We start from the raw sequence: 135,555 nt of genomic DNA, 5'->3' as shown, positions 1-135,555 counted from the left end.
ACAAACCAAACGTGTAATATGGAATGTGTAACCCCTAAATTAGCATGTCTAGAGTGGTAACTATGAGTTACGGCTTTCATAAATACGTTCAGGTACCCTCCAAGTTAGCACGTCTGAAATCAAGATTTTTAGTATGAAACATTTCCAGAATCATGAGGCTATGACACCTATGCCACCACAAGTTGACAAAAAGTGTGACACGATTGACCACCGAGGATAACACATACACATTTAATAACTGCATATCAATAGTAGAACCCGGCAAGACAACTTGCATGCTTGACACATAATATCTGCTACGGATTAAAGTCTTTGTATCATAAGTAGCATTGACGTAAGACTCTTCCAATCGCCAAACATTTATGGCTTGCTTGCCACGTGTTAATAAAAGAAAAAGGAAAAGGCAATTTACAACAACCCAAGCTCATAAACAGTTCGTTGGATTAACCCGAATACAAACCAGGTTACCAATTATTTTTATAATTTAACATAAACACATGTCAATATCTCATTTGTTCATTTTCTTTTTTTCTTTTACTCTTTTCAACATTTAATTTCACCTATAATTTGAATTATCCTTATAATTTGTGATAAAAAATTTTATAAAAATATAAATACACAGATTTAACTGGTCCGGTTCTTCGGTTGGAACCGGCCGATATTCTGAGAAGCGGGCGAACTATATAGGCCCGGACCAGTCAAGTGAGTGAATCCCGATTGATCCGGCCCGTTCTCAAAAACATTGTTTTGTTGAGTTGGATAGGTACAATATAGGGAAATTAGTTTTATAATAAAAATTAGATATTAGACGTTTAAGCTTAGTGTTCAATACGAATAATATTTTATTTGCTACTATTGAACACTGAGCTTAATCTTCGTTTATGAAATCTTTGAAGAATAATATATTAAATGTTAGGCAAGGTGATAAAAACCTTTTGAGAGTTTGTTAAAGACAATGCAATTTCACAGTGTGTTATGGCCTACATTTATTTAACCGATTCTGATGTGTTATCGATTGCGATTATACTTTATAGAACCGTTGATCATCCATTACCTACCGCTTTGGTTAAGCGATGCCGTCTAAAAACGCACATCTTTCACCTTCTAATCGGTAAAGCAACGTAACTCTACAAGGCATTCCCGAAGTGGTATGGTCTGTGCGTTCCTTGTAATAAATTAAACAAGTTTTTTCACCTGCGCGATGCGACGGAGGCATAAACTCGTGGGAAAACAACCAATGTTAAAACCTTAACTGAATGTAAAAGTAATATCACTATGATCTCATTGACTCAATTATGGGAATTACATAGACTGAAATGAGAACTCAAATCTAAGAAATAGGATTCACTGAAATATTACTAAATCACATTGCTTGCATGTTCACCGTCTTCAAGTCATCAGGTTCGATTAAGTTGACCCGAAGTTGACTCATCACATTTGACCTGATATCTTTAACTGTTGGTGTAACGGCTACAGAATTAAAACCTGCAAGTGACCTGCCATCCTAATTAAGCTACTAAAATGAATTAAGGGTACATAATATACTTTTGGTCATTACATTCTATAACATAATATTAGTCAATTGTGTGGTCTTCCATCTAACATGTTTTTGTTGAAGATATAAGCCCTATTTGATTGGTATTTCAAGAACTTTAATAAAATGGAAGTACAATAGGTGTATTCACAATTACAAACGATTTTAATTTAAAATAAGTATTTTTAAGTTGGGAACCATACCAAGCGAACTACCTTGCACAGTAAATGTAGGCCATCATAATTGAGATTCCTGCTGGTTTCCTAAAATTTAAAGATTTTAAAACATAGACAATTAGTGGTTCGAATACTATCTTTTACTTTAAGAATGTTCACCTTAATTGTAAATGTAATATACATTTACTACCAATGTGCATACTCACAAAGTAATTTATGTTTACTGGCAATGCGCATATTCACAAAGTGACGCATTGACCGTAAGACCCTTCACCTTAAACTATTTAATACATATAAATGACACGCCTATAAATAATGGTTATTATAGTCCAAAAAATGGCACACAACATTTGAAGTTATTACTAACTTTATAGGCAAAGCAAAAAAATGTTGCTATCACATGATCTAATATAGAGACCAACACATATTTTAGGTAAACAAACAGATAAACTCATCCAAAGTTCAAAGTTAACCGAGTAAATTATAAGCAATTTTCATTTGGCTAAAGATATACTTACTAACAGAGTTGTTTATGCCCAATTCAAGTATATATTTGAATTTGTTTTAGTCTTGGATGTATAAACCCTAAACAAACAGGTCAACTAACCCAGTGGTGAAAATTACTAAGTCTATTATAAACAACAATCTAGTGTGAAGTTCGATTACAGTTAAGAACGACAACGATTTAAAAGAAAAGAGGGAAAAAACTTGATTAACGGAACCAAAAAGAAACCACCCGACCCAAACTGAACCCCACTCGAATAAGCCCGAACCAATCAACACATTAATTATTATTTTTTTGTCTTACAACAATTATCTAACATAATCACCACGGCTCTTTCTTTCGAAATCAGGAAAGACAAACTTCAATTACTGCAAGCGAGAGTTATTAAATTGCTTTTTGTAGACAATGTATTAGTAGAGAAACTAAAAGGAAAACAAAATAGCACGTGTTAAGGTACCGAAAACGGTTAAATTAGTGAATTACAAACCTTTACAAAATCTTTTAAGAGGAGCCATAGCAACAGTTGTGCAATCAAAGTTTTACCTGCACTTGCTGGTGCAGAAAATACAACTCAAGAAGCTGTAGTGGCGGTGTGAGGTGAAGCCAGGTCACTGCTCCTCTTTCAGAAACGAATATAAAGAAGAGCCCCAATCAATGGCTTTCGTTTCTTCCATCTTCATAGCCATGGTCATTCCAATTGCTTTGTTGTCAACAGCTACTCGATCTGAAATTGGTAGAGGCGTATTAAGGTCTTTCGGTTGGATGGGAAGAAGAGAATGGGGGCAAAGTCAATTAGGGCTTTTGCAAAAATTATGGTGTGGTAGAGTTGAAAGTTATTTGTGAGAAGAAAATGGAGTTGATGAGATAAAAGGTTGTGGAAGTGTGTGGCTGTAAATAAAACTTTTCATGAATAGTGGTTTTGTGAGCGTATAAAAATGTTAGTTTTTGATATATATAATATATATAAAATGGCTTTTTACTCAGTGGGGTCTTTACCCCCCACCCCCGAGATGTGATTGAATCCGCCACTGTATTTATTACATGTTTTTAGATTCAATTACGATTCATGCTAAATGTTAATGTGTGTTATCTATTTTATCTAGTTGTTGGTGATGGAAAGTTTAACGCGAACAAAAAAGTAAGCAATTGAGAGCGGGATGGTCATTGAGACGAACCTGTGGTCCTTAGTAATTTCGCTTTGTGCTAAAGAGAATGGGATTAGTCTACAGTCTATTTCATATTAAATACTCACTCTATACGTAACTTTTATGTTGGATTACTCACTATGACGTGTGATTCGTATAGTTTTCATATTAAATATATATAAAATTTTATGATTACTTACCAACATGCGTGTTGACAAAATTATATTTTATGCATGTTGCAAGTTAAAATTGCTTAATATTAAAGAAGCTAGATAAGGACCTTTAGGATATATAAGTAAAGGGATTACTCCATAGAATAGTAACCAACTTTGAAAGTTGTTCCAATCAGGTCACTGATAAACACTTTTGTTCCAATCAGGTCATTGAACTTTCATTTTTGTTCCAATCCTAAATATTTTACCTAGATAGCAGGTAATCTAGGTTTTTTTTTAATTTTTCAATGTTTTTTACTTTGCATAATAACTTTTAAAGGTGCAAAAAATTAGTAAACATACGAAATATAATTTTAAAATTCTAAAAACTTTCAAAAAAAGTTCGGAAAATTGCAATAAATTGCAAAAATTGAAAAAAAAAATAAAAAAATGTTCAAAACGGGTCGGAACGGGTTAGGGTCAACAGGTTCAGGTTAGAACGGGTAAAGGTCAGAACGAGTCAAAACGGGTTTCGGGTCAGATTTTTTTAACCAACAAATCAGCGCGTTTTCAAAACGTTATAACCCGTTTTAACAGCAAAAGCTCGTTTAAGCGTTTTTTCAGTTCGTTTCAGCACCTAACAGCTCGTTTAAGCGATTTTTCAGGTCGTTTAAGCACCTAACAGCTCGTTTAAGCGATTTTTGAGTTTGTTTCAGCACCTAACAGCTCGTTTAAGCGATTTTTTCAGTTCGTTTCAGCACCAAGCAGCTCATTTAAGCGATTTTTCAGCTCTTTTCAGCACCTAACAACTCGTTTAAGCGTTTTTTCAACTCGTTTCAGCACCTAACAGCTCGTTTAAGCATTTTTTAAGCTCATTTCAGCACCTAGCAGCTCGTTTAAGCGATTTTTAAGTTCATTTCAGCACCTATACGCGCTGAAACAATCTGAAAAATCGCTTAAACGAGCTGTTAGGTGCTGAAACAAACTCAAAAAGTCGCTTAAACGAGCTGTTAGGTGCTGAAACAAACTTAAAAATCGCTTAAACGAGCTGTTAGGTGCTGAAACGAGCTGAAAAAAACGCTTAAACGAGCTGTTAGGTGCTGAAACGAACTGAAAAAACCCTTAAACGAGCTGTTAGGTGCTGAACCGAGCTGAAAAAACGCTTAAACGAGCTGTTAGGTGCTGAAAAGAGCTGAAAAATCGCTTAAACGAGTTGCTAGGTGCTGAAACTAACTGAAAAATCGCTTAAACGAGCTGTTAGGTGCTGAAACAAACTCAAAAATCGCTTAAACGAGCTGTTAGGTGTTGAAACGACCTGAAAACTCGCTTAAACGAGCTGTTAGGTGCTGAAACGAACTAAAAAACGCTTAAACGAGCTTTTGCTGTAAAACGAGTTATAACGTGTTGAAAACGCGCTGATATCGTTAGTTAAAAGAAAATCTGACCCAAAACCCGTTTTGACTCGTTCCGACCTTGACCCGTTCTAACCTGAACCTGTTGACCCTTGATGTGTTAAAAACAGTCAATTAAATATCAACTAAATTAAACAAGTAATAAAAACTAGACTAAGACTCAACTACACAAAACACCGGCAAGTGAACCGGTCAATTGTACTAAAGCTAAGTAAGTCTGGAATATCGAACCCATAGGACTCTATAAATTACGTTAATTAACTAATTTGACTCAACTTACGACACGAATATTTATTATTAATGTTTAAAGGGGGATTTTAAACTAATTTTAAATTAATATTAAACTAAGAAAGTAAATAAACAAGCAAACGAGAAACAAGCAATTAAACACAAGATCGAAACCAATAAGAGAAGGAATCTACCTAGGTAAAAATCCCATGTATCAACAATCATCAAGCAATGGACAAATAATATGATTATGGAAACTGATTTCTAAACATATTCATCTAACAAACCCTAAGGACCTTTGACTGAATCAAATGAAATCCCAAAGTACAATTATTAGATTATTAAGAAATCAGTATTATTGATTTCCGCAAAGTCATCAATTAGGGTTAATTAATAGTATTTAAAGCAAGCAATCTTACGAAATACAAAACTTTAGATAACTTGATAAGCTAACATGACATCATGAACATGGATCAACACAATAAGCAAGAATATTGTCACTACTATCCTAGCATGCAATTGACAAAGACACATGAACAACTCCTCACCTTACAGCTTTTGGAATTTAGCAAAACATTTAAAACCCTAACTAACTATCAACAAGCTTCTATGATCTAATGGGCCCATTTAATCATAATAATCAAAACACCAAGTAATGATTTAAACATAAACCCTAAATCTAAAAAACACAATCAAAAGATAAAAGATCTATGTGAAGCAATAGTTAATAATCAATCAAGATAATAAATACTTATACGCATCATGAAAACAAAACCAAGTCTTTACTATTAAATAACGAAATCCATAATCAAACAATTATCCAAAGCAAGAATCAAGTCTCAAACATGTTCATCAAACCTAGGTAGACATGAAGTCTAGCCTAGCATCTTAAAGTCTAAATCAAACAAAACAAATAATAATGAAAACATGGTGAAATAATGAAGAAAGAAATATTAAAGGCGATAAAACCCGTATTCTTCGATCTTAAACGTCTAGCTCTTCACCGGATGTTCTCTTGCCTTCAAAATCACCACAAGACTCAAAAGATGGCTCCAAAAACTCTCTAATTCGGCTGGTGTCAAATTCTCCTTAGGTTTTAAGTTAAAGATGTTTAAATAGTGATTAAGGCTTTAAAAACCCGTCCACACGTCAGAATCTTCCAGAAAAAGGTGCTCGTCGCGCCACGCGACGAGATAAAGGAGTTTGGCCGCATTACGCGGCGACACAATATATCCCCGTCGCATCACGCGACGAGGTTCCTTCTCCTGGTCGCGTTACGCGACCAGGTCCCTCTAGTCCGGTTCTTCTACTGGTTCATTCCGGTTCAACCCTCATTTGTCCTGGTTCTTCGTTTAAACTCCTTTTTGACTGTTTATCGCACCAGAGACCTACAAAACTTCATTTAGTTAGTGATATATCAATTCTAAGTGAAAATGAATCATAAATCATCGAATACAGTATAAAATTATCATGGGAAACATATATAAATAACTGTATATCAAATATCCCCACACTTATTCTTTTTTCGTCCCTGAAAAAGTTTGATGCAGTTAGATCAGAATCGGAAAATACAGTCTAACAAACATATAGGTTAATTTTTAAAGCTCAGAAAAAACGCAAAAACTGCGATCACCGATATTGTTGTCCACATAAACCCATGCCTTAATCTTTACCAGGACAAAGAAGATCCGACAATTTTTTACTCAGTGGTTTACACAGTTAAAACCCGCTTATTTTCAGCTTTTACCGGACCAAACCACCCCAACTTGACTTAAACCTCAAAATTAGCAGATTTAAAACTTTTTGTTGCTCTATTTTTTTTTCATGAATAGTTAAGACAATCAAGGGTATTGTTTATCCACTTAAGCTTAAGCATCAAAGTCTACCAAGCAGCCATTAGATATTATTAAGGTTCAATTAATTCATAGCTAGTGTTCCCCACAACATGACATACCCCCGTTATCAAGCAATACACCGAACCATCACCATAGGTGAGTACGCAAAATTTCATCTGTAGGGTTTACATGTAGTGTGTCCCTTGTGGTCCGTTTCTTAATGGTAATGAGACGCGAGCAAGGGGAGCCCACATGGCTAACAGCGTGGATAATCAAGTCTGTAATGCATTTGTACTTTTGTACTTTTTTGTGATCATGTTTAGAGACTTAAGTGGCGGAAAACTGCGGGTTTGCTCTCTTTATTTTTTAGCTTTATTTTAAATATTCACAACCCCATTTGGAATTGTGAATACCCAGATGAATAGTCGGCATACAGACCCATGGTCTCCGGACCCGGGGCATCCCATCAATACAAGATTTAAGGTTATAAAACCATACGCCAATGATGTGTAAAACACTAACACTAGCAGTTTAGATTTATATCACATGCTACACGGCATACTCTAACATTAAACCTACCCAAGCATCATATGATATAACATATTCAATTTTTTCAAACTTTTCAAACTTTATAATATTTTCCACTTTTTCATACCAAAAATTGAGGCTTGAGTATGGCTGACCTTTCATTACTTATTTTCTACGGACAAAACGCTTTACCCACAAGAGATTTCCGACCGATTTTATCAAATTTGCCCTTTCATTTTCAAGGCTGAGCCTACCGACACATCCCAAGTTAAGTGCGCTTTCTTTTATTTTGTGACATTCGTCAATTTCGGGTCACTTTTGTTATGTAAACCCGACCCGTTTGTAACCCAAACATTTCAAATATATAAAATATTGGATCTTGTAATTTAAATTATATAAAATATTGGTTTTTTTTTATATTATGCATTGTTTGACCATTTAAACATACCCATTTTTATGCAAACCATAAAAGAATCTTTATACTCAACCCTTCACTCCTTCCCTATATATACACACACCCATCTTCTTCATTTTACTCTTGCTACATCTCCAAAAAAACTCTCTCAAAATTCCATAGATTCAAGGTTGTTATTTCTTATGTTTTCTTGAAGTTTTGACTTCTCAAGTCAAACTAACTATAGTCTTTCATTCTAACTTGTTCATCTAACATTACTAACTCTTGAATATGGTGGTACAACATATATATAATACACACCCCTTGTTTCCTTTATTTGTTACTTCACCGACTTTGGTTGGTTAAGTTTCGAATGTCATAAAGCAAGGCTTCATGGAGGACTTCGTGTTCTTGATATATATTTACACACACATAACTTATTATACATATCACTTATGACTAACTTCTAACCCTTTAGTTTGTTCATCTTATTTACAAGTTCCATGGTGTGGGTTTGTATAAGACTAACCTCGGTTTAACCGAAACTAGTCCAAACCGGAAACCGAACTTTTGTTTACTAGTTTTGTTAAAATAGTTGTTTAAACATGTTTATTGCTAGATTTGAGTTTCAAAAATCATTTTTAAAGTTCTTTAATATTAAGCATATGGAAACCATCTATGAACTCGTTGGGAGATGGAAACCGAACTAAACCGAAACTTTTGCTTAAAAGACTTGTAGTTAACTTTTTTTGTTGTAAAATTTAAGTTTTCTTCATTTATAAACCAATATACATGTTCTATGATATTTGGGCATGTAGAAACCATCTATGAATTATTTGTGAGATGGAGACCGAACCAAACCGAACTATACCGACTTTTACTCGCTTAAGACACACAAGTGTGTTTTTAGCTATCAAGACTTGTATATTTCTTTAAAAAAATAGTTTACAAACTGATTTTAATTATTTTCTTAAGTACTTGGAATAGTTGGATCCAATTTGATCTCATAACATAGTTTGGACCGACAAAACCGAACACTCGCTTAACGTGCGTTGTTAGTTCTAAACAATAGATCTACATACTTGTTTAAGTGTTAGTATGTTTTAATGAGTTATCTCATAACAATAAATATTTTGGAAAGTTGACTTTGGGTTTGACCATTTGTCAAGACACGAACCGACAACCCGAACACTCGTTAAAAACCCGTTTTAGTATCTTTAGCCTAATGGAACTTGCATTTTAGCATTTTCCCCACCTTATTACTTAACATTGGTTAAGTAAATATTAAGGTTAGATACTTTAACCCGGTTTTGAGCAAACTTACATTTTTTAAAAGAGTTATTATTATAAATTCTTAAATAGTTACATTTTAAACCTTGAACTTTAATTGATTAGTTTTTGCAACAATTATTTTATTTAAAGATCTTCAAGACAACCTTTCTAAATCCAAGACTTTCTTTTATTTAGGCTTCATACGTTAAACTCATCGTTCCGGCAAATCTCCAAATAATCAATCTTTCAAGTTTATTACTTGAACGTGAGTAACTTCATACCCCGTTTTCTATCTTTTATTTTGGGGGTGACATTTCAACTTATCTAAACTAAATGTTTTATACTTGGGTCTTAAACCACAAACGTTGTTGTATACCTTACTTGAATAATTGCTCGATTTGGTGTTCTATGCTTATTTGACTATGTGTTTATCGCTTTTGGATGGTGGAACTATAAATCCTAGACCATTTGGCAACCCCTCATGGCAAGGTGTCGTTAACGTAATGCAATTAACGATAACTATAAAATCCTAAACTATTTGGCAACCCCTTATAGTTGGGTGTCGCTAACTTGTTAGCGATAACTATTTATCCAAGTTTATAGCTATTATTTATGGTTTTGTATACTAGTTTTGTGGCTTTTCATACTATATATCTATTGTTCAAACTTATGAATTTCTCACCAACCTTTGTGTTGATAAACTTTATTTTATGAAATGTTACAGGTTTGCATCTAGGTTGGTTATGGAGTTCGGTGAAAAAAACGTCACAAATACCGTTAGGATATTAGCAAAAATGAACAATATTTGATTTGCTATATTTTGTTGTATTTGAGTTATGAATATTTGGTTACGTGACGTTTTCGATGTTGTGAAATGAAATGAGTTTGTTAAATATTGTCGCTTTAAATAGTGTCATGCGCTTATGAGCAATCGTTGCACCCCGGCATGTTCCGCCGCCTTTGGTCTGGGTGTGACAGATTAGTATCAGAGCCATGACAATTAAGATAGGTGGTTAGACGTAACGACCTAGAATTTTTATGCTTAGGGTCCTATACGTGTGTTCATACGTGTTTACTCTATCTAATTGTTCATATCGCATGTTTATTTATTAACTTGTTTAAAATTCACCAATATCCTAAATGATCACATACACACACTTTCATAGTATTTCCATGGTATCCTTACCTTAAAACGCAAAAAGTAGATTTTCATTGTGTTTTATGGATTACAAGATTAACCTTGATCCCGTTGTTTCAAATCCCTTAAAGGTTGCGTTTATTTCGGGTTTGTAGCCATCATAGGAAACGAGAGATTATAAAATGACCATTTGACAAAAAGATTCCAAGAATCGAAGGTGATTTACTTACCTGGGATGGTTGAGTTATAATGCTCGTTTTCTAGGCCATAAATCGTGTTATAAATGTCAATACTTTAAGTAGTCGAATGCGAGCGTTCCGGTTACCATCCTAATTTTCGGTGTTAAAACAATAGAACTACGGTGATTTCGTGGACTAGTGTGTTTGACATGACGTTGTATCTCGATTTATTTTGTTATTATCGTTATTTGAGTCGAAAACATGAAAAAGTTTCGGTGGTTCGTACACATGTTTAGACTCCGATATGTTGTTTTATAAAACTTTTTAGTGTTGGAATATCAAGTCATGGTGGTTCATGCACGATTTTTCCAACTCTTTAAATCTCAAAATCTCAAATTTTTAAGCTTTAGATTCTCAAAAAAAAAAAAAACCATTTACTATTGTATTCGGTTTTGTTATTTATAAACAAAGTTTTATATTTTATCTGACACTAACATCTTCTCCATACTAACTCTAGGATTCACAAATCAAAAATCGAAATCTTATTTTATTTTATACACATTTATATTCATTTCCTTTTTACCCAAAAACTTATCCCATTTTCTTTATAATTTTTTAGCATGCCTCCGCTAAGACTCCAACCGCGCAAGAACTCCACTCGACGTATGGCCGCCATCATCGCCAAGCAAATGGCTGCTATGATTCCCGAACTAATAACCCAAATACAAGCAAACCAACCGCACCCGTTGTTGCACCTATTGAGCCCAAACCCGCATCCTACCTGCTTAAACAATTTACTAGTGCCAACCCGTCCGAATTCTATGGAACCAAGTGTGCGACTACGTTGTTGCAGAGGTTCGAATCTGTGGAGAATGTGTTTTTACACAGCGAATGCCCCGAAGCGAAAAAGACAAACTTCGCTTCAAGCATGTTTAGGGGAACCGCCCTAACATGGTGGGGTAGTGTCATGCACCTCCAAGGTACGGATGTGGCTATGGCTCTTCCATGGGCCGAGCTCAAGGCGCTGATGAAGAAGAAATTATGTCCTAAACACGAGCTCCAAAAGCTTGAGGTAGAATTTTGGGACCTAAACCAAGAAGGTGGTGATAACGCCGCTTACTCGCTCCGTTTCCATGAGCTAAGCGTTCTTGTACCTTACTTGGTCACCCCAACCGAACGTGAAATTGACAAATATATTGGGGTTTACCGATAAAAATCCGGGACTCAGTCATGAGTAGCAAACCCGCGAACCTTGAGGAAGCCATCACGTTAGCCGGTTGGCTATCGGAAAATCACGTGAAGGAGGGTACCCTAACCCTCAAGAAAACAATCGAGAAAGCCAAAACCGAGCCCGCTCCCTAAGCCAAGATTGAACCCGCACCACAAGCTATAAACTACTCCAACTCCTCCCGACACAACAACAATAACAACAACAACAACAAGAAACCCAAGACTAATTACCGAAACTTTGCCGTCACCCAACCTCAACCACCACAACAAGCCCAAACTCTTTCCCAAAACCGAAAACCTTATATTGGTAACTCCCCACTATGTAACACTTGCCAACTTCACCACCCAACGAACTCGCCGTGTCGCCATTGTACAATTTGTAACCGATTTGGTCACTTCCCCAACACATGCCGATCCACCCAACGAAACCAACCCAACCAACCTAACCCACCAACCCAACCGAGAAACTTTCCCCAAAATGCCCAAAATCGCTATGCACCATACCCATCAAACCAACCCCAACAACTGTAACACCCCGTAACCGCAGCGGAAACGTAAACGGGATGCAACAGACACCTCTGATATCAACCACATTGTTTATAAAGAAAACTGAATACATTAATATACTTCAAATTACATTATCACTTATTCCATTACCATCTAGGTGATACACACATCATACAATACAATACATAATTCTATTTAATATAATGTATCATAACATCCCACACGCAAATCTTACACACATCAAGCACTTAGCACGTAAGCAATCACTTCATCTTAATTGTACCTGAAAAGCATGTGAGAAAACGGGTCAACTACGAATAGTTGGTGAGTTTTACAATTTGAGTAAACCATGATAAATCCATATCATAATAAATATTATCGATGTAATTATGCTGAGCCCACAAGTGAAACCTCTGTTAACCCAGTGCTGTACCCGTTCCGGGGGCAATGTTAACCCAGAAACACTTCTAGGGACATCTGGTGACACTGTTAACCCAGTACAGTACCCATTCCGGGGGCAATGTTAACCCAGAAATACTTCTAGGGACATCTGGGGACACTGTTAACCCAGTACAGAACCCATTCCGGGGCCAATGTTAACCCATAACACTTCTAGGGACATCTGGGGACACTGTTAACCCAGTACATTACTCATTCCGGGGGCAATGTTAACCCAGAAACACTTCTAGGGACATCTGGGGACACTGTTAACCCAGTACTGTGCCCATTCCGTACGATTCCCGTACAATCAAATATTTATAAATACACGCAAATCCATGCGTTCAGTATGTACTTAAACATTTCAATAGTAACATGCTTTCCGCCCCGGGAAAATATCTAAAAACAATTCAAAAAAAGGGGCTCGTGAAACTCACATTAGCACATGCAAGCAGGTAACAACAGTCATTATCAGTTAACACGTCCAATCTGTAATATGATCCCTACGATCGTTACTATACAATCACTATTAATATAGCTTTAACCGTGTTAACCGGTACATCTGGGGACACTGTTAACCCAGTACTGTACCCGTTCCGGGGGCAATGTTAACCCAGAAACACTTCTCCGGACTCAGATTGTGATATCGTTTAGAGTTCACTAGTCAAATTTCTATTAGTCGTTTTTCCCGTTTTGCGTGCCTAGCACGGTTATCCGTTTTTACGTTTCAAAAATGAGTTTGGTCACACACGACCCGAAAAGAGTGGTTGACTGATAATTTAATTAAAGTTGTGAAATTAGAGCTCGGTTTAGACGCCCCGATTGGCCGCGGGACCCGTTTCCGTCTTTAGTGCACCGGAAAACTGTTTTATCGGATAAAATTACTCAAATCATCCGAATTATTTTCGGATGATTTATTTTTACTTGTTTAACTTAATTATATGAAAATAGTCCATTTTCAGGGTTTTTATACACCGGTCAGTTCGTTTAGGCGATCTTTACCGGTTTATGCGTTTTAAACTTTAAAAGTTTGTTTTTATTTTCTTTTTAGCACAAATAATTATCCGTTTAATCTCGGATCTTGAAATTTTGCACAAATCACCTTTTGACAGTGGGGAATTTTATAAAAATATTTCCAGAATTAATTTTTATATTAAAAATTTATTTATCAATTTTTAAACACCATTTAAACACTAAATATGTCGTAAATACCAAACGAACTTAGAAAAATCCCAAATTTTTCCTGGATGACCCCTGCCATCCACATAGTCCCCTGTAATTTTTCCAGAACCAAAATTTATTTTTACATGACACTTTCACTAAAACCGAGCTAGAAAACCCTAGAACTCGTTTAACCGAAAAGCCTACTTAGACTTCTCCAACTGACCTAAAATTTTGTATGTGACTTTTACATGTTATAAAAAGCTTATCTGCAATTTTCCAGATTTGTTCATGATATTTAACTATTTTTCACCATTTTTGGCCAAAAACGAGCTTTAAATTCACCAAATATTCATCCTTTGTCCAAAAATTACCAAAATTTCACAGAACTCATATTTTCATATATCTAACACCTCTGTAAAATTTCATGACCTAACTCTAAACATATCACAATCTGTCCAAATCACAAACATCATACAAAAACCGAACTACCTTGTGTTTCTAGCTTCAAATCGCAAGAATCTCGCTTTCTAGCCTTTGCTAACAACTAGATACAACACCTACAAGCACAATAACACCACACCAAGCAAGTTACACCCACAATCAAGCCATTTCTTTCATGGTTTCGGTTATGACTTAAAAACAAAGATTTAACCGTAAAAATTCGTTTTTGGTTCGTTTAACTCCTTTCTTGGACCAAGATCCCTTGTATAACCCGTATACATCACTTGATCATGCAAGAATCGGTTTTCATCATTGAAACCTCATTTTCTTGCAAATAAACTCAAGAAGGAAGATGAAAACGAATATAACTCGATCTTTACCTCGTTGTTCTTGCTACAAAACTCGGTTTTTAGTTCAAGGAGTTGAGAGAAAAGTGAAGATTGTTGAATGTTTTTGTAAAAAAAATAATAAGGAAAGGGGGTTACCCTCACCTTATCCGATCGGAACACCAAGGAGGGTGGGGTGGGACCCACATCTCCATTTTTAGCCACACATTTGGATATCAGAGATCTGGATAATGTTTTGGATAATCTGGTTCAGTTCGTTTTTCGGTTAAACGTTTAATTCGGCTTAAAACGAGGTTAAAACGGTCGTTTTCGGCTTAAAAAATGAAATTTATGTAAAACCAATTTAAAAACTTCAAAAACTTAAACCATGACATTTATTATCTTAGAACATCATATTATTAATAATTACGCATCTTTTTCGGCTTAATCGATCGTCTCTTGCTCGGTTTGGTATTAAAGGTTTCGTTTAACGCACCGACGTACCATTAAATTGAAATTCTTTTTCTGTGCCGTACTTTACTTATCCCGAAGCATTAATGCTTCGTAAAATCACTAAATATCATAGATATCGTCTATAATTGAACCCTCGATTCGTTCGGGTTTCAATAACTATCGATCGATTAATCGCATGTTCACTACGATGAATTATATATTCACGTACAATCAATACAGTGAACCATGTATTCTCGTATAATTACTATGGTAATTCATGTACCCGACATTAAATATAACGTAACTATTGTCTACCGGTTAGAGTATACCTGGTTTCGTCGGAATCGTTACAACAACCCCGAGCTTGCTTTAATTGTGGTGATACCAACCATTTCCGCCAAAATTGCCCACGTTTAGCTTTTTCCAACCAAGCTCAAACCGTAACCATACCATACTACCAAACACAAGCTTACCAAGTTCAAACTTACCAACCCCAAATTCCCCAACTCAATGCACCACTCATCCAACCCATCCAAACAATCCAAGCACCACATCCACCTCCACAACAAGCACATCAAGTCAACCATGGTAATCAAGGGCGGGTGTTTATGATGAATGCAAATCAAGCTCAAGTGGCAAACGATGTTGTCAACGATATGTTTTTGGTGAACTATCATTTGGCTTCTATTTTATTTGATACCGGTGCCGATAGAAGTTTTATTTCTTTGAAATTTGAGTCGAAACTTGCGATGCCTCGAACTAAGCTTTCCCGACCGTTCTCTGTTGAAGTCGCCAATGGCAATTCTATTACCATCAATTCCGTCGTCCGCGATTGCTCTCTTATTCTTTCTAAGCATAAATTCTCCATCGATCACATCCCGATGCAAATGGGTAGCTTCGATGTCATAGTAGGCATGGATTGGTTGTCTTTGCAACGTGCCGAAGTCGTTTGTTTTGATAAATTCATTCGCATTCCGCTTGTCAACGGCAAGGTTCTTAAGGTCTTTGGAAACACAACGTCTCGAAGGCTAAATCTCATGTCGTGTGCTCAATCGAAAAAGTACTTACGCCAAAAGTACGTTCCGTTCTTAGCTCTCTCGGTGACAAAAGACAAAAAGGAAAGGTAGATCCAAGATATTCCTATTGTTCGTGATTTCCTTGATGTCTTTCCCGATGATGTTACCTGTCTTCCTCCCGTTTGTCCGATTGAATTCCAAATCGATCTTGTGCCCGGCGCGATGCCCGTGGCCAAGGCTCCTTATCGTCTAGCTTCGTCGGAAATGCAAGAACTATTAAACCAACTCGAAGAACTTTCCGATAAAGGCTTCATTCGTCCAAGCTCTTCTCCTTGGGGCGCTCCTGTTCTCTTCGTGAAAAAGAAGGATGGTTCGTTTCGTATGTGCATCGATTATCGAGAACTCAACAAACTTACTATTAAAAATCGTTATCCATTGCCACGTATCGACGACTTATTCGACCAACTTCAAGGCGCAACTTGTTTCTCCAAAATTGATCTTCGATCGGGTTATCATCAATTGCGTGTTCGCGAAGAAGACATTCCAAAAACCGCTTTCCGTACTTGATATGGACATTTCAAATTTTTGGTTATGCCCTTCGGGTTGACAAATGCACCCGCGGTGTTTATGGACCTCATGAACCGCGTTTGTAAACCATTCCTTGATAAATTCGTTATTGTCTTTATTGATGACATCCTTATCTTCTTTAAATCCAAAGCCGAACATGAACATCATTTGCGTTCCATTCTCGAGCTCCTTAGAAACGAACAACTCTATGCCAAATTCTCCAAATGTGAATTTTGGCTCGAGGAAGTTCAATTTTTGGGACATATCGTAAACGACAAAGGTATTCATGTTGATACCGCTAAAATTGAGGCTGTTAAGGATTGGAAAACTCCAACAACTCCCACGGAAATTCGATCCTTCCTCGGTTTGGCCGGATATTATCGGCGTTTCATTCGGAATTTTTCCAATATCTCTTTGCCTCTTACCTCTCTCACCTATAAGCGACAACCCTTCGATTGGGGTTCGAAGCAAGAGGAAGCCTTTTGTACTCTCAAGGACATGCTTTGCAATGCTCCTATTCTAACTCTTCCCGATGGAAACGACGATTTTGTTGTATTTTGTGATGCATCCCATCAAGGACTTGGTTGTGTTCTCATGCAACGAGGTCAAGTCATCGCATACGCATCAAGGCAACTTAAGGTCAACGAGAAGAACTATACGACTCACGATCTCGAACTTGGTGCCGTCGTTTTCGCTCTCAAAATATGGAGACATTACCTTTATGGAACAAAATGTGTGGTTTTTACCGATCATAAAATCCTTTAACACATTTTTGACCAAAAAGATCTCAACATGAGACAACGACGATGGGCCGAATTACTTAGTGATTACGACTGCGAGATTCGCTACCACCCCGGTAAAGCGAATGCTGTCGCCGACGCCCTAAGTCGAAAGGTTAATGTTAAATCCGTTCTGCTTCTAAGCGTCATTGTTCAAACCGATCTTCAAATTCGTATCTTTCAAGCTCAACGCACCTCCGTTGAAGAAGGTAACATGTATGACGAAATGTCATGTGGAGCCGAACTTCAACTCGAAACCAAACCCGATGGTCTTTTGTATTTTCTCAATCGTTTGTGAGTTCCCGATCGCGATGACCTTCGTACTTGTATTCTCGACGAAGCTCATAATTCGCACTATTCAGTTCATCCCGGTGCGGATAAGATGTACTTCGATCTTCGTGCTACCTTTTGGTGGCCGGGTATGAAAAAGGACGTAGCGTTGTTTGTAACTAAATGTCGTACTTGCTCGAAAGTCAAAGCCGAACATCAAAGACCTTTTGGTCTACTCGAGCAACCACCGATTCCCGTTTGGAAATGGGAAGACATTGCTATGGACTTTATCACCAAATTACCCAAAACCCAAAAAGGCAACGACAGCATTTGGGTGATCATCGATCGATTAACCAAATCTGCTCATTTTATTCCGATCCGCGAGAAGTATTCTGTCGAGCAGCTTGCTCATATCTATGTTCGGGAAATCGTGTGCCGACACGGTTTGCCATTGTCTATCATCTCCGACCGCGATGCCCGTTTTACCTCTCATTTTTGGCGTTCACTTCAAGAAGCTTTGAGAACACGTCTCGATCTTAGCACCGCTTATCATCCTCAAACGGACGGTCAATCCGAACGTACAATCCAAACACTCGAGGATATGCTACGAGCATGTGTTCTTGTTTTCGGTGGGAATTGGGATTCTCATCTTCCATTCATCGAGTTCTCCTACAACAATAGCTACCACTCTAGCATTGATGTGGCTCCTTTTCAAGCTCTTTACGGTCGTAAATGTTGTTCTCCGATTTGTTGGAACGAAATCGGTGAAGCTCAAATCACAGGACCCAAAATGGTCCAAGAAGCCACCGACGTCATTGATCAAATCCGTAAAAATCTCCTAACCGCTAGAAATCGTCAAAAGAGTTACGCCGACAAACGGCGAAAACCGATCAAATTTAATGTTGACGATCTTGTCCTTCTAAAAGTATCTCCTTGGAAGGGGGTAGTCCGTTTTGGAAAGAAGGGTAAACTAGCTCCTCGTTTCGTTGGTCCTTTTAAAATTCTTGAGCGTGTTGGGAAAGTAGCGTATCGACTTGAACTACCGCAAGAACTTGCCGGTGTTCATCCGACATTTCATGTTTCGAATCTCAAAAAGTGCCTAGCGAGGGTAATCTTCATATACCCCTCGATGAAGTTCAAAGACAACATCACGGCTTCACCGCATCTTCCACTGACCATTTTCACAGCCGTAAGAGACATCGTCGCTGTCAACCTCCGTTCGCCGGAGAAATCAGCGTACAACATCACTGTCACACCCCAACCTACGGCGGAAATGTCGAAGCATGAGCTGATTGCCACAGCTCACATTGTACTATTATGCAATTGTAAAGCGACAATATCTAATTAATTTATTAATTGTCAACGAACATTTAAGTACAACAAAAATAGAGAAAATTACAATACAAAACCAACTATACTTGTTTTTGTTTAACATCCTAAGGTCATCTCTACGTGAGCTTTAGTTCGATAAGCAATCCAATCTATAACCTGCAAATGCGTACAAAATATATATATTTGTCAACAACACATGTTGAGTGAGTAGATTCACCAGTTTTGACATGAACAAAATGATAATATATAATGATATAAATAATAAAGTAAAAATAAGCAAAACTGTTATCTGTGAGTATAAACAATGAAAGTGTTAAGCAAGTAATGAGTGTCGGTGACACCATTCCCAATGCGATCGGGCTCCGGCCACTACGACGGTCATATGTTCATACTATAATGAGATTATGCTGGACCTCTCAGAATGCGATTCAAGTAAGCAAGTAAGCAAATAGCAAGTAACAAACAGTCATTCAATTGATACACAACACAAATATCACAGTTTGCGTTTGAGAAATAATAAGATAAATAATTTGCTAAATGGTACGCAAGTGTCCCCAAAACATTTGAAAACAAGTAAAATAGGGGAGTGATTACTCACCTGATCGGATGAACGAAGTACAAATGAGGATCATGTGAGAAAGATAAATCATTCGGAATATACTATCAAGGATTGCTAGTTAAAATAATATAATATTAAGAATTAATTAATAATGAGATAACATGTATAATGAATTTAATGTTTCGATGTTATTTGAGTTATGGTTTTGATTAGAACGTTATTGATTGAAAGATTGATCTCTACGGATTATTTGTTGCGAAAACAATATTATTAGTTATCATTTAATTAAAAGAATCGTTTGCTTATCATATATTCTAATTTATGAATAATTAGTTTATATAGTTATTAGTTGCGATATATTATAGTAATAAACATTTAAATAGTTAATTATAAAAAGATTTATATTTTAGAATCTTTAACGAAACCCAAATATGGTTAATTCGTCTAACACGTTTAATACAGTTTATTATATCTTCGTTTAAAAAGAATAATACAAATACATAATATATATTACATGCGACATATAGATTTATAAACAATAAAACACTAATTTTAATATTACATATATATACTTGTAAGTTGAATTAAAACTTGTTTTGAAAGCTTATGGGTGATCGGTTTGTTTGAACAGGTAAAACTATTTTTCTTATTTTACTTTTTTTAGTTGAAATACGTTAAATATTAACTTAGGTTTTAAACATAGAATTATAAAAAAAACCGAGTAAAATTTTTAAAGCATTTACGTTTAAAGTAATGATCCATAACCTTTCCATAAGAAAGGTAAATCCAATAACAGAATTAAAAGGACAACAATTTTTATTGACACGTTCTCATATCTTACTTATAAACAATTTTAATGGAATTTAATAAAAACACTACATTAAAGAATCTCTAAAAGTTGTCTAGAATTGACTTTTAGCATGACTCGCAAAATCTGTTAAATGAATCCCAAATCAACTTTCAAATTTATGAACGTATTTTAATAATGCTAGATAATAAGATATAATTTATGTGATATAATATGTTTAAATCTTAAAACTCGTTGTACGTAATTATATATCAGAGTTATTGAGTTAACCTCCTCTAAAAACTTTCGTTGAAAAGAAAACAAGAAATCGGGTGATACCTATGTTTCAAAAAGAATTCGACATTATTACTGATAAAAACTTAAGAACCCGAAACGATTAGAACGATGCGTTTAACATACCTCAGTTTGATCGATTAATGACCGACGGAACTTGGCCGGAAACTATGGCTATGGCTATGGCGGCGGCTGTTAATTTTTTGACACAACAGAGGTAGTTGTCGAGTGGTCTGCCAGTCGGGTATCTTTTATAAATGAGCGGAATCGTCTCTTCATATATAGGATTTAGAGACGCGTTTACTATTTTTGGTAAACCCGTAATTTACGATCGATTAATTGGAGGAATTAACACAAGTTAACGCTTTGGAAAACGGTGGCGCCATGTTTGGTAAGGCATCCCGAGTCATACGGTGTAATCAATAGGTTGATTCGGTAATTTATTTGGTCTATTCGGCACTAAATTTGGCGTCTGTAACATCCTACATTCGGTTATATTAATAAAATAAACTTCGTCTATTTTATAGTGGGTCGTTAACGGTTTAGATAAATAGAATATGAGTTGGGCTAGTGTTGGGTAAATGAATATGGGTTATGGACTTGGGTTAGGAAAGAAAGAAGGAAAGACCATGGGCTTAAGCCCATGATCCATAAATATATAAACCCTTAATATCCATTTAATCCTCATTCACACATATTCTATACACCACCCAAAACACACACTTAAGATCTCTCTCTAGTTCTTCCATTTTCTCTAGCCGAAACCAAGAAGGAAACCGAGCACCGACCTGAGGGAATGATAGTTTAATATTGTATGAGCTTAACCCGTTAGATATAGTCACGAAACGACGAGCCGACACCGTTAAACCGTTTAAATCACGAGATCCAGATGGAATCGGGTATAAACCGAACCTAGGATGAGCTTAGGGATCACCCTAGTTCAGATCTGGATCGAACGGGACGAAAAACGGTGAAAAACGGGGTAAACAACGTTTTTCCGGCCACCGCCCGGTTTTCCGGCACGGCGGTGCCGGAAAGGCCCGCTGAGTATATAAGGATGTCAGAGAATGTTTCTGACATTCTCTGACAAACCCTAACCCTAGTTCGTCAGCGAGCGTAACGAATTAGCAGGTGATTCGTGTGTTGATTCGCTAAGGAAAGATTAACGAACTAGCTTTAGATCGTATCCAATTCGTTAAGGGAAAGGGATAACGAATTACCCTTGATTCGTTATAGTCGTTCGCTAACAGAGATAACGAATTAGAAGGTCCAATTCGTTACCTGGATTGATTCGCTATGTGGACTGGTTCGTTATACGGACTGATTCGTCAGAGGTCCAGTTCGTTAAGGGTTCAATTCGCTACATGGACCAGTTCGCTAAGATAAGTCAATTCGTTAAAGACTGAATAACGAACTAGAAAGTTTAATAAAATGACAAAACAGTCTCTGGACTTAGATAAAGAATGAATTAATTACAATTAAGCCCTTGAACTTTTGAGTTAGCGAATTAATTAATGATTCGAAATTGTAATGGAAAATGTGTTACGACAGTTAATGGAAATAAAATTTTCCAAGCTGACCTGGCAGCTAGACCCCGCTGCCAGGGGCGCTGCCCCCGGACCCCCGTTTGTTGTGGGTTATATAAAGATAGAAATGCGATATGAGTAGTATAGTTAAATTGATACATGCAAATATTATACAGTTAGCCGTGCACAGCTCAAGAAAGGAATAACTATTAACGGCGAACGTAACCGACTTCAGGTGAGTTTCTACCCCCATTCCTTGTTATGTTTCGGGGCTGTGTGCATACTCGACGTGATTAGTTAATACACTTATCCTAAGTGATAATGTATGCCATATATGTATTATGTGAAATGTATGAATGTTTTCTTGTCGATACATGAACGATCTTCGGAATTGCATGTATTACCAGGAAATGGTTGATGTTATATGTATGTTGTAAGATGAAGAATGAATGATGTATGTATGAAACTTACGATTATGTATATAGAAAAGTATTTTAAAGAGGTATGGAAGAAAGGGTACCGGACCCTAATAATATCCGAGGATGGAGGGTACCGGACCCTAATAATATCCGAGGTATGTAGGGCGAATGCTCTTTATAACGTAAGGTTAGATATGTATGTGTATGAAAGATTGATGGACATGTTAAGTATGTAATGCGTACCTACGGGCACGTGTAGGTTTATGTAAAGTAAGTTATGTGATTAACTAGAACTCACTCAGCGTAGCTGACCTTTAGTATGCACGCAGGAAAATAGGTTGAGGCAGCTAGCATGATTGAAGACACATGGCATGGAATCGAAGATACTGGCATCTCGAGGAAATGTTGTGATGTTTTAATGACTATGTTTTGTTTAAAATGACTATGAATGTTTTATAAGACAAGATTTGGAGGTTAGGTAAATTAATATGGTTGAAGTTTTATATTCCGTGTAAATTTTTAGTTAACTCTGGTTTAGAACTGTGTTTATGAGTAAATCCAACACCAAAGTAGGGCTACCGGTAACGGGGCCTTACAAGTTTGTATCAGAGCAAAGTTCGAGAGATTTAAGCATCCTATATGCTTAGACTCGAACAGAGAACATGATTAAAGTAAGAAAAGAAAGAAGATGCCAGTTCGAGATAGCCATGTGTCACTCAAGCAAGCTCAGTAACGGTAAAGTGTATGATTAAATATGTATGTAAATGTTAGCTTAATTGCTAAAGAAAGAATATGTGAATGTTAGGGATATGATTAATTGATTGTTCGATTGGTTAACTGTTTAGAGTAGAACCAGCACAAATAGACTCATAAGAGGAAGTGTATAGGACACGGAAAGTAACGTGATCAGCTAATCACAGCTAGCCACTGTTATTACGTGTTAGCCTAACTATCCTTGTACTAAATGGTTCCTTGAGTGATGACGTTTGTGTTTTCCTTTCCAGAATACGATGGCTGCATCTAGGGCAGTTTTTGGAGCAGGAGGCCGCACTGGACGTCGTGGCAGGCCATGTCGTGTCCAACGACCTTCGGTAGAAACAACTTCCAACACCGAAGAAGAAGGAAGCGCAGCTGGAGGAAACCTTAACAACAATGAAGGGGTCCAACTCGATCCCTTAATTCAAGCAGCTATTGTTCAAGCTGTGGCCACTGCTGTAAAGAACATGAACCCGGAGAGGTCTGCTGGAGATCGTGAAAGAACAGCTGAAGGAGCAGGAGGAGATGGTAGGAAAGACGATGAAGGAGAAAGAGAGGCCTCGAGTGAGGTTAAGTCTGTGAAGGTCGATGACAGGAAAAGGGGCCGAGGTGGTTGCAACTATAAGTCCTTTAAGGGTTGTGACCCGCCGAAGCTGACTGGTTTGGGAGACGCAATCGCTACCCTTCAATGGATAACCGCCATGGATAAAATTATCCGCATTAGTGAGTGTCGCCCCGATCAAGCTGTCGGTTATGCTACCCAATCATTTGAAGAAGAGGCGATGTATTGGTGGGAAAGTGTGGAGAAGAGGAAGACTCGGGACGAGATTAAGGCCATGAAGTGGGAGGATCTGAAGGAGTTAGTTATGAAGAAGTTCTGTGCTGACGCCGAAGTTGAGAGGGCGGAGATGAAGTTTCTGAACTTGAAAGCTGGGACGATGACACATCGTGAGTATACTACCGAGTTCAACCGAATGTCTAGGTTGGTACCCGATATGGTCAACACCGAGGCTAATAGAATCAAGTGTTATGTGAGGGGACTACCACAAAAGGTTCGCATGCTAGTCAGGGCGAATGAACCTGCTACTTTTGACTATGCTGTCGAACTCGCAGAGATGGTTTATGAGGATCTGGCTGCGGACGATGTTGTGGTGGGGGAAGAGAAGAAAGACAAGAAGTGGGTCGCTCATATTAAACGACCGGGTACCCAGTTGTGGAACTCTAAGGACACGAAGCAGAAGGTGTGGGAGAGAAAGACGTGCAAGACGTATGGAAAGGTGCACGGTGGAGAGTGCAAGTGGGGCACTGGTTCGGATGTGTGTCACAAATGTGGAAAGGCTCATGACGGAGAGTGTAGGCTTGGGACAAATGCCTGTTATAAGTGTGGGAAGGTGGGGCACTATGTTAATGAATGTGATGCAAAACCCGCATGCTTTAAGTGTGGTAAGACGGGTCATATGGCAAGGGAGTGTACTGATGGTGGAGCTGGAGGTAATGGAAAGAAGGATACCGATCAAGCTAGGCCAAGGACTAGAGCCTACATGCTGACCCAGGAGCAGGCTAAACAGATTCCAGATGTTATGACTGGTACGTTTTTAGTAAACGGTATTTCTGCTTCAGTATTATTTGATTCGGGTGCGAATAACAGTTTCATAGCTACACCATTTAGTAAATTAGCAAAAATGAAATGTTGCCGAGTGTCTGAAACTTTTATAGTAGAAACCGCTAGTGACGCTTTGGTTAAAATAATGAAAATGGTTAAGAACTGTAAGATAGAGTTAGAGGGACCTGAGTTCCCGGTTACCTTGTATGTTATGACCTTAGGAGGGTTCGATGTAGTTTTGGGAATGGATTGGTTGTCTGAGTACGAAGCTCAGATAGTGTGTAAGAGTAGGATAATAAGGTTAAAGTCTTTGGATGGTAGTGCGGTGACGGTGTATGGTGATAAGGAAAGTTCTGGGCTTAATGTCATTTCGATGATAAAAGCCGAGGGTTTGTTAAGGCGAGGGTGTGGTGCCTACCTGGCGTATATTGTCAATGCTACGGCCGAGACAAAAGAGATGAAAGATGTTCCTATCGTGTGCGACTACCCAGAAGTATTCCCTGAGGATATTCCGGGGTTGCCACCGGAGCGTGAGATAGAATTTCAGATAGATTTAGTACCAGGAGCCCAACCCGTCGCGAAAGCGCCTTACCGTCTAGCACCGTCCGAGATGAAAGAATTGATGTCCCAACTGCAAGAACTTCTCGACAAGGGTTTTATTAGACCAAGTGTTTCCCCGTGGGGCACACCAGTGTTGTTCGTGAAGAAGAAGGATGGAAGTATGAGAATGTGCATAGACTATCGCGAGTTGAACAAGCTTACGGTAAAGAATAGATATCCTTTGCCAAGGATTGCCGATCTGTTTGACCAACTGCAAGGTTCGAGTTGGTTCTCACGAATAGATCTTAGATCAGGCTTCCATCAATTGAAGGTGAAGGAAGCAGACATCCCTAAGACAGCGTTCCGAACGCGGTATGGACACTACGAGTTCCTTGTTATGTCATTCGGTCTAGCAAATGCTCCTGCAGCATTTATGGACATGATGAATAGGGTGTGTCGGCCGATGTTGGATAAGTCAATTATCGTCTTCATTGATGATATATTGATTTATTCAAAGAGCGAGTCTGATCATTACGAGCATCTGAGAGAGGTATTGGAGAATTTGAAGAAAGAGAAGCTATATGCTAAGTTTTCGAAATGCGCGTTCTGGTTGCGAGAAGTGCAATTTCTAGGTCACGTGATTAATCCTGAAGGGATTACCGTTGACCCAGCTAAGATTGAAGCGATAACTAATTGGAAGGCTCCACAAAATCCGACTGATATACGAAGCTTCCTAGGGTTGGCTGGCTACCATAGGAGATTCATCGAAGGTTTCTCCAAGATAGCCGCACCGTTGACCGGTATGACCCGAAAGTCGATAGTATTCAGTTGGGTAAGTTTCAAGAAGAAGCTTTTCAGGATTTAAAGAAGAGACTCACACAAGCTCCAATCCTTGCTTTACCCGATGGTGACGAGGATTTGGTTGTTTGTACTGATGCTTCGCATCGTGGGTTAGGTTGCGTGTTGATGCAACGTGGAAAAGTGATAGCTTACGCGTCTAGACAGTTGAAAGTCCATGAGAGTACTTATCCGACGCATGATTTAGAGCTAGTAGCAGTAGTGCATGCTCTCAAGATATGGAGACATTATCTGTATGGTACTAAGTGTACCATTTACACAGATCACAAGAGTTTAAAGTACTTCTTCGAGCAGAAGGAATTGAACATGAGACAGAGGAGAAGGTTGGAGTTGATTAAGGATTACAACTGCGACATTAAGTACTATCCTGGTAAAGCTAATGTAGTCGCCGACGCGTTGAGCCGTAAGAATGAGGAAGTCCTTGCAACAGTGAAGTCATACCAGTTGATTATGAACTCAAGTCTGTTTGAAGAAATCATCAAAGTGCAGTCAGAAGTGCTGGTAAAGGAAGGGCTAGTGAAGAAAGAAAGGATTTTCGGTCAGAAGGACGATTTGATGGAAAACACTCATGGTGTTAAGACTAGGTTTGACCGTATGTGGATTCCACGCCATGGAGATCTCAGAGGTCGAATCTTAGATGAAGCTCATAAGTCAAGATATTCGATTCATCCAGGAACTACGAAGATGTACCAAGATTTGAAAAGAGATTACTGGTGGCCAGGCATGAAGAATGATGTAGTAGATTATGTCAGTAAGTGCCTAACTTGCTTACAAGTCAAGGCAGAGCACCAGAAACCTTATGGAAAGATGCAGCCTCTAGAGATATCAGAATGGAAATGGGAACACATCACCATGGATTTCATAACTAAGCTACCTCGTACAGCTAAGCATCATGATACCATCTGGGTGATAGTGGACCGTTTGACCAAAAGTGTTCACTTTCTGCCCATACGAGAGGCCATCTCGTCAGAAACGTTAGCAAATTTGTTCATAAAAGAGGTTGTGGCCAAGCATGGAGTGCCGTTATCGATCGTGTCTGATAGAGATACTCGATTCACTTCGAGGTTTTGGAAGAAGTTCCATGAAGCTATGGGAACGAGATTGAACATTATTACGGCGTATCATCCTCAAACCGATGGACAGTCTGAAAGGACGATCCAAACCCTTGAGGATATGCTACGTGCATGTGTTTTAGACTTTGGAGGAAGTTGGGATGATCATCTGCATCTAGCAGAGTTCTCCTATAACAACAGCTACCATTCGAGTATTGTTATGCCACCGTTTGAGATGCTTTACGGTAGACGATGTAGGACCCCAGTGTGTTGGGGAGAGATTGGCCAGAAAGAGATAGGAAGCCTAGAAGTTGTGCAAGAAACCTCTTCGAAGTTCGATCAGATCAAGGCAAGAATGAAAGTGGTTCAAGACAGACATAAGTCATATGCTGATAAGCGGCGACGGCCGATTGAGTTTAACGTTGGTGACAATGTGATGCTCAAGGTCTCGTGTAACACCCCGTAACCGCAGCGGAAACGTTCCCGGAGCTGACTTCCTCCGGGTCCTCCTCCATCGATACACTAGGTGTTCTTGACATTCTAACCTGCACACAAGTTAACAAACATATAGTTCTTTCCATAGTGTATATCGTAATCAAATTAATATACACTTACTTATACAACTTGACCACACACAATATTATCATATATTTGCACATATGTTGCCAATTTTACCTATTAAAGTCCCCCGTGACTTCCCCTGAATTCCCTCGTGCAGACAAGTCTGTTATTATGTTCCGGACCATAATAACTCACTTGTCCATCCAAGTTCATCCAGACCTCGTCACAATAAATTATTAGTTGATATTCAGATCCTATAACACTTGAGCTACTGGTTATATTTTAGGTATCTTTTAAAGACATCCTAATTCTTTATAACCAATGGCTCTGATACCAAGTTCTGTAACACCCCGTAACCACAGCGGAAACGTACACGGGATGCAACAGACACATCTGATATCAACAGCATTGCTTATAAAGAAAACACCACTACATTAATTTAAACGAATTACATTGTTCCGAGTTTCGTTACCATCTAGGTGTTATCACATAAGTTTTACCGATAGTACATTAACATATTTAATGCAAAATATAGATCCTTAATCTTCCACAAAATAGCACACATCATCAAGCACGTATCACTAATTCCAATTTGGGTGTACCTAGAAAGCATGTAAAGAAAACGGGTCAACTACGAATAGTTGGTGAGTTTCACTAATTTAAATAAACCATAACAAATCATTATAATAATCATAAATAAGCGATGTAATTATGTTGAGCCCACAAGTGAAAACTCTGTTAACCCCGAAACCTATCAAATAACCCCTGGGGACACTGTTAACCCAGAACATTTCCAATAACCTCTGGGGACACTGTTAACCCAGAAACACATTTAAGAACCTCTGGGGACACTGTTAACCCAGAGCACTATTTCGGGCCTTACAATATTAGTAACTGAGACAATTTCCATCTTAACACATTACCGTACGATTCCCGTACAATAAACATTATATAAATACATTCATTTCCATACGATCAGCATGTACTTAAACATTTTGATAGAAACATGCTTTCCGCCCCGGGAAAATATTTAAAACAGTTCAGTAAAAAGGGGCTCGTGAAACTCACCTTTTTGGTGAGCAGAGATGTAATACTGTGCACGGCTACCTGTCCGGATCTGTAATACGATCCCTAAGTCGTTACTACACAATTTCTATTAATATAACTTAAATTCGTGTTAACCGGTACGTCCGGGGACACTGTTAACCCAGTACCGTACACGATCCGGGGACAATGTTAACCCCGATACACTTCTCAGGACTTAGATTGTGATATCACTTAGAGTTCTTTAGTCAAAACTACCATTAGTTTGTTTTCTCGTTTTGCGTGCCTATCACGGTTATTCGTCTTTATGTTTTCAAAAATGAGTTTGGCCACATACGACCCGAAAATAGTTGTTATTGATATTTTAATTAAAGTGGTGAAATTAGAGCTCGGTTTAGACACCCCGTTTGGCCGCGGGGCCCGTTTCCGTCTTTAATATACCGGAAACGACTAAATCGGGTAAAATTACCCAAATCATCCGAATTATTTTCGGATAATTTATTTTTACTTGATTAACTCAGTTTCATGAAAATAGTCCATTTTTAAGGTTTTTATACACCAGTCAGCTCGCTTAGGCGAACTTTGCCGGTTTACACGTTTTAAGCTTTAAAAGTTTGTTTTTAAGTTCCATTTAGCACAAATAAATATCCGCTTAGTCTCGGATCTTGAAATTTTGTACAATTCAGTTTTTGACAGTAAGGAATTTTATAAAATATTTCCAGATTTAATTTCTATATTTAACATTTATTTATCTATTTTTAAACGTCATTTAAACACCAAATATGTCGAAAATACCAAATGACCTTAGAAAAATCCCAAATTTTTCTGAGATGACCCCTGCCATCAAAATAGTCCCCTGTAATTTTTCCAGAACCAAAATCTCATTTTTCATGCCATTTTCACCAAAACCGAGCTAGAAAAACCCTAGAACTCGTTTTACCGAAAAGCCTATTTAGACTTCTCCAATGGACCTGAAATTTTGTGTGTGACTGTTATATGTTATAAAAAGCTTATCTGAATTTTTCCAGAATTTTTCATGATGTTTAGCTATTTTTCACCAATTTTAGCCAAAACCGAGCATTAAATTCACCAAATATTCATCCTTTATCCGAAAATTACCAAAATTTCACAGATCTCATATTTTCATGTGTAGATCATCTCTGTGAAATTTCATTACTCAACTCTAAGTCTACCACAATCTGTCCAAATCTTACAAATCATACGAAAAAACCGAACTACCTTGTGTTTCTAGCTTTAGATCGCAAAGATCTTGCTTTCTAGCATTTGCTAGCAACTAGATACAACACCTAAAAGCACAACAACACCACACCAAGCAAGTTATACCCACAATCATGCCATTTCTTTCATGGTTTCGGTTAAGACATCAAAACAAAGATTTTAACCGTAAAAATTCGTTTTTGACTCTTTTAACTCCTTTCTTGGACCAAGATCCCTTGTATAACTTGTATACATCACTTGATCATGCAAGAATCGGTTTCATCTCGGGTTTTCACCCATTTTTCACTTGAAACCTCATTTTCTCATGATTTTGGAATTAAAAAGCAAGATCAAACCATAATAACATGTTTATACCTTGTGGATCTTCTTAAAACTCAAAGGTTTTGGTTGAATGTGTAAAGGGTTGAGAGGATTTGGAGAGTTGGAATGTTAAAAAAAGAAAATGAAGTGTGTAATGGATGGGTAAGGACCGATCGGTCCATGTAGTGGTGTGGGGTGGGGCCCACATCTCTAATCTTGGCCACACATTCGGATTGTGTAATCCGGATAATGTTGTGGATAATCTGGTTCAGTTCGTTTTTCGGTTAAACGTTTAATCCCGCTCAAAACGAGGCCAAAACGGTCGTTTTTCGGCTTAAAATTTAAATTTATATAAAACCGATTTAAAAACTTTAAAAACTTAAACCATGACATTTATTGACTTAACACATCATATTGTCGGTAATTGTACATCTTTTTCGGCTTGATCGATCGTCTCTTGCTTGGTTTGATGTTAAAGGTTTCGTTTATCGTACCGACGTACTAATAAATCGAAATCCTTTTTCTGTGCTATAATTCACTTATCCCGAAGCTTTAATACTTTGTACACATCACTAAACATTATATATTTCGTCTATAATGTAATCCCCGATTCGTTCGGGTTTCAATAACCGTTCATCGATTAATCGTAATTTCAATACGACTAGCTGTATATTCGAGTATAATTCGTACTGTGAATCTTATATACTCGTATAAACACATTATAATTCATATATTCAGTATTAAATAACACGTAAATAGTATATTCCGGCTAGGGTATACCTGAATTTGGCGGAATCGTTACATTCTCCCCCCGTTACAAAAATTTCGTCCTCGAAATTTTACGCATCAACTACTTCCTTTTGCGGAAATAGGTGGTGGTATTTCTTCCGAAATTCGTCCTTTCGTTCCCAAGTATATTCTGGGCCTCGATGCGAGTTCCATCTAACTTTGACCAACGAGATCTTATTGTGTCTAAGTTGCTTGATTTTCCCGTCTACTATTTCTATGGGCTCCTCTACAATGTTGAGCTTATCATTTATTTGGACACCCTCTAAAGGTAACACCGATGTCTCATCCGACAGACACCTTTTCAAGTTCGACACGTGAAACACGTTGTGAACTGCACTCAGTTCATCAGGCAGTTCTAATCGGTATGCTACAGAACCGATTTTTGCAGTAATGTCGAATGGTCCAATGTATCTAGGGGCTAACTTCCCCGCCTTTCCAAATCTGACTACTCCTTTCCAAGGTGATACTTTCAAATACACTTTATCACCTTTCTCAAATGATAACGGTTTTCTACGGGTATCGGCATAACTCTTCTGCCGATCCCGTGCGGCCTTTAGATTGTTCTTAATTTCAAGAATTTTGCTGGTCGTTTCCTGGACCAGATCTGATCTAATAACCTGTGTGTCGCCCACTTCAGTCCAGCAGAGTGGTGATCGGCACTTCCGTCCATACAATGCTTCGTAAGGTACTGCCTTTATACTGCTATGGTAACTGTTATTATAGGAAAATTCAACGAGTGGGAGATGTTGATCCCAATTTCCCTTAAAATCCAGTACGCATGCACGAAGCAAATCCTCCAGGGTTTGAATGGTTCTCTCAGACTGACCATCGGTCTGAGGGTGGTAAGCTGTGCTTAGATTAATACGCGTTCCCAGCGCTTCTTGTACAGCTTGCCAAAGATTGGAGGTGAAATGGCTATCTCGGTCGGAGATGATTGAGATGGGTATCCCATGACGAGACACAATTTCATTTATATAAATCTGCGCAAGTCTCTCGGTGTTATAATTATTTCTAATCGGAATAAAATGTGCCGATTTGGTTAATCGATCCACGACTACCCAAATTGCATTATGTCCTCGGGACGTCTTGGGGAGATGTGTCACAAAATCCATCGTGATCTGCTCCCACTTCCATTCAGGAATTTCCGGTTGTTGTAACATTCCCGAAGGTTTCTGGTGCTCCGCCTTAACCCTCGCACACGTCGTACACTTGCCGACGTATGTGGCTATATCCTTTTTCATACCCGGCCACCAGTAGAACTCCTTCACATCCTTGTACATCTTATCCGATCCCGGATGTATGGAATATTTTGATTTATGCCCTTCGTCCATGATTAATTCACGAAGGTCATGGAGGGTCGGGATCCAAATCCGATTTTTGAAATAGAGAATTTCGTCCACGCGCTGTTCGAAATTCTTCTCGTTACCATAAAGTCCCTCTTTTACCAATTGTTCCTCTTTCAACGCCTCGCGTTGAGCGACTCGAACCTGGTCCGAAAGGTTCGACTGGACTATCATTTCCAGTGCTCGCACTCGCAATGGCTTAACCCGATCCTTCCTACTCAGGGCATCGGCTACGACGTTAGCCTTGCCGGGGTGATAACGGATGTCACAGTCATAGTCGCTTAACAACTAGACCCATCTTCGTTGTCTCATATTCAGTTCTTTCTGATCGAATATGTGTTGCAAACTTTTATGATCGGTGAAGATGGTGCACTTTGTACCGTAGAGATAATGTCTCCAGATTTTAAGTGCGAAGATAACTGCTCCCAGTTCTAAGTCATGAGTAGTGTAATTTTTCTCGTGTATTTTTAACTGTCGAGAAGCATAGGCTATGACCTTATTATTTTGCATCAACACGCATCCTAACCCTCTCCGGGATGCGTCACAATACACGACAAAACCATCGTCTCCGTCGGGGAGACTTAAGATCGGCGCTTGGCACAATCTTTGTTTTAGCGTTTGAAACGCCGTTTCCTGCTCTTCACCCCATTCCTACTTTCGATCTTTTTGGGTCAGAAGGGTTAAAGGTTGGGCGATGCTGGAAAAGTTCTCTATAAATCGGCGATAATATCCAGCTAAGCCTAAGAATTGGCGGATTTCCTTTGGCGATTTAGGCGCTTGCCAATTCTTAACTGCTTCAACCTTACTTGGATCAACGTGTATTCCTTGATGGTTTATAACGTGACCAAGGAATTGCACTTCTTGTAACCAGAAGTTACACTTGGAGAATTTTGCATACAACTTCTCCTGATTTAGAAGCTCTAAAATTAATCTTAAGTGTTGTTCGTGCTCTTCTTTACTCTTCGAGTATATCAAAATATCGTCAATAAACACGATGACGAATTTATCGAGGTAGGGTTTACAGACTCGATTCATGAGATCCATGAACACTGCCGGCGCATTAGTTAGCCCGAAAGGCATAACTAAGAACTCGTAATGGCCGTAGCAAGTCCGGAATGCGGTTTTTGGGATATCCTCCTCCTGAATTCTAACCTGATGGTATCCCGATCTAAGATCAATTTTTGAGAAATAGCTCGCACCTTGCAGTTGGTCGAACAGGTCATCAATTCGGGGGAGAGGATACCTATTTTTGATTGTCAACTTGTTCAGCTCCCTGTAATCAATGCACATTCTAAGGCTTCCGTCCTTCTTTTTCACGAATAGTACCGGTGCACCCCACGGGGAATAACTAGGACGTATAAATCCTTTATCCAACAATTCTTGCAACTGGTTGGATAATTCTTGCATCTCGGATGGTGCAAGTCGGTAGGGCGCCTTAACAACAGGGCCAGCTTGAGGTAATAAGTCGATTCTGAATTCGACCTGTCGGGTTGGCGGTAATCCAGGAAGTTCCTCTGGGAAAACTTGTGGAAATTCGCGTACCACTGGAATATCGTCCACCCGTTTTTCCTCAGGATCCGTGGCCGTCAAGCTCGCTAGATACGCCACGCATCCCTGGCGTATATATTTTAACACCTTGAGGTGGGATATAAACGGTATCATATTGCCCGACTTCTCACCCTGCATTAATACCTCTTCGTCATCCGACACCCGGATCTTGACGATTTTCTTTTCACAGTTTATTTCTACTTTGTTACGTGCTAACCAATCCATTCCCACTATCACGTCTAAACTACCCAATTCTACCGGTAACAAGTCAATCAGAAAGGATTGTTCGTTCAGAATAAAAGGGCAATTCCGAACTATCTGATTAACTATCATGGTTTTACCGTTAGCGACTTCTACGGTGTAAGGTTCTATGGTTTCACCAATTGGAAGGTTTGCTATCGACAGGAATTTAACGGAAACAAAACTTCTATCGGCGCCTGTATCAAATAATACAGAAGCGTAATGATCAGAGACGAGGAAGGTACCTGTCACTACGCTGGGGTCTTGGCGTGCCTCGTTCGCCCCCATCACGAATGCTCGGCCTCTTGCCGGGTTGGACGACGATGCCTGACCCGCGGTTTGCCGCCCATTTCCTCCCTGGTTCAGTTTCGGACAGTTTCTCTTGAAGTGATCTGTGCTGCCACACTCAAAGCAAGCACGACTGGTGGTCATCACTTGATTTCCTTGTGGGTTTTGTTGTCGGGCTGGTTGGGTCCTAACTGGTTGCGCACGGATAGGTTGAGGTTGTCGGTTCAGATTGTTCAGGTCTGTCCTACATCTCGGTGCGTAGTGCCCTTCCCTGCCACACCGATGGCACACTACCCCCTGCACTCGCCACCATGCAGGTTGCCGCATTTCCCACACCTAGGAAACGTCCTTGTCTGCGGTCCCTGCCTTCCGCCTGAACTAGTCATGGCGTAGTTCTGGGCAGCGGGCCTAGCACGTTTACCTTGCTGCTTCTCCTGGATCCTATGGTCATACGTACCCCGTTTTCCCCCAGCAGACTCTCCTGCCACCTTCAGTGACCCACTCTTAACGAAATCGTAGGTGACGATACCAGCTTGCGTCACTACAACCTCAAACGTCTGGTGTCCCCCAGCGTTGACTATACTCCTCACTCCTGGAGTTAGTCCCCAAATATAACGCTCAACCCTCTTCGACTCCGGGGTGACCAACCATGGTACCAATCGCGACAACTCATTAAACCGGTTTGTATAACCCAAGTGGTCTGCCCCCTGCATCTCCAGGTTCCACAATTCGTTTTCTAATTTCTGCAATTCATTTTTCGGGCAGAAATGTCTCAGTACAAGAGCCTTGAGCTCTGTCCAGGTCATGCGGTTTGTCGCCGCCTGACCGCGAGTCTGCACTATCGTGTTCCACCATGTCAAGGCACGGTCCGTGAATGTGCAGGTAGCATACTTAACAACACAATCCTCGGGGCAGTTGCTGATGTTCACAACAGATTCTATTTTCTCGATCCACTTAACTAACCCATTTGGTCCTTCAGACCCGCTAAAGTCTAGGGGCTTGCACAACATAAAGTCTTTGATTGAACATCCCCTGGATACAGGAATTGGTTCAGTGCGGTTCGTTTCTACAGTTGGTATAGGGCCATTACTGTCCGTAACGACCACCCTAGGCGGTGCGTCATTACTCGGAATCGTGTTATCGTTCTGTGGAGGATTAGCATTTTGTTCCCCGTCATTATTGGTGGTCGTTTGATTGCTCGGAGGGGTTGGATTGGTCGAATTGTTAATACTGGCGGCGATGCGCGATACTATATCCGGTATCGCCGCCTCCAACTGTCGAGCAATCAAACGGCTCACATCCACTTCCGACATTTGAGCTGATCGTTTTGGTGCCATTCTACACAACATCAAGAAATATATATAATTAATACAATTTCCAATCATAAAACACAACAAACATTCCATTCATTAATAAACATTAGTACATATTACATCCATGTCAGTTCACATATTTTCCTGTCATCATTACATAAGTTAAGTTTTCATACATAGGGCCTATGTTGGCATCATCTCGACATAACCCGCAATGGGTCAGTGCTTGAATGATACCCAAAAGTATCTATAATGATATACCCCAAAAGAGACCCTCCTAAGGGCCAGTGGTTGTATTATAACTACCCAAGATTCACTCTATGTTAGCATCACCACTAACTGCTTACACAGAGTATCAAAAAGCGGCCCCTGTCTACTCCCGTCCTAACACAACTAAACACGGTGGTATACCAAACCCACCAACACCGCCACCAACACCACCATCACAGCCAGCATAACCCGGATCCGCGTCTCCATCCGGCCGATCATCCACTGGGAGTATGAGCACTCCCTCTTCAGCTGCGAAATCGCATACTGGTGGTCCAGTATGCAGTCCCCTAGGTACATCCACCTCTGTACCCCCACCGTCAAGGCGGCGGAGTGCTCATTCACCTGTTCGGTGAGCACTCGTAGCCACGCCGCCGCGTCCCTCTCCTGCCTAGGGAGACCCCACACAGGTGGAGTCACAGGCTCGGGCTGGGAGCGGGAGGACTCGCCCCTGCGGGTAGCAGGTCTGGGTGGGGGCGAGGTAGGTGGGACCTACAGAACACTGATCCGCGCCGTGAGGCGGGGTCCGAATCCGGGAGGGATAGGGACGGCCTGTGGTGCGGGTGGGGTAGGAGATCTAGCAATCCTGGCAGGGGAGGACTGGCTAGAGCTCCTAACACTAGCCTCGCTAGGCTCAGAGCTGGATGATACGGGGAGGCTCCCAGAGTTCCCGGAGCTGACTTCCTCCGGGTCCTCCTCCATCGATACACTAGGTGTTCTTGACATTCTAACCTGCACACAAGTTAACAAACATATAGTTCTTTCCATAGTGTATATCGTAATCAAATTAATATACACTTACTTATACAACTTGACCACACACAATATTATCATATATTTGCACATATGTTGCCAATTTTACCTATTAAAGTCCCCCGTGACTTCCCCTGAATTCCCTCGTGCGGACAAGTCTGTTATTATGTTCCGGATCATAATAACTCACTTGTCCATCCAAGTTCATCCAGACCTCGTCACAATAAATTATTAGTTGATATTCAGATCCTATAACACTTGAGCTACTGGTTATATTTTAGGTATCTTTTAAAGACATCCTAATTCTTTATAACCAATGGCTCTGATACCAAGTTCTGTAACACCCCGTAACCGCAGCGGAAACGTACACGGGATGCAACAGACACATCTGATATCAACAGCATTGCTTATAAAGAAAACACCACTACATTAATTTAAACGAATTACATTGTTCCGAGTTTCGTTACCATCTAGGTGTTATCACATAAGTTTTACCGATAGTACATTAACATATTTAATGCAAAATATAGATCCTTAATCTTCCACAAAATAGCACACATCATCAAGCACGTATCACTCATTCCAATTTGGGTGTACCTAGAAAGCATGTAAAAAAAACGGGTCAACTACGAATAGTTGGTGAGTTTCACTAATTTAAATAAACCATAACAAATCATTATAATAATCATAAATAAGCGATGTAATTATGTTGAGCCCACAAGTGAAAACTCTGTTAACCCCGAAACCTATCAAATAACCCCTGGGGACACTGTTAACCCAGAACATTTCCAATAACCTCTGGGGACACTGTTAACCCAGAAACACATTTAAGAACCTCTGGGGACACTGTTAACCCAGAGCACTGTTTCGGGCCTTACAATATTAGTAACTCAGACAATTTCCATCTTAACACATTACCGTACGATTCCCGTACAATAAACATTATATAAATACATTCATTTCCATACGATCAGCATGTACTTAAACATTTTGATAGAAACATGCTTTCCGCCCCGGGAAAATATTTAAAACAGTTCAGTAAAAAGGGGCTCGTGAAACTCACCTTTTTGGTGAGCAGAGATGTAATACTATGCACGGCTACCTGTCCGGACTTGTAATACGATCCCTAAGTCGTTACTACACAATTTCTATTAATATAACTTAAATTCGTGTTAACCGGTACGTCCGGGGACACTGTTAACCCAATACCGTACACGATCCGGGGACAATGTTAACCCCGATACACTTCTCAGGACTTAGATTGTGATATCACTTAGAGTTCTTTAGTCAAAACTACCATTAGTTTGTTTTCTCGTTTTGCGTGCCTAGCACGGTTATTCGTCTTTATGTTTTCAAAAATGAGTTTGGCCACATACGACCCGAAAATAGTTGTTATTGATATTTTAATTAAAGTGGTGAAATTAGAGCTCGGTTTAGACACCCGTTTGGCCGCGGGGCCCGTTTCCGTCTTTAATATACCGGAAACGACTAAATCGGGTAAAATTACCCAAATCATCCGAATTATTTTCGGATAATTTATTTTTACTTGATTAACTCAGTTTCATGAAAATAGTACATTTTTAAGGTTTTTATACACCAGTCAGCTCGCTTAGGCGAACTTTGCCGGTTTACACGTTTTAAGCTTTGAAAGTTTGTTTTTAAGTTCCATTTAGCACAAATAAATATCCGCTTAGTCTCGGATCTTGAAATTTTGTACAATTCAGTTTTTGACAGTAAGGAATTTTATAAAATATTTCCAGATTTAATTTCTATATTTAACATTTATTTATCTATTTTTAAACGTCATTTAAACACCAAATATGTCGAAAATACCAAATGACCTTAGAAAAATCCCAAATTTTTCTGAGATGACCCCTGCCATCTACATAGTCCCCTGTAATTTTTCCAGAACCAAAATCTCATTTTTCATGCCATTTTCACCAAAACCGAGCTAGAAAAACCCTAGAACTCGTTTTACCGAAAAGCCTATTTAGACTTCTCCAATGGACCTGAAATTTTGTGTGTGACTGTTATATGTTATAAAAAGCTTATCTGAATTTTTCCAGAATTTTTCATGATGTTTAGCTATTTTTCACCAATTTTAGCTAAAACCGAGCATTAAATTCACCAAATATTCATCCTTTATCCGAAAATTACCAAAATTTCACAGATCTCATATTTTCATGTGTAGATCATCTCTGTGAAATTTCATTACTCAACTCTAAGTCTACCACAATCTGTCCAAATCTTACAAATCATACGAAAAAACCGAACTACCTTGTGTTTCTAGCTTTAGATCGCAAAGATCTTGCTTTCTAGCCTTTGGTAGCAACTAGATACAACACCTACAAGCACAACAACACCACACCAAGCAAGTTATACCCACAATCAAGCCATTTCTTTCATGGTTTCGGTTAAGACATCAAAACAAAGATTTTAACCGTAAAAATTCGTTTTTTACTCTTTTAACTCCTTTCTTGGACCAAGATCCCTTGTATAACTTGTATACATCACTTGATCATGCAAGAATCGGTTTCATCTCGGGTTTTCACCCATTTTTCACTTGAAACCTCATTTTCTCATGATTTTGGAATTAAAAAGCAAGATCAAACCATAATAACATTTTTATACCTTGTGGATCTTCTTAAAACTCAAAGGTTTTGGTTGAATGTGTAAAGGGTTGAGAGGATTTGGAGAGTTGGAATGTTAAAAAAAGAAAATGAAGTGTGTAATGGATGGGTAAGGACCGATCGGTCCATGTAGTGGTGTGGGGTGGGGCCCACATCTCTAATCTTGGCCACACATTCGGATTGTGTAATCCGGATAATGTTGTGGATAATCTGGTTCAGTTCGTTTTTCGGTTAAACGTTTAATCCCGCTCAAAACGAGGCCAAAACGGTCGTTTTTCGGCTTAAAATTTAAATTTATATAAAACCGATTTAAAAACTTTAAAAACTTAAACCATGACATTTATTGACTTAACACATCATATTGTCGGTAATTGTGCATCTTTTTTGGCTTGATCGATCGTCTCTTGCTTGGTTTGATGTTAAAGGTTTCGTTTATCGTACCGACGTACTAATAACTCGAAATCCTTTTTCTGTGCTATAATGCACTTATCCCGTAGCTTTAATACTTTGTACACATCACTAAACATTATATATTTCGTCTATAATGTAATCCCCGATTCGTTCGGGTTTCAATAACCGTTCATCGATTAATCGTAATTTCAATACGACTAGCTGTATATTCGAGTATAATTCGTACTGTGAATCTTATATACTCGTATAAACACATTATAATTCATATATTCAGTATTAAATAACACGTAAATAGTATATTCCGGCTAGGGTATACCTGAATTTGCCGGAATCGTTACATCTCGCCTTGGAAAGGAATCATTCATTTCAGGAAGAGGGGAAAGTTGAGTCCAAGGTACATTGGACCGTTTAAGATTATAGACCATGTAGGTGAAGTGGCTTATAAGCTAGACTTGCCAGAAGAGTTAGAAGGAATTCATTCAACCTTCCATGTTTCTCACCTAAGGAAATGCCTAGCTGATGACACGTCTCATGTGCCATTAATGGACATTGAGGTTGATGAACAGTTGAACTATATTGAACAACCGATCGAGATAGTTGACCACAAGGAGAAGCAACTTCGTCACAAGGTTATACCTTTAGTGAAAGTGATATGGAAGCATCGCAAGGGTTCAGATGCTACTTGGGAAGCTGAGGATGAGATGCACAAGTTATAACCAAATTTGTTTATGTAATAGTTAGGTTTCGGGGACGAAACCTCTTTAAGGAGGGAAGACTTGTAACATCTTACTTTCGGTTATATTAATAAAATAAACTTCGTCTATTTTATAGTGGGTCGTTATCGGTTTAGATAAATAGAATATGAGTTGGGCTAGTGTTGGGTAAATGAATATGGGTTATGGACTTGGGTTAGGAAAGAAAGAAGGAAAGACCATGGGCTTAAGCCTATGATCCATAAATGTATAAACCCTTAATATCCATTTAATCCTCATTCACACACATTCCATACACCACCCAAAACACACACTTAAGATCTTTCTCTAGTTCTTCCCTTTTCTCTAGCCGAAACCAAGAAAGAAACCGAGCACCGACCCGAGGTAATGATAGTTTAATATTGTATGAGCTTAACCCGTTAGATATAGTCACGAAACGACGAGCCGACACCGTTAAACCGTTTAAATCACGAGATCCGGATGGAATCGGGTATAAACCGGACCTAGGATGAGCTTAGGGATCACCCTAGTTCAGATCTGGATCGAACGGGACGAAAAACGGTGAAAAACGGGGGTAAACAGTGTTTTTCCGGCCACCGCCCGGTTTTCCGGCACGGTGGCGCCGGAAAGATGGCGCCGGAAAGGCGGCTGAGTATTTAAGGATTTCAGAGAATGTTTCTGACATTCTCTGACAAGCCCTAACCCTAGTTCGTCAGCGAGCGTAACGAATTAGCAGGTGTTTCGTGTGTTGATTCGCTAAGGAAAGATTAACGAACTAGCTTTAGTTCGTATCCAATTCGTTAAGGGAAAAGGATAACGAATTACCCTTGATTCGTTATAGTCGTTCGCTAACAGAGATAACGAATTAGAAGGTCCAATTCGTTACCTGGACTGATTCGCTATGTGGACTGGTTCGTTATACGGACTGATTCGTCAGAGGTCCAGTTCGTTAAGGGTTCAATTCGCTACATGGACCAGTTCGCTAAGATAAGTCAATTCGTTAAAGACTGAATAACGAACTAGAAAGTTTAATAAAATGACAGAACAGTCCCTGGACTTAGAAAAAGAATGAATTAATTACAATTAAGCCCTTGAAATTTTGAGTTAGCGAATTAATTAATGATTCGAAATTGTAATGAAAAATGTGTTACGACAGTTAATGGAAATAAAATTTTCCAAGATGACCTGGCAGCTAGACCCCGCTGCCAGGGGCGCTGCCCCCGGACCCCTGTTCGTTGTGTGTTATATAAAGATAGAAATGTGATATGAGTAGTATAGTTAAATTGATACATGCAAATATTATACAGTTAGCCGTGCATAGCTCAAGAAAGGAATAACTATTAACGGCGAACGTAACCGACTTCAGGTGAGTTTCTAGCCCCATTCCTTGTTATGTTTTCGGGGCTGTGTGCATACTCGACGTGATTAGTTAATACACTTATCCTAAGTGATAAGTGTATGCCATATATGTATTATGTGAAATGTATGAATGTTTTCTTGTCGATACATGAACGATCTTCGGAATTGCATGTATTGCCAGGAAATGGTTGATGTTATATGTATGTTGTAAGATGAAGAATGAATGATGTATGTATGAAACTTACGATTATGTATATAGAAAAGTATGTTAAAGATGTATGGAAGAATGGGTACTAGACCCAAATAATATCCGAGGATGAAGGGTACCAGACCCTAATAATATCCGAGGATGGAGGGCACCGGACCCTAATAATATCCGAGGATGGAGGGTACCGGACCCTAATAATATCCGAGGTATGTAGGGCGAATGCTCTTTATAACGTAAGGTTAGATATGTATGTGTATGAAAGATTGATAGACAGGTTAAGTATGTAATGCGTACCTACGGGCACGTGTAGGTGTATGTAAAGTAAGTTATGTGATTAACTAGAACTCACTCAGCGTATCTGACCTTTAGTATGCACGCAGGCAAATAGGTTGAAGCAGCTAGCATGATTGAAGACACATGGCATGGAATCGAAGATACTGGCATCTCGAAGAAATGTTGTGATGTTTTAATGACTATGTTTTGTTTAAAATGACTATGAATGTTTTATAAGACAAGATTTGGAGGTTATGTAAAATAATATGGTTGAAGTTTTATATTCCGCGTAAAGTTTTAATTAACTCAGATTTAGAACTGTGTTTATGAGTAAATCCAACACCAAAGTAGGGCTACCCGTAACGGGGCCTTACAACGTCCAAAGATATCGCCGAAAAACTTTGAAGGTGGCCGGCAAAAACGTTGTATACAACGAGGAAGATATTATATATATATATATATATATATTAAATGGAAAGTAGCCGGTACTCACAATATTCTACTGTTCATAAGTTGGTCATGTTATCATCTGACACGTGTGTAAAGCGTTGTTAATTTCGAAGTGGCAGTTACAATTTAATAATTTATTTCTTATGCTTTACACATCATTATCACTTTACTCTTTGCTTTTCTTTAGAACCCTAGCTGATGCATCTCTCTTCTTCTTTTGCCCTCAATTCAAATTCGATCCTTGAAAATCACAATCATCAAACCCTAATGCTGAGTACTGTCCAGTGGTGTGATGACTGCTGTTCGTGACCAAACACTAAGAGAGAGCAAAACCATCGGTCCCATCGTCTCTACGTCGGGAATAATCCGTCACCACCTCTGGTAACTCTTTTTCCTTATATCACATCTTCGTGTTACTGTAATGTGTTCGTTTGACCATGCTTTCGATTTATTATTCTTCTGCTTTATCTAACAATGAAATTAGGACCTTTTATTAAACATGATAATGATTTGTAACACTAGGATTTTTTATTCTTTTAAATGTTCTTTGTATAATTTAGATTTATTTAGATATGAGATGTGTTAATAGAAATTTATTGATTCATTTTGCAGAATTAGTTAGCAGGTCTACCCATAACTGAGCTTTCCAAGTCTTTCCTTCATATAATTTTCATTTTTTGTAATTTTATTTGCAAATTTTAATGTAGTGGACCGGTGGTAATACTTAATAATTTAATTTCTGTAGAGCTTAGAAGCATATTAATTTTTTTTCAAAGTTTGGTTGCAGACTTGCAGCAACTTTTTCTGAACGTCATAATGCAATAATGGAGGTGTAGTTTTTAAATCGTTGCATCTTCCGAACTTGATTACTTTAAAGTAGGTCAAACAAACCGAACAAACAAAGTTGAATTTTCCCACTTGATATAGATTTATAATATTCGCACCCGTCAATAAAGGATTGATTTTTGCAGGATTTTTTTTTCTATAATTATACAATTATAAGAAAATTCTATAAAAGCACAAGTAATAGAGAAAAAAACATCATAATATATGAACATGTTGTTTGACTTTTGAAGTCAACTAGGTTCAATTTTATGCTAAAATAATTAGATTTAATGTTCTTAAATTGTCAAATTAATCTGATTACCTGAAATACATTATAACAAAGACAAAATGCAGAAGAAAGTGATGAAATTTACAGCAAATCTTGCATTTAAAAGGTTACAATATTCAGCTAACAATATAGTTTCTATGGTCAACTTTGATATATGCAGGTAGCAGGTGCTGAGGGAAACAGTGTTGAATCGAGCATCTAAAAACAAAAGTTCTATGAAGAGTTAAAAACTAAACTGTGCAAGCACATTTTCTCAACAACAGAGAACCAAACCAGCCTAAATCGGTCCTAAATTATATGAAAAGTTGGGTAAACGTTGGGACATTTTAAATGTGTCAAAAGTCTTAGCTTTAAATTCGGTTTTACATGTGAATTAATTAGCCGGTATGACCATTTTTTATGATGTAAACATAGTAAAATACAGATTATGTATGATCAAATGCTGTTCATGCAGCGAAGCGCGTAGGTAAAAATTCTAGTTGACTTTTAATTAAACTTTCATAAATTTCACAATGGCCCTCCAACTTTATTTAATTTAACAAACTCTTATTTGCAACATCACTTTCTAACATAATAATAATAATAATAATAATAATCATCGTTAAATGCGATGTTTTATTGGTAAAATAACCCGAACATAAAGCGGGTCAGATAATGAATATAATATTAATTTGGAAAAATAATCGGAGTTGTTACAGTATCCCTTACTTTAAGGAATTTCGTCCCGAAATTAAAGGATACTATAGAAAAAAAAAGTAAATAAATAAATTTTGCGGAAAATAAAGTTTTAAATATAGTTTCTTTAAAAAAAATAAATTATCATAACACAGAACTTTGAATATTCAGAACAATGTTTCAAATAAAAATCCGATAAGGGCACTTATATATAGGATGTACCAGCGGCGTATCCACCATGTCCTTATCATCTCTACATTTGTACCGTTATCCCAACTACTTTCGATTCTATATTATTACACACAATTGCACGCATTATGATTTCCATGCGAGGACTTCGATAATTATGCAGGCCTCCATAATTACTTAGGTCGTCGGATGGTCCACATAACTCGTCCCATCGTGTGGTTTATAAAATATTTGAAAGGCATGATTTTGTGAGAAAAGATATTAATTTATTATAAATATGAGGAAAGTGTTAACATATTATAATACCATTGGGAGTTGATTTATTATAAGTGTAAAATCAAAAGATTTTATAAACTATTTATAATAACGTCATTTAGGTGAACTTTCAAGTTTGATTAATGAAATTAGTGAAAATTTTAAAGTAACTTAAAAGTTAAGAGAAACGGAAACATTGAAGTTGGGATATATGATGTGTCGACAAGATCGATTGTGAAGAAGGAGAGTGGGGATACGAGCCAACTAACAAATTTACGTGAACTTACCAAAAATTCTATGATTGCAAGGATAGCATCAACAAAAGTTTATAAAGAAATTAATTGATAATTGTAGATGAATAACAACATGCGAGGTATAAATCATAAGACCGTGAGTACAAATTTGAACAAGATTAAACAAAGACTTGGAGGGATTTAGTTTAGTTAAATGAGAAACTCATGAAATTTAAAGAGAACTTTATACAACATTGAAATATCGCAATTGTGTATTTAAGATGAGGTAAATTATAATATTAAAGTACTTGTAGTAGTAATTGACAATGCAAAAATATTAATGCAAATATTTATGTATACAAACAAACTGTAAATAGATGAAATTGGGAAGCGAATATTCACGAATCACCGAGATATTCCTATCCCAATTAAATCTAAAAAAATAGATATAGTATAAAGTGGGTCATTGGAATATTCCCAAATTACAAGGGATTTTTTTATCTCTATAACATCGTTAAAATTAAAATAAAGAAGTTGCAATATTCATAGTTTAACATGAAAGATTAAATAAAAATGAATATTAAAGTAATAATGAAAAACAGAGACAAGTTGAGAAATTATATATTTAAATAGAAGGAAACACGGAGCTGGAAATGCATGAACCAACATGACTATTCCAACAACAACTGAAGAAATCATCGAAACATTTTAAATTCCCAAGATGTATTAAAAATTGAAGCAAGGAGCTGAAATATCTACGAACCAACGTGCGATTCCAACTAAATAACGAAATCTAACAAGAATGAAAATGGATTGTTGAGGTACCCACGAACCACCGCATGTTTTCGACAACAACCACGCAAATGTCATTAGATAATAGTGAACATTAATAATAAAATTCCAATTAAATCACCATGGGAATTCAGTGAAATTCATTTTTTTTATAGTGAAATTAACTTAAAGAATGGAAAATAAAATTCTATAGCGGAAATAATCTTGGTTAAGTAATGACAAGTTCAATTAATAATAGAACTATAACAATTCAATTTCAACGATAAAAAAAATTTATAAGATGAAAGGTAAATTGTAATGCATGAGATCAATAAATACACGACGTACAAAAATATTAAAAATCAAAGTTGAGATTAGATATTGACACGTTGTCAATAGTTTAATAAGCAAACAAGGTAAATGAGAAAAGACAAATTGAATAATATGGTCAACTAATAACTGACTGTCGAAATTATGTCTTTTATAATTGAAAAAAAAATAATAATAAATAAAATTTGTTTTGGTTTTTGAGGATCTAAATATTTTGATCAGTTGATGAAATGTTAATGAACCAAATCCTATAATCTTTACTCAGTAAAACCAACCGTATAGATAAGTATGACAACCAACGATATTGATCTTTGGAAAGATAAGAAAAATTTTATTGTATGGCGAAAAAGATACTTAAAATGATGGATTTTCCAAGTTGGGTTTGTTCCAAAATAACCAATTTAGATAAAATAATCATTTAAGGTATAATTGAGTACAAAATACGTTTAGACGAAAATGATGAAGACGATAAAAATCTTCTTTGTGAAAACATAACTACGTTTGGTTTAATTCAAAACACCTTTGTTAATTGAGCTTATGTAAACTTAAAGAGATCGAATGATTTGGGGCACCTCGAATAGGTTTGTGAAAACAAGGTTTGACTAAGGTAAGCTTGATGAAATTAAGTCTTGCGGGTCTCGAATCGAATAGGCAAGAACGACCTTGTTACATGAAGAAAGCCTGAAAGGCATATAGTTGGTTGGTTTAAGCTAAATGAGCATGGGTAGTATGGTACAGTGCCGGTATAATCTGAACTCGGCGTGAATGAGTAAAGAACAATACGTTGCGTAGGTGATTAGGGTCGCCATAATTGTAGAAGGCACGTGTAGCAGGTGTATAAAGCTAAGTCGACGGCATAGACCGTTGTGGGATGTCTTTGTGTCTTAGGCAGCATAACGACAAGTGTTAACGGGATAACCATAATTGTTATAGTGAGTGTAAGAATGACACAAGAATTGAGTTGGATGACAAAAGTCACGAATAAGACGTAACGAGCGTATTCCGGTGTAAGGTTTCTTGTTTGAGACACTATGATTTCGTTGAGATTGATAAATGGGTTTACTTAATAACCTAAACTCGATTATTAAACTTGCGCTTGCTATTATCGTTGTTATGAGGGTGAGTAAGGGTATATGAATCGAAATTTCTCTGAAAGAAGTTAGTGAACAAGATTAAATTGATTGTATTAGTGTTTAGAATTTATACCTTAGAGATTGTAGGAGCTATCTCAATCATTGGCTGTACTTGTGGTCATAAAGCGGGTGTAGAGAATATATGATCTGTATTGTTTGATGTAGGAATCCTTCTATAATTATGTAAATTGAGATTAAATGAGTATAAATAATAAGTTGTGTAAATTTCTTATTAGTTATTAAGGAAATAGTGATATTCGACATAAGTTGTGCTAGCGTTAATCATGACTTAAGGAAGTCAGAATTTAAATGAGACAATCTATACGACAATTTGTTAAGTAGATGATATAATCAATGAGGTGATTTGATATGAGATTATTGTCGAAGCATAACAAATTAAAATGTTAATACTTAAAATTTGAGGGTGATAACTGAGATGAAATTGATAGTTATTGGGGATATTGAGTTACTTGTGATAAGTTCGTTAATTGATAACGTGATAATCGTGAACATGAGAGATGTTGTTTAAATATTGAGGTATTTGATAATACTTTTATTATATTTGATAGTTTGATGATGCTATAGTATGCGTATGAAAAAAATAGTTATTAATTGCTTTTGATAATTTGTGAATGTGATAATATGAGTGCGAGATAACCGATTAGATAATTAAGTAGTAAATTGTTTAGATGGACTTGTGATAACAGAGTCCCAGTGAGTGAATGATTTGTGTTCCATTATGGAAATAAAAATATTTGTGAGTACGTGAATGAATTGAATCAGTAAATCTTGATCCGACGTAATTGAATAATTGAGTAATTGGGTCAAATCGTAACATGTTTCCAAATAAAATAACATCATAAACAAATTAAAAAAAAAATAACGTAAGTTTCTTGATATATTGGGTGTCCCATGGTATTTTGTTGGTCCATGAGTGTTACGTGCCGTTTTAACCGACCAAACTAAATAACGAATGACAAATGTAAGTATGAGTAGTTGAAGTATCTCGTATATCACCACGCGTGATAACGCTTCAACCAAATATCGTAAATATAATAATTGTGAAAATGAATAGTTGGCGTGTCCATGGCGTCCCATGGATTTTTCACCCGACTAGACATTTAAAAAGTAATAAAGTAATAAAACGCAATGGAAAAATGTAACCGTTAACTGATTACGTTAAACACTTAAAATGTAAATGCAAAACTTAGGAAATCCTAAAAAAATTCCCGTCAACGAAAACAATCAACAAAAATTTAAATGTAATATATATCATGGGAATGAGGCATTGCCTCGGAGCTATAAAAATATTTTGATGGTGAGACATAGTCTCGGAGTTGTGTGTGCACGACAGTAAAATAAGCATTAAACTAAGTAGTTAAATAAGTACTTAGTCTAGCAGGTAATTACGTAAGCTGTAAACAAATAAATATAACACATATGGTAAACAAATAGACACGTATGGGGTCCTAATCATATTTCTAGGACTTTTCCAACGACCTATCTTAAACCTTCGGCTCTGATACCAATCTGTCACACCCCAACCTACGACGGAAATGTCGGGGCATGAGCTGATTGCCACAGCTCACAAGGTACTATCATGCAATTGTAAAGCGACAATATCTAATTAATTTATTAATTGTCAACGAACATTTAAATACAACAAAAATAGAGAAAATTACAATACAAAACCAACTATTATTGTTTATGTTTAACATCCTAAGGTCATCTCTACGTGAGCTTTAGTTCGATAAGCAATCCAATCTATAACCTGCAAATGCGTACAAAATATATATATTTGTCAACAACACATGTTGAGTGAGTAGATTCACCAGTTTTGACATGAACAAAACGATAATATATAATGATATAAATAATAGAGTAAAAATAAGCAAAATTGTTATCTGTGAGTATAAACAATGAAAGTGTTAAGCAAGTAATGAGTGTCGGTGACACCATTGCCAATGCGATCGGGCTCCGGCCACTACGACGGTCGATGATCATACTATAATGAGATTATGCTGGACCTCTCCGAATGCGATTCAAGTAAGCAAGTAAGCAAATAGCAAGTAACAAACAGTCATTCAATTGATACACAACACAAATATCACAGTTTGCGTTTGAGAAATAATAAGTTAAATAATTTGCTAAATGGTACGCAAGTGTCCCCAAAACATTTGAGAAAGATAAATCATTTGAAAACAAGTAAAATAGGGGAGTGATTACTCACCTGATCGGATGAACGACGTACAAATGAGGATCATGTGAGAAAGATAAATCATTCGGAATATACCATCAAGGATTCCTAGTTAAAATAATATACTATTAAGAATTAGTTAATAATGAGATAACATGTATTATGAATTTAATGTTTCGATGTGATTTGAGTTATGGTTTTTTTTATAACGTTATTGATTGAAAGATTGATCTCTACGGATTATTTGTTATTGCGAAAACAATATTATTAGTTATCATTTAATTAAAAGAATCGTTTGCTTATCATATATTCTAATTTATGAATAATTAGTTTATATAATTATTAGTTGCGATATATTATAGTAATAAATTTTAAAAAGTTAATTATAAAAAGATTTATATTTTAGAATCTTTAACGGAACCCAAATATAGTTAATTCGTCTAACACATTTAATACAGTTTATTATATCTTCGTTTAAAAAGAATAATACAAATACATAATATATATTACATGCGACATATAGATTTATAAACAATAAAACACTAATTTTAATATTACATATATATACTTGTAAGTTGAATTAAAACTTGTTTTGAAAGCTTATGGGTGATCGGTTTGTTTGGACAGGTAAAACTATTTTTCTTATTTTACTTTTTTTTAGTTGAAATACGTTAAATTTTAACTTAGGTTTTAAACATAGAATTATAAAAAAAACCGAGTAAAACTTTTTAAAGAATTTACGTTTAAATTAATGATCCATAACCTTTCCATAAGAAAGGTAAATCCAATAACAGAATTAAAAGGACAACAATTTTTATTGACACGTTCTCATAGCTTACTTATAAACAATTTGAATGGAATTTAATAAAAACACTACATTAAAGAATCTCTAAAAGTTGTCTAGAATTGACTTTTAGCATGACTCGCAAAATCTGTTAAATGAATCCCAAATCAACTTTCAAATTTATGAACGTATTTTAATAATGCTAGATAATAAGATATAATTTATGTGATATAATATGTTTAAATCTTAAAACTCGTTGTACGTAATTATATATCAAAGTTATTGAGTTAACCTCCTCTAAAAACTTTCGTTGAAAAGAAAACAAGAAATCGGGTGATACCTATCTTTCAAAAAGAATTCGACTTATAAATGAGCGGAATCGTCTCTCCATATATAGGATTTAGAGACGCTTTTACTATTTTTGGTAAACCCGTAATTTACGATCGATTAATTGGAGGAATTAACACAAGTTAACGCTTTGGAAAACGGTGGCGCCATGTTTGGTAAGGCATCCCGAGTCATACGGTGTAATCAATAGGTTGATTCGGTAATTTATTTGGTCGATTCGGCACTAATAAATTTGGCGTCCAAAGATATCGCCGAAAAACTTTAAAGGTGGCCGTAGTAGGTGGCCGACAAAAACGTTGTATACAACGAGGAAGATATTGACTTTTAATTAAACTTTCATAAATTGCAAAATGGCCCTCCAACTTTATTTAATTTAACAAACTCTTATTTCAACATCACTTTCTAACATAATAATAATAATAATAATAATACTAATAATAATAATAATCGTTAAATGCGATGTTTTATTGGTAAAATAACCCGAACATAAAGCGGGTCGGATAATGGATTTAATATTAATTTGGAAAAATAATCTGAGTTGTTACAATCAAAGTCACTCAACCTACTACAGATCTGGAAGGATAAGACACATTTGATTGAAGAATAGAGACAATCAAGCTGTACTTACCTCAATCGCTAGAAAAGTTTGAACTCAACCATATGAATTCATCGACCATATCCAAATCTCCCATCTAGTTGTGTAGTCGCCACCGCTCTGGCCCCTAAGCTTACACAACCACCGCTGTCATACAACCATAAATCCAAACTTTCTTTCCATTTCATCAGGAGATAGAGAGAGAGGGTGGGTGTGTGTGTGAGAGAGAGAGAGAGGAGAGAATTTATGTTTTGAATTTTGAATTCCTGTATACAGCTAATGGATAAGGGCGTGTGATTAATAGCTTGAGATTTGGGGGTTTAAGATTATATGCATTGGATATCTGTACATCATGCTTATTACATTGTACTTCTTAAATTTTCAACATTTCAAACATCCTCTATCTCTCTAATATCTATTATATCTATTATATATAGGGAGAGGATCATGAGAGAACTCCATTTTATGGAGAAAACTAATAATAAAGTATTTTTAATTTAATTAAAAAAAATATTTTATTTTTTTTTCTTTCATCCTTCTTATATATTGTTCTTCTTCACCACAAAAAAATATAAAAATTAAAAAAAATTAACGTTGTAATGCATATATGCAATACATCGACTTTTTTTTATAATGCATATGTGCAATAGTGTGCATTTTGATATTTGAAATAATGTTGAATAACATATATATAGTTGTTTGTATTGTATATTTGCAATAGTGTTATATTATATAAAAAAATTAAAAAAAATCAATATAGTGAATATATGCATTAGTGTTGTATTACATATATGCAATAATGTGTTTTGCATATAATTATTGGTGTCGTATTTGCATATATTCAATAGTGTGTATTAGATAATGTATTTGTGTTGTATTATATGCAATAAAACACTATTTTATATATATAATACACATACGCATTACATCAACTTTTTTTTAGGAACAATATCATGTTATTAGGAGGAAAGAAAAAAAAATCACAAAATAATTTTTTAAAAATAGTTAAAAATAATTCTTTACTAGTTCTCTAGATCCCACCCCTATATATATACATACTATATTATAATACATATAGGATGGGGAAAATGGTCTTTTCAACGAAAACTCTTAAAATTAAGAGTTTACCACACACAAAGCATCTTGTACAACTGATAATACATGTTTTCCCAAACCCTTTCTTTCCCCCGCTCAATTTGCTGATATCTAATTCAAAACTCAAAACCTTATCCTTTTAACTTTTCAATAGTCCTCCCAAATTTTCTCACTTGAGAGAGCGAGATTCGGGGATGCTTTTCCTGTCTACTCTACGGCGGCTATGACTGGCGGTGAAGATCTTAGACGATGGCTCAGTTGGTGTTGTTGCGGTGTTTATCAGCAAAGTGGTTTGAAATTGTGACACGTTTCACGGTCACCGCCTGTAGAGGTAGGGTACCAAAAAGACCCAAATACCCTTAAGTACCACCCGCGGGTCAACAAGAAGCCTCTTTCAAGTTACCAGCGGGACATATGGATCAACCCGCATAAATCATTGAGGGAAGAACATATTATATCATGCGGAAGCAGCCAGGCACCCTCAGATGTCATCCGCATGACAGTACATCTATCCGCCAAAGTGACCAGGAGGCAATGCCAACGGGACAGCTGTAGGTAATCAATTACCTTCTAGAAGGATTCCCACAATTGTTGCTTGGGGAATACGTGATCCACCAGCCAATAAAAGGACACTTGGCCAGGTTGTTATAACCGTGGACATGGCCTGGAAAATCGTTAGTCCTATCATAGATAGACACGTGTTCAGGTTGTTATACCCATGCACATTCAACGTATAACTGAACCTATCATTTAAGGACACGTGTCTAGGTGGTTATGAAAGCATCTTCTGAAAAGGACAGCTGGCCCAATCACCTTCCCACACCCTTCGGCTATAAATGCCCTCTCAATCTTCATGAGGTATTCATTCACTCCCACTATACTCTCTCTTTATACTTAAGTACTTGATATTCGTCAGGATTGTACTTATTCTCACGCCGGAGGGTGGTTACGGGAAGACCCCCTCTTGTCCTTCCCGTAACGAGCTCACGGTGTCTGTTTTGCAAGTTCCGGTCACTGGACTTCGGGGAATTAGGCTTGTATCGTACTTGTTATTATCCATATCCTACCTTGTGGATTCATTGGATCTAAGACCCGTCAAGGGGAGTAGATATGTGTTTCTTCACTGGCGTCATCTGTGCTTTTGTTAGAACAACAATAATTCCGTGTTTTTGGTTCGTTGTATGATATGAGTCAAATTCCGGAAGGGCCGACGAGAACTCCTGCACCTACTTCATGTGTCACTCGTACAGAATTACCCGAAGGCTTTGCTTTGAGTATCTTTGCACGTGTTACAGCTCCAGGTTCACGAACAGCTGATGTACCACCTAGTGATCGTACCCTCGAGCGTGTTATAGCACCAATCGGAGCAACTCCTACCGATTTGGGACGTGTCACGACACCAGAAGGTACGAATCTGGGTGACTTCGGACGAATTATGAGGGAGACTCGTCGAACTAGGTCAGAATTGGGTCTGGAAGATGATTCCGGTGATTCCAACCATAGTTCTAGATCTAGGGGACCACTATCTCCGGAGGAGTGGCTCCGTATTCAACAAGAGAATATAACTGCTGAATAGGAGTGGCTCCATTTCCATACCCACACTCTGACTTATGTGAATCTCCAAGGAGATCTCTTTCTCCTCCACCAACAGGGAGAGGAAGTCAGATCCGTTACAATCAACAAGCGGAACAGGATTTTGGCAAAGTACGAAGACTGTGTTCCCTTCCTCGCATGGACATGCGGATGCCGTCCTACGTAGACGAACTAGACAGTTATGATTCAACGTATCATCCGGGTAGTTATAGTTACTACACTGGTGATAGCAGACTGCGTTTGCGGGAGGAGATCAGCCATCCACGAGACGTAGTCCGTCACACTCAGTATCACAGTGATGTAGAGGAAGATTTTACTAAACCATATCGCCCAGCAGCTTTTGCTGAGAAATCAAAATTCATATCCCGCATCGCAACAGCACCGTTCCCAGTTAATGCCAAAATACCTACGTCGGTTGGCAAGTATAATGGAATGACTGATCCAAGCGATCATCTTCAAAACTTTGTGGCAGTAGGTGGTGTTAGCGGATGAACACAACCTTACTGGTGTCACATGTTCACATTGACACTAACAGGGGCAGCGCGTGAATGAGAAATTACCGGATGGTCAAATTTCTAGTTGAGATGATTTGGTGAAAAAATTTTCCAAGCAATTCAGTCAACAAAAGAAGCATACTCGTGATCAGTCGAAAATTTTGGACGTTATCCGCCGGGATAACGAATCTGTGAAAGATTTCATTACCCGGTTTAACGATGAAAGTCTGAATATTGGTGGGATTAGCAAAGATATGCTTCGCGGTGCCTTCCGCAAGAATGTTAGACATGGCGCGCTAATCCTAACGTTGACTGGTAGAGATGAGATGCCACAAGAATGGGATGACATCATGACTGCGGCGAAGTTATATGCCAGAACTGAAAAAACTTTGGGCTATAACAATTCGAAGCAAAAGTTGAAGGTGGAATTTCAAAATCCACGACCGAATAAACAAGCGAAGGGAACGATTTGGTCCAGACTCTAGCTGAACGCGGAGACCTAGAAGCCATTTGACGCAAGATCTTTGATCGGCAATAAAATCAAACAGAGTGCATCAACTCGTTTCTCCAATAGCTGGACGCCATTGTCAAAAACTCCTTCAGAAATTCTCACAACTGAGAATATGAATTTCCGTAAACCTTAACCGCTTACAAGAAGGTCTTTCTTGGACGCCAAGAAACACTGTTCATTTCACAATGACATCGGGCATAACACAAATGAGTGTGTGGCCTTAAAAATGAAATCGAAGAGGCAAACTTGAACATTTGGTCAAAGGTGCGAAACCTGGGACTGATAAGGCTCCCGCGTGAGATAACCAGGGCCCATCTAAAAATCAAGTTAAGGACATAAATGTTCATATGATTCAAGGAGACCATAAAGTTGGCGCGAATAGAAGGGGGCTTTTAGACAAAGAATAGAAGAATGAACCTGTGATATTCCCAAGAGTTAAAGGTGGACTATGTAACAAGAATCCTTTGATTATCACCACCCTCTTCGGTCATTACAGATCACCGATACGTCTTCTTCGACACTGGTAGTACATCTGACATTATGTACGAACAGTGTTTTGAACAATTAGATGATGAAGACAAGGAAAGGTTAAAACCTATTCACGCTCCAGTATCTGGTTTTGGAGGTGAGATAATGCACCCACGAGGGATTATCTCATTCCCGATCACCCTTAGCGACGGGATTCATTCAAGAACTGAAGAAGTTGAATTTCTAGTCTTACCAGCAACTTCCAAACATGATATCATTCTGGAAAGGGAAGTAATCGGTGACTTTAATGCTCATCCATCGACAGCTCACGGTGCGGTCGGAGTTCCAACCCGCACCGGCGTAGCAATTATTCATGTCAATAGACATTGCTTTACAACAGAAAGCTCAAAACCTAGCAAAGTCCCTAAACAGATTCAGAGGACCAAACCGAAAAAATGGGTATTGAATAAAAAGTTCCCTGAGCAGACAGTCGCGATTGGACCGGCTATTTCAGAGATAGTGCGGACCTTTCTAAAGCTAGTATTAACCAAGAATATGGACATCTTTGCTTGGCAGCCCGCAGACATGACTGGTGTCCTGCGAAGAATTGCGGAACATAAACTGAGAGTAAACCCGATGTTTACACCAATTGTTCAAAAGAAGCGGCATATGGGTCTAGAACAGACGAAAGCCATGAATGAGCAAGTGCAAGATTTGCTTCACGCTGGAATCATCCGGGAAATCAAGTATCAGACATGGGTGACTAATCCGGTCATCGTTCCAAAGAGCAACGGAACATGGTGGATGTGCATAGACTTTGAAGACTTGAACAAAGCTTGCCCAAAGGATTGCCACCCACTACCAGAAATCGATCTCAAGGTAGATGCCGTGGCCCCGTTTAAGTTCAAATGTTTCCTTGACGCCTACAAAGGCTATCACCAAATCCGCATGGCGGTAGGTGATGAGGATAAGACAGCCTTCCGCACATATCAGGGAACATTTTGCTATAAAATGATGCCCTTTGGATTGAAAAATGCGGGTGCCACATATCAGCGACTGATGGATCAAGCATTCAAGAACCAGATCGGTCGAAACCTGGAAGTCTACATGGATGACTTGGTAATCAAGAGCATTGAAGAAGATCAAATGCCGAGGGACATCGAAGAAACTTTCGAAACTTTAAGAAGTATAAACATGAAACTGAATCCAGCTAAATGTTCGTTTGGGATGGAAGAAGGGAAATTTCTGGGATAATTGTCACAGGCGCGGGCTTCAAAGCAAACCCTGATAAAATCCAGGCTGTAGCCCGCATGCCTTCTCCTTCTTCCCTCAAAGAGGTTCAGACACTCAATGGGAGATTAGTGGCGCTAAATTGCTTTTTAGCAAATCATGCAGCCAAGTCTTACCCGTTCGTTCCAACGCTGAGAAATTTCCTAAAAAAGGCACACTTCAAATGGACCACGGAAGCCGAACAAGCTTTCCTAGAGGTCAAAAAGTGCCTAATGGAGTTGCCTACTCTTACAGCACCATATGCGGGAGAACCTCTGACATTATACCTATCTGCCTCTGATATCGCCATTGGAGTAGTACTATTGACAGATAGAAAGAACATTCAAACTATAATTTACTATGTCAGTAGGACGCTGTCAGACCCGGAGACCAGATATCAATGGTTTATCCCACTCGACGTCTTCGTAGGTATTTTCAAGGTCACCCCATCAATGTGCTAACAGGGTACAAACTCAAAAATGTACTGAGTAAGCCGGAATTTTCTGGACGATTGGCGAAGTGGGCCATCGTTTTGGGTGAACATGCGATAGAATATAAACCCAGACCAGCGATCAAAGGGCAGGTGCCTGCAGGCTTCATTACCAAGGTTCCGCAGCACAAAGAGAAAGAATGTTTGGTCGAACAGCAACCCCAAGCACCTCCTGAGCAAGACAAACTTGGTCACTGTTCACGGACGGAGCCTCAAGCAGTGAGGGATCTGGCGCAGGCCTCAGGCTAGTCAATCCCGAAGGCCATGAATTCACATACACCATAAAATTAGACTTCAAAAGTACTAACAACGAGGCGGAATATGAAGCTTTTCTGGCAGGTCTGCGAATAGCCAAAAAGCTGAGGGTAAAACATTTGGAAGCACGGGTGGATTCCATGCAGATTGAGGGACAGATTAACGGAATTTATGAAGCAAAGAATGATGTTATGGCTTCTTATCTGTCGCAGGCAAAGGACTTAATTCGCCAATTCCCCTCTTTCAACGTTATTCACATCAAGAGGAGCGACCAAAAGTCTGCGGATGCCCTTAGCAAGTTAGCTTCAACAAATTTTGAGCACTTCACTAAGGATATTCGTGTTGAAGTCCTTGACCACCCGTCCGTTCCACAAAATCAAGTTCTGGTAATTCAAACGGGCGTCGAATCATGGATGACACCGATCAAGGCTTATCTATCATCTGGAGTCCTCCCAATAGAAAAAGCTGAGGCCCGTAAGATAAAACACAAAGCCTTGAATTACCAGATGAATGATGGTGTTTTGTACCGGAGATCGATTCTAGGGACGCCGATGCGATGTGTGGACGCAGAAGACGCAAATTACTTAATTCAAGAAGTTCACGAATGCATAAATGGCTTACATGCGGGCCCTAGGATGACTGTGGAAAAGATCATGAATGCGGGGTACTATTGGCCTGGCATGCATTTAGACGATGTGCAAGAAATCAGGAAATGTGATTCTTGCCAACACCATGCCCCCAATACCCTGCATCCAAAAAACGAACTGATACCGGTAACATCTGCTTGGCCATTTCAGAAATGGGCTGTTGACATTATGGGACCTTTCCCGGAAGCCCCTGGACGAGTCAAGTTTTTGATAATGGCCATTGATTACTTCACCAAGTGGGTGGAAGCTAAACCAGTTGCCTCAATCACCGCATCAAGCGTTAAGAAATTCCTATGGGAATTCATTATTTGCCGGTTTGGTCTTCCGCAGAAACTGGTAAGTGACAATGGGACCTAGTTTTCAGACAGCGGACTACAAGAATGGCTGAAAGAACTTCAAGTTATCCAAAATTTCACATCTGTAGCCCATTCGCAAGCTAACGGTCAGGTTGAGCGAACCAACCGAACAATCAAGGAAGGGCTCAAGGCAAGGTTAGGAACTAAATGAACGGGATGGGTTGACGAATTGCCCCATGTACTTTGGGCCTTCCACACCCAAAAGAATTCAAGTAATTCTGAGACACCCTTTAGTTTAACCTATGGAACTGAGGCCATGATCCCGGCCGAAATTGGGATTCCATCCGCAAGAGTCTTGTTAATCGATGATAATGATCATGAACTCAGGATGAATCTTGACCTTCTTGAAGAGAGGAGGGAACTGGCATATATTCACGAGCACAATTATAAATGCCAACTGCAGAACTATTATAACTCGCGGATCCAAAAATGAGAGTTTGATGCGGGAGACTTTGTCTTCCCCAACAATGAGGCTTCCGGACAAGAGCCTCTGGGCAAATTGGCTCCAACTTGGGAAGGACCTTACAAAGTTAAACAGGTGTTATCTAGAGGTGCCTACAAGTTAGAAAAGTTGGACGGGACTGAGGTTCCTAGAACTTGGAACGGGGCTCAGTTGAAAAAGTGTTACATATAGTACGTACGTCTTCCTTTCATGTTTTGGCTTGCATTCCCAAATAGACTACCAGAAGTTATGTAATTTTATTTTTTATTTTTTTATTTTTGTAATTCAGCTTATGCCTGACCTATGAAAATTTTATGTCAGTCCCATGTAATTTTGTTAGTTTGTAATCCTTTAATGACAACAACAAAGGTCCTACAAGACACTTATATTATGAAGCATAAGAGAAAGTGTACTGGACTAAGTAAAAACTTCTTACTATTCATCAAAAGGGATTACAAAAGGGGAATAACAACAACAAAAAAGAAGAGGTTATATCTACGATGCCGCACCTTCGTGTTCCGCGTTCTCGCCCTCCGCATCGTTTTGAGGCTCTTCATCCTCTTCATCAAGACCAAGGAGATCTTTTAATTTTTCTATCCCATCTTCCTTGTCTGCAAGCTCATATATTTGCTCCTCAATCGAAAACTTTAATTTGTCATAGGTTTTCGTCTTTTCAATAAGTATTGCAGCAGTATCTTGGCCGTGCAGGATGAATTCTTCCGGAAGCCTGGCTTCTGAGGCAAATTTATAGCCTTCCTGGAAGCCTATCTGACGACCGACCTGCTTAGACGCGTTTAAAAGCACAGCAACACTGTCCCCAATCTCATCGCCCTCCCGGATATGGGCAATAACCTAGTAAATATAGAAGTAAGCAGAATATTTGACATACAAATGTGACAATACAAAGAGGTATAATTACCTAAGGAACTCCTTCCGCCAACAGCCATGTTTTGTCCGCTTTAACTAAGACTAATTCCATTTTGTGCCCTGCACATTCCAAGGCTTGTTCCTGGTTTTTGGAGGCAAGGTCGGTCAGACGTTTGTCTTTGGCCACCAATTCAGCCTTCAAGGTTTTTATTAGTTCTTCACGTTCATTCAGCTGCTGCTGGAGAACATTCTTGGCTTCCTCAGTGGCTAGACGGTTAGCCTTCTCCGCCTCCAAGGCATGACGGCTCTCCTTAGCCTCATCCATAGCCCCGAGGGCTTCCTTCTTGGCTTCGGCCAACTTAACCTCCAGATCGTCCCACCCCTCGTTCATACTCAACCAGTCCCGACATATTTCTTGGCTGGTGGAAACCACATTCGCCATGCACTAAGAATGAGAGTTTAATAAGTCTTGGCGAATGCGGTCTTGCTGGCGTTTCCTCTCCGCAGGAGGAAGGCTTTCCCGCAAATACTCAAAACATACGTCCGCGTCGTTAAGCGTTGTATTTTGGCGTAAAGACCAACGCGGACGATGTACTGCAGCCTCTTCCTCAAGATGAGATGGGGATGCCTGACGACCATAGGAAAACACGCTAACACCCCCTTGGTCTCTGAAACGATGGACATTAAAGGATGTAGACATAGCAGGGCCTTCAGAATTACCAGTCTCCTTCTCCTTAATAGGAGAGGCATCAGTTATGACAATTGGGTCCTGGACGGTGTTAGGTGGAGATGTCGGCGGAGGCGGTGGTGGAGTCGAGCTCTTCAGACCTGAAACGTCTTCAGAAAAATCTTTCAGGGCTACTGTAGAACGACAATCGTACATCAGACATGTGTTGATTCATAATAATTGACAAATTTGAGAAGTATTGAACTTACCTAAGGAGATATCTTCGGAAGCAAGTTGGTGAAGGCGTGTTTCCAAATTAACAAGTTTTTTCTTTTTCGAATTTTTTGATGGAGCAGCCTTGGTAGGGCGAACTTTACGTTTGCCAGCTGCTTTGGAAACACCCGCACCAACAGCTTGAGGCTCCTTCTCGGCGTTAACGTCATCAACTATTTGATGATCACCCTCGGAAGCGGCGTCGGTGCCTTCATCACCTGCCACCGGCAGGTGGTTGCTTTTGAGTCTTTGTTGCGAGTCAGACCTACAGTCGAATGTAATGGTTTAGTAGAATCAATTGTTAACCCTCCTTCGCTGAGTGACGACTACTCGCTAGATGAAAGAAGTACTATCACTCCACTGGAGGTGGCAACATATAATGGGTCGGGGTTGCAAAATGCCCTCACCTTTCAGTACAAACTCCTCACCTTTAGCGTACATCATCTCGGAAACCACTGGTTCCGGGCTGAGCACGGTGGAAAAGAGGAAATTATTGCTAGTACGCTCTAAGATGGACGTGTCGATTGGACGATGCACCATCAGACCCTCATCGTGGTCTAAAAGAATACTAAAGACGGAGCCCTCACCTACGTTAACAAGATTAAAAGTCAGAAACCGAGAGGATACCAAAAACAAAATTAATACTATACTTACTTTTGTTTGGTTTCTCGTAGTAAGGCTCCAAGTCAGGGAATGGCCATAGCTGGATCATTTTAACACTTACCATCGCCCCATCATGTATGGGATGCATGGATGTCGGTGTCTTGGTCAGCGTAAGGAACCAAGGAAGGTCCTCATATGCGACGGCGGAGACCACTGGCATTCCGTCATCCGATTTACGATGAACCATCGTAAAAGGAATAACATCCTCCCGGATCCAAAAGAACTTCGTCTTCCATCCGTACATGCTGCGGATCCACTCAGTGCCGATGGCCCCTTACCGGTTGTGGCAAAGCTATACCAACCGTCGCGGTAAGTCATCTTGTAGAATACGGCAAACATACCAACAGATGGTTCGAAGTTGCGGGCTTGACAACATAATTCGAAGTGTCGAATTCTTAACATCCCAAAAGGATGAATATGTGATAAATGAATTCCGTATGTCGTCAAAATTGATTGAACAAACTTTGTCACGGGTAATAAGAAATTTCCCGTTGTAAAGTGGTCCACATAAACGACCATTTTATTCGTCGGCGGAGGAGTGGCAATCACGCCGTCAGCCGGACGCTCAGCCTCCCATGTCGGTGCCAGACCGTATACGTTTACAACATCGTTGTAATCTTTCTTCTTAAGGTTAGCGCCAACCTCATGGATAGCAGGAGCATTCTTCTTGTCACCCGCCATCTAAATATGTTGGATTTAGAAGTTGAAGGGCAAAACAAAGAAACTTCAAATATGCTATCGAAGAGAGAAAAAGAGAAGAAAGCAATAGACGATAAGAATGAATTGGAGACCACATGTGATCTATTTATACACATCGCAATTAATGCGACTGATTGATTGCCAGAGGAGAGAGACAGAGAGGACCGTAAGATGATTGACACGTCAGGCGCGAAAGACGAAAAAAGCAAAAACAGACTGTCAAACGGCGTCGTGAACGTCTTGTCAGTTATCCTTTAACATTTCTCTTTCCGCCACGTCATTATCCTCATCCCACTTGTAAAAATTCAAATTGTGGATGATTCAAAAATATCCCACAAGAGACATTATCCTACATATAATATAATATTCACAAGAGACAAAAAGTTTCTTTTCATTTACATTCGAAGACGGTTACAAAAATATGAAAAAGATAGTACAAGTCTTAAAATTCATATCTATCCTACGGATTAGGGGCTGATGTGTCCTTAGGTAGGGTATCTTCTGACTCGTCATCTAAATAATCTTTCAGCTGTTGCACACCATCGCTAGCGGAAGCAAATTCTGGAAGCATACCTTGCAACATAAATACCAGATCATCATATTCTCTAATCCACATATCGTATTCCTGTTTGACATCAAGACTGTGAAGCGGATGGTCTTCAAATGAACGACCATTTCGAGCAAACACCATTCCTTCATTAAAGCCCGTCACACGGCCGGTCTGGGAAGAGGCGGTCATCAAAGCGGCAAAGTTGTAGTTAGCTCAGAAATCCCTTTAATGTGTCGAATGACCTGACAAAAAGAAAAAAGTAACTCATTAACGTCAAAAACATTCGATAGGCGATAAAAAACCTGTAAAAGAAACTTACAGAGTCCCCCGTTCTAACAACCATTGGCGATCCTGCTCAGCACGTCTCGCCCTTTCCCGAAGCTCCCGCAACTCTTCAGACATCTTTTGCTTGTCATCTAAAGCTTCAGTTGCACGAGTTTCCGCTTCCGCACGGGATTGCAGCAAAGAGTCATAAGCAGCCTTCATTTCAGCAGCATTTTTATCTTTAAGATCAGACTGCTCTTTCTGTAGGTTCATTTATGCTTCAAGCTCATGGATTTGGTTACCTTGGTGGGTTACCTGGCTTTCAAAAGCCGAATTAATTTCAAGCGCCAGCTCCAAGTCATCCTTCTTCTTTTGAGTTTCAGTACGAGCAGCTTCAAGAACTGAATTTTGCCTCTCACAGGCTTCTTTCCATTGACGGGCAGCAATGGCATGCCGATCTTTTTCACCTTGAAGAGCAACTTCGGCATCGCAAAACTTCCACTTTGCCGTGTTCGCCGCCGAGCGATGCTCATCAGCTTCTTTCTTAGCTTCCTCGACAGCTCGATAAGCCTCGCCTAGCTTTCCGTCCATTGTTCGCCACTCACGTAAAATTTCTTGCCCACAAGCCAAAGTGTTGGCCAAGGACGAAGAAAAATCAGTATGAAGATCGTGGCGAGAGCGCCTACGTTGATGAATTCGTTCTGCGGGTGGCACGCACTGGTTAACGAAAGCCATACAGACATCCGGGTCAGAAAAACGGGACCCGTTCAAAATTTCCCAATTAGGGACACACATGTGGTAGTCTTCCCCGGGATTTCGTTCCCCGTAATAATCAGCACTTGTATCTTGGCGGCGCACAGGAATGGAAGTAGTTGATGAGGGACAGTTCGTGCCCACGGGTCTTCAGCATTTTGAGGAGGGCGCTGTGGTTGAGAACTCTCTCCTCCACCCATAAAAAAAGGAGAGGACGAGAAAGAAAATTGTGGAGGAGGACGAGGCGAGGATTCCTGGGTCCGGAAACCCTCTTCATTCACAACAGGGTCATTCCCCTGGAAACTAGTAGCTTCCCCGGTCTGAAAAAGATAATCCAAAGAATCATTAATCCCTGATTAAAGGTTTGATCCATCCACATTCGTCTCAGTAGAAGGAGTGGGATGTCTATCTTCCTTCTCCTTCTCCGAATGAGGAGACGGCTGCTCCTCAGATACGGGTGTTGGCGATGGTAACTTGTCGGACACAGCTTCTCCACCAATAATTATCGACGGATCTGTACAATTAAGCCTCATTTAACTACAAATCAAAACAATGAAATGCAAAATGTTAAATACATACCAGTCACCGTCTTCATGCGTTCAGCAAGACTGGACTTTGGCTTCTTAGGACGGTGAGTCCGTTATTACAAGGGCTCCTTGGGCAATGCCCGCATTGGCGTCGGTTCTGAAACAAGGATACGAAACCACTCCTGACCCTCATCGGAAGCCGTGACAATTTATGGGAGCGTTTCGATGGTCGGGCGTCGGACCATAGTATTGGGCACCACATCCTCCGATATCCAGAAAAACTTGCCACGCCAATCCTTAGAACCTTTCTCGATCTCGTAACCAATACTCCTGTAGGCCAGTGCCTGACACGTGAACCAACCACCACGGTTGGTCACCCGATAAAAGACGGGAAATCGGTCAAGATGAGGTAGCATCTCATGTTTTGTACACACAAATTCGTAGTGGCGAATTCGCATGACAGCACGAGGATGCAACTGGGATAAATGGATCCCATAAGCACTCAACACCTTCATAAAAAACTTAGTTATGGGAAAACGGAAATTCCCATAAACAAAGTAATCAGAATATACAGCCATCTTGCCAGGTGGCGGTAGACTGGCGATAGACCCAGCAACAGGGAATTCCGGTCCCCATTCCGGTGGAATACCATAGGTTCGGATCAAATCTTCATACTCAGTTCGGTCCCAATTGAACTCTACTTCGTCAATAGTTGGGGTTAAAGACCGATCAACCATCGCTTCAGCAAGAAATAAAGAACAACGGGCAATCGTAAAAACAGTTGAAAACGCTAATCAGAATTCAAAGAAAAAGAAAGACAATATTTGGAAATCAATGGCGATAAAACTTCGGAAAGAAGTTAACTCCCACTATTTATACCCATCGCAACTAATGCGATGGGATGCGAAAAGTGGAGAGAGAAAACAGTGACCCAGTAGATAGGGGCCACGTCACGCGGGAAATTTGAAAAAGAGAAAAAGGTGTACAGTCGGGTACAGTGACAGCCGGCATAAACGCCACGTCACGCGGGAAATTTGAAAAAGAGAAAAAGGTGTACAGTCGGGTACAGTGACAGCCGGCATAAACGTCACATCACTTGCCCACGCACCTGCGAGTGACCAACTTGTCCTTTTTCATGATTATCCACATTTTTCAACATAAGATATTTTTACTACCTCGAAAAGCTCAAAAACCCCCAAAGAACCTTAAGTCCAAAATTTCACCTACATAAAATACTTCACGCGGAAGAAACACTGGACTGGGGGGACTTGTAGAGGTAGGGTACCAAAAAGACCCAAATACCCTTAAGTACCACCCGCGGGTCAACAGGAAGCCTCTTTCAAGTTACCCGCGAGACATATGGATCAACCCGCATAAATCATAGAGGGAAGAACATCCTCATATCATGCGGAAGCAGCCAGGCACCCTCAGATGTCATCCGCATGACAGTACATCTATCCGCCAAAGTGACCAGGAGGCAATGCCAACGGGACAGCTGTAGGTAATCAATTACCTTCTAGAAGGATTCCCACAATTGTTGCTTGGGGAATACGTGATCCACCAGCCAATAAAAGGACACTTGGCCAGGTTGTTATAACCGTGCACATGGCCAAGAGAATCATTAGTCCTTCATAGATAGATACGTGTCCAGGTTGTTATACCCATGCATATACAACGTATAACTGAACCTATCATTTAAGGACACGTGTCTAGGTGGTTATGAAAGCATCTTCTGAAAAGGACAGCTGGCCCAATCACCTTCCCACACCCTTCGGCTATAAATACCCTCTCAATCTTCATGAGGTATTCATTCACTCCCACTGTACTCTCTCTTTATACTTAAGTACTTGATATTCGTCAGGATTGTACTTATTCTCATGCCGGAGGGCGGTTACGGGAAGACCCCTCTCTTGTCCTTCCCGTAACGAGCTCACGGTGTCTGTTTTGCAAGTTCCGGTCACTAGACTTCGGGGAATTAGGCTTGTATCGTACGGGTTATTATCCATATCCTACCCTGTGGATTCATTGGATCTAAGACCCGTCAAGGGGAGTAGATATGTGTTTCTTCACCGCTGACGACCCTAGCGGTGGATCTGTGAAACAGAGGCATCTAAGGTGGTGCATGGTGACAAATCGATGGCCATAAGTCAACTTTTAGGTAACCTGTAAGTTTTTTATTCCCAAACTCGTTTTCCGGTGATGGTTCTTGTGGCGGAGTCTAGGGTTCCAATTAAACCCGATTTTTCCGACGATTATGAAGGTAGTGAGTTCGTTGGCAGCTACTCCTGGCCATCTCATAATCATCTGCAAAAAGCCAAAGCCTTTATCTTCAAGAACCTCAAGGTAGTTTTGACCATGTAACTTTTAATTTGGAAACTAATGTAGCTCATATTTTAAGTTTTGAATTTGCATAGTGAAGCTGGAAGAATTTGGAAGCCGACTTTGAAGACGAACTGAAGCAGATAATTAAAATCTTACTAAAGGTATGGTTTGTTGCAACTAGATTTCTTGTATTGTTGTATAATATTTAGTTTGATTAAATCAGGGTGGTATTTGTATTGTATTACATTCTAATTTCTCTTATTGAGGTCTTTATTAATAAGATGTGATCTTTTTGTTGTGTCTTTAGTTTAATTTATGTTTTATGTTTGTTTTGAGGTTGAGGATCTTGCACACTTACTATTTCATAATACTGTGATGTAAATCGATGGAGATAAAGGTTCGCAACAAGGGTATTAGGTTCGCAACAAGGGTATTGTGTGATACCAAGTTATAAGTGATTTATAGTTCCTACTCTTTGTTAAAAAGGTATTGGTCAAAGAAAGTGATGGTTTTCTTTTTTCCATGCAATTCGATTACATTTCACGTTGAACTTCTTAACGCTCATGTGTTTTGTTTTAATATTAATAGAAGCAAAAGCAACAGAAACGAACTTCTACGTTCTTTGACTTTTGTAACCAAGAGAAAAGAATGTTGTTTAGTACTGATGTTGCTAATCGTGGCCTTAATATCCCTGTTGTGGTATGTCTTTTTTTTATCTAAATAATCTTGGATTACTTAACCTATCTATCTTTAGAATTTATATACATATGGTATTTTATTTGCTTTAAGACTGGATTGTTCAGTTTCACCCTCCAGGTGAATTATAGGTATATGTTTTTATCTTTTATATAAACCTGTGATGTATTTTAGTTTATCTTACATTTTGCATCAAATATTTTCAGAAATATATCCATCGGGTGGAATTGCTCTTGGAGAAAGGGCCAAAGTGGATGCTATACTTTTTTCGTATTCCAGAATTGTTGCAGTTTCTTCGCTACCTCAAGGTGAAGTGTAGAGAAATAATAGTAATATTAATTTAATATATGCACTTTTAAATTGTAACTTATAATTTGTTGTGAATATGAACCATCTAATCTGCTTTCTTTCTAATACGTGTTGACTGGTGTTTTAGTTATTAGGATGTGGAACAACCATTTACGGAGTACGATTTTGATTTCACCAAAAATAGGATGGATATGGTTCCAGCATACATGAGGTTGTTTCATGACAATAATACCGAGGTACGTATTGCATTAGTTGGTAAGGTCACCAAATTCTCTTGCATTCTTAATCTCGAAATTGTATTCCTTACACTGTTCCATTTGAGCAAAAATATTTTGGGTTACACTATTTATTGAATTCTTTAAATTACTTAACGTACAAAATAAAAAATGAAATTCCATAGGTTTGGTTTGGTTTTTGAAGTATATGCAAAACCGAACACGAACTTAGTTAATGATCACCTATCTTTCTCCATGTTGCAGGTAGTTCAAATGATGTCAGTTCGTGTATTATGTTTGTGAAGCTCGGGCAGTGGGATTAAAGCGGTCACATTTTGATGCAGCTTGGGAGAGTATTGTGCACTAGGTTGGCTATATCATTGTCTCATCGTGTTGTTTGAGGATATTATGGTAATTTTATACTCTTATGTTAAGCTAATTTTGTAGTAGCTTTATAATCCCGTTGTAGCTCTTATGTTAGGGGACAAGTATTTTTTGGCAAACTTTTTAAAGACAAGCGTGCCCAATATGACTTGAACTAGGGGTGTGCACAGGTCGGTTTTGAGCTCAAACAGAATCAAAAACCAGTTTTTTATTTATTTATTTTTGGGGTTTTGATAACCATTTGGTTTTGGTTTTCACAATTGGTTCAGTTTGATTTTTCTTATTTTTGTTTAATATTTGGGTTTAAATTTGGTGTCGAAGAACAATGACCCAGAATAATATAGGATTGGACATTTTAGCCTAATTTTTTTACAAATTAGTTAGTATATTTTTTTTAAGGTTCGGTTTTTGGTAGATAGCAAAAAACAAAATATTGGTTTTAGAAAAATTAGAAAACCAAATCGTAGGTTTTTTTTAGGTTTTGTTAATCTTGTTAGTGGTTACGGTTCGGTTATTTTAATTTAGTGCACACCCTTAATTTGAAATGTTTTAACTATACTTTTTGGCAGATATTTTTGAATTTATATTATCTATATGTATATCTATATCTATATGTTAAACAATTATGACGGGACGCCGCTAAATTAAATGTGACTACAACCTCACCGACGTTGCATTCAACTTCTGGCAGCATTAAAGCACTCTCCGGCGACCTTAACTACAATAATAAATATATACCTAATAATTAATTGAAGATTATCATCAACTGAATTAGGTTCACAAATCGTTCACCATCACCAATTGAATGCATTTTATAGCCATCTGTTATAGCCAATTGAATCCCCAAATCCGTTTCAACTGAAACCTAATTTAAGCCATCTTCAGTGGAATTCAAGTGCACCCCTTTTCGATTGCATCTCGGTAGCATCAGGTTCTAAATTTCTCCATCTTTTTCAATCAATGAATGATGTTCAATGGATTTCCTTACTTTAATTTCGTCTTTTGTTACTATATGTTCCAAAATCGAATCTTAACTCAACATCAATATCTACTAAAAAATCAAAAGTTGCAGGTTTAATTAACAGTGACAGGTTCAGTGTTCTATAAATATGTATCAACCTATTGAATTTTGACCATGAATATTCCAGGTTTTTAATGTAATATCTTATGTTTTTAATTTTGATTAATTTGTAGGTTTGATAACAATAGCTGTTCATCATATCAGGTCCACTGTTACGGGTCAGGTTCTTTTTCTTTTACTTTTACTGGATTTGTATACTCTGAATCATATTAGCGATCAGTAGATGACCTCCTTAATTACTGCACTTCTATAACTAAACAAAGGGTTCATTGGACTTTATATGTAAGGAGTGATAGAAGATTAGTGATCATTATTCATTAGCTAAGTTTCTCTTGGTTTCTTTATTATTATTTTTTTTCATGTGGAGTTGAGTGCTTCATTATATATTAGCAAGATGGGATAATGTTTGGTGATGTGGAATTATATGAAGACAGTTATATTAGATGATTCTCAGCTACAAAATATCATTCAACTTTGTGATTTTCTTTAATTATCATCGTTAGGTTTTGTATGTGTTTAAACTTATAAAGCTGATTTGTTTATTTTGTTGGTTGTTTTTTGCTTTGTATAAGTCATAATGAAACAAGATTAAGAAATAGAACTATAGAAGCGTACTTGACATTCGACTAATTGTTAAAGTTTTTATGTATATTTAAAGTCTAATTGATATTATGAACATGTAATAATGAAGATTATCTTGTATGTGTTTAAACTGTATGAAATTGATTTGTTTATTTTGTTAAAACGAAACAAGATTAAGAAACAATACTTAGAAGCATTTATGGCATTCAGCCAATCGTTACCGGCGTTATGTATGGCTACTCCAATTTGCCTCTGTAAGTTTACATATGCCTCTTTTTCCCTTTCCAATATGTTTTCATGTCATCATTCATCTACACTTTTTAGTTTTTTCCATTATTAGTCTTCACGTGTGATCTTTTTGTAATCCATAATAACTAACAGCTTTGGGAGGACGATGAGGAGATTGAGACAGATGGGGCTACTTGCTAGATGATGTCAGCAGTGAAGCTCTCCCTTTAAATGCAACATACAGGTGCAACAGAAAGGGTATCAAGTTTTGTTATTTTGTGTGAGAATCTGAGAGTGTGCTAGAGAATTTATAGACGACTAGAAAGATAGCTATTGTTATAAATAAATATAGTCGTAATAAGTATAGCCATAACCATTATACTTTATAAATATACTTGTGATTGGACCACATAATTTCATTTTAATATAGGCCGCCCTTACTCCTTAGGTTAACTTTATTCCGACCAGCCGACCTATATGTAAAAACTTCCCATCTTGCCCTTGGACCAGAAACAGTTTGATAACTAGGAATTTTTGTGAATTGAACCAAAATAACCACTACTGGTTGAATCAGTTTTAGCTTCTACTTTTTCATCAAACCGGTTCAGTTTAGTTCATAACTACATGTTTTGTATGAAAATAAATATCAAAGCGATAATTTAAAACATGGGGTTGTGATTCAACTTTGTTTAGAAGGGGTTGTGACTCACATTGATTAAAGGTTTCATTAGAGCTAAGTAAACTCTATGTAGTTAAATTATTCTCCAGAGAATTTTCCGATGCCGAATCAATGGAGTTAGATGAAAAGTTCGTCGTTCAGTGATGGTGGTGGTGACAAAGTGAATACATTAGCAACAAGCTGGGCGCAACAAATGATGGATTGTTATCAGTTTCGGTGGGCCTTGACTTTACGTCTTTTGAAAGCTTCTAAAGCATCCTAAGTTGTTGACTAATTTTTTGGATGAATCTGCTGCAAATGGGTTGTCTGTGTCTTCTGCAGAAGCGTTGTCAAATAGATTTTGGGTATATTTTATGCATAATAATAATAATAATAATTATTAACTACATAGTTATTATATTTGGTAATTAATCCTAATTTCTTGAATAAGCTTATCAAATGCTTGATTTAAAAAGGTCTAATGCGCACAAAAGTTGATGAAAAGTAGGAGCCCGAGCTCGACCTAAGAGAGCTTGAGCTCAGCTTGTTTCGAGCTCTTTTTCCTAATGCTCAAGCTCTGCTCACGAGTCTTTTTTTTTTCAAGCTTGGGCCCGGCTCGCTTATTATATACACGTTTTTGAATATTTTTATATATTTGTTAAAAAGTTGTTTCTTGTAAATTATGTTCTAACTAAGATATAGCATGTTTAAACTTCCTTTTAAACTTATTTCCCTGTTATACCTTTTCCAGGAATTGCTCGAGGTATAGGCACCTTAAGGCGGGTTCTCTACATAATTAATCCCATTTAACCTAAATGTTCTGGAGGACGTTGAAACCCACTTGCTTGCGGCAGGTGAGTAACCTACATCTTTCATTATCACGTGTTTGTATTCATGAATTCTCTCCTTTATTCTTTATATAAACAAAAAACAGTTAGTATGCCAAATATGATTAAAAACGTTGTTATTTTAATAATATTCTTATATTTTTGAACAAAATTTTAGATTGTTGACACCTTGTACTACTTTTGATCTATTGTTTATAATTTTTTTTTCGTTACACCCTTTAGAGATAAAGACATAACCTGCAGGTCGCCTCAACCTACCTATTCATTAATTAAATGGCTGAACTAAATGATTAAAGCACATTGCTGGTTAAATGGGTGGGTTGGTCAACTGGTCATAACAGTCTCCGGTCAAAACAGCTAGGGTTCGGTTGAGCTGACCCACAAACAATCTTTATTATATTTAATATTAAGAAACTGTATTATCACTATACGACTCTTTCTTTTTCTTAATTAAATGATTTAGAAGGTTTTATGAATTTGAATTAAATTCAAACTAGCCCGCCTGACCCGTTTGACCCATTTCCGTTTTTAGCTAAACCTATTTGGTGTGTTAGAGATAAAACAGAACCTAAATTGACCCATTTGTGTGTGTGTGTGTGTGTCTGTAATATCTGTATATAGATAGATAGATAGATAAAAAACGTCTCATATTTTGTTATAACGGATCAAAGGATTTGGTGCAAAGGTAAATCTGGATTGAGGGGTAGTCTAGATATTTTAGATATAGTAAGTTTTACTGAAAATAGTCCAGCTTGCGTATTGTTTGTTTTAATAGTTTGCAGGTGATTAACAAGAGATTTTGGACAAGGAAGAGCTCATCCACATGAAGGTAAGCCACAGGCTATATGTTAAAGAGTGTAGGTTTGCTAATTAGTCTCCAGTTAGAAACGATTGTATGGACGTAGTGTTAGTTTTATTTAGAATTCTTCTCAGGTAATAGTGTTAGGCTTTTAAAGAGGAGCGTTAGGAGTAAATGAATGTGTGAATCATGAGCTTTTGCAGCCATACCCTATTCTTCATGAAAAACCCTGCTTGATTGATTGCTAACTAAACTACTCTTGATGTTCATGAATAATTAGAAAGACATGTGGAGTGAAAAACATGCATCCTTGTATTCCAGATGTAGGTTTATGCTTTAGTTTTGTTCAAGAAAACCAGTCATTCAGACTCATTATCGAAGTTTTACAATTGGCATGTACCAAAACCATATTATTTAAAAGATTCATCAGTGAAAGTTTCAAACAAGCTATTGATTTTTATAATTTGTTAACAGTGCTTATACATATACATACTTCTAACTAATGTTGCAATTCTATAAATTTTAGTGGGACTCTGAAGTGCAAAGAAGACAATTAAATAACCATGCATCATAAATGGGATGCTCGTTTTATGATACCTTATGTAAATATTGTCATTCTTGATTTTTTTTTATCTACTCTTCATGACGAGAGTTTATTTTCTTAATACAAGGTGTGGGAATATGTGTCGCGCTACAACAAATAAATGATGTCATGTTGTAACAACCCTCTAAAACTCGTTTTGTAGCTAATGATGAACGAATTTGTATTCTGATTCATGCAAAAAAGCTTGTCATTGTTGAATGTTTTAACGCGCTGCAACGCACGCGGGTCAAATTGCTAGTCTGAATAATATATGTGTTAATATTTTGGATGATCTGAGAGATTTTATGAATTAAAAATGCACTTTTGGTTACTTTCATGACATGCTTGAACTGTATTAGCTTTACCCTCTAAAACAAATAAATGATGTCATGTTGTAACAACCCTCTAAAACACGTTTTGTAGCTAATGATGAACGAATTTGTATTCTGATTCATGCAAAAAAGCTTGTCATTGTTGAATGTTTTAACGCGCTGCAATGCACGCGGGTCAAATTGCTAGTCTGAATAATATATGTGTTAATATTTTGGATGATCTGGGAGATTTTATGAATTAAAAATGCACTTTTGGTTACTTTCATGACATGCTTGAACTGTATTAGCTTTACTTTTACATTTGACCCCGTCAATCTTTATGAAGGTGAATTGCAAAGAGACCTTTTTTTTACCATTTATCTCTACTATAAAGCTATTTCATTGATTTTTGACCCGTTTCTTTTTAGCAAACATTTCATAACCTAAATACCTAAATATTAAATAACCGAGTGCCAATTAAACTATTATTTGAGTTGTGATTTGGTTGAAGTTTCAAACCCCCCAAATCCCGACTAATTTGAACCGAATAAACTGAAACTGAAAGCCGCCTAAAATACCCGACTAACTTTATGTATTAAACTTAATATTATTTTGGAACTTTTATAACTTATCTTGATGTTATATTAATTAACTGATTTTTTAACATCGTTAAACGCGTAAACTATGTTACCCGATTTCACTAAAACATTAAGTTAAACAAATACCTGGTATTAAGACCTTAAACACAAATATATAGACGAACCAACCAAAATTTATCTGTTTTGACTTGTCATACCCTCACGACCTCGTGTTAGAACTTTTTGTTGATTATTTTATGTTTTCTGATTAATGAGAAAAGTGTAAATGATTTGTTTTTAGGGGTTTTCGTGCAATATTAACTAACCAAAACTAGATGGTAGTAGCTGATGGTGGTGTCGTTGCTCTTGCTACCGGGATCTACACAACATGGTATACACTCTGATATATTCTTGTTTCAAACTAATTATGCGATATGATGACATTTAAAATATAATCGAGGTATATTTATATTGAGGTGGTTATTTAACTTGCAGAATCAAATTGAGATAAGTAGTTAATTGAAATCGGATGTTAATGAAATAGAAAATGATCATTTTAACCCTTGGTATGATCTAATATATGCAGATTGACAAGGAGCGTGCGAGTGGTGCTTGTCCGGATAGGAACAGCCAAATTGAAGGGGGGGTTCTAACTGTGTTTGTTGACGGGGGTTCTGAACCTGATCAAAAAAGTTACGGCTATAGTTGCACTGTTGCAAATGTAAGTGTCTCTCTCTCTCTCTCTCTCTCTGAATTATATGTTAATATGGTTAAATTGATGGTAGTTTCAAGGGTGCATTATTAATAAATTACAAGCCAGGCCGGTGTACTCTTGGCCCCTCTAATGGATCAGAGGAGTAGAGTGGTTGACTTTAGCTTCAACAGAAGATCTATTTTTTTTTCCCTCTAAAATATGGTAATGGGCACATGTTTAAGGGGTTAGTTTTGTACGGGTCGGGTTGACTCAAAACATCGAATAATTAGAATTAAGGGTGTAAATGAGCCAACTTGCTTGTGAGTCATTTGATATTGCTCGCTAAACGCTTGAATCGAGCTGAGCTTAGATGAGCTCGAGCCTAAAAAATAAGTTTTTTTAACAAATGAGCCTGAACCCGAGCTTCACTTATTGAGCATAGCTTGAGCTTTAATATACTAAATATATCCATATTAGTTAAAATTAATTAATATATATACTGCTATATACAATAGTTACTATATACAATAGTTATAATTTAAACATATATTAGAAAAATTAAACAAATTTATATTATAAGTATATTAAAGAAGACTAAATCGTCTGCAAACACTATTTGCGTGAAACACACATTATGTAGATGCAACAAAATGTCTGTCATTTATTTTCTTTTATGGTTCAAGGTAAAGGGTAAAATAGTCTTTTTAATACATCTAACACTCATGTTAACTTTCATTAGTGGTAAAGGCCAAACCGGTTACAAAGCGGAAAATATTTACGGTCAAAACAAAACCCGAATGAACTCATTAATAAGTAAATGAATCATACAGTTGTGTCTACGACTTGCATGATTAAACTGAAAGTATTAAGTCAAAATTTAATTAGTCCTTTGGTTGTTGTGCAGGCTCCAAAATGATATTTAATAGGATTATCATCTCAGATAAGCAGTTTCTGAATTAAAGGTATTGTTGGATGACACCGAGAAAGGGATCAACATTTGGTGCTTAATCGCCCAACTTGATGGAGCATTAGAATTTTAATGTTTGGACTCTTGAACATTTTTCTTCTAGATTTATTTTGTATATAATATTTTGTATTAATCATAGAAACGAAAAAACCGAGGCACTCAGATTTTTATATAGACAAGATGGTAGGCATTTATTATTATCTACTGCTGAAATTTACGTTTTAGGGTATTAATATGCACACTACAAACCCGGGCAAGAGTTCATATAAGTACTCAATGGCCAAATGGCCCTGAAGATAAAAAGTGGTTCTAAAATATGTTGATTTATATCGGTTTTATTTGCGCTCGCCCGTCATGAGAGAATTGATAAACTAATAGAACCGAGTGTCGTGATGTAAATTGTTGTCGTCGCCGCATCGCGCGGGTTTTTACTAGGCACCTATTTCAATTCTTAAGTAGGACAACTTTTGGCCTACCCATATGTGTCTACAGCAACTTTGGAAAATTATCTCACAAATATTAAAAAAATAAAATATGGGCAAACAACTTTTCTCTAAATTTACAAAAATCCACTAACTTTTCTTTCGAAATTTCACTCACAACCACTCTTAACCTTGTCCTATAATTTACAAAAACCTATGACAAAATTTTAGGGGATGAGTTGGGATGCTCTTAGAGAGTATGGAGGCAAAAAATTCAACTGCCAAAACCAAACTGTGGACACTCATGCCAGTTCAAACAATCTAAAAAAACACAGTTTTTCGTTCCGAACAGGCAAACACTACCTACTTAAGAAACGATAATTTACCCAAAAATGATATACAATTAACAAATCACGTTACAGTGACTTGTATTGTTCGATTAATCGAGATGCATGAAGACGCGAAATTGGGATAGTAGTACACCCTAGACTCTGTAGATAAGCAATCTGTCAAGAAACAATTTAAAATGACAAGTATTATTATCAAAGATGAACTTCAAACTAATCATTGTTCTTAGATGCAAAAACATTAAAAGAAACAATATATATATATACATATATATATATATATATAGGGGTGGGTTAAAATAAAAAGAAATAGTTTTCTAAGAAGAGTAAGAATAAATCTAGGCCATTGGATATATGATCTAGTGGTTGAGATTGATAGTTTTTAAAATACCAAATAGTTTCCTAGGATTAAGGATTTATGCTACATAGTTTCCTAACTCTAAAATTTATGTTATTCCTACTCTTCCTACAAAACTATGTCTTTTTATTTTAACCCTTTTCTATATATATATATATATATATCAAAAAGCTGTTTACTGACCTGCTTAGATGTAGGTTCTGAGGAACCCATTGCAGTCTCAATCCTTAACTTCTGGAAATGTTCCTGTAATAAAAAAATAGACAACTTTATGAGGGTGATTCTTGATCCTAAATGAGTAAGACCGAAAAACAAACACATTATGTTCGCCCCTTTGACCCGTTCGAGATATAATACCCATTAATAAAAACCAGACAAACCTGTTTTTCCCTTGTGATATAAGCATGCTTTTCTGCAGGAATTTGTAACCATTGTAGAACCTGATGGTTGAAAAAAGAATAATCATATTAATTATAAGCTTAACAGAAAATACAGTGACTTTGAATTTGACGAAACACTGATTGTTAAACCTACATTTTCAGCATACTGGAATGCTTCATCGGTCTTCAAGCATGACTTCAGGGACCGAAGAACATCCTGGTAAATAAATTAACATAATAAATTAACGACTTTTTTAAAAATCCCGTCAGGTTCACCTAATGCTTTAACCAACTTTTCTATAGTATATTTGCTCCCCTAAGATTCAAGAATTGTGTCACCTTTTGTGCAGTTTTCTTCACTCTAAGCCTTTCATCGATCACAAACGCAACCTGTAAACGACCAGAAATTAAGAATCAAACTCTAGTCATTAGTCATGACACAAGAAAACATAAACATGAAGTTGCCTTATCTTTCATGAACAGGTCGTGTTTTATCTCTAACAAGTTAAAAGGTAACACAAATAAATAAATAAAAACTGTAATTTTAATTCATAAACCGTACTAAATCATTTTATTTGAAAAAAATTATCATCACCGAAATCATATATCTTTTGTGATCCTATTTAACATACTAATTATTTATTCAAGTAAAAACTGTAGAAAAATTGTTGTGTCAGATCAACCCGACCTGTTTCGACCTAAACTACTTTTGACCCGTTCCCCAATCCTTAGAATAAACGAAAGTAAGGATGCGTAGGAAAGTACCTTGTTAAGTAACCTCTTTGGTTCCTTGAATGCTGCCTTCTTGGCCCATTGATGAAATAAATGGGAAACAGTTGCTCGTTCTTCACTGCTGAATCTGTATTATAAATTACTTAAAATCCATTTTCGTTAATTTAACAATAGAATAATGAGACTTGCTGTTAAATAACACATTCAAATTCTGACAAACCTAACCTTTTCAAGAAATCATTGCCATTACATGGCAAGATTGTTTCATCTGATTCTTTGGAATCTTCATTGAATAAATTATCAACAGTCTCACTGCTCCCCGGTTTTTCTGTTGTGTGTTTGATGTCTTGCAGATCATCAGTAAGATAAGATTGTTTATTTTGAAGTTTTTGATGATTTGCTTGCATGTATACTGAACTTGACTCATCCTACAAACAAAATTCAATGATGTAGAATGTCAAAACTGACCTTTGCTATGATGTTAAATTGTAAATAACAATTTTGAAACTTAAAAGAACATGCACCTGAATTTCAAGAAGATGCTTTGGAATTTCTTTTAGGAAACGTGAAGGTTGAAGAACCTGAGAGAACGAAATGGTGTTTAATGACTTAATCAGATTAAGGAAATTTTGGCCCGTTTACTAATAAAAAGGTCAACTTGGGTCATGCAAATCTCTGAAATGTCAAACGGGTAGATAAATAGGTTAAGTTACTAGTAAACGAGGTCAAACAGGTGAGTATACAAGTTAGCTGAAAATAAATGGGCCAAATGGGTTGAGCTGGCCAAACGAGTTGAAAGTCGCCAAAGCATATTTTTAGTTAACTAAAAGAGTGGATTGGAATATATAAGATTTTAATCATATCACAACCGTTTTTATTAAAATTAAAAAAGATTAAATAAAAAGTGCCTATGGTCAACAAAACACGACCCGTTTTGAGTATAAGTTCGTGTTGACCAATTATCCAACCCGACCATTTTCCCACCAGAAATTGTTTTCATCATAAACTACGATCAACAGTCAGTTATATTATAAAAGATGACTCTTTTACCTGCCAATTTGAATCCATAGTGACATAGAGAACAAAAAGTTTCTTTCTTGCACGAGTTATTGCCACATATAGTAACCGGCGTTCTTCCTATGATTATTCAAAAAAGAAAATCATCATGGTTATTTCAAATAATAATCTTTCAAGTAAAATGCAAAGATAAATTAATATAACTTCACAAGCATGCTTACCTCAAGCGAAGCACAGGTTTCTTTTACGATACCATTATTTTCATGCAAAAGGGGGATTTCCGATTCATTTGCCTGGAAGATTGATCCATAAGTAGTTTGTTACGTAAATATATTTCAGTAAAGGTTTTCAATCCATGTACTTATGAATGGATGTTATTATTTAAAAATTCAAATTATTGTGAAAGAATAAAATATTAAAATCATAATTAGTACCTTAACTATGAAGACAGTGTCCCACTCCAGACCTTTTGACTAATGGAAGGATAAGATAAGATAATAAAGTAACAAATTTGTTAACTAAAATTCAAGATTATACAGCGAATCAGGTATGTTATGATACATGGCTAAATTAGACAAAAGTGTACCTGATGAATGGTAGTAAGAGTAACAGCTTGATTATTATCATGCCGCCTCACACGAAAGTTCTCAGTTTCCCTTTCAGATATAAAGTCTACAAATTCTTTAAGTAAATTTACACATCCTTTTTCTTCAGTTGCATTATAGTTCACATTGATATCAAAGTTGTATGATTTTAGAAACTCGGATACATCATCCAACAGATATTGAAGAACCTGAAAAAGCATTAAAAAAATTAATAATCTAGCTATCTTATAGTAACTGTTAAAAAACTTACAGATCTAAGATCATGCTCTTCGTTTAGCAACTTCCCTCCATCAACATCAAGAACAGCTCGTTGCTCAAGAAGATACTTCTGTAACAAAGAGATGAGAAAAAAAAAACATTTGAAATGTTGATATATACAGGTATTTAACCCATAAAAATTTATCTTCTTGCACAGCTAGGTTAAATTGAAAGGATGACATGCCTGAGGTATCATGTTTGCTACTGATCTTATGACAGCTGTAATAGATTGTTCCTGTCATTATAATGCTTATCTGTTAATATGCTAATCACTCTTGGTTTTCTTATTTTTTTAATGGCATTTACTTGTTTACCGAAACAGGGAATAATCAAATAATACATATGAGATTTAAATTGATGAAAATAGAAGACATTTCAATAACCACAAACTGGCTAAAAACTGTGATTTTGGAACAAAGTAGATAGTTGTGCAACAAAGTAGATAGCTATGCTTACCCTGTGAACAAGTTTTGAAATCATTTCTAAAGTAGTCAACACCTTACGGCCTTGAGTGAGCTGACTCCTACAATGAGAGATGGAATTAAATACGTGCAATGCCAATAATAAATTCACTAAATATGTATGTACCCATAACACAATAAGGGGGCTATTGTAAAATTCTGCTAAAATCACATAAGTTTTTCTATGCTAAGTTGTAAACTAGAAATAAAGTAATAATAACTTGAAAGATCATAAAACAATTTAAATCTACAAGTGTATATTTTTAGTGCATCAAACCTTTTGAAGGTACCGGAGATCTTTGAACTGAATATATCAGAAGCAGCAAATATGAAGCTGTGTTTTCGTGCATTTGAAACCTTATTAATATGATCAATTATCTGCAAAAAAAGAAAGTGAGAAATACATTTCTTGAAAAAGTAATGGAATTTGAAAATTAGAAAACAGAAAACAGAAAATGCTATTACAAATGTATACCCTTTTCTTTTCGTCTTTCTCTAGATTTAACAAGGCCTTGAATACACGCCTATATGACCCGTCATCACAGACCACCAATGTTGTTTTGAGCATGGATATAATAGCCTTTACTACCTTTTTTCTGTAAAATGCGACCCCGTGAACATTAAATGGAATTTTTCTTTCGCGAAAAGCTGTTTGAAATATCTTCCCTGACACCTGTTACATAGACTTTAAAGTCAATAACAGCTCAAAAAAATCACATAAAAAGATAAAAGCTGACCTGTCGACGGTAAAGAACAGCAATATCTCCAAAACTGCCTTTAACGGATGAGCCTGAAGAAATGAGTTCTAATATCTTGTCAACAACAGATGAACATTGCGCATCCTCATTACAACATTCTTTGACAACAATCTGAGTAGGTAATTCAGATCATGCAAATCAGACATATACTATGCATATTCTATCAATAATAAGTATTTAAACAAAGTTACCTTAGAACCAGAAGAATTATCAGTGAGAACCTTATTTAACTGGCATCGTTTTGAATTATTCCGTATGAGAAATGAAGCAGCATCAACAATACAGCGAGTAGAACGATAATTCTTATTTAGTCTGATCTGGAACGAGCTCATGTAAAATAGTAAGATATATTTTATTAGAATATTCAATTTTTAAAGAAAAAACAATAAGAACTTTGCAACTGTTAAGTCGGGTCAGACCTCCTTGTGAGGTTGAAAATCTCTGCAAAATGACTTGAATCCGCTTACATCAGCGCCATTGAAACTGAAGATCGACTGCATTATGATTTGTAAATCTAAGATCAAATTTATTAAAGTAAATAAAAGGTGGGATTTTAAAATATGTACTACCTGATCTTCATCTCCAACAATTGTTATGCGTTTATGTGATGCCAGAACGCGTAATAAATCATACTGCATAGTACTTGTGTCTTGAAACTCATCTATCACAATTGCTTGCCATGACTCCTGACACTCCTTGAAAACTTCAAATGATATACAACTAATATATGTCAAAATGAGAATATTTACATTTACCGGGAAGAAATATATAAATAGAATGCACAGATTTCAAACCTTCAGGAAAACCAGTAAGCAGATTGACAGAGCAGCTAATTAAGTCATAATAATCCAGAGCATTACATGATTTTAATATATCCTCATAATTCCTAAGAATTGCAGCCTGATTGATTCAAGATTTATTATCAAACTTCAATTTTAAAAACTATAAATGATATAATTGTTTTATCCAAAATTCTAAAGCAATCTTACTCCTGTAGCATTTCCTTGCCTCTGGCAATCTTCTGAAGTTTTCCCAGAAGCTTTAGCCTGAATATATAGTGGAACATAATGTAAAGTTAATAGATGGATCGTGTGTTATGACTTGGAAAGAACATAACTAAAGAATAAATAATAAATTACTTTTGAGACAAATTTCAACCACTTCTTTGCCTTCTCTCTAAAGTCTTCCAGACGGTTCTTTGTCACATCAGCCTCGTTACAAAGTTTGTCAGAATCTGAAGTCTCTGTTAGACGTACAGCTTCAAAAACCGCCTTTCTTTGCTGTCCCTGACCATATAGCAAAAACTCTGGTGTACGACCTAGCCTATAATACGAAAAACATGTTATAATAGTAAAAACAAATGAAGTAAAGTAAACATGTTATATGTTTTCAGATGAATATATCCATATAAGTTAATACTTTTCTGCATGCAAACGGCAAAGTTGCAATGAGAATGAGTGAAAGGTGCTGATCATGAGTTCCTTTGCTGCTGTCTTCCCAGCCACTGATCCGATCCGGTCCCGCATTTCTGAAGCAGCAGCGGTAGTGAATGTCATAGCCAGTATGTTGGATGCTTCAATGCCCTATGTGTTGGTTGGTTGGTCAAAAGTCAAAACAAACACATGTAAAAATTTTATAAGTCACTAGACTCCATCACAAGGACAAACAAAAATGAAAATAACCAAGTGCTTGATGAGTTATGGTTGTCAATATTCGCCCTCCAAACATTCAGGAGTTTGTAAATAACTTATAAATCGTTAATGTGTCAACCATATATAAAAGAATCTATAATTTGATTAAAATCATATACAAGGTTTTATGCATTAAATTTAGGGGTGTGAACTTCCAACACAACACAAACCTAACACGAGATTTGCGAGTTGGGAGTAGCCTAAACAGTGTGGGTTTCAGGTCAAACCTACAAACACGTTTAGCTAAACACCTAAAACATGTCAAGTTCACTCAGCTGGCAGATTTGCAGATTGCCCCCGTTATTTTTTAAAATTCTTCCATAATGCATTATATATCAATATATCATAACTTAAGTTGGTTTCAAAACTTAGAAGTTAAAAGATAAACTGTGTCCGGTTTTGTAGTTTAAACGCAATTCTTATATAACCATATGTGTTTATTGGTGTAAATTTGCAACTTTAGAAAGGTAAAAATGCACCCCCTAACGAATATACACTGTACTACTTTAGTTAACTTTTGACCCATTTCCTTTTAAGCAACTATTTTAGTATTTAGCCGTTTAACCTATTAAAAGGCAAAACAAAACCCAAACCGGCCCATACATAAGTAAGCAGGTCATACCTTGTGAAGAAGCATTAAAACACGCCCAACCATGGTGGATGTCTGAAATACACAAAAGAAAATTAGAAATAACTTAATCACACAAGGTTTATGGAAAAAGAAAACCATAAATTACAACCTTGCCACTTCCAGGTCCAGCCACAATCATCAAAGGTATTGAAATATCACTGCACGCTGCTTCACGTTGTCTATCATTTAACGACTGCATATATTTCGCATACTCATCAGGCATACCTTCAGTTAACCCACCGCAACCAGTTCCATCCAAAACAACATCAGTTGTAATCTCACAGCCGTTGGTTATAGCATACTCGCTCTTCAACTCGTCAACTGCTGCCTTAGGCTTTACCCCAGACTCACATATTGCATCAATTTCAGCTAAAACGGAATCATCAAAATCTTCATAAAAAAATGTAGAACTCGACTGTTGTTTCGTTAACGAGATTCCAAAATCGTTTTCCTTAAAATCATCCAAACTCATTTCTTCACCACACGAACGAGAACGATAATAATCATTAGGTTGTTGATTGACATTAGAAGCAAAAGGCTTGAATGAATCCAAGCTAAGATTATTCTGGTTCGAGATGTGCAAACCAATCAACTGTGGAGAGGCAGTTGAGTTGGAATGACTTACATTTGCTGATGAATTTACTCGTCTGGAGGAGTCTGTATGATTTAACTTGAGATACTTAAGGGCACCTGAGGTGTTGGACGAAATGTCTGAAAGAGGGACTCGAGCCCCAATTCTACATACAACGGAAACAAAAACTTTGAATAATAATAATCGTTTGGATGTTAAATTGAAAGGTAAGTATAATAAATAAAAGGGGGTTGTGTTACTTTCGATGGCGCTTCCGATCGAGTAGAAGAGCTTTGGCTGCTCGGAAATTTCTGGAAATGCGAGCCCTTTGTTCGTCTGAAAGTTGTTGGTCCATGGTCTTCTTCAGATGCGTGAGTGATTGGATGATGATGATGATGATTTATAAAACCCTATGTTTCCCTCCTATGCTGTTGCGTTTAAAAATGTTGTTGCTTTGGCTATCACTTGCGGCTCGGGTTTATAAGAAATTGTTGCCAAAATCTTCAAATCAACACTTTTTTTTCAATCATAAAAACAAGAATAAAAACCACTAAGTGCTAAACTAGTAAAAGGCACAGAACCAGAAAGATGCTAACTAGTTAAGTTTATTTGATTGGACCTCTGAATAGATGAGCAAAATAATTATCTTACTCTTCTGAACTATTTCGTGCCGAATGAAATGCATCTGCTTGGTTAAACTCTAACGGCCTGTTCTTGAGTTTTTTTAAAGGAGGGAAAGGAAAGGAAAACTAAGGATTAGTAAAAAAATGGGTGTTCTTGAGTTTTTTTTAGGATGGAAAGGAAAGTAATAGGAGGAGTTAGGAGAGATTAATTTAATGTATTTTTCCAATAAATTATCCTTTAAAAATGGGATAATTACTAAGGATAACATAGTTATCCTTTCATTTCCTCTAATTTTCTTCCTACTCAAGAACATACCTAATTAAAAAAAATTCTTCCCTTGCCTTCCCTTTCTTATCCTTCCCTCTCCTTTCCTTTTCTTTCATTGGTTAAACAACTCAAGAACAAAGCGTAAATGATAAATAACTATAAAAACAAAATACAAAATAGTTTAAGTACAGTTTGAGTTTTTTTAATTTAAAATTAGTTGAATAGCTATCTCGTCACGCAAAGTGATCATATACTCAATGCCTTATAGACCCCATTTTGTATCGTGAACGAACTATCCATCACTTTCTCCATGTATTTCAAAAATATATTATTCTCATAGTATATTAATGACTAAAATCTTGAGGTTTCCCTTCATCTTCTTCAGAAAGTAGTGTTCCTAGATGTTGCTACAACGGATATAGCACACAAAGAGAGTATGGCGGTTCAAGAGTACAATCCTATCAAAGCTTCCTAACCTACTAAGAATCAAAGAAAGCACGACCGGTTAGTCTCACCGTAGGAGGTGGCCTCTTACGATAGACCTCCGGCGTAAGAATCAGTGATATGATACGAGAGATATAGTAGAAGTATGTAGAGAGAGTTTAGAGAGAATGAGAATGAGGAAATACCTTTGGTGAAATATGCTATTTATAGGCAGTTTAGAAGCTTCTCCGGGGAAGCTGAAACTTCTTAAGTAAAAAATGTCAGCTCTCCTTTCAACTCGTGCAGACTGGGCAGATGTCATTTCCGTGTAACCTACAGTCAGCTTTTTATTTTGTCTTGTAGTTGCTTTTTATGGCAGGTGTCAACCTTTGAATAGTTATGACTATTTCGGAAGTTACTGTAGACTTAGGAGACTTGCTGGGCAAGTGTCGAGCTTCCCCATTGGGCAACTTATGTTTGCTTCTTTTTAGTTCATAAGCTTCCGTGCTTGTGAGCTGCATTTCTATTATTAAGCTTGTAGGTGGGTAAGGGTATTTGTAATGATGAAAGCTTATGACTTAACCTTTTTTCATTATTATTCCCCCTGGGTGTTCAATGCATTTGAGCTCAGCGGCATGCCTCTTCATAGACCAAAACATTACCCATTTTGTTGTGTTGGGCTTCGTTATGGGGGAGCCCAAGAGCTAGAAAATGTTTTCTTGACTTGTGGTATTGAAGCTGGAAGCTAAACATCCTTACTGTTTCATTCGTGAGGCGTCAAGGTGGAAGCTGGAAGCTAAGCATCCTGAGCGTTTCGTTTGTGAAGCATTAGGATGGAAGTTGGAAGCTTCGTAATGTCCTGTAAGTCATTATTATTTCTATTGGTTTGACGGCTGCTACATGTTGCGCCTGACCGATTAGATCTCTGCGTTAGGAGGTCATTATAAGGCTGATAGTTACAACAGTAGCCTAATTCAATCTTGGCCTTCCACCTTTCCACCTGTGCCTACTCTTTGGGATTTGAATTTAAAAATTTCATCTATATAAGTTATGTAACCGCCATAACATATCTCCTCCATTAAAACTTCTCCTTATTTTTAGACGGCTTTAATTTCGATTTTTCCTTTAATCATAAACTGTCCATCCTCTTTTCTTTGCCGATTATGGGTTCCAAAGGCGACATGGCTACCCAGTTTTCAAAGCTGACTCAAGCAGAACTCGATCGAATTTGTATAGATTATGGGATTGGAGTTGATTTGAAGCCTAAACTTCTGAACCTACTCGTTTCGAACCGTCCAAAAGATAAGATTGCCCTTTATACTCGTTATTTTGACCAGTCGAATCTTCGATATCCTTTCTCAAAGTTCTTCCTAAGTGTGTTGGAGTATCACAACGTTTGCCTCTGACAATTGGCTCCCGTTGGTGTAGCGACGGTTCTGCATTTCGAGATCGTGTGTTGTTCGTTGGGTTATGAACCTTCCCTGTCCATGTATCGGGGATTTTTTCAGTTAGCAAAGAATGGGAATTGTTTTACTGTAGAGAAGATTCAGTGTGAAGCTGGCCTAATTTCAAGCACTGTTGAACTTACATCTTCCTGGAAAGATAAGTTCTTTTTTGTCTCAGATTCTATCCTACCTTTTTCTCCCGTTTGGAGAAAGCATGATCTCACTTTGAATACACCTGAGCCAAAGGCTGAGGAGCTTGATGCAGCCTTCCTCAAGAGTCTTCGATCTGTGAGTTGTAGGCTTCGAACTTTTCCAGAGGAGTTTTTAGTTTGTTTGAGCTTGAGCACCAAGTGGTCCAATTCTCATACCGAACCTAAGATTCTTGTTGATGATAAAGGTATGTCCCATTGTTATTTTTAAGCTTCGTTTGTCATTCAGTTCTGACCTTCACCTTCCTTATTTGCAGAGATCAGTGTTATGGAGTTTCTTTCTCTTGAGGATCTTTCTGTTGCAACCTTTGTTGTTGTGGATGTTATCCTAGGTCATCCTAACGTTGTTGAAAATACCAAGGATTTCCGCCAGTCTTATGAGCGTAGCTCTACCTCCACATCCTCCAGTCTTCCTCCAAAGGTACTATAATGAAGGCTACTTCTACTCCTACTAGGAGTAGTAAGAGGTTCAAAGAAACAACTGCCCCTAGTTCCAACGTTTCTGATCCTATTGAACTGGATGATGATGCTGCCATTGTGGCTTATATTAGTGGCTTTGCTCCTGCTGGTGTGGAGAAGCTTTCCAAAAGCCCTTCTCCTTCACCATCAAAAGTGCCTTCCAAGCCTTCTGTTTCTAAGAAGGTTCCTCAGGCTGCTGCCAAGAAGCCTATCCCTGCAGTTGCTGAGAAGAAGGTGGAGAAGCACAAGGATCCTACTGTCAAGAAGGTGGGAAGTAATAAGGAAACTGTTATTGTTAAACTTGCTACTGCTGAAACCATTATAACCGAGAAGGCCAAATGAAAGGGCGTTGATGGTCCCTCATAAGGTATTCCCGACCCCGAATCAACTGTTATTTTTATTCCATCTTGGGGTGTTGTGATTGTGATACATTAAAGAAGATGCCCATTTGTCGGGATCTCCTGCTTCACTGTATTCCTCTGGTTGAGAAGGTAATTGTTGAGGGTTTAGGTGATAGTTAGCTCATGGGCCGGACATTTCAGTACTTGGCTTATTTGTTGGCCCTTGTTCCCGAGGGCATGGGACGGTGGAGTTATGTGCCTGTTGAGATCAAGAAGTTTGAGGAAGAGAATGTGAAGTTAAAGGGTGCTTTGGTTTAGGCGAATGGAAGAGTGTCACTTTAACCGCGCATGAGCAAAGCTTGGTTCATGAGTTTGCTGTTGCCAGGGCTTCTACTGAGGAAGAGCGGGGCAAGTTAGGAGCTTATGCCAAGGATCTTTACGAGCAGTGTCAGAAGGTTAGTCATGATAGGAACTCGCTTGTTGAAGAGAAATGAAGCTAGTTGTTGAGCGTGATAAGTTAGAAGCTGAGAAGCAAAAGCTGGTTGATGAGAAGTTGGCTTTTTCCGTTACTGTTGCTGATCTACAAACCTTGGTTAATGATCTCTTCTTTGAAAGACGTTTGATGTTTGAGCATGGTATTCCTCAAGTTGTCTCTTACCTCTTGCATAGTGGTGAGTTTAACTTGGCCGTTGGTAAAGTTTATACAGGGGCCATTGCTCACAGCCGCCATCATGGATTGTTTATTGGTTTTGAGACAGGCCGAGCTGGTCGTCCCCTTGAGGGACTTTCAAGCTATCGGCCCTATGCCGCTACTGATTTTGCAGCTTCTTTGAGAGCCATGGAAATGAAGACATTCCCTTACCTTGAGGCCGTTGATCGCTGCCATAACCTTCCCTTCTCAGCTAGCTTTTCAAGCTATTGAGCTGGAAGGCCTAAAAAAAAAGCTGGCACATCAAGTGATTCAAGCCATGGTTAGTAAGATTATAGGTAAATCTAGTTCTGATAAGGGCCATGAGGGTGATGAAGCTAATGGTGAGTTTGAAGATGAAGCTGATCAGGCAGCTAGCAAAGATGATGAGGAAGTTGAGGTTACTCCTTCCCAGGTTGATTACTCTAAGCCGACCCCTTCCCCGCTGTGAGAAGTTGAGCATACTCCTTCTCTTGCCACCAATGAAGCTTCCCAGGATGATATTGATAGGGATGTTAGCATGCTTTATAGGGACCTCTTTGATGATGCACCGAAAACTACCGGTGGTGATGGTGAAGATGCTACTGCTGATGAGTAGGTTTATTTTTATTAAGCTTCGTTTGTGAAGCTTCTTTGTATCTTGGTTCTGTAAGCCTTTGTTGGCGTAAAAAAATATTATCTTAAGCTTCGTGTGTGAAGCTTCTTTATGTTTTGGTTATGTAAACCTTTGTTGGCACAAACAATTATTATCATATGCTTATGATGTATGTTGTACCTTAGAATGGTGTCTTTAATGTCTTATATGCTAGTTTCGTAATTTATCTTATTCACTTGTTTTTTATGCTTGTTTGTTATTTTTGAAATGTCTTTGAAACTTCGTTAAGGAGGGATGCTGTAGACACCCTTCCTTAGCTTGGTAGCTAAGAGCCAATGCAAAATTTATCCTATCCGCTTGTCAGTCCACAAAATTTTACTTAACTCGTTTTGTGGTATATTGTTACACAAGTTCTAAGCTTCTTGAGCTTATTAGTTTGATAAGCTTCTAAGCTTTTTGTAATTGAGGAGCTAGTTGGTAAGATATGCTCGGTCTCGTTTCATGGATATAATATATTTCTAAGTGTTCCATGAAGTCGTATTGTTTTAGGGACTCACCTTGTATAAGAAAGATATAGCGTCTTGTTGCCTGTTGAGCGATATAGCCTAGGAGCTCAACCCTTAACATGAGTAAGAACTACGCTGGACCTCATGGAGCCTAGTTTGGAGGGGCTCATCCTTAGATAGGATAATAAACAACTTTGTTACTCAAAATGCAACATCATTCATTGATTTTTTTCAATATCATTAAACCAAACTACTATTACAAGGACCTTGATTGTTTTCCTAAACTAAAAATTTCTTGAGGTGCTTGTCGCTCTAGTGTCGTGGCACCTTCTTTCCTTCCATGTCATTGAGCTTGTAGGATCCACTCTTGTGAGCTTCTTTGATGGCATAGGGACCTTCCTATTTTGGTCCCAATTTTCCCGTGTCAGATTGTCTGTTGGCCTCGTTGTTTCTGAGGACCAGGTCTCCAGGTTTAAACACCTCTTTTCTTACCCTGGTATTGAAGAAGGCTTCTAGCTTCCTTTTATACCTAGCTTCCTCAATGGCTGCTTATTCACGGGCTTCTTCCAGGAGTTCAAGATTAAGTAGAACCTTAGAGTCATTGGCTCCTTCATTTATATTTTTCACCTTTATTTTACCCCAAATTATGCTGGGATGACAGCTTCTGAGCCGAATATCAAGCTGTAGGGTGTCTTGCCGTGACGCGTTTTCTGCGTGGTTCGGATAGCCCAAAGGACGCTTGGAAGCTATTATACCCAAATCTTGCCATACATTCCCAAACTTTCTTTAATACCTTCAACGATGCTACGGTTCATTCGTTCAACTTGGCCGTTGGATTGCGGGTATGCAATTGAGCTGAACACTTGTTTGATTTCCAGCTCCTTGCACCAAAGGCTAAATGGTTTCTTAGCAAATTACTTCCGCTTGTCTGTCACTATTTCACTTAGCATCTCATATCTACAAATTATGTTTCCCCATATGAAGTTTATTACTTGTTTCCCTTTGATGGAAGCTAGGGGAACTTATGGCCACTTGGTAAAATAGTCAAAAGCTACCAGTAGGAACTTCACCTTCCCAGCTGCTTCGGGGAAGGGACCAACAATGTCCATTACCCACTTGTAGAATGGCCAAGCAACGATAATGGGTACCGGGTTGTGCTTCGGGTCTGTTTTGACGGGAGCATGGAGCTGACAAACTTCAAATTTGTGGATAACCTCCGTGGAGTCCATGTGCATTGTTGGCCAATAGTATCCAAGGTTCATTAACCTTGTTACCACCAACCTTGGACCAGAATGTGTCCCACAAATACCTTCGTGTACTTCCCTCACGAGATAGTTTCTCTGATCTGGTCCCACACATCGTAGTAAGGGGCTCAAATATCCTTTCTTGTATAGGACATTATCTTCTATCACATATTGGTTAGCCGTAAGCTTGAGCTTTAGGGCTTCTCCTTCATTGGTGGGAAGCTTCCTTTCTTTGAGGAACTCTATTATAGGGGTCATCCAAGTGGTCCCATCTTCTTCCATGATATCTTGTACCTCTAGTTCCTCGATTGATGGGCTCTTCAAAACTTCCACCAGTACCTTCTTTGTTAAGTGAGCGAAGTTCAGGGAAGCCAGCTTACTAAGGGCATTAGCTTGCTTGTTCCTAGTTCTGGATACTTGAGTTAAGCTATAGCTTTTGAATTCTTTCATGAGCTCTTTGACCTTCTGGTTGTATTTCAAAATCGAAGGTTATCTTGCTATGAACTCGTTATTCACTTGGCTTGCCACCAATCCTGAATCAACAAAGGCACTTAGTTCTTGGATATTCATCACTTTTGCTAGGCGTAGCCCTACGATTAAAGCTTCGTATTCAGCTTCATTGTTTGTGCAAGGAAACTCTAATCGGAGTGCGTAACTATATTCAGTTCCTTGGGAGTCCGTAATTAATAAACCATCCCTGGAACCTTCTATATTCGAAGCTCCATCAGTGTTGTCACACCCCAACCTAGAGCGGAAATGCCGGGGCGTGAACTGATTGCCCACAGCTCTCAAGGTTACTATCATGCAACATTATAAATTCCAATATCTGTTAAATAAATTTCAAATAAAACAAAAATCCATACAATATCCAAACAACAAAAAAGTGCATGAAACAACCAAAAATCATAATTAATATTGTCTCATTTAATTTCTTCTAGCATAAGTTCTTAAGTGATCTTCTAACTTCAATTATTTCACATCACACGATGACCTGCATATGCGTTGAAAATAAATAATTTTGTCAACACAAGGTTGAGTGAGCAACACACCAGTTTAGTGTACATATAATATATCAAAATAAGTAGTTGCAACAAGTCATATGAGAATAACAAATCAACCAATGAGCAAATATAAATGAGATTTCGTGTAACATCCTAAAATTCGAATAATAATATTTTATATTTATTGTTATGACGGAAAAGTTTACTTGAGTTAATAATTAAATGGTAGAATAGTAAAGATGGTAAGATAGGTAGATAAATTAGATGGAGGTAATTATGGACCAAAAAGGAAAGATGGGCCTTAGGTCCATGGGCTTAAGGGAGTATAAATACCCCTTAAACCCTAATCCTTTCCATTTCCATCCATAATATCCATCTTATTCTCTCTACAGCTTAAAAACACACACACAAGCCCCCATATACGGCCGTGAGCTAGAGGAAGAAGAACCGAGATCAAATCAAGTCTTTTATTGATAGATCTTTGGTGTACAAGCTATATACAAGCTAAATAGAAGATCATAGTCCATAAACAAGCTAATCCGTAGCCTAGTAACGTCCAAAGGTATGTTCTTTATGATTAAAGTTTATGTTTTTATGAACGGTTTGCCATGAAACTTGAACATAGACTAGATCGGGTCTAGATAAATCATAAAGTTTCAAACTTGATGGTTAAAACGGACTTAATGGGCATATGGTTGTATACTGTAACGATTCCGACAAATCCAGGTATACCCTAGCCGGAATATACTATTTACGTGTCGTTTAATATTGATTATATGAGTTATAGTACGTTTATACGAGTATATATGATTCACAGTATGAATCATACTCAATTATATAGTGAATCATATTGGAATTTCGATCAACCAATGATCGGTTATTGAAACCCGAACGAATCGGGAATTTCATTATAGACGAAGTATATAATGTTTAGTGATGTTTACGAAGTATTAATGCTTCGGGATAGGTGAATTATAGCACAGAAAAAGGATTTCGATTTAATGGTACGTCGGTACGCTAAACGAAACCTTTAACACCAAACCAAGCATGAGACGATCAATCAAGCCGAAAAAGATGCGTAATTATTAATAATATGATGTTTTAATGTCATGGGTTAAGTTTTTAAAGTTTTTAAATCAGTTTTATATAAATTTTGTGTTAACCCGAAAAACAACCATTTTAAGCTCGTTTTAAGCCGAATTACGAGTTTAAACGAGAAACGAACTGAACCAGATTATCCACAACATTATCCAGATTGCGTAATCTAGATATGTGGACAATATTGGAGATGTGGGGCCCCCACACACACCCACAAAGGGCCGGCCACCCCTCTCCTTTCATATTATCATCCATTTTCTTTTTTTTCATTGGAAACTCTCTCAAAATCCTTCATATCTTTCAAGTATAACCACAAGCTCATCATATTAACCAAGATTTTGAAGGTATAAGCATGTTATATTGCATAATCTTTGATATTATTTACTTAGTTTGAGTTATTTTTGCAAGAACAAAAGGGTTCCAAGTGACATATGGGTGAAAACCCGAGATGGAACCGGTTCTTGTGTGATCAAAGGATGTATACAAGTTATACAAAGGATCTTGATCCAAGTAATTAGTTAAAAGTGTTTAGAATAGATTTTTACGGTTAGAATCTTTGTTTTTACATAAAAACCGACATTTTGAAAGAGATGGCTTGATTGTTGGTATAGTTTGCTTGGTGTGGTGTTGTTGTGCTTGTAAGTGTTGTATCTAGCGGCTAGCAAAGGCTAGAAACCGAGATCCTTGTGATCTAAAGCTAGAAAACACAAGATAGTTCGGTTTTCGTGTGTATGAGAAAGTTGGACAGATTTTCGTGTGCTTAGAGTCGGGTCACGAAATTTCACAGAGATGATCTACACATGAAAATATGAGATCTGTGAATTTTTGGTAATTTTTGGATAAAAGATGAATATTTGGTGAATTTAATGCTCGGTTTTGGCCAAAAATAGTGAAAAATAGCAAAACATGATGAAAAATTCTGGAAAATTTAAGATAAGCTTTTTATCACATATAAAAGTCACCCACAAAATTTGAGCTCAGTTGGAAAAGTCTAAGTAGGCTTTTCGGTGAAACGAGTTCTAGGGCTTTTAGCTCGGTTTTGGGTAAAAAGGGCTTGAAATATGAGTTTTAAAATCTGGAAAAACTCCAGAAAGTTATGAGGATGACAAGTATCATCCCAGAAAAATTTGGTATTTTTCTAAAGTATTTTGATATTTTTGACATATTTAGTATTCTATAAAGATTTAAAAATAGGTAAAAATATGTAAATTTACAAAAATAAATCTGGAAAAATTCCAGAAAGTTATGAGGATGACAAGGATCATCCCAGAAAAATTTGGTATTTTTCTAAAGTGTTTTGGTATTTTTGATATATTTAGTATTTTAATAAGATTTGAAAATAGATAAATATATGTAAATTTACGAAAATAAATCTGGAAAAATTCCAGAGAGTTATGAGAATGACAAGGAACATTCCAGAAAAATTTGGGATTTTTCTAAAGTGTTTTGGTATTTTTGATATATTTAGTATTTTAATAAGATTTAAAAATAGATAAATATATGTAAATTTACAAAAATAAATCTGGAAAAATTCCAGAGAGTTATGAGAATGACAAGGATCATTCCAGAAAAACTTGGGATTTTTCTAAAGTATTTTGGTATTTTTTATATTTTTAGTGTTTTAATGAGATTTAAAAATAGGTAAATAAATGCAAATATAGGAAAATAAATCTGGAAAATTTTATAAAATGTTCTTACTGTCAAATTGAGTTTTGTGCAAAATTTCAAGACCCGAGACTAAACGGGTAATTATTTGTGCTAAAATGAACATAAAAACAAGTTTTTTTTTAAAGCTTAAAACGTGTAAACCGGCAAAACTCGCATAAGCGAGCTGACTGGTACACGAAAACTTTAAAAATAGACTATTTTCATAAACCTAAGTAAATTAAGTAAAAATAAATCATCCGAAAATAATTCGGATGATTTGGGTAATTTTACCCGATTTTTACCGTTTCCGGCACCGAAATACCGGAAACGGGCCCCGCGGCCAAACGGGGTGTCAAACCGAGCTATAATTTCATCACCTTAACTAGGTTATCAGTGTTCCCCGATGTACAGTTTACATAGATTTAATTTGTGGGAATTATATAGTAACGACTTAGATATCCTATTACAGATCCCAGCACGTAGCTGTTCCTCATATTACCCCGACTCCCAAAAAAGTGAGTTTTCACGAGCCCCTTTTAATGAATTGTTTTAATTATATTTTCCCGGGGCGGAAAACATGTCTTATTTAAAGTATTTAAGTACATACCGATCGTATGGAAATACTTGTACATTTATATATATATGGGCTGATGCATAGAATATATAAAATGTTTATAATGTGTTATTGTTCTGGGGTAACATAGTTCCCAGGGGTTATATTGTTCTGGGGTAACATAGTTCCCAGGGGTTATATTGTTCTGGGGTAACATAGTTCCCAGGGGTTATTATTGTTCTGGGGTAACATAGTTCCCAGGGGTTATTATTGTTCTGGGGTAACATAGTTCCCAGGGGTTGTTATTATTCTGGGGTAACATAGTTCCCAGGGGTTATTATTATTGTTCTGGGGTAACATAGTTCCCAGGGGTTATTATTGTTCTGGGGTAACATAGTTCCCAGGGGTTGTTATTATTCTGGGGTAACATAGTTCCCAGGGGTTATTATTATTCTGGGGTAACATAGTTCCCAGGGGTTATTGTTGTTCTGGGGTAACATAGTTCCCAGGGGTTGTTATTGTTCTGGGGTAACATAGTTCCCAGGGGTATTTATTGTTCTGGGGTAACATAGTTCCCAGAAAGTTATTGGAAATGTTCTGGGGTAACATAGTTCCCAGCATGATTATATTGTTAATAAATGATTATTAAAATGATTTGTCAGTGTTTATTCAAATTAGTGAAACTCACCAACTATTCGTAGTTGACCCGTTTTCTTTACATGTTTTCTAGGTATGCCCAAGTTGGATTGATTGATGTTTGCTTAACTATCTGTGCTACCTGTTGGAAGCTTGCTGCTCTTTGTTTTGTAATGAACTTATTAATGTCTTATCAGTAAAATATGTGTGTAACACCTAGACAGTAATGAAACTCGCAACAATGTAATATATTATAAATTAATGTAGTGGTATTTTCTTTATAAGCAATGCTGTTGATATCAGATGTGTCTGTTGCATCCCGTGTACGTTTCCGCTGCGGTTACGGGGTGTTACATATACGACTCATAGATGAACCCTAGATCTAGCCTAAAACGTTTTAAATGTGTAAAGGCCCAAGCTTTATGCCTAAAACGGGATAGATCTTGAAGCTGTAGTAATAATGGGTGTAAAACGATTACGAACGATGATGTTAGGAGGTTTAAAAGTTCATGATTTGAACTTTAGATCTGTAACTGGGCAAATAGAAACCATGAAAATGGAATAATGAGCAGAACTAAGGGTTCTCGGCCAGAACTGGGGGATCTCGGCCAACTCATGTTCTCGGCCAGGATCAGTTCTCGGTGACCCTATGTTCTCGGTCAAGGTTCTCGACCGAAAACAGTGGTTCTCGGTCAACGATTTCGGCCAAGTATGAGAGTTCTCGGCCAAATAAGAGTTCTCTGCCCTGGGTTCTCGGCCACACCGTTCTCGGGTTGAGCCTTAGGCCAGAATCTTGTGGGCCTGAATTAGCTAAGTCCATAAGATAAGCCCATATCTAGCATAAAATAAACTAGCCCATTGTCATGAACTAACACAAACAAGCCCAACTTAGGAAGCCCGTTGGTAAGCTAAAATACCAACTTAATTAGTTAAACGGTTAATTAACACACACACACACACACACACACACACACACATATATATATATATATATATATATATTTTTAACAGTTAGCCGAGCCCAGTTAAAGAAAGGAATTACGATTAACGGCGAACGCAACAGGATCCATGTGAGTTTCTAGCCCCATTTCCTTGTTATGTTTTCGGGGCTGTGTGCATACTCGATGTGATAGTTAATACACTTACCTTGATTGGTAAGTGTATGCCTTATATGGTTTATAAGTTATGTATGTATATCTTAAATGTGAATGAAAGCTTGTCGGTGCGTGAACGATCTTCGGATATTGCACGTGCCAACAAGGGAGGTATGTTTATGATAGATGAATGTGTTTGATAGATATACGTACAATATATGAATATGTATGAATGATTAAAGAAAGTATGTATGTTATGGGTATGTAAAGACAATATGTACGAAGATGAAGAAAGACGGACCATACCCTAATAATATTCGATAGAGAAGGAGGGACCAGACCCTTTATAATATCTGAGATAGAGAAGTAAAAAGGGACCAGACCCTAATAATATCTAAGATAGACAAGAAAGGGACCAGACCCTAAAATATCTGAGATAGACAAAGGAAAGAGGGACCAGACCCTAATAATATCTGAGATAGAATGGACGGTAACTATATAGTACGGAAGTAATAAGGTATGAATTTACGTATGAAATTATGTAATGAAAGTAAGTTAGAAAAGTAATTATTATGTATCTTCGGATGCATGATTGAAGGTAAGTGTATGTATTATATGATACATGATTAACTAGAACTCACTCAGCGTAGCTGACTTTTAGTATGCACGCAGGTGAGTAGGATGAGGCAGCTCGCTTGAGGGGACGCGTGGCATTGAATAAGAGGCTGGCATCGGAAGACTCAAGACGTTTAAGTTTAAGGTTTTGTTATTTTGAAAGACGAGATGTTGTTTTAAGACAAATTATGGTTTGTATGAAATGTTTTACGAAGTTTTTATATTCCGCGATTGTTTTTATTAACTCTGATGATTTGAACTATGTTGATGAGTAAATCCAACGTCCATATGTGAGGCACCGGTAACGGGGCCTTACAAGTTGGTATCAGAGCAAAGTTCGAGAGATTTAAGTATCCTACATGCTTAGACTCGAACAGAGAATGTGATTTAAGTAATAAAAGAAAGAAGATGCCAGTTCAAGAATGCCATGTGTCACTCAAGCAAGCTCAGCAAAGGTAAGATGTACGAATAAATGATAAGGAAGGTTATGTGAATGATAGGGATATGATTACTTGATTGCTTTGATTGACTTACTGTTTAATGTAGAACCGGCACAAATAGACTCATAAAGGAAAGTTTATAGGACACGGAAAGTAACGTGATCAGCTAATCACAACTGGCCACTGTTATTACCTGTTAGCCTTACTATCCTTGTACTAAATGGTTCCTTGAGTGATGACGTTTCTGTTTTCCCTTTTAGAATACGATGGCTAGAACTGGGGAGATTGTGAGAGGAGGAGGTCTCACTGGACGCCATGGCAGGCCTCGTCGTGCCCAAGGACCTTCGGTTGAGACAGCTTCCAACACCAGAGATGAAGGGAGTGCAGCTGAAGGAGGTCCGGTCAACAACGAAGGAGTTCAACTGGATCCCGCAATTCAAGCAGCTATTGTTCAAGCTGTAGCCACTCCTGTGAAGAATATTACTCCGGGAGGGTCTGCTGGAAGCCGGGAAAGAACTGCTGGAGGGGCAGATGTTGATGATAGGAGAGATGAGGAAGAAGAGAGGGAGGCCTCGAGTGAGGTTAAGTCTGGGAAAGCCGGTGACAGGAAGAGAGGCCGAGGTGGGTGCAACTATAAGTCCTTCAAGGGTTGTGACCCACCAAAGCTGACTGGTTTGGGTGATGCAATCGCTACTCTCCAATGGATAACCGCCATGGATAAAATTATCCGCATTAGCGAGTGTCGTCCCGACCAAGCTGTCGGTTATACCACCTAATCGTTTTAAGAGGAGGCGATGTATTGGTGGGAAAGTGTGGAGCAGAGGAAGACTCCGGACGAGATTAAGGCTATGAAGTGGGATGATCTGAAGGAGTTAGTGATGAAGAAGTTCTGTGCTGACGCCGAGGTTGAGAGGGAGGAGATGAAGTTTCTGAACCTGAAATCCGGAACGATGACACATCGTGAGTATACCACCGAGTTCAACCGAATGTCTAGGTTGGTACCCGATATGGTTAACACTAAGGCTAAGAGGATTAAGTGTTATGTGAGAGGATTTCCACAGAAAATCCGCACGCTAGTCAGGACAAGTAAACCTGCTACCTTTGACTCTGCTGTCGAGCTCGCAGAGATGATTTACGCAGACCTGGCTGTGGATGATATTGTGGTGGAAGAAGAGAAGAAGGATAAGAAGTGGGTCAATGTCAAAAGACCTGGTACTCAGTTGTGGAACTCCAGGGAAAAGAAGCAGAAAGTGTGGGAGAAGAGACCGTGCAAGACGTGTGGTAAAATGCACAACGGTGAGTGCAAGTGGGGTAAAGGATCTGATGTGTGTCATAAGTGTGGTAAGATTCATGGAGGAGAGTGCATGCTAGGGTCGAATGCCTGTTATAAGTGTGGAAAGGTGGGACATTATGCCCCAGATTGTACCGCCAAGTCCGCCTGTTATAAGTGCGGTAAGACGGGCCATTTTGCTAGAGAATGCACCGAGGGTGAAGCTGGAGGTAGTGGGAAGAAGGATGCCGATCAAGCTAGGCCAAGAACTAGAGCCTACATGTTGACTCAGGAACAAGCCAAGCAGATTCCGGATGTCGTCACTGGTACGTTTTTAGTAAATGGTATTTCCGCTTCAGTATTATTTGATTCGGGTGCAAATAGGAGTTTCGTAGCTACACCATTTGGTAAATTAGCTAAAATGAAATGTTGCCGAGCGTCTGAAACTTTTATAGTAGAAACCGCTAGTGACACCTCGGTTAAAATAATTAAAATGGTTAAGGACTGTAAGATAGAGTTAGAGGGACATGAGTTCCCTGTTACCTTGTACGTTATGAACTTAGGAGGGTTCGATGTGGTTTTGGGAATGGATTGGCAGTCGGAGTACGAAGCTCAGATAGTATGTAAGAGTAGGATAATAAGGTTAAAGTCTTTGGATGGTAGTGAGGTGACGGTTTATGGTGATAAGGAAAGTTCTGGGCTTAATGTCATTTCGATGATAAAAGCCGAGGGTTTGTTAAGGCGAGGGTGTGGTTCCTACCTGTCGTATGTTGTCAACGCTACGGCCGAGACAAAAGAAATGAAAGATGTTCCTATTGTGCGCGACTACCCAGAAGTATTCCCAGAGGATCTTCCGGGGTTGCCGCCGGAGCGAGAGATAGAATTCCATATAGATTTAATACCAGGAGCCCAACCCGTCGCGAAAGCGCCTTACCGTCTAGCACCGTCCGAGATGAAAGAATTGATGTCCCAACTGCAAGAACTCCTCGAAAAAGGTTTTATAAGACCAAGTGTTTCCCCGTGGGGCGCACCAGTGTTATTCGTGAAGAAGAAGGATGGAAGTATGAGAATGTGCATAGACTATCGCGAGTTGAACAAACTTACGGTAAAGAATAGATATCCTTTGCCAAGGATTGATGATCTGTTTGACCAACTGCAAGGTTCAAGTTGGTTCTCACGAATAGATCTCAGATCAGGCTATCATCAACTAAAGGTGAAAGAGGAAGACATCCCTAAGACATCGTTTCGGACGCGATATGGACACTACGAGTTCCTCGTAATGTCATTCGGTCTAACGAATTCTCCCGCAGCATTTATGGACATGATGAACAGGGTGTGTCGGCCAATGTTGGATAAGTCAGTTATCGTCTTCATCGACGACATATTGATTTATTCAAAGAGCGAGTCTGATCATGCTGAGCATCTGAAAGAGGTATTGGAGACTCTGAAGAAAGAGAAGTTGTATGCTAAGTTTTCGAAGTGCGCATTCTGGTTGCGAGAAGTGCAATTTCTAGGTCACGTGATTAATCCTGAAGGGATTACCGTGGACCCAGCTAAGATTAAAGCGATAACAAATTGGAAGACTCCACAGAATCCGACTGATATACGAAGCTTCCTAGGGTTAGCTGGCTACTATAGGAGATTCATCGAAGGTTTCTCTAAGATAGCCGCACCGTTGACCGGTATGACCCGAAAGTCGGTAGTATTCAGTTGGGGTAAATATCAGGAAGAAGCATTTGAAGAGTTAAAGAAGAGACTCACGCAAGATCCAATCCTTGCTTTACCCGATGGTGACGAGGATTTGGTTGTTTGTGCAGATGCCTCGCATCAAGGGTTAGGTTGCGTGTTGATGCAACGAGGAAAAGTAATAGCTTATGCGTCCAGACAGTTGAAAGTTCACGAGAGCACCTATCCGATGCATGATTTGGAGCTAGCAGCAGTAGTAAATGCTCTCAAGATATGAAGGCATTATCTGTACGGTACTAAGTGTACTATCTATACAGATCATAAGAGTTTAAATTACTTCTTCGAGCAGAAAGAACTGAACATGAGGCAGAGAAGATGGTTGGAGTTGATTAAGGATTATGACTGCGACATTAAGTACTATCCCGGTAAAGCTAATGTGGTCGCTGACGCGCTAAGTCGTAAGAATGAGGAAGTCCTTGCAACAGTAAAGTCATACCAGTTGATCATGAACTCAAGTCTTTTTGAAGAAATCATCAAGGTGCAGTCAGAGGTGTTAGTAGATGAAGGGTTAGTAAGGAAAGAAAGAATTTATGACCAGCAATATGAGTTGATGGAAAACACTCATGGTGTTAAGACTAGGTTCGACCGTATGTGGATTCCACGCCATGGAGATCTCAGGGGTCGAATCTTAGATGAAGCTTATAAGTCAAGATACTCGATTCATCCTGGAGCTACGAAGATGTACCAAGACTTGAAGAGGGATTACTGGTGGCCAGGAATGAAAAATGATGTGGTGGATTACGTTAGTAAGTGCTTAACTTGTTTACAAGTCAAAGCCGAACATCAAAAACCTTATGGAAAAATGCAGCCGCTTGAGATACCTGAGTGGAAATGGGAACACATCACCATGGATTTCATAACTAAGCTACCTCGTACTGCTAAGCATCATGATACCATCTGGGTGATTGTGGACCGTTTGACCAAGAGTGCTCACTTTCTGCCCATACGAGAGGTTATCTCGTCAGAAACATTAGCAAGCTTGTTCATTAAAGAGGTTGTAACCAAGCATGGAGTGCCGTTATCAATCGTGTCTGATAGAGATTCTCGGTTTACTTCGAGGTTTTGGAAGAAGTTCCATGAAGCTACGGGAACGAGATTAAACATCAGTACGGCGTATCATCCTCAAACAGACGGGCAGTCTGAAAGGACGATCCAAACCCTTGAGGATATGCTACGTGCTTGTGTTTTAGATTTTGGTGGAAGTTGGGATGACCATTTGCATCTGGCAGAGTTCTCCTATAACAACAGCTACCATTCAAGTATTGGTATGCCACCGTTTGAGATTCTCTACGGTAGGTGATGTAGAACCCCGGTGTGCTGGGGATAGATTGGTTAGAAGGAGATGGGAAGTTTGGAAGTGGTTCAAGAAACGTCTTCAAAGTTTGATCAGATTAAGGCTAGAATGAAAGCCGCTCAAGACAGACAGAAGTTGTATGCTGATAAGCGACGACGACCGATCGAGTTTAACGTTGGTGACAATGTGATGCTCAAGGTCTCGCCCTGGAAAGGGATCATTCGCTTTAGAAAGAGGGGAAAGTTGAGTCCGAGGTACATTGGACCATTTAAGATTTTAGATCATGTGGGTGAAGTGGCTTATAAGCTAGATTTACCCGATGAGCTAGAAAGAATTCACTCAACCTTCCATGTTTCTCATCTGAGAAAGTGTCTGGCTGATAACACGTCGCACGTGCCATTGATGGACATCGAGGTTGATGAACAGCTGAACTACATTGAACAACTCATAGAGATTTTGGATCGTAAGGAAAAGCAACTTCGTCACAAGGTTATACCACTAGTGAAAGTGATATGGAAACATCGCAAAGGATCAGATGCTACATGGGAAGTCGAGGAAGAGATGCACAAGTTTTACCCTAGTCTGTTTGAGTAATAGTTAGGTTTCGGGGACAAAACCTCTTTAAGGAGGGAAGACTTGTAACATCCTAAAATTCGAATAATAATATTTTATATTTATTGTTATGACGGAAAAGTTTACTTGAGTTAATAATTAAATGGTAGAATAGTTAATATGGTAAGATAGGTAGGTAAATTAGATGGAGGTAATTATGGATCAAAAAGGAAAGATGGGCCTTAGGTCCATGGGCTTAAGGGAGTATAAATACCCCTTAAACCCTAATCCTTTCCATTTCCATCCATAATATCCATCTTATTCTCTCTACACCTTAAAAACACACACACAAGCCCCCATATACGGTCGCGAGCTAGAGGAAGAAGAACCGAGATCAAATCAAGTATTTTATTGATAGATCTTTGGTGTACAAGCTATATACAAGCTAAATAGAAGATCATAAAAACAAGCTAATCCATAGCCTAGTAACGTCCAAAGGTATGTTCTTTATGATTAAGTTAAGTTTTTATGAACGGTTTGCCATGAAACTTGAACATGGACTAGTTCGGGTCTAGATAAATCATAAAGTTTCAAACTTGATGGTTAAAACGGACTTAATGGGCATATGGTTGTATACGGCTCATAGATGAACCCTAGATCTAGCCTGAAACGTTTTAAATGTGTAAAGGCCCAAGATTTATGCCTAAAACGGGATAGATCTTGAAGCCGTGATAATAATGGGTGTAAAACGATTACGAACGATGATGTTAGGAGGTTTAAAAGTTCATGATTTGAACTTTAGATCTGTAACTGGGCAAATAGAAACCATGAAAATGGAATAATGAGCAGAACTAAGGGTTCTCGGCCAGAACTGGGGGATCTCGGCCAACTCATGTTCTCGGCCAGGATCAGTTCTCGGTGACCCTATGTTCTCGGTCAAGGTTCTCGACCGAAAACAGTGGTTCTCGGTCAACGATTTCGGCCAAGTATGAGAGTTCTCGGCCAAATAAGAGTTCTCTGCCCTGGGTTCTCGGACACACCGTTCTCGGTTGAGCCTTAGGCCAGAATCTTGTGGGCCTGAATTAGCTAAGTCCATAAGATAAGCCCATATCTAGCATAAAATAAACTAGCCCATTGTCATGAACTAACACAAACAAGCCCAACTTAGGAAGCCCGTTGGTAAGCTAAAATACCAACTTAATTAGTTAGACGGTTAATTCACATATATATATATATATATATATATGTATTTATATATATATATTTAACAGTTAGCCGAGCCCAGTTAAAGAAAGGAATTACGATTAACGGCGAACGCGACAGGATCCAGGTGAGTTTCTAGCCCCATTTCCTTGTTATGTTTTCGGGGCTGTGTGCATACTCGATGTGATAGTTAATACACTTACCTTGATTGGTAAGTGTATGCCTTATATGGTTTATAAGTTATGTATGTATATCTTAAATGTGAATGAAAGCTTGTCGGTGCGTGAACGATCTTCGGATATTGCACGTGCCAACAAGGGAGGTATGTTTATGATAGATGAATGTGTATGATAGATATACGTACAATATATGAATATGTATGAATGATTAAAGAAAGTATGTATGTTATGGGTATGTAAAGACAGTATGTACGAAGATGAAGAAAGAGGAACCAGACCCTAATAATATCTGAGATAGAGAAGGAGGGACCAGACCCTTTATAATATCTGAGATAGAGAAGTAAAAAGGGACCAGACCCTAATAATATCTGAGATAGACAAGAAAGGGACCAGACCCTAAAATATCTGAGATAGATAAAGGAAAGAGGGACCATACCCTAATAATATCTGAGATAGAATGGACAGTAACTATATAGTATGGAAGTAATAAAGTATGAATTTACGTATGAAATTATGTTATGAAAGTAAGTTAGAAAAGTAATTATTATGTATCTTCGGATGCATGATTGAAGGTAAGTGTATGTATTATATGATACGTGATTAACTAGAACTCACTTGAGGGGACGCGTCGCATTGAATAAGAGGCTGGCATCGGAAGACTCAAGACGTTTAAGTTTAAGGTTTTGTTATTTTGAAAGACGAGATGTTGTTTTAAGACAAATTATGGTTTGTATGAAATGTTTTACGAAGTTTTTATATTCCGCGATTGTTTTTATTAACTCTAATGATTAGAACTATGTTGATGAGTAAATCCAACATCCATATGTGAGGCACCGGTAACGGGGCCTTACATTTCGAGAAGCACAAAGGCTATAGCGACTGGCGTATGATCATACTATTTCTGAGATTATGTTGGACCTCTCCGAATGCGATTCACAATGAGCACATAAGCACGTAACAAGTATGATGTACAATTCGTTAGCACATAAGACAACAACTGCAGTTTTGTGTATAGGTATATATGAGAAATATAATTTACGCATATGTCCCTAAAACGTGGAAAACGAGTAAAATATGGGGAATGTGATACTCACCTCAAAGACGAACAAAGGTGGTTAAGATAATAAGAATGCAGGAAAGTCACACGCGAACATTAAAGCCTAATGAGAAACAAGAGCAAACGGATATGCTAAGTAAAGCATGATATTTATTACGACAACTTGTTAACAATATTATATAATATAAGGCTTTATTATATAAAATAATTATTTTGATTTAGGAAAACATAACTTAATAATTATTATTTGTAGTTTTATATAAAATTAGTTTACTTGATTTATATATATATAAGCGAAACATGAGAAAAATGAGTATTATATTAAAATAATCCTAATTAGTTATTATTATTATAATATTTATTTGTTTTAAAAGAAATAATAGCAAAAATTTCCAAAATTATTGGGGTGCAGGGGGGTGAAACTGCGACCTCCACCCCATTAACCATGTGTTTAACCAGCTGGGCTACAACGACGTTCGGTTAAGAACCAGTTTCCAATATTTATATACAAGAGCAGTAATAATGATTTTGATTATATAAACCCTAGAAATCAATTTGATTTATCCCGTCCCTGATAATCAAATTGATGTTGGGGCTTAGGTTTAGAATCATAGCGCGATTCTAATCATGTATTTTATTACCTCTTACGACGATCGGAGATGGGTTAACGAGCCCCTACAGTGGCCGGCGGTATGAGGGTATGAACGAGCAACTCAAAGACCAAATCAATCTAATTATACACAGGGTATAGGTCGGCCACTATGTAAGGATTGTATACGCGTAATTAATTGAAATATTATAAACGATTTCGTGATCAAAGGTTAATTAAGATTGTCGGTTTGTTTAAAAAATGGAAATCAGATCAAGTTTTGATATTGTTAACTTGTATAAGGTGTTGGTTAAGGCCGAAATCAATAAATATAAATGATTTACAAGATCAATTTCATCCATTAAACAAGAATTGTTGTCCGAGTTAAAGATATTGGATCCGGGTTCAAGAAACATGAATATGGGTAGGGTTTTGGTAAACGGATATCCAAATAGATAATATGGGTTATAACACAATGTTAAAATATGGTCCCTGTAAATTGGAGGTTGGATACAAGGAGATAAACTTAAATGTTTTGGGCTACAACTGTAAAAGAACAAAAGTTATATTTATAAATAATTAAATTTTATAAAATAATCACTTTAATTTAATAAATGCAATACTTTTAACAAAAATAACCCGAACATCGAACCGATTCGGGTAAAAGTATAAGTTCGAAAACCCAAGTTGTTACAAGTGTAGAGTGTCCCCTTCCCCAAGGGAATTGCATGTTCATTTTCTTCCAACTTGTTCAATTCCATAGTTTCTTCTAGTGTTTCGATTAGAAAATCGGCTAAGACTTGAGCCTTGATTGCCTTTCTATGCTCGTATGCTATGTTGTGTTCACCTAAGCCGATTGCCCATTTGGCTAGCCTTGCCTCTAATTATGGGCTTTCCAATATGGACTTTATAGGCTTGTCTATGACCACCTTCACCTAATGAGCTTGGAAGTATCTTCTTAGCCTTTTGGCTGTGTGGACGAGTGCTAGGATTAGCTTCTCGATGGGTGTGTAATTGTGTTCAGCTTCTCGCAGTGCCCTACTGATGAAATAGATTGACACTTGAACTTGTCACATTCCACAATAAGCACTGAGCTGATAGCTTCCCTCCCGACAGAAAAGTAAACTGTAATTACTTCTCCTTCTTGAGGAGCTGCTAGAGCAGGCAAGGAAGTTAGATGCTACTTCAGTACTAGGAAGGTAACTTCTGCTTCACTAGTCCATTGAAAATGTTCTTTTCATTACAATTTTTCAAAGATTTAAAGAAGGATAAAGACTTCTGTTGATTTTGAAAGAAATCATTTTAAGGCAGCAATCTTACCATTGAGGCTTTAAACCTCCTTCTTTGTTTTTGGATAATGTAAATTAAGGACAACTTCTATCTTACTTGGGTTACCTTTTATGCTTTGTTTATCAATTAAATGACCCAAGAATTTACCTTCTTCGAATCCAAATGAGCATTTGACTGGATTGCGCTTCATGTTGACGATTCTAAGATTTTGGAATGTTTCTTCAATGTCATTAAGCATGTCTTTCTCACTTTTGCTTTTTATGACCAAGTCATCAACATAAGCTTCCATGTTCTTTCCAATTTGATTCGAGAAGGTGTTATCAGAAAAACTTCGGTATGTAGCTTCGGCATTCTTCATGCCAAAGGGCATTTTCTTGTAACAGAAGATTCCCTTATCGGTGTGGAATGCGGTCTTTTCTTTATCAAGATCTGGTGGTAGCCCTTGTAAGCATCCAGGAAGTATTTCTATTGGAAGCCGATGAGGGAATCGACCTTCCAGTCGATTTCTTGTAGGGGGTAGCTATCCTTGGGACAAGATTTGTTAAGATCCTTGAAATCCACACACATTCGCCAAAATCCGTCATATTTTTTTTTTTACCATAACTGGGTTAGAAATCCAAGAATGGTATCTTACCTCTCGGAGTATATCGACTTTAACGAGCTTGTTCACCTCATTGCAGGTAGCTAAGCTTCTTTCAGTAGCCAGGCTTCTCTTCTTTTCAGTGAAGGGTTTATGTGCGGGTGAGATGTTCAATGAATGTTCAGCAAATTCCCATGGAACCACTGTCATGTCATTTGGACACCATGCAAAAACATATTTACTGTTTTTTTAAATAAAGGTATTAGCTTATTCATGGTCTGAGAGGGAAGCTTATTGTTGACTTTGATGGTTTGCTCAGGGTAAGTTGGATTGATGCTTATTTCCAGGACAAGGTCAGCTTTCATGTCTTCGTTGAGCTCCAATGATTCTTTGGCGAAAGCTATGAGTAAAGCTTCTTATGTTGGTACCATTGTGGCTATTCCACCCGTGGTGGGGAATTTCATCATGCCATGGACTGTAGATTATAGTTAGATGGGTACCTGACCACTATGAAGGTATGCTTCTCAACTCTAGAGAGGTCTCTGTCTCTTAACCGAACATCTAGAGTGAGCTTCCCAAGGGGAACTACCTTCTCTCTAGTGAAAATCTTTAGGGAGTTGTTGGTTTGTTGGAGTTAATTCTTAATTTCTTAGGGGAGCTTCAGGAAACATCTTTCATACATAACCTCCGTTGCTGCCCCACAGTCCATGTAAGCTCCGTCTATGGGGAAGCCATTAAGCTCAGCTTCCACGATGACTAGAGTTATAACCTTATTGTGAGGGTTGGTCGGAGGAAAGCATATGCTTTGTTGGTTCCATGCGAGTGTTTGTTGCCTTTTGCGAATCTGAATCACGTTTATTTTGAACGCCTTCTTTCCAATCTCCTTACCTTCTTTCGGATCTATGAGCAAGTGAGCTAACTCACCGCTTTGAACGGCATATTCAATGTGCTTCTTTAATTGGAAACAATCATTGGTGTGGTGACAAATGTCATTGTGGAATGTACAAAACTTGCCCACTTCCAGTTTGCTTGCTGGTTTGGACAGTGGATAGGGAGGGCAAAAGTTGTGCTTGACCTCATCGGAGGCCAGGATCTCTTGTGGAGTTTTAGTTAACACTAAGAAGATCAACTTCTCTTTCTCTTCCGATTTTTGATGTCATGAAGAACTGCTTCTGTCATCAGACCTTCTATTCTCGTGGTACTTCTAGGGGTGCTTCTCAACAAAGGTTTGGAAACGGGGTTCTTTCCTTCTGAGGGGTAGCTTCTCCATTTTCTATTATCACATTTCCTAGTCTCTTGGTTGTTCAACGCCTCTTCCCCTCGAAGGTAAGCTTCTTTCCTTGCGAATGCTTCTTTCAAAGTTTAGGAATGTTTTCGTGAAACCTTCTTACCAGCTTCTTGGCCTTTATGTCTTTCATGTTGTTAGACAGACACATCTTCTCTGAAGCACTGCTATAATTCAAACATTCTTTTTTGTACCGATTCGTGAAGACTGGAAGATCTCCGTGTTCTTTCTGTCTGATTTGGTGACACCTTCTCTGTCGATTAAAGTTGGTCAAGAATCTTTGATACAAGTCATCAAAGGAAGCTATGCTTCTTTATGGGAGGGTGTTAAACCATAGCCTAGCCAGTCATACCCAAGTTTGCATGAACATGTGACAGCACTCCGCGTTGTTCCACCTTTCCATGGTAGCTTCTCCCGTGAAGATTTGTAGGTGGTCCCCGGGATCTTCCATTCCATCATAGGTCTTGAAATTATCTGGCATCTTGATCTTCGTTTTAAACACAAAGTTTGCTATTAGTTACGAGAAGCATAACAAGGTCAACGGCTTATGTGGTTGGTAAGGTTCCAAGTGTGTCAAGTTGCCTATATCGATGGCGATGATGTTTGGAGCTTGAGTTACCATGGGATGACTCATGGCTGGGAAGCCTGAGAAGCTTGCCATGGTAAGCTTCCTGGCCATGCTTGACCATATTGAGACGTCATCAAGGCGGCCATTTGAGGATTGTCATACCGGGTAGCATGAAACCTAACTACTAGTAAGCATGTGGCATAGAGCACGTAGCTTCTACCACAGGTGCTGTTATCATGCTTCTCGCCAAGGGTAATGACATTAAATCTTATGCCAGGGATGTACTTGTTGGAGGAGGTACCACAGTGGGTGAGCTTTGTAAAAGCTGCTCCATGGTGAATTCTCTTGCTCCGTTAGGGGTTATGGGTAAAGTTGTGAGGCTTACCATCTCCCGTGGGGAGCTTGTGCTTTCATACTCCCATACCTGCGAGCTTCCAGGTCCTTGAACGTTTCTTTTCGAAGGAGAAGGTATGCTCGTGTTTATTGGATGAGGAGTGGAGGAAAGTGTGACTTCAGGTTCTTTATCATAATCCAACCTTATCCTTATCCCCTTAGCTCGCTCTTCTTGAGCATAATTATTCATCAGCTCCCTGAGCTGGTGAAAATTCTGTTTAACACCCTCTGGCGTTATATCTATTATTTCCATTAGAAGAAGAAAATCACTTCTTGAGGAGAATGTTCCACTTCTAGATGAGGATGGTGTTTGGAACTCAAAGGATCGTGATGACGTGACCGAAGGTCTGCTCATTTCCGGTGAACTACGGACAACGTTTTCCTCTAGCGAGGAGTTGTTTTCTGGCCGATCATCGTTCGTAGGAACGCCTTGATTAAGACTACTCTTTTCAGCCATAAAAAGAAAATACTTGAGAACAATGGAGCTAAAGCTACCGGAATTATTGTTCTAAGTAGCGCTAGCCCCATGGTGGGTGTCACTTGTTGCTACAACGGATATAACACACAAAGAGAGTGTGGCAGTTCAAGAGTATAATCCTATCAATGCTTACTAACCTACTAAGAATCAAAGAAAGCACGACCGGTAAGTCTCACTATAGGAGGGGGCCTTTTACGATCAACCTCCGACGTAAGAATCAGTGATATGATAAGAGAGATATAGTAGAAGTATGTAGAGAGAGTTTAGAGAGAATGAGAATGAGCAAATACCTTTGGTAAAATATGTTATTTATAGGCAGTTTAGAAGCTTCTCTGGGGAAGCTGAAGCTTCTTAAGTAAAAAAGGTCAGCTCTCCTTTCAGCTCGTGTAGACTGGGCAGATGCCATTTCGTCTAACCAGCACTCAACTTTTATTTTGTCTTGTAGTTGCTTTTACTTTATGGAAGGTGTTAGCTTTTGAAAAATTATGACTTTTTCTTGGAAGTTATTGTATATTAAGCTTCTTAGTCAACTTAGGAGACTTTTTGGGCAAGTGTCAAGCTTCCCCATCTGGTAGCTTATGCTTGCTGCTCTTTAGTTCATAAGCTTCCATGCTTATGAGTTGCTTTTTAATTATTAATCTTGTAGGTGGGTAAGGGTACTCACGTCATCACTATACATCAAAAGGAGTATTGAATTATCTAGTGTCAACATGATATATTATAATATCACACTAGAATTAATTTATAATGATAACTTGATAAGCATAGGACATGCATTCAATTCATTTTATGATATATTTACCTAAAATTCATAGCGCATAAATACACAATGACCATCAGCTACAAGTAATTCACTGATGTATATTAAAATATACATCTTTTTAGCATCAAATAATCTCTAAAAACTGCAACTTCTATCAAATAACATAGCTCAGAAGGCTACTTATCATAATAAAATGCAATTTCAGGTGAACCCAAGCCTCAAACGAATAAATAAGCAAAGAGACGAAGAAAAACAGAAGAAAACACAAGAAACACGCCCCATGCTTCTAAACACAAGAAAAGACAAAGATCTACAAGAAAAGACAAACACTGTAGACAAAAGCACAGGGCCATGCCTCCTCAACCACGGGGCCATGGTCACCTTTCAGATAAGACAAAAAGAATTATCACATGTCACAATAAAGCACGGGACCGTGCCTCAAGAAGCATGGGGCCTTGGGTGAGTCATCATGTACGATCTGACAGCATTTAATGCGACTGGACACCTAGACACGGGACCATGCCTCAGGAAGCATGGGGTCGGGCCTCTCACTCCAGACTGCCTATAAATAGAGGCTCTTGTTGCATTGATAATGTCACACCCTCAAATTCCGCTAACGGAGTTTTACCGTCAGAGGGTGTGAACTAACAGGATCGGATTCATTAGTTATAATCAAACCATAAAAACGTTTACGAGTAATTAAATGTGGAAGCGTAAAACCATAGGTACCAATGTTGCGTCACGCAGGACGACTTAAAACCCAATGATAACAGTTTAAAATAAGTTTGCATAATTAAAAATGTTTCAAGCAATGCATGTTCCTAAACCGCGCGCCCGCCTCGGCTACCTGAGAATAACATACTAAAAGTGTCAACACGGGGTTGGTGAGTTCACAAGTTTATATAAAATAAAGCGTTTAGCGTTTGCGTTCAGCGTATTGCGTTCAGCGTTTTGCGTTTCAGCGTTTTGCGTTACCAGATAGTGTTATGTCAATTATATATCTATAGGTAGCTAGCCTATAAAACAAGTATTACTAAGTGTTCGACACCGAAGCTGACTGTTTATCATTTGCCTTGCCACCAGGTCATCCAGACCATGGTATGTGTTTAGCCAAGATTACACCCACTCGACCTCCAGTCGAGTTTAGCGTTGGGTGGGGTTTGTCAAACCCAGTAGTACTACTCAACAATGACTCGCTATTATCCAATATTAAACGGTTCGATGTGAATGAAGGACTTTAGTTAACGCGTTTGCCACTTAGTCTTTACAAGTGATATATAATCTATATTAACAAAATCTTAAATGCGTTTCGGAGTATGTTATCTCCCCCAAGTGAAAAGCGTTTAAAAAGTTTAAAAGGGGAAAGTGAAACTCACTGTTTGCGAAGTATTCCCAAAATAATTCACCAAGATGCGCGTCACAGAAAAACTCTCTCTAGCGTTCTAAAACAATAAAGAGATTTTTCTAAGTGTCGGAATATTATCGAGTCTCTAGACCCGGCACATAATACCTATGCACACAACGTGTTTCGTTTGTGAATCGTGTGTGACTTTAACAATGTATTTGTGATACGTTACATGTGTAAGCAATTATTTACGTGTCATGTATTCATAAAATTATATATCACTTGTCTTATCTAAGTGTCGTATATACGTTACATGTGTAAGCAATTATGCACACAACGCCCTGCTTGCGGTGCGCGCATATAATGTATGTATGTGTGAACCCTTGGGTGGGCAAAAGTAAAATTGCACTAATTTTGACGTTATTTTACTAATCACGTGAAAATAACGTTAAAAGTGGCGGAAGGTTAATCAGGCATCATGTGGTGGCGTTGATAGCCGAAAGACAAGGGCACATGCACCAATCAGCCGGTGTCCCGATGATTGAGTGTTATGTGCCTTATGTCCAAGGCTTGATGCAAAACTACTATCGAGCCGGGGGTCTCACCGGAAGCAGCCTCTCTATCCCTATGGGATAGAGGTAAGGCTGTCTACATCTTACCCTCCTCAGACCCTACCATAGCATTGCTATTGGTGGGATATACTGAGTACGATGATGATGATGATGATGTATTCATAAAATTCATCACTAGCAATTACTCCCCGTAAGGGCAATTTGGTCAACACATAACAATTAACTAGCCATTATTCCCCATGAGGGCAATTTGGTCAAATCATGACAATCAATTAGCAATTATTCCCCGCAAGGGCAATTTGGTCAAAACATAATAATTAACTAGCCATTATCATGTTTCATGCATTTTCACAAGATTCAGCAGCTAGTTTCACCGAGACAGAAATCCTACTTGAAAGATTGTACTATTCCACTGATCATAGCATCTCAATTAATTTACCAAAAATCATGACAAAAGAATATATGTCTTAGGTTTCCAAAACATATTTTATTATATTTTTATTCCACATATGTTTCTCACAATGATCAAAACATTACAGCAAACTCATAACAGTCAAATTCATGCGCAACAGAATGTTATTTGAAATTCCCGTTAAACGAAAAATCCAATAAATGCAAGACCACTTGGGTTAAGTTCCTAACTCAATAAGTCAACTTCCAGAAGTGGAACCAACCCAATTGGTCTAATAGTTCATGAGATATAATATTTACAAAACAACCTAACAGCAGGTCTAACAGCTCAGCTTTGCACAACGTTCTTGTAAAATCATAAAAGTTAACCTTCACTTGTCCAAAAATTACAAGTTTATACTCTTTAGAAACTAGACTCAGCCTAGTTTACTGTAGTATCAATAATCTCAACCAATTCTCACATTTACACCTCGTTACAGTCAATTAAACATCAATAACACAATATGTCCAGAAACTGTTTGCATCCAAACTCAACATATTAACTATCTATGGACCATCATGCATTCATATAACACTCTAGACTCCATAATCACTATCCATGCACATCAATTACACATTACATACATGATTAGGGTTTTTGTTTGAACTCAAATCAAAGACACAACAATTAACATGTAACAATATCAATTCTAGTAATCAAATCATCATCAATACATCATCAATTCAAACAAACTCATATGAACACAATACCATGTAAAAATCGGAATCTAGGGTTTGTAATTAACCCAATAAAAGTCAAGATTAAGTATAAAGGATGCATAGGATAGTCGATTATACCTTCCTAGCACCTTAATCTTCAATCAAAAGCTTGAAATTGATTGTATGTATGTGTGTGTATGTCGACGGCAGCCAAGGGAGCCAGGGGGGGCCGATCGGATTGTGTGGGGAAGAAAAAATAAGTTAGGGTTTATTATTATTATTATTTATAATAATACTATGTTACACTTTGGCCCCTCCACTTCTAAGTATTACTTATCTAGCTTAAACTAACTTGTTTACATCTTGAGTTAGTGTTTATAACGATGTTATCACACAACACATAAGTCTAACACATAATTATCACATAATTACTGTTTTGACGTTTTTCGTTTATTCACCAATTGTTTGCGCAACTCGTTTGCGTTTCGGTGCAATTTCCGAAAGACTACACATGTAGTAAGTGTTAAGCGTCATTTAAACCCTAGTTTAAATGTAATGAGGTGTGCGTTATAGATTCAATGATCTAAAGTTTGAATTGACGGAGTTGAGTTAACGGAGTTAACCTGAAATTGACGATTGTCACAGATAAGGTGTGCTTGAAGAAAATCTCTAAACGAGTTTCTCTTATAAAAGCACCCACATTACACCCTTATTGAAGATCTTGTGAGGAGTTTGAAGGTTTGGAGGTTACCATTATCATCCATCATCATCATTAAGAAGGAAGATTCATCTACATTTGGTTAGATTGTTCTAGTTTAATAATGTGTTTGTTATCATCATATCTTTAATGTTTATAACAATGCTCATCATGAGCTAAACTCCATTTACCATCTATAATCTATGAAGAAGCTTTGTTTTACTTGATGATTATGTGAAACATGTGGTTTAGTTTGGTATAATACATGGTTATTTTGCAATTATCCTTTGATGAAGAAATGTTTTATCACTTTAACTTAATATATCAAGGTTGATGATTGATAATCATTCATGTTAACTCATGTTTTTGGAAACTAGAAATGGTAAAAAGAATACTTTGATAGTTTATTCAAGATAAAACATGGATCCCTATGTTGTACTTAGAAATGATAAGATATAGGTTATGATCTATTTCTCTAGTTTTGATAATTCTAAAATAACATTGTTAACACGATTTCTTAGGTTATAATGCTAGTTAGAGAAATCATATGTTAATGGAGTGTGTAACTATAACCTAATTAAATCAACCAAGGGGAGGTTGTGTGAGTTAACTACAACCACTCAAAGTTGTTAGGATTGGTATTTGAGAAATCAAAGTCAATCCTAATCGTTATATTATACCAAACTGCTTGTCTATTTAAATTGACATTCTCGTGGTAGCATGACATTAGGAAAGGATGGACTTTAAAATGCGCATGCTACTTTCTTTTATGTCATAGAATATGTTCACTTAGAAATGAGGGACTATTCTATCATATATTCTTAGGACAAGTTTATCACATGTTTATTTAATAATCATCAAGGCCAAATGGAGTGGATTCTTGATCTTAGATAGTAACCTTCATATATTTGAAACACTCATTTAGAACTTCTCTTCTTGTCACCTATATATTATATATATAAGTATTTCTATTTTACAAAAAGTTTAAAATTAACCTCAAAATGATTAAACCCTCTGATTGAATTAAACCGAAGATTTATTATTAGAAACATTTGTGTCCACGGTTCGATACTTGGTTCTTACCAATACTATTCTACATATACGACAGATACACTTGTCTACTTTGTGTGTGTTTAGTCTTAGTAAATATCACTTTTATAAATATAAAACACGATTTTGCGCAAAAACTAAAATCTCCCATCCTTTATAACTTTACAACCGCACGCACACGCACATCATGTTTTTGGCGCCGTTGCCGGCGACATAGTACGTTTTTAAGAACGATCCAAGTTTTAATTTAATCATTGTTTATAATTGTACAAATTTTTAACTATTTTTTTTACTAACTATTAAACTATATAATTTTAAGGCTAGCCTAACCGTTACTTTAGCTTAATTAACTTAGACATTAGTTTAGTTTTAAAATAGCTTAGCTTAATCTTTAGACTAACTTTAACTAACCTCTAGTTTAACTTAAATATCTTAACTTTGATTTAGTCCTATGTATGTCCTCTACATTCGAACCTGAGCTTGTTTCTTCAATTTCTGAACCGGAACGAGTCTTTCGTCGACGAGCACGTAAACGGACTGCGAAAACCACTAAAACAATCAAAGACGAGTCAGTAGACGCCACGACATCAGGAGAAAATCAAATTGAAGAAATGATGACGGCCCAAAACAATGAACCAAACATGAGTCAATATGCTAGGCCAACTCTCGAAGGCTACGACAATAAAGTGGCTCCACCCGAAATCACCGAAAATTTTGAAATCAAATCAAGCACTATTCACATGGTGGAAAATTCAGTTCAATTTCATGGTCTCTTTGACGAAGACCCTATTTCTCATATATCTCGATTCCTATGAATCTGCGAAACCTTTGAAATTCAAAACTGTTCAGAAGATCAGATCAAACTCAAACTCTTTCCTTTCTCTTTAAGGGGTCAAGCCCTAGATTGGATAGAATCTCTTCCTTTCTAGGTCCATCACCACTTGGGACCATATGGTTGAACAGTTTATCCTCAAATACTTTCCGCCTGACAAAACTACCAAATACCGAGCCAGCATTATCGGATTCCGGACCGATGATGATGAATCGTTACAAGCACCATGGGAGAGATACAAAAGACTTCTGAGAAGATGCCCACACAATGGGCTGAGCGTATGGTTACAAGTACAAACTTTCTTTGACGCTCAATCCAGTCAAAACAAACATGCCATTGATCAAATTGCCGGTGGAGACCTTGGATCCAAATTTCGTAACGAAGCATTTGAAATCATGGAGAAGGCAACAAAGAAGAGTTTCGCTTATAACCCTCCAATATCTGCACCAACCCATAAAGGAATGCACCATGTCGATTCCAACACTCTTGTCACTGTACAGCTTGAAGCACTTTCTGAAAATTCGAACAACTTCAAGCCGAGCTATCAAAAACCCGACTCACCTGTGACACCTGTGGAGGAACAAATAAGACGAGTGACTGCAAACAATTCGTTATGGCCATGGAAGAAGTTGACTTCATCGTCCGACAAAACAACGCTTTTAGCAACAACTACAATCCAGGATGGAGAAACCACTCGAATTTCAGTTGGAAAGATGGAGGTAACACCGGATTCGAAAAGAGACCGATGAATCAATCCTTCCATCCTAAACCACAATTTCAAGATTAAAGTTCCAGTAGCCATCAAAATCTGAGCTACTAAAAAATTAAAGAAATGTTAATCCAAATCATGACCAAAACGAACGAAGCAGAAAAGAAGGCCGACTCAAGAGCCGTTGATATCAGTGGAGTATTCTTAAAACATGAAGCTGACCTTTAAAGTCAGCAAGCATCATTACATAATCTAGAAACTTAAGTCGGACAAATTACTCGACAATTATCTGAAAGACCACTTGGCACTCTTCCAAGCAACACTATCATAAACCCAAATGCAACAGCTAACGCTTTTACATTAAGAAGTGGCACGGCCACTGTTTCCTCACCAACTTTAGAACCAGTCATGGAAAAGGAAATTCTTAATAAAACACAAGAGATACTAGTTCCAACAGGCACCGTAGAACCTAAGGAACCAGTCCGAACTTATGTTCCACCTATTCCATACTCTGGACGGCTGAAACAGGAGAGATTGGAAGCTCAGTACGGGAAGTTTTTAGAACTCTTCAAACAAATCCACATCAACATCCCTTTCGTCGAAGACTTAGCCCAAATGCCAAAATATGCAAAGTTTCTCAAAGAAGTGCTGACAAACAAAAGGAAGCTGGAGGAACTCTCACACGTCACCTTGAGTGAAGAATGTTCAGCTATCCTCCAAAACAAACTGCCACCAAATATGACCGATCCAGGGAGCTTTACTTTCCCTTGTCTCATAGGAAATTTGTTTGTTAGCAATGCCCTGGCTGACCTAGGAGCTAGTATTAATTTAATGCCTTATGTGGTTTTTACAAAACTAGGGATAGGAGAACCAAAACCCACCCGCATGAGCATTCAGTTAGTTGACCGATCTGTTAAATATCATCGGGGAATTGTTGAAAACATGCTTGTCAAAATTGACAAATTTGTTTTCCCAGTAGATTTGGTATCTAGACATGGAGAAAGACAAAAGTGTACATCTGATTTTAGGAAGACCCTACTTAGCCACTGCAAAGGCTATCCTTGACGTTTGCATCGGCAAACTCACTCTCAGGTACAATGACGAGGCTATCACTTTTGACATACGAAAATCTATGCAACATCCGCAACATCACGATGACACATTATAGTGTGTAGATATCATTGATTCTATCGTGAGTTGCTATGTGCGGAAATCTTCCCATAATACCTCGCTACACAAATCTTAACAGACACTACTACCCACCATATTTCAGAAAACGATAATCTCAATACTTATAATAACAATCAAGAAACATCAGAAGTAGTATGTGAGATCACCCAATGTAACGAAAAATCAAAACCGTCAATCGAAGAATCACCAGCCATGGAGTTAAAATAACTACCAAATCATCTTGAATATGCCTTTCTAGAAAAAAACTCTCAACTCCCAGTAATCATTTCATTTCACCTTTCTGAAGAAGAGAAAGACGAACTTCTTAAAGTTCTTAAGAACCATAAGATGGCTATCACATGGAAGATCATGGATATCAAGGGCATCAGTCCCTCCTTTTGTACTCACAAAATCCTCATGGAAGAAGTGACAAACCCATGGTCCAACATTAAAGACGTCTTAACCCCAACATACAAGATGTGGTGAAGAAGGAAGTAATCAAACTCCTTGATGTCAGATTAATCTACACAATCTCAGATTCACCTTGGGTTAGTCCAGTTCAAGTAGTACCCAAGAAGGGAGGAATGATAGTTGTAATGAACGAGAAGGACGAGCTAATACCAATGAGGACTATCACAGGATGGCGACTTTGTATTGACTACCGGAAGCTTAATGATGCCACAAGAAAAGATCACTTTCCACTTCCTTTTATCGACCAAATGCTTGAACGATTGTCTGGAAAAATGTTCTACTGTTTTCTTAATGGATTTTCTGAATACTTTCAAATTCCTATCGCTCTTGAGGTTTAGGAGAAAACCACATTTACATGTTCGTATGGAACCTTCGCCTACCGAAGAATGCCATTTAGACTATGTAATGCTCCAACCACCTTCCAACGTTGCATGGTGGCCATCTTTCATGAAATGATCGAACACTCTATGGAGGTTTTCATGGACGACTTCTCAATCTTTGGAGACTCCTTTGATCATTGTCTGAAAAACCTAGACAAGATGTTGGCTAGGTGTGAGGAAGTTAACTTAGTACTCAACTGGTAAAAATGCCACTTTATGGTTAAAGAAGGCATTGTTCTCGGTCACAAGATATCCCAAGCAGGACTAGATATTGATAGGGCAAAAATAGAAACCATCTCTAAGCTACCACCGCCAACTTCAGTCAAAGCATTAGAAGTTTTCTAGGTCACGCAGGATTTTATCGCCGCTTCATAAAAGATTTCTCCAAAATTGCTAGACCTATGACCAATCTTTTGGAGAAAGACACGCCGTTCGTCTTCTCCGAAGAATGTGTTGAATCATTCAACATATTAAAAGATAAACTTGTCAACGCACCAATCATGACTACACTATATTGGACCCTTCCATTCGAGATCATGTGCGATGCAAGTGACTTTGCAGTTGGAGCCGTACTCGGACAACGCAAAGAAAAACATTTTCACCCAATTTACTATGCTAGTAAAACTCTTAATGATGCACAAGAAAATTACACCACAACAGAAAAAAAGTTATTAGCAGTAGTTTTTGCTTTTGAAAAATTTAGATCCTACCTAGTTCTTTCCAAAACCATAGTTTACACCGACCATGCCGCCATACGATACCTCTTCAACAAACAGGATGCCAAACCTAGACTTATCCGATGGATTCTCTTACTCCAAGAATTCGACATAGAAGTCAAATACAAGAAGGGAGCGGAGAATGTAGCAACAGACCATCAATCACGCCTAGAATGCTCAACTTCAGAAAGAAACCATGAGGAAGTCATCAACGATAATTTTTACACATGAAGTTCTTATGCATATCCAAGCCGTTATTAATTCTCATCACAAGTCCTTAGTTATAAAACTTATTTTTCATAGTAAATAATTCTAATATGTTTTGATTTCACATTGTAAGGTTTTTATACATATTTTCTCCTCTTGAATTCACACCGCGATTTTATTACAAATTTCGTTTGTTGTCATCTATTCAATATAAGTTAAAAAAAATATATTTTGAACTATTTATAGTGATTTTTATTATATATGTCATCCTTGTTCATTAAGACAATTTATCAACCCAATTTTTATCATATGAATTTCATCATATTAAAAAGGTTTTATGATAAAATTTACCTTAAATTCTCAAGTAAATTCCCATTATATAGATTTTAAGTTGCCTTTAAAGTTTTCATACAAGATTTCATAAAATTTCATTTTTATAATGATCCCGTTAATTTTGGAACTATCATTTTACAATATCGATTATTTAAATTCTCACGGCGTTTTAATTTCACAATAGTATATGATACACATTGTAAAATTTTCATTACCCAAATTTATTTTCATAACAATTTCCACTATGCAAATTTTGGCTCATTATAAAGTTTCACAAATAAAATTTTGCATCATACGATTTTCCTTGTTTTAAATTTCTTATGGTAGATTCGCTTTGATATTTCAAGAAATTCACAAACTTATAGCTTGTAATTTTCTTGAAATTATCATGCAAAAATTCAAAGAAATTCTATTTTAAAGACACAAATCGTTTATTTTTGATTTCTCTATTCACAATGACGATCATTAACTTAACATGATATTTTTGTCACGCGATATTAAATAACGAACTTGGTAAAAATTTTCATTACGTAAATATGTATTCCCAAAATGACATTCATCATTCATAATGATACCTCATGATAAATTTCGACGTTCAATTCACTAATTCTAATTTCCTCATAAGCAAAATTTTATTTTAATCTTTATAAAATTTATTTTGCTTCCTCATGACAATCAACTTTTATTTTTGGCAATAAACTTTGAATTAAGCAAACTTTATTATTTTAGTTTTTCCGTGATATTTTTCCACTACTTAATTTTAAGCATTTCAAGAACGATTTATGTTGCACGGGTTGGTTTATTTCAAAAATTTTCTCATAAATTATCTTGCAACTTAAGCCGACCCGACGTATTGTAACAACTCTCGTTTTAGTGGAAACTTTCTTTTTCTTTTGCAAAGAAATTCTTGTAATTCACAAGTTTGGATCTCAAAATTCTATTTATAATATATATATATATATATATATATATATATATATATATTAACTTGTAATTTTATTATCAAGAGGTTCATGAATATTTCAAACACTATTTATAAATTATGATATTTCCGAATTAATACTTATTATTGGTCAAAAATTTCTCGAAACGCAACCCCAAAGCTTCTAAACGCTCGTATTCCATCTCAACCTACCACCATAAACCAATCCTTCCCCCACTTCAAAAGTTTTCCCACACAATCAAATATTTTCCCAAGATGAACGAATTCATCATTCTAGGTCTAAAATAAACCCCAAATCTCACCAATTGATGAAATCGGATCTAAACCAGGAGAATAGAAGTGTTATTCGTTTAGATCTAAAATAGTGATTTGTTAGATAGGTTTGTACTTGAGTTTTTTTTGGAAGAAACCATTTGGTTCAGATCTTGGGTGATTCGTATAACAAATCAAATCCAATTAATATATAGAACCGGGTAGAAACGCAAGTTTGAGTCTGGATGAGTTTGAAATTAGAATTAAAAACACAGACCGTGCTTTAAACAACACGAATCGTGGTCAAACACAAGTTAACAAAAGTCAAACCGGAAATGGTCAGCAGCACGGGCCGTGCTTCTGAAAGCAAGGCACCGTGGTTCTGCAACTGTTCTAGCTTTTCCAAAATCTTTGTTAAAATTTAACTGATTTGGGTATAAATTGCAGATGGCTGAATATAGGGACGATTTACATGCATTCCTAATCTTCCCAGAACGCACTGAAATGGATCAAAGGGCCCGGACTCGAATGACCTACCTTAACCGATGTCTTCCAGAACCGAACTTTTATGCTTGCAAGGATACATTGATGCAAGTTAATCAGTGGAATAGATACAAGACTATTGTGAAAGGACCATAGCGACGGGTTTTAAATAAAAAAGGGAAGGCTATTACCGAGTTAACCAAAGAATTCTTGGCCTCCTTTTTTTTAAGACAAGAAATTTGTCTATTTGGGATGAAGAAGCAGTCGAGTTCAGGTGTGGGGGAGAGTGGTATACAACACCGGTCACCCAACTGGACGATTTGGGAATTTACACAAGTGAAGAAGCAGACAGACCAATCTGGTACAAGGCTATGACCACATTCGCAGAAGAAGATGCTGATGAGGAAGTAGTGGTTGGAGACACACGGTTACAAGCATGGCAACAATTAAGCTACGGGGATGAAACCTACGTTGCAAGCAACCCAAAGAGCACGGAGTTACGCGACCCACTTATGAGATACATTCACTGATTACTTAGCCACACTGTCACCGCTCGTGGTCAAAGTGAAGGGGTGGGGAACTTGAGGGATTTATGGGTCCTGTATTGCATGAAGAATAACAGACCTTGCAACATCACTTATTTGTTCTGCAAACTGTTCAGAACAAATGCAAATGCAAGGAGCCCAAACACCCCGATCTTTGGCGGTCTGTGGATCTATAAGCTCTATAAAGCTTACCATGAAGACTGAGAGGGAACCCGTAGTCCAGACCCAATTGCTCTTAACCTTGGTTTTTGTATCAGTATGCAAATGGTCCAACAAATCAGCAGAAACCCGGAGGTGTGGAGATTTCATGATGCCCCGAACCATGTTTGGGATCCCGAGGACCCGGCCGACATGATGATCCAGGATGTTCCTGATAGGAAAGGAGGATCACCACATACACAGACTCACCACCGCACGTATTTCCAACAGGGAGGCCCATCATCATCATGGGCCGGTCCCTCCTATCACAGCCAATACTCCTTCGAGGGCCTGTGCGGCCTAATTCGATCAGTTTCAAGCTAACACCAATGCCTCATTTGATAGGATTTCTGGAGAGCTCTCTGCATCCGATACTCGCCATGCTGTATATTATGAAGAAATGAGGCGAGAGATTGATCGACTTGGTCAGCGCATGGATAGGCACTGGGGACCATTCGACCCGGACATCGGTAACTAACAAGGGGTGACACTGGTAGGTCTGGTATGGGCTGGTTGTATTTTCATGAGTTGATTATGATGTTTGTTAAAACAATTTACATTCTGTCTTTTGTTTGTTTGCTTGTTTGGATGCTTGTTATGGCAGTAGTTGCCAAGACACTTTATTAGGAACTTATTTAGCCCGTATGGGCAGGGTATGGATGATTCCATACCAATTTTCAGTAGTATTATGTTTGGTTGTTTGTAGTTGTGTGCAGTCTTTCATTATTCAGTTACAAAACAGGAAAACGGACGTAAAACAGGGGATGCTCTGTCAAAGTTTCGTCAAACCCACAGGAAAGTACCTTCCCATTATACCCACCATACTTCAATCGAATCTTAAAATTTTTATGAATCTATTCACATTAAGGACAATGTGAGATTCAAGTGTGGGAAGGGAAATTACATGACCAAATGCTTGCCCAACTAATTATAAGATTCTCTAAATAACAAAATTTTTGTAGCAAATAAAGACTATTTTTATAACAAAACCAAAAGAAAAATCCAAGAATTTTTTTTGCAAATAACCAACTATAAATTTATTATAACCAAAATGTGAAAAAGTAAAAAGAAGTTTTGTAATATTGAGAATAAATTTATGCAAAATATGGCATTTGTACCCAATTCCTCCGTTACTGTGAGATAAACCTCATGCCATATAAATATTTTTCGAAAGATTTGAGTGAGTCATATGTTTCATGTGATTTAGAACTTGTCGAAATTATTCATTTTAAGACCGCATAGGCGTTATATAAGGAAGAAGGTAATATCGATACAAACCCCTTAAACCATTCTCCAAATTACAAAACCTTAAACCAAAACCTTACGACTTTATCCCTCTCACCGGTAAAATACAACACTGGTCTTTTACCGGCATACCCTAAAGAACTGGAAACGCATTCTTTCGATTTCAATTTCCTTTGTTGCATACATTTTGCAAAAACCTAGGTTGCCTCCGGAACTTAGGGAGAGAATCTTTCTCTTTAGCAATGAGGTGAGGAAAAAGTGGCGCCAAAACGAACAAAGGCCACCATTTTGTGGAGTTTCCAAAAACGCAATTAAAAAAGATAAAAAAGATACGAACGATGCTTAGGATGCGGAAACTGGTTTCACGAAGGAAGATGCATGAAAAATTCAAATTCAGTCTCAACATGAATATACCGAACTAATGAGAGTGGGGTCTATTAGACTTAAAGTCGAACGATCCATTAGAGTTGGGAGTTATTTTCAGAGCATGATCGAGGAAGAACTGATCCACATCCTCAACAAAACCGGTCTTGACGATCTAACCTTAAAAGACTCACTAGATTTACTCTAAAAAAATAATAAAAATAAAAAATAAAATTATTATAATATTTTTTGGGAGAAAAAAAAGCTAACAATCAAAGACATCTCAAGACCCCCGTTAAATCAACAGAAGTTGTATTTACCATCCTCGTCAACTTAAACCCTTGAACCACCATAAAATACCAAATCCCTATTCAAACAAAACCAACCCATATTACCTTATGATCTATGCAACCCTTCAAAAAGGTGGAGATTTGAACTTGTTACAAGCTATTTATCACATGTTACATCTTTGCTAAGAGCGTTCACATGCATGTATGATCTGATATAAAACCGAGTGTGAGTGAACATTGTGAGAACATGACGTGACGTTTTGCATAAACAGAAGCTCATAAAAACAAATTGCCTTTTTTATATATCACTACATATATTCTTATGATTTAAGGTTGGTTATTTTGTTCCCATTTTCTTAGAACTCTTTGGAGATGTTTAAGCTATGGTCCTAACTTGCCATTTTTAGAGAATATTTATAAGTAGCATACTTAAGGACAAGCAAGGTTCAAGTGTGGGGATGTTTGATGTATATAAACATATACATTTTTGTAGCATCAAATAATCTCTAAAAACTGCAACTTCTATCATATAACATAACTCATAATTATATTTATCATAATAAAATGCAATTTCAAGTGAACCCAAGCCTCAAACGAAGAAACAAGCAAAAAGACGAAGAAAAACAGAAGAAAACACAAGAAAAACAAGAAACACGCCCCCATGCTTCTAAACACAAGAAAAGACAAAAATCTACAAGAAAAGACAAACACTGAAGACAAAAGCAAAAAGCCGTGCCTCCTCAACCACGAGGCCATGGTCACCTTTCAGATAAGACAAAAAGAATTATCACATGTCATAATAAAGCATGGGGTCGTGCCTCAAGAAGCACGGGGCCGTGGGTGAGTCATCATATATGATCTGACATCATTTAATGCGACTGGACACCTCGACACGGGACCATGCGTCAGGAAGCACGGGGCCGTGCCTTTCACTCCAGACTGCCTATTAATAGAGGCTCTTGTTGCATTAATAAGGTGGGCTTGAAGAAAATCTCTAAACGAGTTTCTCTTATAAAAACACCCACATTACACCCTTATTGATAATCTTGTGAGGAGTTTGATGGCTTGGAGGTTACCATTATCATCCATCATTACCATCATCATTATCATCCATCATCATCATTAAGAAGGAAGATTCATCCACATTTGGTTAGATTGTTCTAGTTTAATCATGTATTTGTTATCATCATCATCTCTTTTAATGTTTATAACAATGCTTATCATGAGCTAAACTCCATTTACAATCTAAAATCTATGAAGAAGCTTTGTTTTACTTGATGATTATGTGAAACATGTGGTTTAGTTTGATATAATACATGGTTATTTTGCAATTATCCTTTGATGAAGAAATGTTTTATCACTTTAACTTAATACATCAAGGTTTATGACTGATAATCATTCATGTTACCTCATGTTCTTGGAAACTAGAAATGGTAAAAAGAATACTTTGATAATTTATTAAAAGATAAAACATGGATCCCTATGTTGTACTTAGAAATGATGAGAAATAGGTTATGATCTATTTCTCTAGTTTTGATAATTTCGAAATAACATTGTTAACACGATTGCTTAGGTTATCATGCTAGTTAGAGAAATCATATGTTAATGGAATGTGCAACTATAACCTAATTAAATCAACCAAGGGGAGGCTGTGTGAGCTAACTACAACCACTCGAAGTTGTTAGGATTGGTATTTGAGAAATTGAAGTCAATCCTAATCGTTCTATTATACGAAACTGCCTGTCTACTTAAATTGACATTCTCGTGGTAGCATGACATTAAGAAAGGATGGACTTTAAAATGCGCATGCTACTTTCTTTTATGTCATAGAATATTTTCACTTAGAAATGAGGGACTATTCTATCATATATTCTTAGGACAAGTTTATCACATGTTTATTTAATAATCATCAACGACAAATGGAGTGGATTCTTGATCTTAGATGGTAACCTTCATATATTTGAAACACTCATTTAGAACTTCTCTTCTTGTCACCTATACATTAATATATATATATATATAGTGAAAAGATACAATACACTTGTGCTTATCGTACAAATACGTACGCGAATTCCGTTTTTCACGAATCGATCCATGAAATCATAACCAAACATCTCGGAATTGTCAATACATATCCAATCAATCATTGCTTCACCGAAAAAAGTTTTGGATGGTTAATCGATCAATTTTTCACCTTTTTTTCACAAAGACGGTTTTTTAGCGTTTAAGGTTTTGTGAGCATTTTGTGAGCGTTTTAGGTTTTTGCCTTTGTTTTTTGCCTTTGAGCATCTCGCTTACCTACCGTACGTTAAGCATTAGCGTACAGTAACTACACCCTATATATATATAAGTATTTCTATTTTATAAAAAGTTTAAAAATCAACCTCAAAATGATTAAACCCTCTGATTGAATTAAATGAAGATTTATTATTAGAAACATTTGTGTCCACGGATCGATACTTGGTTCTTACCAATACTATTCTACATATACAATAGGTACACTTGCCTATTTTGTGTGTGTTTTTAAAAACACGATCTTGTGCAAAAGCTTGAATCATCCAATCCATTACATTTTACAACACACCGCACGCACACATCATTCACCTTTTTATTTTACCAACACAAGCGAACTTTCATAACCAACAACGATAGTTATAGTACAATGGAAACTCAACAAGGAGCTGAAGTAAACATAAACCACATGGAAACCTACAAACACCAAATCAAAAAAAATCCTCTACTCTAATACGAACATGAAGATGAAGAGTTATAATATTCATGTTCACACCAAATCACTTTGTTCTTCTACAACTCTGCCTTTCTTTTAATCCTACTCCATGCTTGAGTTGTCTTGCCTGTTGTGTTCCAAAGTTTTAACCAAGTTCACTGTTTAACATCATCATAGAATTATGTAGCACAATCTTTGTTGAGTGTCTTATAATAGTCTTACATTTTGCACTTGTTAATTGTTATCCTATGCATTTCCTCTTTTTCTCTTTTTGAATTCTATTTTGGCTGCTTCCGGTCACAATATTACGATGTATCAAGCTGGTGCCATAAAAGAAACAATGAATAGAATAATAAGAAGCATGCAGATGCATTTTTCTTGCTAATTTCTCATTTGACATTCCAACTATATTAATTAGTATATTATTATGCGATAAATGCCTATCATGCCTTTCTATAATTTAAAGAAAGAAAAGTCATCTATAAAAATTAATGTTTTAGACCATTTCAAGATAAATGTTGTAAGAGATTAAGTAACAACCACTTTGGTGTATGAGATTAAATATAAATAATAACACTTTCATGTTGGGTCTGTATTAACGTGGTTTGTACTTAGTCGACGTCTTTATTAGCTTGTGTTGTGTCTGTGTAGGTAAGCCGAGATCACATTGTGATCTTGGTGGGTTTGGGCTTATTGTTGGGCTAGGTTGTTGGTTTCCCTATATATATATACATAATGTATAGGTTTTGTGGTTGGTTGTTCATATTGTTTTGGTGAACGAGTGTTTGTGTAACCTTGTTCTTAAGCACCCGACATTAATCTAACCTGTGTTTTGAAGCATCATCTCGTATCCTTACGTATTGTTCTTGTCTATTGTGAATCACCTTACGTTGTATTCCGCAATAAAGTTGGGTTTGTTGATATCATACTGTAAGATCCATACTCGGGACTTACAATTGGTATCAGAGCCTTTTGAACCATTCAAGGCTCGGTTTGATATCAACTAATTCAAGATCTTAGTGTGTTTAGTGGTTTTGGTTTTGTTTTCCGGTGATCTGTGTATCAGAGAAGAAGTGCTATTTTTGGTCAAATTTCAGGTTATCTTTGGAAATAATTCAAATTCCACCAATCTAGGGATTTAGTTGTTACCAAATTTTTCTGGTCAAACGAGTTTTCGGGTTTACTTCGCTGCATTTCATAGTTTTCGGCTTAAAACAAGGAGATCTCGGCCAGAAACAAGGGTTTTCGGCCATATTTGATCGTTCTCGGCTAGAATCAAGTGTTTTCGATCAAATCATTCAGTTCTCGGACTAAAACATGTGTTCTTGGTCAAATCATTTAGTTCTCGGTCAGAGTGGGTGCTCGGTTAACGCTGACTGTGATCAAATCTTGGGCCTGATCAATTCTTTATGGGCTTAGATTATTGGACTTTAGGATAACTGGACTGTGAGAATAAGATGGACCAAATAACCAATGGTAATAGATCATCCAATGCTACTCTTCACCAAGAACTGGACTCCATAATGGGAACCACTACTCGCATACCCCGTCTGCTGTCACATGAGGGGTTTAGCGAGTGGAAATTCAGATTCGAGAAATATGTTAAAATGAAAGATGCTAAAGTTTAGAGAAGTGTTGTTAGGGGTCTTCAAGTCATCACCTATCAACAAGAGAACTCTCAGGAAGTTGCTGTGAAGTCGGTTGAACTATATGATGATGCTGATTTTGAGAAAATAGAGGAAGATGAAAATGCACTCTCAACATTAACTATGGTACTCTCACCTGAGATTGCCTTGGGTTTTAGGGAACTGCAGCCCGCTAAGGCACTATGGGAAGCCTTGATTGAAGTATACGAGGGTAATAAAGACATGAGAAGAAGTCGTCAAGATTTGTTGCGACAAAAATTTAATATGTTTAATCACATCTTAGGAGAATAGTTGGAAACACAGCTGCATAGGTTTATTGCTCTTGTGACTGAGATGAGATTTGCAAGCATCAATCTAACAGCTGTTGAAACAAATAATAAGTTGGTGAACTCCTTTCCTCAAAGTTGGGATATGGACGTTGCAGTTATCAAGAAGACGAAAGATCTCAACAGGCTGACACTGTCTGAGGTCATGGCCATTATTAAGGCATGTGACATGGATGAAAAACAATGTGCCATAAACCATGCAAACTCTTACAACTCAGCAGGTTACGGTGTTGCTTCCAATAATGCACTCCTCTCACAAGACAACTTCTCAATGTTCAAAACTACTCAGGGACAACAACAATTTCAACCTCAAGGCAACTTCTCAATGTTTAAATCCGCTCAGGGTCAATTCTCTCCAGTTTCACCACAACCAGCTCCAGTTTTCTTCGCTAAACCTACCCAATCTCCTACTACTAATGTTAAACCTCAATCATAAGGTGTTTCTTCTAGTCAGAATTCAGTCAGATTCCCTCTATCTCAAAGAAACTCAAGAGAACATTGCTTTAATGGCGGGATTCATGAACTGCTACAATGCATTCCTTGCTGAAGATTTGGTTCAACATGTGGTTGCTGCTGAGCTTGATCAAAGTCATCCAGATGATGTAGAAGAAATGGATATCTCTTAGCAAATCGCCATGCCAGTGTTTCAGGCTAAAAGATTTACTAAGAGAACGGGAAGGAATAACTGGAATGTGCCAAATAATCAGAAGGTAGGTTTTAACAAGGACACTCTGAGGTGTTACAATTGTCACGAGCCGGGTCACTTTGCTCGTGAATGTACCAATCCAGCAAAGGAAGGAAACATGGAAAGGGCGTTGGTTCCCGTGGGAAATGCTAGAGGAGAATCCGGGGGTAGTTCGGGTGATGGTGAAAGGGGTATGGTAGCTCAACAGTTCTTCTGGAATGATCAGATGGCTGCTCTCAACATTAATAATCAGACTGCTAACTTTGCTCATGTTGAAGATGCTGAAGAAGAAAATGATGCTGAGGAACAAGTCAAGGAACTTCAATTTGCTTTTATGGCATTTACTTCTTGCAGCTCGTCTGAGGTAAGTTCTCAATTATGTTCTCAAGCCTTTATTGATAAAGTAGATCTCTACAAATCTCGCAACAGTAACTTGCTTAGAGAAATGGAAAAAGTGAAATCCGAATAACCATAAACTTAAGAAAACTGAAAAAACATATCTAGATAAAATTGAGTCACAGAAAAAAGGATTTTTCCAAGCTAAAATCCTATTTTAGTTTGAAATGTTGTCACCATCTAGATGCCAAACAGAAAATTTTTGAATTAACTGTTGAACTGGAAGCCTCTAAGTTAGAAGTTTTAAATCTAACTAATAAATTTAAAAGGGTTGAACTAGATTTTAGAAAGTTTGATGGTTCCAGTAAGGTAGTCAACTCAATGATTGAAAACCAGTTATGGTGGAAAGAGAATGAAGGTGAGGGTATAGGACATAGTCAAGTACCACCACCATACAATGACAGCTATACTAGTCTTCCTCTTACTAAAGAGCAGGAAGAAAAGGTAAAAGACATGAAGTATGGTAAACTTGTTAAAATTGAAAAAGTTGACTCAGTAAAGGCCACTGCGTCCACTTCAGAAGTGAATGCTTCTAATGTGTTTGCCTCATGTGCAGATAGAGTAATCATTGAGGACTGGACTAAGAGGATAATAAGTCTCGCGTTTCAATTAATAAAGACATTATTTCTGATGTTTCTTTTTAAATTAACAGTTTTGAATTATGTTAAATAGACTGTTTAAGTGGGCTCTGTTTTTAAGAGCAAGGATACTTGTGTGGTTGATTCCATTAAAAATTTATATTTTGACAATGTGGTTTCTAATAAGTTTAAAAGATCAAAAAATTCTAATAAATACTCATTGCCTAAGTTTGTTACAGAGGGATGCTCTAATGACAAACACGGTGGTAAGTCAAATCATGTGCCTTGCCGCAAACATGAGGCAAGGCAAACTGGTCCACACAACCGATTCAGACAAGGAGTTGATCAAAATAAATTTTATATAAAATGTCAAACTTGTTTTAATTGTGGCACTCTTGGTCATATTGCTAGAATTGTCCACATCGTCCATACGTTCCTTACTATGGATTCTATCAGAGGAATATGCCTCGTAACACCTATAAGCGAAATTTCAGGTATAATCAGTCAAATCCCTCTAACGCTGATTGGAAAAAGAAAAAAATCTGGTAGATTTAGTCCTCATCAGACCAAGCCTAACATGTTTCGTAGAGGTCAAAACAGTGCTTCGGTTTTAAAAACGAACACGGCTTCTAAACCAAAACAAGTGGAAAAGACGAAATCAGTTATGTCTCCCACTTATATACCAGAGACCAAATCATCCATTCGTACAAATAATGCCAAATATTAGAATGGAAGACATGAATGGTTTCCTAAGTCTCCGGTAAAAGAAACATCGAATTCAATGTTAGATGATCAAAAGGATATGTAATGGCAACCTGTGACAACTTTAGATGAGTCAGGGTCACCCAGTGTAACTATGGACTGGGTACCAAAGTCTAACTAATCTCGCACATCGTGCAGGAACAACTATGGAGGAATATCATCAGACCTTGGTATGTTGATAGTGGCTGTTCCAGGCACATGACCGGAGACATTTCCCAGCTACACGACATTCAAATTTTTAACGATGGGCATGCTTCCTTTGCGGGAGGAGAAAAAGGGAAGATTACACAGAAGGGTACTGTAAGTAACGGTGTTCTAAAATTTGAGAATGTTAATTTTGTTCCAGAGTTGAAGCACAGTCTGTTGAGCGTGTCACATATATGTGATAAAGGTTTCTCAACTCATTTCACTAATAAAGAGTGTTTGATTTTAAAACTTGGTATCACCATACTAGAAGACTGGATCTTGTTCGATCACAAAGAAAAGATAACGCTTACGTGATCGACATGAACAAAAATTTTTCTGATGAAATAACCTGCTTGTTTTCAAAAGTGTCTGAACATAATGCCATGCTTTGGCATCGTCGTCTTGGTCATGCAAACGGAAAAATTTAAATCGTCTTGCTAAATATGATTTGGTGCGAGGTTTACCCATCAAAGATTTTTTTTACAATTTTAAATTGTGTGGCTTGTGCCTTGGGTAATCATAATCGAAAATCTCATAAACCAAATTGATTAATACCATTTTTTCAGTGTTTCAATTATTCCATATGGACCGTTTCGGTCTGGTTCATGTTTTGAGTCTTTTCTCGCAGCTCTTATTGTCTCGTTATTACTGATGACTACTCATGTTTTACTTGGGTGTTTTTTCTTGTCAAAATAGGAGTGAGACTGCATAACTGATTAAGAGGTTCGTGGTGCTTATGGAGAATCAGCTCAACCTGAAGCTAAAGGGCATTCGTTGTGACAATGGCATGGAATTCAAAAATGCTTCATTGAATTATTTTTGTTCTGAGAAGGGGGTGCTTCGACAATACAGTTCTTCTCAGACACTACAACAGAATGGTATTGCTGAAAGGAGAAACATAACTCTTATCAAGGAGGCAAGGACCATGTTATGTGATTCAAAACTGTCGTTATTCTTCTGGGGCAGAAGCTGTTGATACAGCGTGCCATGTTCAAAATCGGGTGCTAATCACAAGTCTCGAATGAAAACTCTATATGAGATTGTCTATGGTCACAAGCCCACAGTTGCACATTTCAGAGCATTTGGTTGCCCGTGTACTCTATTGAATCTTGAGGTCAACACCAAAATTTGGGGCCAAAGCTGATGATTGTTATTTTGTTGGTTATGCTGCTCGTACTTCCTACAGAGTCTACAATAAGTCAACCAAGTAGATTCTAGAATCATATGATGTACGTTGGTTGAAGAAAACGGGACCGATGCCCGTATTGGTCCCGACTGGCTGTTCGATTACAATGAACTTTTCAAACCGTTCAATGTGTTCCTGGTTATCAACATGGAAATTTCAGGTGATGCTACCATAGAAGCTGAGAAAGAAGATTTACATGCTGTCTCTCATATATCTCCAGTTCTGGATGATGATCTCACAAAATCACTTGATATCACTCCGCCTTGTCTGTCAATCAACCAAAAGAAGTTACTGAAACTGTGTCCTCACCAACCTCGTAAGAAAATGCTCCAATAGTTGAGGGGGAGAGTCCTATTCGTCAAATTTTTGGGAGCACTTTGTTTCCCGATGTCATTCCGAATGAATACGTTGCCAGCCACGTCGTACTCACATAGTACGACAGCTTCTGGATGGAAAATTCTCTCACTAAGATTGATGAGAATCTATCAAACTTACCTTCTACCGGTGTTGTTCCCGAACAATCAATTCCATCAAGAATTCAACGAAATCATCCAATTGAGAATGTCATTGGTCCTTTTGAAACATGCGTCGACACCTGAAGTCAGAACGGAGACATAAATAGCTGCTTGTTTTCTTGTTTTATTATCAGATAGAGCCAAAGTCGGTAGAAATGGCTTTTCAAGAACCAAGTTGGGTGGATGCTATACACGAAGAACTAAATTAGTTTGATAAGTTGAAGGTATGGAGGTTGGTTGAGCTGCCGGTGGGAAAGAAAGCGCTGGATACAAGATGGGTTTCCGAAACAAGCAAGATGACACGGGGGTTATTGTTAGAAACAATGCACAGTTTAGTTGTTCGTCGGTTTTCCTTAGGTCGATGGGTTAGACTACACTGAAGTCTATGCTCCCGTAGCTAGGCTCGAAGCCATTCGGATTTTTCTAGCTTATGCATCGTTTATGGGTTTTACAGATCTATCAGATGGATGTTAAAATGGCGTTTTTGTATTGCGAAGTTAAGGAAGAAATTTACGTGGATCACCCACTAGGGTTTGTAGACTCAGAGTATCTTAGTCATGTCTAACAAGTTAGATAAGGCGCTGTATGGTCTTCATTAAGCTCCTCGGGCATGGTACGCCACATTGACGGCTCATCTTCTGGGTCATGGTTACAAAAGAGGGACCATTGATCAAACTCTGTTCCTTAAAACTGTTGGGAAGGATTTGATTATGGTTCAAATTTATATGGATGACATTATTTTTGGGTCTACTAGTGCTGGGTTGTGCTCTGAGTTTGAAGAAGTGATGAAGAAGAGGTTTGAAATGAGCTCGTTGGGGGAAATGACAACGTTTCTAGGGTTGCAGGTTCGTCAGAGTTCGATGGGAATTTTGCTGCATCAAGGAAAGTATGTTGAAGATACGCTTTCCAAATTTGAATTTCAAGATTCCAAGAGTGCTACCACTTCTATGGCGGAAAGGCCTATTTTGTCCTCTGATCCTGAAGGGAATCTCGTAGATCAAACATACTATCGATCGATGATCAGGTCCTTGATATATCTTACCACCAGTCGCCCTGAAATCATGTTTCGCTGTCTGTCAATGCGCCCATTTCCAGGCTAACCCTAAACTCTCTCATTTAATTGCTGTTAAAAGTATTTTTAGATATATGAAAGGACAGTCGAAGTTAGGTCTTTGGTATCCCAAAAACTCAGACTTTGATCTTTGTGATTTTGCTGATAGCATTTATGGTGGAGATGGCATTGACAGGAAATCCACATCTGCCGGTTGTCCAATTTATTGGGTGATCGTCTCATATCTTGGCAATGCAAAAAACAACAAACGGTGTCCATATCGACTGCCGAGGCTGAGTATGTTGCTATGTCGGCT

General features: G+C 37.8%; 3 protein-coding genes across 3 annotated transcripts; 1 reads left to right on the top strand and 2 right to left on the bottom strand.

The window, feature by feature from the left end:
- Positions 1 to 23,186: 23,186 nt before the first annotated feature.
- Positions 23,187 to 54,439, top strand: LOC143595964 (uncharacterized). Its single transcript, XM_077074854.1, has 3 exons — positions 23,187 to 24,659; positions 24,720 to 25,877; positions 54,055 to 54,439. Exons 1-3 carry the CDS (start codon positions 23,617 to 23,619, stop codon positions 54,437 to 54,439), a joined length of 2,586 nt encoding a protein of 861 aa, XP_076930969.1. The 5' UTR covers positions 23,187 to 23,616.
- A 22,104-nt stretch (positions 54,440 to 76,543) lies between these two features.
- On the bottom strand, positions 76,544 to 84,492 carry LOC143595963 (ATP-dependent DNA helicase SRS2-like protein At4g25120). The gene is made up of 27 exons (XM_077074853.1): positions 84,398 to 84,492; positions 83,676 to 84,303; positions 83,558 to 83,599; positions 82,664 to 82,827; positions 82,384 to 82,567; positions 82,234 to 82,290; positions 82,039 to 82,144; positions 81,664 to 81,947; positions 81,436 to 81,561; positions 81,224 to 81,355; positions 80,962 to 81,159; positions 80,764 to 80,864; positions 80,482 to 80,548; positions 80,210 to 80,260; positions 80,018 to 80,095; positions 79,749 to 79,955; positions 79,597 to 79,635; positions 79,384 to 79,455; positions 79,196 to 79,282; positions 78,670 to 78,726; positions 78,371 to 78,573; positions 78,179 to 78,272; positions 77,753 to 77,803; positions 77,568 to 77,630; positions 77,414 to 77,473; positions 77,217 to 77,279; positions 76,544 to 76,834 (listed from the first exon to the last, which is right to left on the bottom strand). Exons 1-27 carry the CDS (start codon positions 84,490 to 84,492, stop codon positions 76,745 to 76,747), a joined length of 3,399 nt encoding a protein of 1,132 aa, XP_076930968.1. The 3' UTR covers positions 76,544 to 76,744.
- Positions 84,493 to 90,716: 6,224 nt separating this feature from the next.
- Positions 90,717 to 91,388, bottom strand: LOC143595962 (uncharacterized). The gene has a single exon (XM_077074852.1). It carries the CDS (start codon positions 91,386 to 91,388, stop codon positions 90,717 to 90,719), a length of 672 nt encoding a protein of 223 aa, XP_076930967.1.
- Between the last annotated feature and the right edge of the window lie 44,167 nt (positions 91,389 to 135,555).

This window comes from Bidens hawaiensis, unplaced genomic scaffold, assembly GCF_021521415.1.
Source record: "Bidens hawaiensis isolate Kalapana, Puna unplaced genomic scaffold, B.hawaiensis_p1.1 tig00045926_1, whole genome shotgun sequence".
NCBI classification, from domain to species: Eukaryota; Viridiplantae; Streptophyta; class Magnoliopsida; order Asterales; family Asteraceae; genus Bidens; species Bidens hawaiensis.
Note: the sequence above shows the minus strand (reverse complement) of the source record. Positions and strands in the feature narration are given on the sequence as shown.

Coding starts and splice junctions, on each gene's coding strand:
- LOC143595962 (XM_077074852.1), bottom strand. CDS start 91,388: ATGAAAGAATTCAAAAGCTATAGCTTAACTCAAGTATCCAGAACTAGG.
- LOC143595964 (XM_077074854.1), top strand. CDS start 23,617: ATGGCTGCATCTAGGGCAGTTTTTGGAGCAGGAGGCCGCACTGGACGT. Junction 24,660..24,719: donor GTGCACGGTGGAGAGTGCAA/GTGGGGCACTGG, acceptor CGGAGAGTGTAG/GCTTGGGACAAATGCCTGTT. Junction 25,878..54,054: donor AAGACAGCGTTCCGAACGCG/GTATGGACACTA, acceptor GTATGATATGAG/TCAAATTCCGGAAGGGCCGA.
- LOC143595963 (XM_077074853.1), bottom strand. CDS start 84,492: ATGGACCAACAACTTTCAGACGAACAAAGGGCTCGCATTTCCAGAAAT. Junction 82,568..82,663: donor TGCCGTTTGCATGCAGAAAA/GTATTAACTTAT, acceptor TTCGTATTATAG/GCTAGGTCGTACACCAGAGT. Junction 80,865..80,961: donor AGAAAGACGAAAAGAAAAGG/GTATACATTTGT, acceptor CTTTTTTTGCAG/ATAATTGATCATATTAATAA.